This window comes from Accipiter gentilis, chromosome 3 (assembly GCF_929443795.1).
Source record: "Accipiter gentilis chromosome 3, bAccGen1.1, whole genome shotgun sequence".
In the NCBI taxonomy this organism is placed as follows: domain Eukaryota; kingdom Metazoa; phylum Chordata; class Aves; order Accipitriformes; family Accipitridae; genus Astur; species Astur gentilis.
In genome coordinates, this window is record NC_064882.1 from 12196451 (window position 1) to 12340629 (window position 144179).

The window sequence follows — 144179 nt, forward strand, 5'->3', positions numbered from 1 at the left end:
CTGCTTTTATTTGGCTGCAGTACTTCAGCCCATTGCTCTGCCAGCTCAGCTGCTGTACACAGTTCATTTTCATTAGCAGGAGAGAAGAGAAGGAATAAGGGATTTGCTTAACACCAGCATTGTGAGACATTTTTAGTTACTCACGTCTCTTGGCCCTTGCAGGAAATTTTAGGGAGGAAAGCAGTTCTTTAAAAACATGTACAGCATCTTGACATTTCAGGCATGGAGCGGAGCTTGGCAGAGAAAACCTGGACAGGAGCCAGGCTGCTTCAGCAGATCCTACCTGAAAGTGATCCTGCTTAGCCATGCTTTAATAGAGCGTTTCGCTGAAGTGGAAGCTTTTATGGCAATTTTCCCAGTGAAACTGAGGTAGAATAAAAAGATAAGTGATATATCTCCTATTGGCTTGACAAAGCAGAACAAATACTTTTTCTTCTGGATAATGATGAGATATTAAGAGCTTTGCTTCATATCGTAAGTAAACACAGGCTTTGATTTATTAATTCAAAACTTATTTATTATTAAAATCAGGTCAATTCTCTTTGCTGAGGGGGAAGGGACTTTCTTCTCTTTGTTCTCACGTTCTGTTTGTAGTGGATTTTCACGTATAAAGAAGGCTTTCCAGGGACACTCGTTGCAGAAATGCTCACCAGGCACATTCCCCCATCAATCACCATCTGGAGCAGACGACGCTCTTCTGCGAACCCTGCCAAGGTCCCATGGCTTTGGTGGGGAGAAAGGTCTCATCCTGTGCTAGTGGTGTTTTCTTCCCCTCTGGAGCTGGAGGACGGGAGGACAGAGGGAGCCGACCCAACCGTAGGACCTTCCCCAGGCTACCCTGGGCATCACCTGGCAGACGTGTCCATGTGGGCAAACCAGCATCCCACCTCCCATGGTCCAAGCCAGCGCAACCCTGTGCTGGGCAATGGGGGTCAGCATGGACCGTTGCCCAGCTCAGGATGAGAGGCAGGACATGCTGGGACGTGGCCACCTCACCAACCCCCTTGAGGGTGGTGGAGGCAGAGGGGTGCCAGTAAGGGGGGGGTCCTGCTCAGGAGGGCTCCTGCTGGCAAACCAGGCAGTGCTCTGTGTGGCCCCCAGCTCATCTGACCCGGCAGCAGCCTGACGCTACGCCGCGTGTCTGGAGGGCTGCTTAAATGTGGCTTGAGCCTTTCTTCTTTGGTGCACTCCCCAGCTCATGCTGCAACACAGCCTGGGCGACAGCCCAATATGACTCCAGAAAAAAAAAAGAGGAGCCAATTATAAACATTTAATTTAAGGCTCTTCTACCTTAAGTTAAAATGGTCGCTGCAAGTTACAATTCCATTTCCAAGACAGCACCCTCTTTAAAGCTTTGGGTCTTTTGCCTTTCCTAATCAGTGGTTAGTTATTAACAGAAGAGTAATTTTTGGATAACGAGTCCCATCTGCTGACTGCCTATGTGTATTTGGCCTGGCAACACCGATCTCCAGAAAGCTTCTCCACAGCCTCTGCACACCCAGCTGACCATCCTCCCAAAGCAAGAGCAGATGCAGCTGCTTCTGAACGCACTGAACTAGCTGAAGCTGAGCTCCTCTGTTTGCACCTTTGGTGCTAGCCCATCGAGTCCAGCAAGCTCATTTTCTGAAAGGCAGCAGCTGGCCCTGCTGAGCTGTTTCTGGAGCGCAGCTCACCCGTGACTCATCTCTCCTGGAGCCCATCTCACTGCACTTCTCTTTTGACAAGTCATTTCTGTCCCTCTGACCGTTGCCCCGCTCTCAGGTTTGCTAAGCCCACATAACTGAGGAGAGACTCTTTCAGAGGCAAGGGGATAATCAGTGTCAGAGGCTGAACAAGAAACCTTTTGTGGCATAGTAAAAGCTGACATCAATTTAAGTCATCTGTTCTCAGAATTTGCCATCATTACTGGGGTATTGATGGGGCTACCGGGGTATTGATGGGGCAACCACCTTGGGGAGTGCTGCTGTAATGCAGCTGAAAAGGTGTTGAGTTGGTATTTGAGCGCAAGGGACTCAAAACCCTGGGCAGGGTTGCTTTATCACTTTAAAAGAAAGAGGTCGTGGGAAGGGAGGGAGGAGGAAAGCTGTTGGCTATTAATAGAGAATATGAGTAGGAGCTTTATTTTGAATGGCTTCTTTAATTAGTGACGTGCAATGCAGAAGAAAGGCTCGCAATGCACTCTACCTGCTGACTTCCCAAGTGCAGATCAGAGAGAGGCAGACGGATTAAAAAAAACATTGCTGTGCAGGGGAGTTTTAAATAGGCCAAGCTAAAATGCCCAAATTAAAAAATAACCAGGAGATCAATCAACCTTGATCTTTAGAGAGACAGTCTCTGAATGTAGGCTAGTGGAGTTAGTGCCAGCTCAGACTCAGGAAGTTTAAGTTACCTTCCCAGCCTCACCTGCCCGTCGTGAGGTTTCCCCTTTACTCTTATTTCTCTCAGACTTTGTCTTTTATGTCCATGTAGACGATAAGCTCCGGGAGATAACAGCTGTCTCATTCAGTTTTACAGTCCTTGGTACAAACATGTCTCACTTTCTCAGGAACCCTGGTCTTGTACGGTGCTACAAGAAATAATATTTCTCTGTACAGCGGTTCTCCAGTAGCACAATTTATTTGTACTTGTGTCTTCAGTATCTCAAAGAAATCAACAACAGCAACAACCAGAAGCAGCTATTCAGGTGATTTAAAGCTAGGAGAAGGCTTAATTCCTTTGCTCTGTAAGTCATGACATGACACCTGGACCCATTAACCCAACTGGACTTCAGTAGTACATTAAATTAGTGGGACTATGTTGAAAAACACAGCTCAGATGTTTGTGGTTACTATTTTCCCATTTGCTTTAAATAATTACATGTGGGGTGGCAAATCCTCCTTCTAATGAAAGAAGAAAGGAGTACTCCACAGGTATGCATGTTATGGCGCTGATAAGCAGCAACCAGCCCTGCAGGAAAGTTTTAGTATGTAGGTATCAAAAGCAGAGGCTGAGGCAAGGCTTCTCCTTTCCCAGTAAAGTAGTTCTATAGGAATGCTGACTCACCTGCTCCCTGTATAATAGAGGTGGAAAAAAAGCAATTATGTATAATTTCACTGCATTTCTTTTCCTCCCGCACCACCATTTCACTTGTGGAGTGGATCTGGCTGAAGAGTCAAGAGTTCTCTGTGTGGGAAAGCCTTATAAAATTATACCTTGGGCTAGATATGTAAAAGCCTGATAAGCAGGTGTTAATAGTTCCCAGTCAGCTTCAAAGAAAGGGTAATGTTTCATTGCTTGGCAAGCCAACACTTAATGCACATAAACCCGTTGTAAATAGTTTGTGGAAGAGTTGCAGAGAACCTTTACACAAAAGCTGTTAGCAGATCTCCTGGTGGTGTTTGCCCAGGCTTCCCCTCTTTTTTTCCGACTGTGTATTTAAAGTTTTCATCACATTATCTCCACTCTCTTTCCAACCGGAGGAATCTTGTTCCTTAAGAAGAACATTTCAGCTCATCTGCAAGTACTTGCTCATCCGCAGGAGCTCGTCCATGGCCGGTTGTCCAAAGCAGTGCGATTTTTAGCACCTGGCCCTCTCAGCAGCAACACCTCTCACTTCTCCAAGCAAGAAGTGGCAGCCTGTCCAGTTGAATGGCTTCTCCTCCTTGGCCGAAGCCAAATGCCGCTGCATTAATCGGTTTCATGTGCAAAAGGGAACAGACATGGAAGGTAGCTTTGAGAAGAGCTTCATTACTTAGCCTATTGTCCCATCTGATCACCCATGTCAAGTACTTCAACTTCACCATTGCGCTTCTGTCCCTTGACCTCACAGCAGGGCTAAACTATAGTATCAACCCAAAAAGAAGATCAAGATGCACTGTTGTTTTTTCTCCTTAAGTCACAGGCTCTGTGTTGCGGTAGTCCTGATGAGCTGAGGACATGAGAAATGCAAAGGAAGACAGGTTGCTCAAAATGCCCCTTTCTCCTGCTTTATTACTGGTTCTGGTGAAAAACATGACCTCTCTCTACAAGCCCGGCGCTGCAAAGTTGCTCCTCTTCTCCTCATCTCCCACTTCCCACCAGAACACAGGTGCTGTTGCTTGCATGCAAAGCTGCTGGTTATTTTGCTAACTTGAAGGAAATGCCTAAAGGACAAAAGCCACGGGCCTTGGAGGGCTCACTGAGTGTCCATCATCACAGGGCTCCTGTCCACGGGCCATCTCTGTTACTCCGTGTTTATGGTAAACCAGGAATGGCGGAGGCACAGCCCTCCTGACCTGACGTGGCTCTCCTGACTTTGGCAGGCCAAAGCCAGCTAATGCCGGCTGGAAATTAAACCCCCAGAATACAGCAAGCCCCGATGCACTGCCAGGTACCCTGGCAGTAAGTGGGGGGGGGGCATGCATGTAAGACCTTTCCTCGCTGCCCAGCACAATGCCAGTGAGGCTGGCAGGTCTGCCTGTGCCTTAAAACAGTGTTGAAAATCCTGGGCTAAATTCTCCTCTACGGTTGTTTTTTCCTCCTCAGGATCTCACTGTAATCTCATTAGATCTGCGTTTCAGTTTTCCCATTTCTCAACCAAAATCCCTGCGGAACCTCAGCAAATTGAGTTGCATGAGTTTTGCTGTGGCTGTGCTACCGTCTGTCATATACGCCTCCCAGACATGGAGTAAAAGCAGCCTGGAAATGGGCGGTACCTGCAATGCTGTCGGCTTAGGCCTGCAATCAGTGTTTGGAGTGTTTTGCAACATTTTGCAAGATGGCAATACAAATGATCCTCTGTTTAAGAAAGGAGGTAAATGGTGAACTCCACTGCAGATATCTTATCGCTTGTAGTTATGGAGAGATCAGGATACAGTCAAAACAAGAAGCCTGAGGCAGAGGAAGCTTGCCTCTCTATTTTTACACTTTTTCAACTTGTATCTTTGGGTTCCAAAGGTTTGTGACATTTTGCTCCAATCTTTTTCAGGGCCTTTGCACAGAAATGCCTCATTGCTCAGTGCCAGCACCTACACGTACATCCATGCTGGAATCTCGTTTCCCAGCTTAAGCTTGATACCACCGTGGTTTTATTCCCCTACTACCATGATTCAGCTGCAGGTCTCATTATAAGCAATGCGGCTTTCAGGTTAAATCCCAACTAAAGCCAATGAGTGAACTGGCTCCCCATTAAGCTCCCCAATGCTTCGTACTTGTAACCTAAATGCTAGATAACAAAAGAAAGGTGGTTGGTTTAGTGGGGTTATTATCAATCCTGTGAAACGTAGGTTTGGTTTTCTTTTTAACACTGCCAGCATTAAAATGAACAAATCCTACAAGGTTCGTGCTCTCTTTGCACTGCTTTCACTCTGCTCCACTACTCACAGGTTTCAACATGGCGTTAATGTCTGGGGTGCTGGAGACCCACCCCCCCCCCCATGATAATCAGTGCAGGAACAAATCACCCATGGCAGCTGTCACCATCACCCTCGCCCCGGTGAAGAAACGCGAACAGGAGTCATTTGTTCCAACAAAGGTTTGTATTTTGCTTTTATTTTATTGTTCAGCCAGCTTTCCTAAAGAAAAGAGGCCACAACTGTGACCACGTTTTGTCAATGCCCCTTCTCCCTGGCCCTCAGCATCCCGCCTAGCTCCGCCACCCACTGCCTGACTTGAGCAGCGTGCGGAGAAGAGCTGCGGAGAGCTGCGGTGCTGGGGAGGCGGCTGCAGTGCAAGCCTCGCCGTGGCCACGGGCACCGGCCAAGGCAGGCAGGACTGTGCAGAGCACCCAAAAAGCCCTGAGGAGAGCTCACCCCTTCATACGCGTGGCATGAAAGGAACATAAACAGGAAGCGTAAAGCCACAGGAAATTTGGCGACTGAAGTTTCACCGTTCATAGAAGCATTATTTTTACTAGCTCTATCGCTTTGTCTTATGTCAGTAAAGAGCATTCGTTTTCTCGCTCTGCTCAGACCTTGGGTAGGAAAAATATAGTCCCTTTAGGTTATGGATGGCTTTACGTTCTGCCCCCTGCAACGTTACGACCTGGTAGCACTGAGCCCTAAAAATTCACAACAGGCGATGCTGAAGTCTAGCTTTAGGGACACAGCTCCAGCCAGAACTTGGGCAGACTGGCTTGATGGGAATATTGTATTGATTTAAATAGGTTTATAGAGCTTGGCATCTGTGAAAGTTGCTGCTGTCACATTGTGCATGCACTCAGGTGTCAGTAATAAGACATCCTTCAGTTGCTCATGCGTTTCGGTCACCAGGACGAGACTGATAACTACTGGGTTTTTTGAAGTAAGGGGAAGAAAATAATGTGCTTTGTAGCATGTCTCAGAGCACTCCTTTTAATCCTTCATAACATTTTTTTTTTGCTGCTTCTCTCAGCAAAGTTCTCCCATCTATGAATTACACAGATGAGCAGTTTTTCTCTCAAAACCTCCAGCTTTCAGCAGTGAACAAGGGGTGTGCCGTACCTATCTCCTCCTCTTGTCCTGACGCACCTCTCCTCAGGGATTTCTTCATCCACAGATACAAACCCCAGTCCACCCCCTGTGCTGCTGACTGACAGACCCACTCTCTGCTCCAGCACCGTCTTCCCATCAAACCAAAAACCAGGTGGTCCTCAGAGGCAGGACAGAGAGAAACCTGAAGCTTCCAGGTCCATCCGTCCTGAATAATATCTGTCTGTCGATCTGCCTGCACTGTGAGCTGGTGGGGAACCAGCATGGGGGGACCTCAGCACCTTTCCAAATGTGGGAGCAGCCCATGAGGGACGCTAGCAGAGCTTGCCTTACCTACACGCTCGCCTGCCAAGGATCCCGTGACCCAGCCTTTCCAGGGCATCCATACAGCTCTTTTTCAAGAGCTCCACGTCTTGGCCACCACCAATACTTTGCTGGGGCCTCGCACAGGTGGTTTTCCCTACGGACAGCTTCCTGGAGCTGGCTGTACTGGTGGCTTTCCCAGCCTACCACTGGTCATCACCCTGTCCCCCTTGCACCTCTCTGCTGCTTCACCGTTCTCCTCCAAATATGGTTTTCTGCCATGGCCTGCTTGTCTTTGCTTTCAAGGCGTTTCCTGGTCCCCATTGCCCACCAAAGTCATCCTTGCCCCGCTGCCCAACAAGCGTTCCTCTGCTTTCTTCCCAGCTGCCACCCCCATTTGGATGATGCTCTAGAGCAGCATCCTGCACAGGTCGTGGCATCTCTCAAATTTCTCCTTAAAACTCTTCATAGTAACCGCAGAAAACCCCACAGCAGGTTGATACCACTGCCTTTTACACTGCCCACCACCGTCTCCTTGCCTCCTTTTCGTGCCCCACTGGACCTCCCTGCTGTTTCCTTCCCTGTCCTTCGCTTGTGAAGTCTATGATGTTGTAAAGTTTGGGGCTTTCCAGGAGGCAGTAGCTTTCCTCTGCTCACTGAGGCAGCACAGGGCTGGCAGCAACTCCTGCCCAAACTTGTGGCTGATACAACTGGCTGTTCCCAGGGCCATTTTGTGCCCACCTTGCGGTGCTGCTGCAGCTCTCTCTCTCAGCTAGAGGAGATTCCCCGACCTGCTGGCTCGCCCACCTCTTGCACTTCTCCTTCCCTACCTCTTTTTCCCTCTCTTTCTCCCAAGCCCCATCGCACGCTGCCATCTGAACACAAATTAGCACCGACAGTTTACCTGGAGGTTTTTACTTCTGCTATTTAGGGCATTCCTCTGGATTTAGGGTTTTGCTGGTTTAGTCTTTGTCTCTGCAGGATGTTTTTGTGTTTTAGCTCTAAGGTAAGTCCACCCCGTGCCTGGACTATGATCCCTTGCAGCGACTGTCCTCCCTCCTTAATTTTCTCTTCCTTGTCCCTCACCCCCTGTTTTGTAAGCCAGGCTACTTCCTCCTTCCCCCCCCTCCCTGGGACCATTTTCTGAGCATTTTTTTTAGCCACTTCCCTTTTTCAGGCTTGCCGTGCAGGCCTAGACAACTGAGGGTACAGCATCTTGGGCACACACTGGAGTAACCCTCTGCTTCCAACCGCCTGCCACAGCACATTTTAATCTCATCAACAACTGCACAAACTATTTATAATCAGCTCTCTGATTACATTCCTAAGGTCAACGTCCAAGTTAAAAGGCTCGGAGTAGCTGATACACTGCTGCAAAGCCTCCTCTCCCCCAGAGGTTTCTAGAGCTGCTGGGCAGTGTTTAGAGGCTGCAGTCGGAGGTGCCACCCCTCTCTCAGGTCTCCCACCTCGCTGCTGCCCCTCTCGCTTCCCCTGCCCTCCCCGCTGCCTCTGACAGAGGTACCTTTGGGGAAGGCTGATCAAAAAGCGCCTGCGTCGATGTGCCCCAGCAGGTCAAGCCTGCATACCATATACCCCGGCAGGGTCACCCCAGCTCACCCGGCCTCTGTCTGGCCCCCGGGGATACAGCCCTTGCAGCAGCCAGCTGGGGACCAGAGGCAGAGGTGACGATGCCCGCTGGGCTCGTGTCCCTCCCTGCTGCTCGGGGTTTCAGCAGGAGGTGGCTGTTGTCCTGCCATCATCACAGACCCGGGTCACTTTGGGCAGCTAAGCCACGTGTTGTTTTTTAACTGATTTCAGCATGACCCAAACCCCCCTTTTTTTCCCATGACTTACTTAAAAAAATAAGCCAGTGCCACCTTTTGGGCTTGCCTACAGAAACCCGGAGTCTGGTGGGCCATGAAGCCCTGCACAGAACTGGGTCTTAGGGCTGGTCTACAGTGGGACCAGGAAGCCCCACTCCAGCAGGGTGCCAGCCAGGGGGTACTTATACATCACATACAGCCCCCAGGATGATTGCAGACATAAAATATGGGGACTAGTGAAAAGGGAGGAAGAGCCTGGTTTTCATTTCACCCCTAGATGCTTTCACTTAGTAGCATTTCAGCAAGCAGCAACTACTAAGCGTAAGGCAGAGGTGGTACCAGCTCCTGGCGTTGCCGCTGGAGACTTGGTAAAGCCAGTTCCTTCTTCTGATGCTTCTCCCATTTTCCATAGATCTCAGGAGACATTCTTATGATATTAGTGTCATGTAATCTTACATAGACCCTACCCTCGGCAAGAAAAGGTTAACCAAGAATTATGGACTCTTGGGTGAACCTATGTCTGCTTTAAAGATCAAGCCTGAAGGGCAGAGAGACCATAGCTTACTTGGGGTTAGTTATTGCCTTCCTGAGGTCTTAATATTAATAACAGGCAGGCCGAATGGAGAAGGCCACACACGTGGGGTCACCAGTCTTACCAGCAGTCTGGCCAATGGGACCAGATGTCAGGTGAGGAGGCCACAGTCCCCCGAGTGCACGTCTGGGCTCAGGACCTCCTGCAGCAGCAGCAGCAGCAGCATCTCCATCACCTGAAGGTCAGCCCTCACCCAGAAAACTCAGCCTCAGCGGAGGCGAGGTGGGAGAGCTGAGCACGGGGAACCAGCTGAGGATGAGGACGCAAAGAAGGGTGAAGGGGCTCTGCAGGAGAACCGCGCTATCCAGAGAAGGTTACATCTGCCTTTAACCAGCCTTTTTGCACTGCATCACGCAGGAGAGGTGAGGGCTGTGCATTTGAGGAAGCTGCTTTTTAGCTGAATGGGTTAAAAGGGAACTCAAAATGTTTGGGTTTGAGTACCAGAAGCAGACAGGGAGAGAAAGAGGAAATGCTTGTGTTCGTTAAGAAGGATCCCACAAATTTAAATCCCCCTGTAAGTAGTGTTTAGTATTAATCATTTTTTTTTGTACGGAAGACTGTAAATTGCACAGTGCTGGTTGTTTCCACTGCTCTCTTAACGGTCTTGCGGTTAAATAAATAGAACCAATATTTTCTTAATGGTCATGGTGGGCTATGTTAGTACTCTTCATCATTGTACATCTTCATCATAGTACATCTTTGCATCAGATACTCTCAAACCACTCAGATTATATTGCTATACCTTTATGCATATGCAGGAAAACCTGTTATCTGGTCTTCCTTTAGAGTGAGATGGCTTTGCATGTGTCCAGTTTGAAGCCAGGAGGACCTATTAGATCACCTAGGCTGGTCTTCTACACACCCATGCTGTTGAATTTCAGTAGATGCGTCCCTATAGAGCTCATCACGTTCAGATAGGCAGAAACATTTTGGTCTTGTGCGCAGCAAGCAGAGGCAGAGCACCATTGCTGGTCTTCTGACATTGGGGGCAGCAGTGGTGAGCTATTGAATCCGATGCCAAATCTTGTCTGCAAACACTAAATAAAAACACTTTTGGAAAATGACTGCTGTGCACCTTGTTTTCTTTTGAGGTGCTTTATGCGACTGTCTTTATGACAGAACATCTGGGTCTCTAGCAAGAAAAAAACATTACGTTTCATCTGGTTGGAGAAGTCAGGTCTAACCTTTTGTTTTGTGATTATCCAAGAAAATCCCAACTTCAGGATTTGATTCTTAAGACATAAAAATAAAATTTAAGAGCTTACAAGGCAAGTTTTTCTCTCTGTTTCCAGTAATCACCTTTCATGATGCAGGGAAAGCAAGCTATTGCACCATCTTTCTGCTTAAAGACCATCACCACAGGTATGGCAGAAGCTTTCTGGGGGATGGTGTGGGGTTTTTTTATTAAGCATTGCAGGACCATAAGTGATATGGCAGGGATCTGCAGGGGGAGATACTCCATAGTTGGAAGTGTTCTCTGGGTATGTCTAGGACAGCAGAGACAACCCTTTTTGCCTCAAAATGAGCTGATTCTTGTTTACTTTGATACGCAATGAGAAAGATGGGGAGGTTTTCCTGGGAAGCAGCAATGCAGTGTCTTCACATACTTCAGGCTGCAAGTCCAAGGATGTAATAAACACTCAAGCTGACAGGCAGCAACCAGAGAGGTGTGAAAGAGTTGCTTCATTCAGGAGGCTTTGGGTTTTAAATGTCTCATTAATGTGAGTTTTGAAGATTATTGTGCTATCTGCAGTGACACCCTGTGGTAAGAAAGCAATAGTTTATCTTTGACCCTGTTAATCTCAAAAAAACAGAGAAGCTCTGCTGTAACTGTCCTGCTGAGGGCAGTCATTAGCAGGACGAAATACACAGCTGAAAGGTAGTTTTTCCTGGTAATGTGTAGCATTCCTTATAGGATATGAGATTACAAGTCTTTTGCTGTTACTGTTATAATATAGCCATTATTATTCATACTGTTAATATTTCTAAAAATTATTTCATATGCGTACTGTCTGGCTTTGGCAGAAAATAAATAGATGTGAGATTATAATTAAAAATATAAATTGCATATCAATGTGTAGTAATTTAGTATAAAATGTGAGGAGAAACCATATATACTTCCAAGAGGAATGCATTATGTATAAAAGAGGACCTAGTAACTTGTTAACAACTGTATCATCATAGAATCATAGAGCAGTTTGGGTTGGAAGGGACCTTTAAGGGTCATCTAGTCCAACACCTCTGCAGTGAGGAGGGTCATCTTCAACTAGATCAGGTTTCTCAGAGCCCCATTCAACCTGACCTTGAATGTTTCCAGGGATGGGGCATCTACCACCTCTCTGGGCAACTTGTTCCAGTGTTTCACCAGCCTCATCGTAAAAAAATTTCTTCCTTATATCTAGTGTGAATCTACACTCTTTTAGTTTAAAACCATTACCCCTTGTCCTATGTATTGGTTTTGTTTGGCAAGGTTTTGGTAGCGGGGGGGGGGGGTTACAGGGGTGGCGTCTGTAAGAAGCTGCTGGAAGCTTCCCCTGTGTTCGAGAGAGAGCGAGCCCATACCAGCCGGCTCTAAGACAGACCCGCCGCCAGCCAAGGCCGAGCCAATCAGCGATAGTGGTAACGCCTCTGTGAGAACATTTTTAAGAAGGAAAAAAAAGTTGGGACGGGAAGAAACTGCCGCCGGAGTGAGGAGTGAGAACATGTAAGAGAAACAAGCCTGCGGACACCAAGGTCAGTGAAGAAGGAGGGGGAGGAGATGCTCCAGGTGCCGGAGCGAAGATTCCCCTGCATCCCGTGGGGAAGACCCTGGTGAGGCAGGCTGTCCCCCTGCAGTCCAGGGAGGTCCACGGTGGGGCAGATCTCCACCTGCAGCCCGTGGAGGACCCCACGCCGGAGCAGGTGGGTTCCCGAAGGAGGCTGTGACCCCGTGGGAACCCCGCGCTGGAGCAGGCTCCTGGCAGGACCTGCGGATCTGTGGAGAGAGGAGCCCACGGAGCAGGCTTTCTGGCAGGACTTGTGACCCCGTGGGGGACCCGCGCTGGAGCAGTGTGCTCCTGAAGGACTGCACACCGTGGAATGGACCCATGCTGGAGCAGTTCGTGAAGAACTGCAGCCCGTGGGAATGGCCCACGTTGGAGGAGTTCGTGGAGGACTGTCTCCCGTGGGTGGGACCCCACGCTGGAGCAGGGGAAGAGTGTGATCAGCCCTCGTCCTGAGGAGGTGAAGCGGCAGAAAATAACGTGTGATGACCATAAACCCCATCCCTGTCCCCCTGTGCCGCTGGGGGGGCTTGGTGGTGAAATCCGGGAGTGTAGTTGTGCCCGGGAAGAAGGGAGGGGTGGTGGGAAGGTGTTCTGAGATTTCGTTTTATTTCTCATTACCTTGCTCTGGTTAATTTGTAATAAATTGAGTTAATTTTCCTAAACTGAGTCTGTTTTGCCCGTGACAGTAATAGTGAATGATCTCTCCTGTCCTTATCTCGACCCGCAAGCCTTTTGTTATATTTTCTCTCCCCTATCCAGCTGAGGATGGGGGAGTGATAGAACGGCTTTGGTGGGCACCTGGTGTTCAGCCAGGGTCAACCTGTCACATCCTATCGCAACAGGTCCTAGTAAAAAGTCTATCCCCGTCTTTCTTACAAGCCCCCCTTTAAGTATTGAAAGGCTGCAATAAAGTCTCCCCAGAGCCTTCTCTTCTCCAGGCTGAAGAATCCCAAATTTGTATTTTGAGTAAGTTGCATGGGTTTTCTTCTGTTATGGAGCAGAGTACCAAAAACATGGATTCTGTTCTCAAGGACAGACTGTTTCATGGGACTTACCAGCATCGGTGTTTGGCTTGCCTATTTTCCTTTCAACAAAACCAGATTTGAAATATGCACTCTCAGAGGTTGTTGTGGAAGAGGGCAGAATGCATTCAAAGTAAGGATTTGTTTAACCAGGAGGGAGTACTCGACCTGGTACAAACCAGGCAGCATGAATTGCCTCCCCAGTTTCATCCTGGGTCTTCATTTTCTTCAACCTTCCGTTGCTTAACATCAAATGCATTTTTAAAAAATAATTGATTTTTTTCTTAGTTTTGCTAGAAAAGCAAACTAAAAATTGTTAGGTGTCTCATATGCTATCTTTGTTGATATCATCATTGATTTAGGAAAAGTTAGCGGTTCTGGTGGCTTTTCAGATCAGCAAAATACTAAGGTCAGGCTTTTTTAAAGCCTTTTGGGCATGATAACTGATGATCCAGTTAGCTGTGCAAATATATGTATCTTCAGGTGAAAACACAGGCATGTGCTTTCCAGCTTAGCTTGGAAACTGCCGCCACACTTGGCGTGAAGGCCTTCCCCAGGGAAGTGATGAACTGTTCCCATTGGTTAGTATAGTCAAAACTGTGTAACGCTTTAACGCAAGTGTTTTCACCCAGCCTTTCACCATTGGTCTCTGTGAAGGTCTCCGTATTTAACAAACTTATTTCCTTCCCCTTCTGGAAAAAAACAGTTGTCTCCCTCACGTTTCAGGAGTTTGTTGGACAGTATTTCTTCCCATGTTTTTCCAAATGTTTTTTCAAAAGATATGTGTTAGGAGAAAAACGTATCAGGCCATATCTAACAGCCTGAGAGAGGTAAGGTTGCTGCAGCTCCATGTTCCCAGGTCCAACCAGTAGCAAGGCTGATATGTTCCCGCTAGGCACACACACACACAGAGCACACGTATACCCCACATATATACACATACACATGACCGTGGGTGTAATCATACATACTGATGACACAGACAGACACTCACAGTGCTCACACGAACATCAACGGCCTCATCCTGCTCCCCTCTCTGACTGAGCAGGTTGGAGGTCCACGGGTGGGAACGTACACATACAGAGACACTCAGCCTGCCCCGTAGCTGACCCTGGATCCCAGTCTCCCCCCATTACTGGCAACCAGACATAAAAGCCCTCCAGGCTACAGCCCCACTCCTGTTGCTGGTACGAACTATCATCTCACTCAGGTAGACACACATGCACAGGGAGGTGGCCAGGACTCTCCTGGCCCCCCCCATAGCCAGCTCCTCCTGTGGGCTTACCAGTAGGCATCCCACCACCACTGACTCTGAGGCCGCTTCACCTCCTGCCTGGCTCAATCCTTGCCGGTGCTCACACGCTCCCTCGTACACCCGCACCTGCTCCAGGTCCTCCACCGTGGGGACAGGGCTCTGACCCGTGGTCCCACCCCTGGGTTGGCACTTGGTGTCACCTCCTTGGGTCTCCCCGGTCACTGGCACACAGGCCTTTCAGCCTGTGGCCCCAGCTCAGCCGCTGGCACCCAGATCTGCACTTGTTCCAGGTGCTGGCGCCATGGGCACGTGGGCCACTGTGACCCAAGGTGCTACTCCCCGTGCTGGCCCATAGATCAGGTCGCCCCAGTCACTGCGCCACAGAGACACAAGTGCTCTGACCTGTGGTCTGACTCCAGTTGGTGGCACTCGGTCCCCCACGTACACACACAGAACAGAGCCCCCCACTCAGGAACAGCTAAATGAGAATTATTGAGTCAGGACACACTGCACTGGTCAGGCTCAGGGCACGGCCTGATGAGCGTACTGACCAGCAAATTACTTACATGTGACTAGACATTTTTATTCCCTTATATCCCCCCCAGTTTTCCCTCCCTGAGTCACCCAAATCCATTAAATCCATCCCTTTCCCTGTTTTTGGTTCCTTCCCTAAATAACCCATAGTAAATCCTGTGCAATCCCCAAATGCTCTTCCCCTGTATCCCATGATGTGTCCCACCATTACATGAAAGGTGCTCCTGCATTGGCTCACCTTGACAGGTTTCACACCTGGATCCTGGGGCTGGGGCTCTCCCAGGACAGTCCTGTGAGCAGCCCACACAGGGTGTCCCTGCCTCCAAGTCCTTAATTTGTGTTCCTGCCTGCCTTGTGTGTCTGGGCTTGTGGAGGTGAGCCACTGAAGGGCTGATGGTTCCGGTGATGGGCCTGGGAGTAGCCCTGCAGGGCAGGGTAGATTTAGGCTTGCCCTCCCGCCCTTGTGTTTCTGTGCTCCTTTGTGGCTGCGCAGAGGAGCTTTTATCACATAACCCAACGATAAAAAGATAGTTCAACTGCTTCCTCTACCCCTGGAGCCTGTTGTAAAACTGACATGTGCTTTCTGCCAGGTTTTTAGCATCAATCACCTGTTCCTTTCTCCTTTGGCTTCACTCAAACTAAGGCAGCTTCCTCTTTCTCGTTATATTGCCTCAAGCCTTCAAAAAACCGATTAACAAAGAAGGCGGCAGTAATAGCTTAAATAAAAAAAAACCCAACACTAAAACATGACAAGTGTGGTATGCTTGCTATTCAAGGACTGTTTAGATTATGTGTACTCAAGGTAAAGCTTATCTAGTTTAAGATTCTGCTTACAATAGAGGATGCTTAAGGGGTGTTTGGATAATAGTCAAGGCACCAGATAATGGACATTTCAGAGTTACAGACTTGCTAATTAAGGACATACATCCTCCTTTGGCATTGAGAAACAAGGGGTTGGCAAGAGAAACAGTCCTTAGATGACACATGACCATAAAAGGACAAAAGGAGTAGGGGTATTCTTCCCCAAACAACAACCGAAGACCACCAGAGACCCCTGTGCATGCATAGAAGACTCTGGGATGACTGCTCAAGAGAACAACACATCATGCTTGCTCAGCATAATGAATATGCAATAGTTAGGCAGAACATATGTATAAGATAGGTGTGGTGTTTTAACTGTAGTGTATAAGTATGGACCAAAAACCTCAGTAGGTGTGCTTGATTTGTGGAAATCTTCCACCTCACACCCTGCACAAAATAAAGCAATGTCTTCTCTGTAAACATAATTTGTGATCAGGTATCACATTGTGCAATCCCTCCTTTCACTTTGCTTCCACTCCTCTTAATCTTCCAGTCTTCTGTGATTTATCTAGCCAAAACCTACAGCAATGATTAACTTGCCTCCCCCTCTCCCTTCTCCAACAGGCTCTGTCTCCACTCACAAGTCCCACCGACTGGAACACCAGTCCTCACCTAGAAATACCCAGAAGCCTTCCTGGCACTGTGAAGGAATTTACTGACTTGGAATAAAATGCAGCTCTTGTCCTGAGAGGAAAGGACTGATGGGAATACTACCTCTTTCCCTAAGCCCTACCTCTACGTCTTCCTAAATTACTGGTTACTCATTGTAGCTTAGCTTTGATTTTGTTTTGCTCTATTTTAAAGACTATTGGAAAAGTTGTAGAATCATTTTTTCCTTTAAAGAACCAAGAAGGATCAAGACCAGAACCTATTAAATCTAAGGGAAGAGCAAACTCTGTGACAGGACTTTTTCACAGCAAAATAACTAAGAATTCAAGGAACATTCCTATTGCCAATTACTTTGAAGTAGATTAACATAAGTCCTTTACAACACTTAACTGTGCAGCTGCTTGTTGTAATTCACAACCTACGTGAAGAAACCTACATATATATAGGTTTTTGTAAATGTTATTTTTAGGTATGTTTAACAGGGGCCTATTTAGTTTCTCAACAGAAGCATGGGTAATAGATCTCCTGGAACTGAAGCTTCAATCAGTTAAAACAGACTAACACTCTCTCACAAAACGTTTCTACAAGAGAGACAAGATTCCTCCTATTCAGCAGGCAGTCATCAGAGAACTCACCTACAATGTTTAAAACTGCCTCCTCCGCATAACTTTTGAACCTGCATTTCCCATGTCTCAATCACTACTCTTACTACCTGGCTATACAGCATATAATGCTTTAAAGCAGCTTCTTTTCAACTTTGGGTGGTAAGGCAGGGGGCGAAGAAAAGGGAAAGTATTTTCAGAAAAGGGGACATAATTAAAGTTAAAGTTAATTTGCAAAAGCTATCAGATTCTAAACAAATAATACACATAGAAAAGCATGATACAGTTTAGGAAACAGTATTTAAGTTTAAAAAAAATCCAACCACAAATGCCTCTGGAAGTGAACATCAATTTGATAACATTGTTTATGCTACACAATTTAAAGAGATTTAAGTCTTGTTTTGCAAGCACCCTATAGTCATTTACCATTCTGTCTTCCTCTGATCTTAAAAAGACTTTCACAAGCTGAAACATCAACAAAAGTGTTTTACAATTTTGCAAAAACCTTTTCCACAAAATTCACAGTCAAGAGATATAGATTTACTATTTTTTTACATATTTTAGCTAAAGTCTTGTAATTAACTCTAGTATTAGAGTTAAGAAGTGAAATTTCTCCAGTATCACAAATCCAGGTTTCCACACAGGTTAAATGTGGTACACACATAGCACAAAGCGAACCCACTCTTATTTACGGCCAGAAAGAGGAAAGCAGACTATTCAGAACGTAGACTTCCCTTTGCACCGATTCTTATAGCCCAAAATATGCGCCAACAGATCTCCCCTTAGGGAGCTGCAGAAAAAGTTTTGGAAGACTGGTCCCTTAGTCACTCAGCTTCAAGGTCAGAATACAAAATTTATTTTGAAACAGCTACCGTGTTGATATAATTGCTTTACCTAATATTCCATACAAAAAGTTATAAAATCATCAGGAAAAAATTGACTGTATTCTAAATATCGTTCCTAATTGTATGTAAAAAAATGAATTGGCTGTCTTCCACAGTTTATGCCCTAAATTATAAAAAGAGTTTAGGTTAGTTTATAACCTAAACTTTAAGAACTTGAGTTAAGAAGAAATGTAGAACAACACTACTATCATATTACCATCATTAGTAAACATATCACATTCTGAATCTTCTTTCTATTGGCAAAGATATGAAACCAAACTACTTATAAGAACTGCTTCTCTTCTCTGCCCCTTCAGCAAAGTGAAATGTAGCACCAAATAGATCTGGTAAATGATCTGAGATTTCTTCAGTCTCCTCTTCCCAATTTTTCCGAGATACTCAGAGCACTACTTTCAAATTTGCCTATGCTTCAGCTACTCAAGTCTGCATTTCTAACATAGCCATACTATGTTTTACACCTAATAATGGACATATCTAACTTTGAGACAGTTCATTATGCCATACACAGTAGTGAACAGTAGTTCAGATTTAGAAGTGGTATTCCATACTAACATTGCATATAAATTACAGATAAAAACATGAACTAAAAAATTACAAGGTGAAATTCTTTTAGCAAGGGAAGTAAAATTCTTTGGTGAGCATAGAGACAATGCACGGAATCTGTTTCTTTGCATTAAAATCTTCCCGTGTTGAGCAGGACTCGTACTCTGCCACTCTGCGATTTACACGAGTTAAAATCTGCATGAGTTCAAGTTTCCTTGCATGTTCCTTCAGCATTTTACACAGTGACTGAATAAACCAGGAGCCTTCAGCGGAATTCCTCCAGGAGTAATAGCCTGGGGAAAAGAGAGATGTCAAATTGATCAGATATAGCAGCATCTGATACAGGACAGGATAGTAATTGGGGAACAATACATTGTTTCTAATAGCAATCAATGTTTTAAAACAAAATCTCAAAACCACTAACCAACAAAACTTAGATTTTATAATCTCCCCAAATTCCAGCTCAAAAATTTTTTCTAATCCTCTCGTGTTTTCTAATCTAACAATACTTTAAGTAGGTAGAAAAATCAAAAGGCAGGAAAACGATCTTCTCCTGCAACAGTCTTAGCCTTAATCACTTACTACTTCTTTATACAGTATACATGTACAAAGGAGACGTGACTACAGATAGAGCCAAGACGCAAAATGGATGTCAGTGTCACTGCAGGACTACGTGCATGAATTAAAGACTGGAACCTGCTGATAACTGGTAACATAGAGGGCATACTAAGGGCTCTGCCACTACTGATTTTGCTTAAGGATGCAATGAAAACAGAATCGATAGGCAAATAATATGCTGGTGTTAATCACCCACTTCTGCATATGTATCTACAGATATCTGATTGGTTTGTTCTCTCAGAACTAACAATAACTTTTACTTCCTGCTGTAACTTATTTGCACAACTCAGATTAACTGAATTTATAGCAAATGAATATTTGAGGGTTTGCTAGTGAGAAAGATGTACATTCAGGGTTTGGATTTTGCAATTTTTTTGTAGGAACTGAGAATAGCAACTACCTCAAAAAGAAATCCAATCAGGGGAGAAAAAACAACTGGGGGAAGAAAGTTCATATTTCCATGAAAGAGAACAAATGAAATAGTCACCCACTGACTGGATACAATATCAATACAAGCTGATATATAGATACAATTTCAGGAACAAAAATTTCTTTGCAAGTCTCTTACCTGGAGCTGTAGAATATGCATACAGGAAGTCTGCTTCTACAGGTATTTTTTGACACATTGTTTCTTCTGTTCCACTGTCTGCCTCAATACCAGAATCTAATTCTGTCCCTCTACAAGCCTATTTGATGGAGAGAAGAATGGAAAATGAAATAAAAAAATAACAACATAAAGGCAGCAATCATGATCAGAATACTGATTTTTTTTCCTGTTTTAAACACAGTAATGTCCTGATTAAAAAAAATGAAAAAAATAACAAGAATTTCTATGTCACATTTCCATTAGACAGACTCAGAAGAAAAGTAACTAGCATTTATTTAAATCAACTACACAGTTTGATTAAGATAGAGATTAATTCAAAAGCGCATTCAGCAACTCACTAAAATATTGGCTAGTGTTCAGAAAGTTTTTACTTAATACATAGAATTAAGGTCATGCAATCTGAGTTATTACAAATACTGCCTACCTAATAAGGCAGACTGTGCCACTCTTAGACCTGAAGAGAATCTCATTCTAAAGTAATTCCATTTAAATCAATTTCAGAAATAATTAACTTTTTTGCACTAATAATTAATTCGGAAACAATTGTCTTTTAAGTATGCAGCTGATTTGATGATCATTGTCCAGCTGTACATCACCTGAATGAAAAAGAGCTTGGGTTTTCCTGCTAAACTTCTGCACCTGTCACCTCTGAAAAGGCTTGTTAGTACTTTCAGTTCAAGAGGGCCATCTGTACCGTAGATGAATCCTTCATCACCATGGCTTAGCAACACACAAACAAAACTGCTTCGCTTGCTGTGATCTTCTTCAGAAACTTGGAAGAAAAAGAGAGAATTATTGTAACTTCTTGCACTCCCTAAAAGCTTTGCACATTTGATGCTTCCTATGTGACAGCAGTCTTTAAAAACCAACTCCTGTGTTTAGAAACCTCCAGCCAGTTTTCACTTCTGAACAAAAGGAGCCAGCCTACTCCAATTCAGGAAGTTGGACACAGAAAACCCCAAATTAAAGGGCAACCCTACCCATTCTAAGACATGGCCACAGAACTAGGCCAGGAACACTGTGAGGAGAGAAAGAAGGTGTTCCCCCAGTGTCTCAAAGTCTGACTGGTATACCTCGCTCATGCAGTAATGGTCAACAGTCTCGTGACCTGGGATTGGACTGATGGGAAGTTCTGAGTTTTGGGAAAGGATGGGGAAATCTTACCTCTCTTTCCAATCAGAGATGCTTCAACTACTTGGATTACATGGGAACTGAATGTAGTATGAAAGTTGTTGCTGCTGCAGGGACCTAGGTACTCACATTACCCCTCTCTCTCTCTCCCTCTTGCCCTGTAGCAAGGTCTAGAAAGATTTTTCAAGCCTCTGACTTTTGTACTTAAAGACATTTAAGCTTGATATAAAGTGTTTGTACATTTTTTTTCCATCTTGTGGTATGCAAAGAGCATAAAACAGATATTCTCTGATGTCTTTTGTTGTCTGACATTGTGGGGATTGTACTTGAGGACCAAGATGATTCTTTTAAATATATGAAAAGATAAAAACATGGTTTAAAAGAAAGGCTCCAAAAGGAATTCTGACTGGGAAACTCAAGAAGATGCAAGAGTTTGTAGATTAAAAGTGTAACAGTCCCAAAAGCTGAAGCTTTCTGTTTAGAGCTTGCCAAAACACTGAATTTCTATTCTAGAAAAACTGAACTATTTAGATTTTTCTCAAGCAACGCACACTCAGGCATTTCTACAATCCATGGACAAGCGCTACACCTAGAAGAGTCAGGAAAGGCTGTTTTTTGGGAATCTTTAGTTAGGCTGCAGTCTGTAGTTTACACTTTCTATTTGGAGGCCTTATAACACAGGTAAGACAGAGGCCTTTCCACTTTCAGCTACTGTCAATAGACATGGTTAATAAATTAACCATGCCTGAGAGCATTCTCTGCCATTAACATTAACTGGCACTAAAGTACCTACATCTACGTTAGCAAACACATTTAGAAAACAAAACAAAACAAAAAACCAAACAGGATTGCTGGAGGCTAACTGGCTGTTGGGAATAACCCCTGGAACACGTTAACTGTTGAACTGTGACCTGCAACAGCCTGGGAGAGCGCTAGTAGGTATAAGCCACAGTCATGCCAGAGAACCTTCCAACAGTGAACTACAATAGACTGTGTGCCAGGGCTACAGATACCTCCAGGCACCATTTAATTTACTGGTCTACATGTAGTCAAGTCCAAAGAAAGCAGGACTAACACAGACAGTACTATAAAGCTCTCACTTGACAGAAGGGTGTTTTGTTTCACAAGTCAAACAAAATATGAGTTGTTTCTCTAAAAGAGTAATTCAGTCCACACACTTGCAGTTCTGGTCCCTCAGTCAGAAGCCCCCCTGGATCAGAACACCTCTAGGGCCACACCACTAAGGATAAAGCACAGAACCCCTCTACCCAATTAAGCAGGTTTCTTTCCAACTCAGAGAGCTTCAGTGATCCCAGAGTCAGAACATAAATCAGTTTGCATTTAAGTTTCAGCCTTTTTTCCAGCCTTCTTAGATGAGAAAGGATATGGAGACAACAGTCATGGCACAAAAGATAGAGAGACAACAAAGATGAATAAACATAGAAACTATGATGTACATGTCATCCTTAGCAAAAAAACACTGGTAGGTGTGAAATATCATCTAAAAGAATCATGGAAGAAGAGATGTGAGGGCTAGAAATGTATTCAGAAACAGTGGTTGATTTAATACACGCACTGAAGATATTATCACTTACCTTTTTTCAAGAGTTCAAGAATGTCCCTGCATGAAAGATCATTGTTGATCTTTATTTTATATCCCAACTTCATAAAAACTTCTCTGACACTTGCAGCATCCGCATCTGTACCTGAACGGGGTAACATCCCTATACATAAGACAAATGTATTATTTTTTATATGATACAGATGACATGGTCTGATTGAGCCAAATTCTTTTCTCACTTACACCTGTATCATTCTAGAATATTATTCTATTATTCCAGACCCACTCTAACAGAAAAAAACATTACACTGTTATACATGCACACAACCTCCCTCTCTCTGTACCTATACTGTAGATTTAGCTAGTCCTTATTTTTATATCTACCTATCTATATAAAGACATAAAAAAGGATTTTATTTGCAAAACAGAAATAATGACTAAAAGGTAAGACGGACTTGTACTGCCTATCAATTTTTCTCCACATTACTGCTATAACCTCATGTGTTCCCTCTATGCATATTTGGAAGAATGCACTGAAATTAATCATACCCATTCAAACCACTCAATTTTAGATTGCAAAATTGGTCTGCATATTTAGTTTTGAAGAATAATACATGCCACTAATTTATCTAAATCAAGGAAAAAATTTAAAAATTTGAAAGTGGTACCGGTCTGTCTGTGGAAGTTCTTATTGTTTATTATTACACATTCCCCCATCTCTGGATAATCCATTCTGTAACTGTAGTCTGGCAGAATTCCAGAGTCCATAGACTTGCTAGCAGGTAGGTTCTTTCTGTATAGAAATCAGACAAACTTTAGGTGTTAATTTCTGATCTCTCTTCTCTAGTTTCAAAATAATAATAAAATAAGGTTATTTTAGCAAAACCAATGAAGCTGGTAAGGTTTGCTACTTGTTCCCTAAAGGTTCCCTCAGCAAGTTTGCCAATGACATCAAGCTGAGTGGTGTGGTTGATACTCTAGAGAGGGAAGGGACGCCATCCAGAGGGACCTTGCCAGGCTTGGGAGGTGGGCCTGTGCAAACCTCATGAAGTTCAACAAGGCCAAGTGCAAGGTCCTGCACATGGGTCAGGGCAATCCCAAACACAGATACAGGCTGGGCAATGAGTGTATTGAGACAGCCCTGAGGAGAAGGACTTGGAGATATTGGTGGATGAAAAACTGAATATGAGCTGGCAACATGCACTAGCAGCCCAGAAAAACAACCATATCCTGGGCTGCATCAAAAGAGGCATGGCCAGCAGGTCAAGGGAGGTGATTCTGCTCCTCTGCTCCACTCTCATGAGACCCCACCTGGAGTACTGCATCCAGCTTGAGCAGGTCCAGAGGAGGGCCATGAAAATGATCAGGGGGCTGGACCACCTCCCCTACGAGGACAGGCTGAGAAAGTTGCGGTTGTTTTGCCTAAAGAAGAGAAGGCTCCGGGGAGACCTTATAGCAGTCTTTCAGTACTTAAAGGGGGCCTACAGGAAAGATAGGGAGGGACTCTATATGAGGGAGTGTAGTGATAGGATGAGAAGTAATGGTTTTAAACTGAAAGAGGGTAGATTTAGGTTAGATGTGAGGAAGAAGTTCTTTACTGTGAGGGTGGTGAGGCACTAGAACAGGTTGCCCAGAGAGGTTGTGGATGCCCCATCCCTGGAAGTGTTCAAGGCCAGGTTGGATGGGGCTTTGAGCAATCTGGTCTAGTGGAAGGTGTCCCTGCCCATGGCAGGGGGGTTGAAACTAGATGATCTTTCCATCCGACAATTCTGTGATCTTTCCAACCCAAACGATTCTATGATTCTAAGTTATGTCTGTGAAATCAGTTGGTAGATCTGATTCAAAACTAGTGAAGACTGTAATTGCCTAGAGGTTAAAATAAGCAAAACTGCTTTGTATAGTTATGCTCCCAAAATAAAACTTTTGTTTCAAGTTTGGTAAAATGTGCACATATACAAATAATTAAAAAAAAAAAAAAAGAAAAAGTGAAGAGTCATTTGCATTTGTAGTAATCTTCTGTGCAACTTGTAAAATCTTAAAATTTAAAGACTCAGGGAAGAACTGCATCTAAAATGATAATGCCTCTGCGCAGGAGAACATGTAAAATTAGTTTAAGGAAAGCAATTATTGTATCAACATGAAATCAGTTGGGTTTTTTTACTATCTTCTTTACTATCAGGAGGCAAGATCAGCTCTGAAATTGTAAATCTATTCTGAATTCTAACCAAAAGTCATATTACCATTGAATTTTCACAAGTAAACATTCAAAACCTAGAAAGACCAAGACTCTGTATGCACCTGTTAAGTCTGCCTTAATGAGCGCACCAACTACACCACCACTCATGACTCTGCAACAGCTGTCAATTTTACTCAGTCCATATATGCTGAAGTCGGTATGGATTTTCTCATTGAAGCACAAAGGTAAGTGATTACAAGATTGGGGCCCGCTGTCATATTGTGTTCTACAAATAAAAAGTCCGTAATGCTCTTAAATCTAATTTTCATTGAAATACTAAAAAGAATAACCTCAGAAACAAATTAGGTTCCCAGAGAGTGCGTAATCTGATGATAGTGCTACACCAGCGTAACAACTAGCTGTCACCAGGAAGAGCAGGCCTACATTTCCTCCCTTCCACCCCTCTAAGTTCCCCTTCCAGTTGTGCTTCCACACATACAACCCTACAGCAGGCAAGCTCAAGCAGCTGAACTGTCTGCCACAGGTTCAGGTGAGCTCTAGAAGCAGTTCAAGGAAAGGAGTGAACATTTGGCCCAGGGTGAGACAGAGAAGTCTCTTTTCAAGAACAGCTAACCACTTGACAATTCTGTTAAGTCAAGTCTAATTGCACCTCAAGTGTTTTGCTTTTTAGTTCCTTGTACATACATGTGGCCTGTTCTGTCAGACTATATATTTTCAGTCAGTACAGCAACGCTAATAGTTTTTTATGATTATTATAATTTACCATAATTTAAGCTTTTCCTTTTAGCATTATTTCTTCTATGGCTCTCACCTTCTGTTACAGCACAAGATTCCTCAAGACTTGAAGACTTAAACCAGAAGTACCTCACTTACCCTTTGGAACCAGGAATAGACTTTGCATCTGTCAGATCTTCGCCCGAACGTGGTCCATCTCCTATGTCTGCCATTACGGCTCTCAATTTTCAGCTTGAAAACATAAGAAAATAGAAATATATGACAGCTAATTTTCATATTAAATAATACCTTGAAATTGCTTAATTTTTGCTAGGTTTCCTTAAAGCCTTACACAATCGGAGTGCAATTTTTTAGAATTATAGAGAAAACAGGAATGTTAAAAGGGGATAGTCAAGCAGAATAACTTAAGCCTAGGAGTACTAGTATTGGTAGGCAACAAATAGCATTTCTGCTATTTCTTTCATATCTTACATTTGAAAGAAGAACATTAAATATTTGTCTGAATTATTGTATTCTAAAACAACTCTGGGAAAAACAGTCTGCAGATCCTTGTGACCAAATAATTGAAAATACCTACAAAAAGCAGGATAAGAGAAAAACAAATTTAAAACAATCTTTATAATATTGTAATGTCCCTACATGGATTAGTAGCATTTTAGTATTATGAATATTGTGTCATATATGGATCCTTCCATCTCAGTAAGACAGAAATTGAGATCTAAAACCAAGCAACACAGGTTATCAGATGTGTGCAAAGACTAACATGGAAGATTAAATGTTGGGTCATAGTATTTTGAGAAATAAATAATTTCTCTGCATTCAGTTTCAAATGAAACACCACCCAATCCTAACTGGTGTATGTGAAGGCAACTGCAATATAAATAACATAAAACCAAAATGTTACAACTTTAAATAGTTGATGAAATGGACTCTGTGCTATGGGCTGCTATTTCCTTTTGATCAGAATACAGGACAAGAAATGATGATTGAAACCAAGCCAGAAATGAATTTAAAAGCAAGAAACCTCCCTCCCAACTACTCCGTGTGTACTCATGGAACACATTACCACAGGTTACCTTTAACTCAGGATTCAGAAAAGGATTAAGCATCATAAAGTTAAATTGCCAGATAGGACAAAGTAATAAATGCTTAGAAGTGAATTAAGTGCTTAGACCTTGTCCTGGTTTCAGCTGGGATAGAGTTAACTGTCTTCCTAGTAGCTGGTACAGTGCTATGTTTTGAGTTCAGCATGTGAAGAATGTTGATAACACACTGATGTTTTCAGTTGTTGCTCAGTAGTGTTTAGACTAAAGTCAAGGATTTTTCAGCTTCTCATGCTCAGCCAGGGCACAAGAAGTTGGCACAGGACACAACCAGGGCGCCTGACCCAAACTGGCCAACGGGGTATTCCATACCATGGGATGTCCCATCTAGTTTTAGGAACTGGGAAGTGGGGGGGCAGGGAATCGCCGCTCGGGGACTAGCTGGGTGTCAGTCGGCGGGTGGTGAGCAATTGCCCTGCGCATCATTTGTACATTCCAATCCTTTTATTATTGCTGTTGGCATTTTATTAGTGTTATCATTATCATTATAGTTTCTTCTTTTCTGTTCTATTAAACCGTTCTTATCTCAACCCACGAGTTTTACTTCTTTTCCCAATTTTCTCCCCCATCCCACTTGGATGGGGGGGAGTGAGTGAGCGGCTGCGTGGTGCTTAGTTGCTGGCTGGGGTTAAACCACGACAGACCTCAAGAAGCAAACCAGCCACTATGAGGCAAGAATTTTAAAGAAACTAGCAGATATATTTACAGTAAATAGGGATGTATAAATAACCAGACCAAGTAATAAGCTTTGCCCGTCAGATATGATGAAGATTCTTATTTAAGGCTTAGGTTCTGTGGTGGCAAACTATATTTGTCATCTTACACCATCATATTCTTATTATATTAAGTCTCTTAAATTTATATCTATAGTCTAGCTAGTACACCATGAACATGCATTTTCTGTGGCAACAATTACTGATGCATCAGAAGCACTAATCTGGGGTATGTATAACCCTCTTTTTTTCCTTGTTTCTTAAAAGACATTTACTTACATTTTTAGCGACTTCAAAAGATCTTCAAGGTTACTCTGAATACTATTTCTTTGTATCTTGGAGCACTGATGTAATTATGAAATCTTGCTCACAAAATTATTCCAGACTTGAGAACTGTATCATGTAAGTTAGCAGCGCATAGGAAATCTCCTGAAAACCAAATTACAAAAGTATCGAATAAGCTTGATATTTTAGAAATAAAGTTTTTAAAATACATTATTGCTTTATATTTTAGAAAATCACTTTAAAGACAGTATCATGGGGCAGTAACTACATCTACGATGCTGAACCTGCCTGCCTAGCACCATGATCTGGATTCATTCATGCTAATTTCAAAGTGTAATTCCTTAAGAGTTCCCTATGTGAAAAAAGACATGCACTTCCGAAGGGTAATTCAAGTACCTAAGACCTGTGGCATGACAGTGATCCAACCCTATGCCTTGTCATTGGGCAGGGAGCATTAGCACTGACAACCAAGTCTCACCTAGAGTGGCAACTGGTGTGTCCACCCAGCTGTAACTGAAAAGCAGAGCTTCTGATCCTGGGAAGCAGAAATAATGGCTTTCAACAACAAGAACACGAGAAGTTCCCCTGATCCAGCAGAGCCCAGCTTCCATGACTTTCTATGCATCTTTCAACCCTGTCCCTACCACAATCATCCTTGGCTTTGGTTCCCAGCTTTCCTGAGCTCACACCCTGACACTTTTGAGCAAAACTTTATTTTGCAGGAAAACTTCCAACCAGACCGGCCCACAATTCTGATGCAACTCATGCTGTTCCTTCTTCTGGAGAAGCACTATGTGCAGAAGCACAACCCAAACCCTTCACTGTGGCTGGGACTAATAGGAGAGGCAGCAACAAGGTTAACTTTCTTCCTTGTTTGTTCTTTGTCTGCCAACAGTAATGAAGAACCACACCATATAAAAAAGCACATTATCACATACTAACTCCATTATCAATACTAGCCAGCAGATGAACTGAGAGCAGTGTAACCATGTCAGCATGGAATTCAACTTCTGCTAAAAGCCCATGTTGTTATGCCAGCTGTCTGGCACTGCAAAGATCTACAGTGCCAGTGCTGCAAGTACATGAACCAGCTAGCGTAAACTAGTATGCGCCTACATGAGCTGTGGTCACCTCCTGTCTACCATATGAGCCAGCCTGGCCTACCAATAACTACTTAAAGACTCAGCTAAAGTATAGGGAAAGCTAAAAACTCTCTGGCCAACAGATGAGACCTTGGAATCACTAGGGAGGGTAAGTGGATCATTAGACTGCCTTGGGTTCACATCAGGTGTGCTCCAACCAAGTTGCTGCATCCCATTAGAGACTGGTTTTAGTAAGCAGGTGGGAATAACACTGGTGAACAGCAGCAGACTTAAGTAGGCAAACTGGAGACCTAACAGACTGGGTCCACTGAATGCTTCTGTAACACAAATGTTAAAGCATGCTGCAAGCAATAAGAAAGATCTTCAACATTTAAGTGGCCTTAAATTAAAACTTATCTCCTTGACCCTTTTGCAACCTTAAAACTCCAAAGCTGCTGTCCTTGATCCAATGCCAAAGAAACAATGAAATTTGAAGAAGCAGCTAGCAAAACCTACAGTTACAATGAAGTGCAGTACTTTGTTTCTGAACAGTGTAAAACACATTTTGTAGTAACATAGCATAAAAATATTTCTTACTAAAGCCTTTGCAAGCCTCGCTCACAGCCTACAGTTTCAATTGTTTAATGAAGTGTCAGAGCTTACTGCATTTTTCTGCATCACCAACTGGAGCTTGTCTAAGAGTCTTCACAGAAGCTAGAGAGATAGTGAGGAAAAACTGGGTATCATATGTGATGTATTTAAAATATGCATGTGTATTAGGTTTGTGTGATAGGGGTTTGGTAGTGGGGGAAGGGCTGCAGGGGTGGTTCCTGTGAGTAGCCATTAGAAGCTTCCCTGGCTCCATGTCAGATCGGCCTCTGGCCAAGACTGAGCCCATCAGCGACAGTGGTAACGCCTCTGGGGGAACAGATTTAAGAATGGGGGAAAAAAATCCAACAAACTTCAGCTGGAGAGAGAACTGAGAATATATGAGAGAAACAACTCTGCAGACATCAAGATCAGTGAAGAAGGAGGGGGAGGAGGTGTGCCAGAGGAGGCGATTCCCTTGCAGCCTGCAGAGGCGAGCAGTGGAGCAGATGCCCACCTGCAGCCCGTGGAGGAGCCCACACTGGAGCAGACGGCCGTGCCCAGAGACAGCCGTGACTCTGTGCGAAAGCCTGTGCTGGAGCAGTCTGTGCCTGAAGGACTGCACCCCGTGGAAGGGACCCATGCTGGAGTAGTTCATGAAGAACTGCAGCCTGTGGGAAGGACTCCTGTTGGAGAAGTTTGTGGAGAACTGTCTCCCATGGGAGGGACCCCTTGCTGGAGCAGGGGAAGAGCGTGATGAGTCCTGCCCCTGAGGAGGAAGGAGCAGCAGAGACAACGTGTGATAAACTGACCACAACCCCCATTCCCCGTCCCCCTGTGCCGCTGGAGAGGAGGACGTAGAGAAAACCAGGAGTGAAGTTGAGCCTGGGAAGGAGGGAGGGGTGGGAGGAAGGTGTGTTAAGATTTGGTTTTACTTCTCATTACCCCACTCTGATTTGATTGGCAACAAATTAAATTGAATTTGTTTTTTTCCCCCAAGTTGAGCCTCTTTGGCCTGTGACCATAACTGGTGTGTGATCCTTCCCTGTCCTTGTCTTGACCCATGAGCCTTTCATTACGTTTTCTCCTCCCCATGCCACTGGCAAGGAGTAAGTGAGCAGCCGCGTGGTGCTTTGTTGCTGGCTGGGCCTAAACCACAACAGCATGCATTATCTTCAGAATAGAATCTGTAACTCACCTTTAATATCCATCAATTTCTGAGCACCTTAAAGCACCAAGTCATCTGCACTTCTTTAGAGAATGAAATACACCCACAAAGAGAGATCTGTTTTGTTGCTAGGCACTGAAATGCACATTTTAATCAGCAGTATGGTTTCTGCTCTAAAGCACTAGTCAGGGTAACAGCAACACTGTCTGGAGGACAGTGCTGATTCTAACGGACTACTAAGAATTGCATCATCTTTGTTTAGGTAATGCAATGATGCCATGTTCTGTCAAGCAGAACACACATTTCCCTGTAGAGGATGATCTCATGCTGTTAGGTATAGGGGGGGGGGGGGGGAAATCAGGACAATGCATTAGGAATTTAATTAAAAATTGTTTTTCTGCTCCTTGATATTCTTTTCACTGAAAGCTTAGGTAAGACAAGCTTTCAACTGTAAGGAACCTTAAAAACCAAAGAGCTGAGATGAACGACAGCATTTTTCTAATCTAGCAGAATATGTTCTGTAGGTTTTAGGCAGCTTATTTTACAAAATTTTATTTGAAAAAAAAAATATAGAGTTTTTAAAAAAACCCTATGAGACAGAGATACCAGATAGCTATAAGAATAATCAAGTTTCTTTTTAAAGCAATATTTACATGAGTTGTGAACCACACAAGACAAATTAACGATATAGTGATAAAAATAACACCAAAGCTTCTCAGACAGGGAAGAAAGTAAATAACTGAATTGTCTCTAGTTACCTACTGTATCATGAAATATGCAAACCACAGGAGACAAGACAACACATGTTCAGTATATATCAGCTGCTACAAAGCAATGATTGTAGCAGTATTAAAACACATGTCCAAACCAGGAACCAGTATCATAAAACATGTCCTTAAAGATTAGAAAAGGGCAGGTTTCCACCTCACATGACTGCAAGCGAAAATGCCAAGCATGCAAAAAAGGTATTTTATGTACATAAAGATATACACGGCACATTGTGATACTAAGGCAGACATGCAAATTAAGAATTTTCCATTCTACAATGTATAATGATAACTTATAATTATCTAATTACTAACAGAGGGAAAATAAAGAAGCTGGGTATATGAAAAAAACTAAAAACATTTGAAATACACCATTACGTTTTCTGTGTGGCATTATCCCACTATGAAATACTGCTACCACTGAAGGAAACGTGCCAATACCGTTACATCCCTTCGCATTACTTCTGGTCTGGATGCAGTTGTTGAAAAGCACTGACACTGACTGGGCCAGCACTCTGCTCTTCCAAAAGCAAACAGGCTTTCAGTTAGCCTGCATTAATCTGCAAAATCAGCAAGACCTGAATTTATTCCGAGAGTAGATGGGACCCTTCCTTACTCCTTCACCTACACCTATTAACCACATCGCCATTGCAACAAATATCAAGGAGCCCGAGAAGGTTATTACGGGCGAGGTGTGTTACTTTCAAACGTACCAACTGACGAGAAGCAGATAATTAAAGAAGAGAATTACCAGCTGGAGGGTAAGAGACTAGATTACTAGCACTACCCTTCAACCTAGCAGGGAACAGACCGGCAACACCTTGGACAGGGCCTCCCACACGCTACAAAAAGTTAGTCGCGGTGTCTGCCAGGGCCTCACGCGTGCTTTCCCAGCACGGGCAGGATCAGAACAAGAGAGGCAACCCTCCGTACCATCGCCGCTGTGACCCTCATCTCGGGATGATGCCTCTCGGCTATCGCACACCCACTCTTTGTTAGCAACCGGGTCGCTGCAGAGCCTTTTTCTAGACGAGGATTAACCCGCTGCCTCGCAAGCTTTATTTTGGTAGATCCAAATGCAGATTTTGAGCCTGTGTTTTCACTTAGTTAACTTAGTTAACTTAGTCTATCGGAGGGACACCAGAAAGCAGTCCAAAATTAAAGTTTTGGGGGTTCCCCCCGCCTTTTTTTTTTTTCTCTTTTGTTTTGTTTAGGCAGCTTCTCCACAAAAACAGTCTTAAATGAGCAAGCTGTCTGCCTTAAGCTTCTGGAACACTAATAACCGAGCCCCCGCGCTCTCCCTCCGGAGAGGTGGAAGCGGCGAGCGCTGGGCCGGCACCGCGGCCGGCCGCGCCCCTCGGGAGGCAAGGCGCTGCGGCGGGCGGGCGGACGGACGGGGGGACGTCCGCCCCCGACAACCGACCGCCTCGCCGGACCTGCTGTGGCAGGAGCCCGGCGGGCAGCCGTGGGAGCGAGAAGGCGGCACTCCGCGCCGGGGCCGCCCCGGGCGAACCGCGGCTCCCCTCCCGGCCCAGGTGTGGGGAGGCTCCCGCTCCCCTCAGCCGGCTCCCTGCGGAAGAGGCCCCGCCGAGCCGCAGAGCCACAGCCTGGCGCCAGCCGGCCCTACCCCACCCCCCACCGCTTTGTTCGGCCCGGCGGCCGCCGCCGCCCGCAGCCCCGCCGCCGCCGCCACTCACCGGCTCTGCCGTCTGCCCACTCCACCGGCGCTGCGCTCCGACCAGCCTCCCCCAGGGCTGGGCTGGGCTGGGCTCGGAGGGAGCACCGCCGCCGTACGCGCCCGCCCGGCGGCCCCGCTGGCTCCTCCCCGCACGGTGCCCGCCCCAACGGCACGTAGTCCGGACGGCACGTCGTTCAAACGCCAGCGGCGGCAGCGCGCGGGCCGTGGCGGTGAGTCGGTGCCGGCGGGGTCTGCCTTCTTCCCCGTAGCCCCCGAGGCCGTTCCCCGCCGTGCTGCAGGCGGCTCCCGCCCCTGAGGGGAGGGAGGCGGCGTGAGGCCGAGCCCGAGCGCCACGGCCGAGGAGGCACACGGGGTGGACGCCTCGCCTCGCCTCGCCTTCCCCGCCTCTCCCCGCGGCCTTCCGGGCGCCGCGGTGCCGTTACGCCCGCCGGTCCCCGTCTTCCTAGCGCGGGGCTTGCCGCAGCGGGCCGGGCCCCTCGGGCGTGCTCTGCCCGGCGGGGGAAGCAGAAGCCACCGCGCCCTTCGGCTGCCGGTAGGCCCCGGTTACCGCCGCACCGCGCGAGCCTCACGGGGCTTTGAGTGCTGTGGCCGGTCATCGGCTGCCCGAGGGCGGCGCGTTCCGTTGCCCTTAAGGCTGTTGCGTTTGACGTCGGGTAGCCCAAACCCTGTCGGTTTTTGTCTTCTCTTTTAGTTCCTCGGCGTGCTTTCTGTCCGAGCGGTGGGGTGTAAAGATAGTCGCCATCTTACGTAATTTGCGGGGATGATTACCAAATGAGAGGCGATCTTTCAGATCTCAGCGAGCTAGGTAAGTGCGGGTGTACTGGACTGTATCAGAGCAGGGCCTTCCTCTTAAGGCCGGGTTTATCTCCCACCGCTGCCTGATGAAAGCTCGGAAGTCGCGCAGACCGACGACGAACGTAGTCCAAATATACCTGCCTACTAGCGTCCCGCTGCCCTGCCGTTCAGCCTTACACAACAGCTCTCGGGAGCTGAGGGCTGGTTTCAGCTTCGTCGTCAGCTTTCAGGTCAGTTAGCCTCATGTTTCTACGCTGACCTTCGGTAGCAGGAGTCAGAGTAAGTTTAACATTAGAAACTAAGTTTTCCAGCTTCTCACAACAGGCACTAGCCTACTTTTCGAGGTCTCATAGCCCACATTTTGCACAAAATTTCTCACATCTTCTATTGGCAGCGCAAGATGAAAGTTTCATGCTCCTTGTTATTGTTGACGGAAGATGGGTAGTATTTGTCAGTATGCCACAGTTCAGCTCAACACAAAGATGACTAAGCTAATTTTCACTAACGTTAAGAAATTTAGCACTAGGGAGAAAGTTATTGAATATGTTGTTCCAAGGCTGAATCAGTAGCTGGGAGAAAATCTTGTGCGTTTATTAGTGTTGAGGAGCGTGAATTCTGCCATAGAACTTATGTTGCTTGATACACACTGACCAGGAAGCCAATGTAATCACGTTGTTTTGCGTAGCCCTTGATTTGCATGTCTAAGCTTCATTTCTCAGCAGGTGTGGGTAGTGTGTTTTCTCATAATTGTTACGGATTTTTGAGCAGGGGTGTGTGTGTGTGTGTGTGTTTACTTTTACTAAAATGGAAGGACATACACGATAAAATCAGGCATTTGTGTTTGTCTTTCCCCTGTAGCGTGAGGGAGAAAACTGCCATGACGAGTCCGTTTCTTCTTAAAAAACAAAAAAACCCAACCTACCGCCTGAACTCCCCAGCCATCGAAGGTATAAATATACAAGATGTCCACTGCCCTCATCACTGAAAAAAAGTAGTCTTCCATCAAAAGGGGAAAATGAAATAGAAGTTCTTTAAGCCATCTCTTGGGAGATACGTATTCCCAGGGGCTTCATGCTATCATCCCGCTGAGTCAAAAACACTGAAGTCCAAACGTGTTGGTGACAAAATTTCTTTCCAGCAAGTAAAATAAAAATAAGTACTCCCCTTACTTCTGGTGGGACAGAAGAGAGGAGGATGAAGTGGGAATTTCCTAGTAAACTCAGAAGGCTAGTCTGTAGTTACACCTAGTCTATAAATGTAAATTGTATGTGCTCTAAATAGATGTGTTGTATTAGGTATAGTTGATAAAGGAACTGAAGTAACCTTGAAAAGACCTGACATGTTGGACTGCTGAGAATCCAAATGTGTGGACGGCAAGAGCAGTGATAGATCTCAGTTTCAAGTAAGGGTCATCAACCTTCTCCCAGGTTCAGATATCCTCCTGACTGTGTTTCTGCAAAAATCTAACTAAGAAGTTTAAAATGAGTAGAAGATTATGGGAATTCTCCTTTGCTTCCCTTCTTTTAAATGGTCACCTTGTGGGAAAGTGCTGACGTAGGGTATGTCTCTTGCACCCAATTAATTTACATCAGAGCCAACAGCATCAAAATGAAACTGAGGGTTCTGATAACACTTCTGAGAAATGCTGATTGCTGTCTATAATTTCATTTTTCATTCCCAAAGTAGTTTATTAACTACTTACATGAAAAGAAAGGCGGTGGAGGAAATTCACAACTCTGGAGACTGACTAGGTCTATAGAGATAATACGTTTGACACTGTCCTGGTTTCGGCTGGGATAGAGTTAATTTTCTTTCTCATAGCTGGTATAGTGTTATGTCTTGGATTCAGTATGAGAAGAATGTTGATAACACACTGATGTTTTCAGTTTTTGCTAAGTATTGTTTAGACTAAGTCAGGGATTTTTCAGCTTCTCATGCCCAGCCAGCGAGAAGGCTGGAGGGGCACAAGAAGTTGGGAGGGGACACAGCCAGGGCAGCTGACCCAAACTGGCCAAAGGGATATTCCATACCGTGTGACGTCACGGCCAGTATATAAACTGGGGGCAGTGGGGGTGGGGGGGAATCGCTGCTCGGGAACTAACTGGGCATCAGTCAGCAAGTGGTGAGCAATTGCACTGCGCATCACTTGTTTTGTATATTCCAATCCTTGTATTGGTATTGTCATTTTAATATTGTTATTATTAGTTTCTTCCTTTATGTTCTATTAAACCGTTCTTATCTCAACCCACGAGTTTTACCTTTTTCTTTCCAGTTCTCTCCCCCATCCCACTGGGTGGGGGGGGGAAATGAGTGAGCAGCTGTGTGGTGCTTAGTTACTGGCTGGGGTTAAACCATGACAGACCCATGTAAGAGGAAAAAGCATTCTGTTATGAGGCTTGTCATAGGCACTAAACTATCAAAACCCAGGCAGGCCGAGGTGTACCATGGGCAGAAATGTAGGTGTCCAGGAACGTTTACTGTGGAAAACTTGGGAGGGGATTCAGAGAATCTAAAATTTGGGCTTTGGGGCCCACAGGAATTCTTAAATGCTTAAACTCACCTTGTGGATCCAGTTGTTAAAGGTTTGAATACTTTTAAGTATAGTCAGTTTAGTTTTTATCTTTTATTGCAATTGGGAGGTTGTTACAAGAACCAAATGGTTATGCCAGGCGGAACAAAAAGATGCACCTTCATCTTTGTTACTTATTGCCCCCCTTCCTCTGTTTCACAGTTTCTCAGCAATGCTCTTTACCAACTCACAGGTGTTCAGAGGGGCAATGAATTTTCCCAGAAAAAAAGTTGATTAAACTTGCAAATAATTATACCTATGTTAATGTGTTTATGCTTTACTACATTACTTTGTAGCATTTGGATTACTTTATGTAACTAGAAGTTTAAAGGTTGCAAGATAGCAAGCCTTACTGCATCATGTGCTATTTCTCAAAAAGAGATAAGATTGCTATCTTTGTTTTCAAGAAAGTATGTGAGGTTTTAAAGCAGGTGAAATTATTAGTGATCAATACCAAAGGTTGGCAGTAGACGATGGAGCCCTCATTTTGGATTTCAATTCTTTTACTTTGAGATACAGAGCTCAGAGCTAGAGTCACTGAAATCTTAATTTTTCTCAGGAACTCAAGTGCCGTACCACCCATACAAATTAATCATCTCATTTGTCTCTCCAACCATAAAGCATAAATAATAGTATTTTTTTCACTCCTTAGTAATGTTGTGTGGCTAGTTACAACAGTTTGAGGGGGAATGTAATACCATTCTGTAAACAAAAGTGAAACTTCCTAGGCCTTCCCTTATTGTGTCTATTCTGTTGTGTTTATCTTTGATAGTATTAATATGAAGATCTTTTACTTCCAAAAATGTGTGGAAAGATTTAATGTTAAAATGAGTATCATAGTAAGGTTAGGTGTTGATTTGGAATATTGGGTACTCTTAGTTAATAAAGTACGCCCAACAAAACTGGAATCAAAAGCAGTGATGAGTACAGCATATATTAAAATTGAGTCACAAACAGAAATTGATACTGATTTGACTACTTGTAATTGCTTTAGGACAAATGAAGAGAAAATGGGAAGAAAGACTGAAGAAAGTGGAAGAACTAGCATCTCACTATGAAAGAAACCCTCTTCCTCCAGTTTATAGACCAAAACTGTCCAAACCCTTTCTGCCATCCTCTGTTTGGAAAATATTTTGTCGGCAGGCTGAAGCTTTCGATTATGTAAAAACTTGCAAAGAGGTAAATTATTTGCTAGGTGGATGTCTCTACTCTTTAGGTACTTTCAAGGTTGACCTTCACATAAAAGCTTGGTTGACAGTAAAATCTTTATCAGATTGCAAGATCTTTTTTTTTTTCTTTCTTTTTTTCCCCCCCTTCTTCCCAATCCTGAAACAGCAAGTGTTTTTTAATTTTTTTGTCTTTGTAGATCACGCTACACTGGAGGTAGGTCTAAGAAGTACTAGTTCTAACATAGGAATTGATATGTGATGTTAACCTCTAACAGTAAAAGTGCTTTTTGGTAACATTGTAGTGAGAGATTTGTTCCTTCTGAAGATAAGCAAGCTGTCAGAGTTGGCAGGAGAATGGGAAAGTAGTGAGAGTTGAGTAGGAAGAGAGAGGAGGAAAAAATCGAGGAAGAAAAAGAGAGAAACCGGAGACAGAGACAAAATAAAAACAATACAACTCTCCAATGGCATCAGAGCAACAAGTTCTGATGATAAGAAGTGATGAGCCAAATAAACGTTATGCAAAATGTATCCTCTGTTTTCAGTTTAATAGTCTTCAAATCAATTGCTGCTTTTGAAGAAAGTACTGGGTTCTTCTCCATGCCATTTTAAGTGTTTAAGTAATCCTGACAATCTGTTTTCCAAAACTCACTCTCACTGGCTTGGCAGTAGGGGTTTTTGTGTTTTCTCTTCAGATTTCCATTTTTTGATTTAAATAGTGTAGAATCTAAAGAGTATTTGCTGTAAAGCCATATGCTGCTATCATGTCCATGAGGCTTTTCCTTTCAGGATATTGTTCCTTCTCCTGTTAGATGGACTTGCCACTGATCAGAAAAGAGAAGGCTTTACAGAGAGAACAGTTTACACAACAGTTTCTTTGCACAGCAAAGAAAAAAGCTTCAAATTTCTATTCATGTAACTGAAATCAGAATGATGTTCTTAATTAAAAACAGATGCTACTTTGCTTGAAAAAGGATGTGATCTACTTAAAGGTTTTCTAGTATTTACTAACCTTTGGCCAAAGAAATTGATGTCAAATAGGAACTTCTGAAGACTTTAGTTGGTTCTTTGAATAAAAAAAACTTCAATGTTTTTTATTTAAAAAGGGTGTTCATGTATTTGCCTTGGAAAAGAACACACAAAGTGGACAAAGGTTTTACCTTGTGACAACATATAAAGAGCTTTGGTTTTATTACACGTGAGTATTTGAAAAGGTACCCTATATGTTACCATAAGATTGTAGTATACTGGATATACTATTATCTAGTAATCACTATTGCTGGATAGATATCCCCAGTAGCTATCTGTTGCTCTGACTAGCACAGAGCTGTAATGGGTTGCCTGATGTTTGATCTTGGCCGTGGGGATAATCTTCATAAGAACAAACCAATCTATTCTATAGCACGTTTCAACTTTCTTCTGAGTTGCGGACTGCCATTATTTCCTGTGAATTAAGGACCCTGTTTACTGAACTTAAATCTAATAGCAGCAGATTTGCTTTTTGCTGTCAGCTTTCCTCAGGGGATCATATCAACATGTGACACAAACATATTTCTATGATGAGTCATATCAATTTAAATAGGCATTAATATAATCTCCGGTTACCAATTTATAGTTTTGTATTTGCATGATGTAGTTTCAAGTATTGACAATTTGATTATGCACTGAACTTTTTTTCCCAATTTTTTGTTTTACAATAAAACATTTGGTTATGAAGTGAAGGAAATCCAAGAGTCAATTTTTATATGAAAAGTGAGCTTGATTTTTTTTTTCTCAATTTGAAAATGAGATCAATTTTTAATTTAGTTGGATAAAAGTCTGTAATCTCATTTTTAGTGCTTAAGACATATGACCGGTAACTTATTAATTTTTTTTACTGTAGTTTCCATCATTCTTTAAAATCTCAACAGCATTTCTGTTGACAGTATGTACTGTAAGACTTGGGCAAGGGGAGGAGAATACTTTACAAACTTAAATTTGAGGTCAGACAAATATCTTTATTGATATTTGATGCTAAAGTTAGTTACAAATTTTTCAAAGCATTATAGGGCTGCTACTTTTTTTAATACGGGTGGTTGATTGAAAACTAAAAATATTTAGGACTTATGGGATCCTTGTTTGCAACTGATAAGTATGCATAATGTTTATCGTGAGAGGTTGTGATTTGTTTTTGTTTTTCCTTAGTAAAGGTTATAAAACAAGTCTTATGCATTGCTATGAAGTAATTCCTGAAAAAGATGCTTGCAAACTTTATTTTGATTTGGAGTTCTACAAACCAGCAAATCCTGGTGCAGATGGCAAGAGTATGGTTGCAAAGTTAATTGAGGTAAACTGGAGCAAAGTCATGTTGTAGATTAATAAAAATTTGTTGCTGTTTTAATATGAAACCAAAGTATTTACTACTTTTTCTTGATTATTCTGTAGTAAAATGAAAAAGAATTGTAGACCTAGTGGTTATTTTTAATGGAGTAAAAAGTACTGTTTTAATTAAAACAAAGGTTCTCTCCTTTAAATGAAAGGAAAAAATAGAGAGCAGTGGTTGTTGGAATGCTTGTATTCACTGTAGGTTTACTGATATGGTAAGTTTGGTTTTGCAGATTGTTTTATGTGCTCTGCCACTTCAAAGCTGTAAAACTGAAGAAATGTTTAGGTATTCTTCAGAGTAGCATCAATAACAGTTCCATTCAGATATTCCTCAGGTCATTTCCTTTGCTAGCTGGTGCAGTCGTGTATCAAGGCTTAGATAAATCCCTTCTGATTTTAGGTGTCTTCAGATGGCAGTTCATTATAGTTGAGTTAACTGATGATGTAGAGAACATCAGGTGACTGCCCTTGCCAATTTGGTACCTAAAGTCAAATATCTTTGCTAATGATCAATTTTATTAAATAGTGCAAATTTCCATTTTATTGCAAATTTAGTTGGGAAATGAGCTCCACTGCAAATTCAATGTGACAGAGGTGGAAAATAAAGCAGGTTTTTAGAAGAGTATTTTCTGTTCCAATAAAACCTCTCTGTGAGTGGCTATTTATTTGTGAGACTTCTGATGCTTATGTGTCCCAAGCTAGAAAGGAAAGAAAGAAAAAGATGATTGAGGTAATTCCTTCGTAAAGAACCCTTAATTGGTGCAGAATCCAGAGGGGTTTATTCCATTGTGGATCAATTCTGAAATCTAGAGATTCCTCAGGTTAAGAAGAGAACTTTGGATTTGCTTGGTGGGGGATCTGAGATGCTTAAAGCCTAAGCTTCTAGACCCTTAGGTTCTGAGTCCTAGTCCTAAACATGAGTAATCACAAGCTTAGCTCATAGAAGGTTTTTAGAGCTATTTTAGAGCCAGACATCTTATGTTTTCTGCTTAGTTGGTGTTTATTGGGTCACACCAAAGAATTACCTAAACCATAGCAGTGAATTACCGTACCAACCCTTAGCCTCTAACTTCCATTCTAGGTAAGCCTCCATTACAAACATTGTCACTGTGGGTGTGAACTGCTTTGTGGTGGAAAAAAACAGAATATAAACCCACTGAATTAGACTTTGACATGAAGAACTGAAAATCTGCTCAGGTTGTTACTGTTAGTATATTCAGTGACTTGCTTATTTCAGGAAATACAGTCTATGTCAAATTTGCTTACAATTTGCTATGTTATGAGTCAATTTGAATTAAATTAATTGTATGCTCAAAATAAGGAAAAAAAACTTGAAAAAAAGATGTAGAATCTGCATTTGTGTTAGGTTTTATGGATAACACTATTTAAAATGCTGAAGGAAATAGCCTAATTAATGTAATGTTTATAATTTCAGCTTGTCAGCCAAAAATTAAAAGAACTTTATGGTGTAAATTGTTCAGCCAAAGATGTCTTGAATTTAGATTCCAGTACTGATGAAAAATTTAGTCGACACTTAATATTTCTACCCCAGAAGACTGTATTTAAGGATAATATTCATGTTGGTAAGTGTGTTCTTTTCTCTTACACCTAGAGATAAAAGGTGAGGTTTTGAGTTTGTACAGTGCCATCTCACATTTGAATATTTATTTTAATGGAATTATATGTGGAAACAAATATGTATTCCCAGCAGAAATTACTACCTATTTCTGTTTCATTAAGCCTCATTATTTCTCAGCTCATCTTCTACTTCCTTTTTCTATAATTAGCATTTGTGTGTGCAAAAACGTAACTTTTTTTGTGCCTTTATGTTTATTTTTGGAACTACTGGCAAGCCTGGCTTTTGGCTTGAAAATTGTTTTGTAGTATGACTATGACTCCCTAATTTTCAGATTAATGTCAGTCTTAACAATAAAAGCTACAATTATTGGCTCTAAATACAGTTGGTTTGTGCTCAGCACCGGGTCAGAAAGGCAGGACAAAGATGGTTTCAAGCCACCTGTGCATAAACATAATTAAGAGAAAGCTGAAATTTTAGTTGTTGATGTAAGTTGGGATTTCATGGGTTATGGCAACTCCAACACAAAGAATTTCCAGTTCAGGCTTGTCTTGACTCCATTTTTAAAATAAGTATAATAATACTTCCTCACTTCACAGAAGTATTTTGAACATACTTTTAAAATACTGTTTGTGAAGCAGTGAGGTGCTAGCAGTGAGCATTAAGAAAGGTTAATGTTGAAAATCATAATTTCTTCTTCTTGTATATATATTCTGTATGGTGTGCAGTAAAGCAGGCTTATAGACATACATTGAACAAAGAGGGCACAATAGAGTATCAGTTGAGTTTTGTCTGACTGAAGCAGGAACTGATGGAAAACAGCTTGTCCAGTGGTGGAATTAAAATCTGTATCAACCTACAAATGCAGAACATTGGGTTATTTAACATTGCACCTGCAGCCTTGGTTTTGTCATTTCTTAATATTTGAGTGTTTGATTTTGTAACCTTTATTCCTTATTGTGTTTGTTTCAAACAAACAGGGTGAGAAAGAGGAAGCAGAAGTGCAGTTATATAGTAGCGTAGTAATAATCTCATGGGCTATTAGAAGGCAGGAAATTTAGATTTGTGACATTTAGCTCTGCTGTTTCTGTTCAGGAGGAACTGTGACAACAGCAGCAGGATTACAAGAAAATATGTGCTTTGTTACTGTGTTTCCACTGGCAGTAGAATAGGAAGAATTGAGGATGTTGCATTCATGATTTTGGTCCCACTCAAGTCCCACTTTAATTCTGCTGTCTGCTTGGTCACAGTCTGTCTTCGTGCCCAGTCTTCTTTTTCCTTTCTCACCCTTGCCTCTTTTACTGGCTCTGCACATTCCCTTCTTCCAGTCTTGAGTAAAGCTTATACTGTATTTCTTCTTTTTTTATACCTCCTGGGCTTTTTAAGTAGCTTCTTACTGTGCACTCTGTATGTCCTAGCAGGGGATTGTAGACAACACAGGAAAGATGGGCTCTTTGCTTTTAGTACTTAATGACAGCACAGTGATGCTATCATTAATGACACAGTGCTGGGCTTCTTTCTAGCCCAGTACAGCATTAGAAAAAATCTTGCTTTCCCTTTGAATTGTCTACTTATTTCATGGGGAGAGCACATGTGCTGTTGGATCAAAGTTGTGTAGGGTTGACACGTGTTTTGTGTTGCTCTGAGGAATCATCTATGAACAGTCTTGTCAGCATGAACAGCTGGAGTAGAGCAAACTGTAAGGAGAGGCTGGATCTTGTAGGTGTGCATGCATGTACAATTTTTTTTTCCCCAAATATTTTTAATATACGCATGTGGTCCATGGCCGAAGCATCACTTCAAGCCAAAATTCAGATCCTTACTCCAACACAAAGGCCATAGGATTTCTCAGAACTAATTTTTTCCCTGCTTTTTTTAACATAAAAAACCTATTTATCATTCTTAGGAGCAGTGGAATCCGTGTCCCTAAACCTTTTGAGGAGTAGCTCACATGGCAAGCTAAGCAGATTGTCAAAGTTATAAGCAAATGCTTATAATACTGGCTGCCAGCCCCAAGTGTGACATAGCCAGTTATTTCTTATGTGACGCTGGTAACAACTACAAACCCCAAAGACTTAAATGGGATTACTGCAATTTTTGGTTCAAAAGTATGCTCCTCTGCCACTATAAAACTCTTAAGTAATATATGGATGGTTAATGATTTGGTATGACAGCAATTTTAGCCTGTGATCTTGGTAACTAAATTACATTAGTCAGTTCTTTCAGTAGAAGCTTGAACTGTTTATTCTAGCCCATTAGTTAAGTGTTCTGTGTCTCCATTGTGATGTGAATTTGACATGTTTACTGTCAGACTTAAAATATATTTAGAGACTGTGTATTCATGTTCTGCCTTTGCCTTTTCAACAAGATGTTGAAGTCACAGTAAAAATAGATTTCTTCTTTTTAATTGAGATATGTAAATGTCAGTGTTAAATTCATGCATGTTACCAATAATATTACACTCTAGACTTTTCATTAATGCATTTTAGTATCCTGCGTGACAAACCTGGTTTAAAGTGTATTAGCTTTATACTTTCTGCAAAATACTCTGCTGTAGTAAATAACTAAAAATGCAGATAACTTCATAAAGTAATTTCACATAATCTGTATGAAAATACATATATTCTTTGAGATGATGGGAAGATTTTGTCCAATATTAAACTTAAAAGGGTTAATATATTTTTCTGATACCTTCAATTGTTGTCTTTTTTTTTGTGAATTCATCATTGTGGTGTTCTGTCTAATAAAAAATACCTTAATATGAGTTAGTGGTATTTATCTTGGATAAACTAGGATATGAACTATCACATCTTGGATGATGTTGTTTCATAAGCATTTTATGTCAGGGAGTCATGCACAAAGTGCATGGACTTAAAATTAAGTATGATTAAAAACATTTAGTATATAATATTAGTTACTATTTACAATTAAAATACAGGGTCTGAGTTCATAGCTCATGTAAGAAAGCACAGGATATCGTGTAGGTCCACAGGAAAGCTGTGGACGTTGATGAATTTATATTGATCTACACATCTGACAAATCCCAAATATAAAAATACAAAATACAGTCAAGGATCAAAAGTGTGAAATGCAGGGTTTGGTTCCCACATCTGACCAGTTAGAAGAAATGGGAAGAGAGAAAACAAAGGTGTGTGTGAATGATAAAGAACTAACTCCCCAAATAATCTTTTCACTGACAGAACCCTTGCTATTCTGACACCAGAGTGCTTGTAACTTAATTACACACACAAAAAAGGAAGTCGTCAAGCAGGACTTTTAAAGATACTTTAATTTTTATGGTAGTTGAAATAAACTTCAGTTCTGAAACAGGTATGTTTTCTGCCTGAACTGAAGACCTGAGTAAATATTGTTATAAACCTAAGAAATTCTGTATGCATATTTGAACATGCAGGGTTGAAACGCTGTCTATGACTGAATCATTTGTGTGCCTCAGTAGTCCTGTAATGAACTATGAGGATGGTGATATTGGTGCTTGATACACTGGGTCATTCTGCTGATATGTAGCATAGGAGGACCGTATTTCATTCTCTTTCAGGTTCCCCACTGAAGCTTCATCCAACAACTGCAGAATCCCCCTTGCCAGTATTCCTTCCACTTCATATTTTTTCTTCCACATCTGTATTTATTTTCTTCTCTTCTTTCTCCCTGCAAGTAATTTGGTTTTTATTTGTCTGTCTTTGGTTACCACCTAGCATAGCCTGGAGGTACAATGGGAGTTGAATTAGAATATTGGGAGTTTGAAAAGTAATTACAAAATACTTTTACAAAAGTAATTTGTTGTTTGAGTAAGCCCTGGTCAAACTCTTACACACTGTGAAGCTGTAAGTAAACCTTTTTAATCATTCTGAAAGTGAAATTAGGGAAAGCAATAGAGAGGGACAATCACAAGCTCTTCAGAATCCTAAATCTGAGCTTGTTTATTGCTGTCATTAACTACTGCAAAAATATTCAGCTAAATTATTAAAAACTACCTATGACTGGATAAAAAAATAAGTTGTGTAATAGCAAAGCTATAGGAATGCTTTATTCAGGTATTGAAGAGCGTTTCACTAAGTGGTACTTGAAATATTAAATCAAACTACATTTTTTAAAGGACCTTGACCACTTATTTTTTGATATCACTGTCATTAACAAAGTGGTCCTACATTAAGCATTTGAATAGATGTTACTATTAACAGCCTAGTTCATATGCAGAAATGTTCCTGCTAAGCTAGCATGAAGGCCCAAACTGAACTTGTTCAGTAAGTTTCTGATATTCTAGTGGAAAATTCAGCTTTACAGAAAGTTCCAAGCAAAAGTCTTCCTCATGTTAATTATTAAGTCAAGATCATTTGTGCTCCAAGCATGGGAGCAGCTTGAGATCTTGTCTGTCAGAGGCTTGAGTAACTGCCATGGTGCAGGTATTGTGATGGGCAGGAGAAATTCTTTTGAAAGATACCAAAGACATTTATTTCAATTTTGCACTTGTATCTGGGACTTTGAGTTTAGTTTGGGAAATTGTAGTGACAGCCTATGCATTTTGGTTTTGTTATGTTGTCTTTATTTCTAATGAGATGACTGCCAAGCCATCTCACTTGTCAGTTCTCTGTTCTCAATAGTAAAATTGCAAAGGGGAAATTGTGGCTGTATGATACAATTAATATAGGCACAACTGTTTATTTTCTGGTATTTAAACCATTTTGTACACTGGGCTGGTGTATTGGCTTTGTGTGGCAAGGTTTTGGTAGTGGGGGTGGTTACAGGGGTGGCTTCTGTAAGAAGTTGCTGGAAGCTTCCCCTGTGTTCGAGAGAGAGCGAGCCCATACCAGCCGGCTCTAAGACGGACCCGCTGCTGGCCAAGGCCGAGCCAATCAGCGATAGTGGTAACGCCTCTGTGATAACATTTTTAAGAAGGAATAAAGTTGGGACGGGGAGAAACAGCCGCCGGAGTGAGGAGTGAGAACATGTAAGAGAAATAAGCCTGCGGACACCAAGGTCAGTGAAGAAGGAGGGGGAGGAGATGCTCCAGGCGCCGGAGCAGAGATTCCCCTGCAGCCCGTGGGGAAGACCGTGGTGAGGCAGGCTGTCCCCCTGCAGCACATGGAGGTCCATGGTGGAGCAGATACCTACCTACAGCCCATGGAGGACCCCACGCCAGAGCAGGTGGGTACCCGAAGGAGGCTGTGACCCCATGGGAAGCCCGTGCTGGAGTAGGCTCCTGGCAGGACCTGCAGATCTGTGGAGAGAGGAGCCCACACTGGAGCAGGTTTTCTGGCACGACTTGGGACTCCGTGGGGGACCCACGCTGGAGCACTCTGTTCCTGAAGGACTGCACCCCGTGGAAGGGACCCACGCTGGAGCAGTTCATGAAGAATTGCAGCCTGTGGGAAGGACCCACGTTGGAGAAGTTTGTGGAGGACTGTCTCCTGTGGGAGGGACCCCACGCTGGAGCAGGGGAAGACTGTGATGAGTCCTGCCCCTGAGGAGGAAGGAGCAGCAGAAAATAACGTGTGATGAACTGACTGTAAACCCCATTCCCTGTCTCCCTGTGCCGCTGGGGGTGGTAGGTAGAGAATGTGGGAGTGAAGTTGTGCCTGTGAAGAAAGGAGGAGTGGAGGGAAGGTATTCTGAGATTTGGTTTTATTTCTCATGACCCTGTTCTGGTTGATTGGTAATAAATTGAGTTAATTTTCCCCAAGTTGAGTCTGTTTTGCCTGTGATGGTAATTGGTGAGTGATCTCTCCTGTCCTTATCTCAACCCACGAGCCCTTTGTTATATTTTCTCTCCCCTGTCCAGCTGAGGAGGGGGGAGTGATAGAATGGCTTTGGTGGGCACCTGGTGTTCATCCAGGGTCAACCCTCCACAGCTGGTCAAAAGTTAAAGATTTTTTTTTTAAGTGTAGAAGGGAATACACCCACCCACCGCCCCCAAAATCCAACCACTTCCGTCTTGGTTATTTTGAAAAATGTTTGCACAGGAACTGATAAGTTCTTTCTTGACTCATAAATGACGTTATCTGCTTTTGGGTTTTTTTTGTTTGCTTGTTTTTAAGGTAACTTTGTGAGAACCATTTTGCAGCCTGCCATAAGGTTAGTGGAGAGTAAAGCTGCTGCTGTGATTCCAGAAGAAGGAGTAGGACATGTTTTCCAGTGTTCTGCAGAAGGAGTTGGATTAGGTGGTTCTCTTACAAACCTCACAGCTGTCGAAGATGCTTCCAAAGGCTGGCCAGCCATTGCTTGCAAAACAAAGGATATGGAAACATCACACCAGGGAGAAAATTCAGAATTCTCCTTTCTGATAGTAAATGATAAAGAAGGCAACAAGCAACTTTTCGTGGATCTAGGTAAATATAAGTAGTGCTTTTAAACCTCTTTAGGATGCAACAAAGGTTAGGAAATGAGTTGTTCCTTAATCTTTGATTACAGACAATAAGAACAGCAGTGTTGTTCTTGTCCCTGCAGTCAGAATTCAAGCCAAATACAGTATGTGCTGAAACTGATCATAAATGCTGTACTTTAAGTAGCCTTAGATTCCTGGTCTATGGAACTTCTCGTATTACTGCATTTAATTATTCTGTTCTGAAGTTTGAAGAAAGTCTTGCCACACAAGACTCTCTAATTAATTTTGTTCCTAAGGTCTTAGTGCTCCTATTTGGATTAAAAGAGGATAGCGTATATTGCATTTTTGTCATTTCAGTGGAATCAGAAGCTGTTTAATTATGGAACAAGTCTTACAGGCGTGGCCTTCTGTATTGTTCTACATGTATGAACTGAGCCTTCTTTCTGTTTGGAATGGCGGTTGTTAGGTTTTAATGACAGAATAACAGAAATTTTGGGTTGGGCACTTCATGGCCCAGTTGTGCTTAGCCTATTCATGGTATTAAAATGTTAAAAATCTCCAGGAGCGCAATACCCATTGTCAAACTAAAGTTTGAAAGTTCCACCCTTCTCCATCCCCGTATCTGGTTTCTCTGCTTTTTGCCCTGTCTCAGTGAAATGAAAATAGCTTAGCACGCTTTTGTACAGCAGTGTGTTATGTACTTGAGGAGTTTATCTTGTTTTTTTCTTAGACTTCTCTGAAGAACCCCCATTGCTTCAAATTCTTCTCATGGAATTCAGGATCACTTTTATTGCTGGCCTCTTCAGTATGTCTGATTTGTTGAAACGTAATCCCAAATTTGGCCCTATAGTAGGCTTCTCCATTACTGATTCAGAAGGATTACTTTGCGTCTACTGTTCAAAATTCCTTCAAGCATATTCATGAACAGAAATTAAAGCAAAACAAATTGTTTACTGCATCACCTTTTAAGAATTTGATGTTAGTCCCCCAAAATTAACCATCCTCAGTATTTATGTTACACACATTACCTCAAAACTGGAAAGCTAAAATCAAAATAGCTGGAATACTGCATTACATGACAAGGCTGCAGTGATAGAAAGCTATGTGACATTCTTGTATGAATTCTTTAAGTTCTTTTATCTTCCTGAAAATTAAATGCAACCCACAAATAAAGCACCCACCTCCTCGATAAGTTCTTACAACAGATTAGGCAATGTTTAAGATACCTGTTCATTTTTTTGTTTGTTTTTGAGATTAGAAATAAATTTTCCTGATACATGCTTCAGACAAGTGGTGTCTGCTCCACAGAAAACAAAGTTTGATGAAGTCCTTTCTGGTTAAAATAATTGTGCAGCTTTTTATGCTCAGTTGTATTTCACAAAGTCAATGTGAAAGCACCAATTCCTTATACTGAAAGGAAAGTTTTAGCAATGATAATGTCAGAATGATTAAAATGCCTATGTAGAGGTGTTGAGTGTTTGTCTTAATTCTTCTATAACATAAAAATGTACATGTGTGCATAATCTTGCTTTGCTGCATATCTTCTATGGGATGTGAGCCAAAGTCAGTAATAGTTTTTGTCCATTCCTTAGACCCTTAGCTGGGTCTAAGGAAAATTGTTTACTTTACAAGTACTAAGTATCTTAAATCCTAGCCAGCATTGTTATGTTAAGAAATACTTATTTTCCCGTAGGAGTTTATACAAAGAATAGAAATTTCCGGATGTATAAATCATCAAAAGCAGGAAAAAATGTGATTCTGAAGATAGCAGAGGATAATAAGTTTGTCCCTAACTGTGAAGAGAATGTTTCCTTAGAAGAAGCGTATTTTCTTTCCTCTCTGATCTGCAACATTAGGTAATTGTTTCATTCTGGTGAAATTTAAAATGTTTAAATACTTATTTTAGTGATTTGTCTCCTGAGGCAGTTACAAATAACTACTATCAACAGGCAGTTATTCCATGAACACTGTTACAGTGTAATATAGGAGTTTCCAGTAGAATTCCTTGTTTTAGAAGAAAAAATGTCTTGGGACTTTTTTTTTTTTTTTTTTAAAGTACCTTCAAATGTTTAAAGAACACAGAAGATGTGGTGTGGCTTCTGAGTTGTGCTTCATTTCTCTATAGACAGTAAAAATGCTGAAATGTAACTGTTATTAAGTTTGGTTGGATTCTGTATAGCTCTGAAAGGAAAAACTACAGATTTCCAGTCAATTAAATATGAAGAGTCTAAATATTATTTTCCAACGTATGATAAAAAAATAAAAAGGATCTTTCTACATGTTTATTTGCATACCAGATTCCATTTGGTACAGATACCTCCTTAGGCTGGATACTGGTACATACAATAATCAAGTTTTCTGTATCTAGTCTAAACCTCTGATATATCTTACCCCGCACTGACTGTATCTTAAGATGATCCTAATCATTACTGCAGCAGAAAGAAGGTTAAAGTGGTACATCCATCTGTATGACACTATGTATAATATTTTTATTAAAAACTTGTATTTGTTGTGACTTAAATTTTTATATCCTGAAATGTTCATTATCCTGAACTGATGCCAGTGGCCCTGTAGCATAAATCGTGTAGTGTATTCAGATCACAGGTATCAGGCTGAGTCTGTCATAAATATGGATGAGAAATTCTGCTGTGTTGAATTTAGTCTTCTGTGATCATCTGGCTTCCAGCTAGTAATATGGCAAGGAAAAGTAGCTCATTGTAGAGAGAAGAAAAAAAAAAATTGAAACCTTTCAAAGGGTATGTATGCATATATATTACAATTAGAGCAAATACTGCTGTTAAGAGTGTGGACCAGCAGTCTTTAAATGGCTGGGTCCTGGGATTTTTGCCAGGAACTAAATTTTGCTACTTCTGGAGGAGGAAACCCTGCCCTCTGCCGGTGCAAGGCAGAGGAAGCTGTCAAAATGAAAAGAAAAAGTGCTGCAGGGATAGCGAAAGGTAGCACACAGAATCACAGACTGGTTGAGGCCGGCAGGGACCTCTGGAGGTCTTCTGGTCCAAGCCCCTTGCTCCAGCAGGGCTGCCTAGAGCCGGTGGCCCGGGACTATGTTGTGCTATGCCATACTATGAAACGTTACAGTATGTTATAACATACTATGTTATGCTGTAGGAATCACACGTTTTCCTTTGTATTGTCTTTTTTCTTCAGAGCGAGTCATGACACAAAAGTTCTGTCATCTGGCTTTTCAGAGGAGGAGAGAAAAATGTCTGGTTTTTTAAACCGTATAACTACCAGAAGCAGTAGAGGTACCTCAAGCCTCTTCTACAGAGGAAAAAAAAACCAAACAAAACCCCTCAGATTAGATGTACTGTGACTTAGACACCTGATAACCTCTAGGAGGGCTTTCTTCAGTGAGCTTTCTGCAGGAGGCAGACTACAGCTGTGCTGAAGGATATGCTGTGTGGCACTTGAATGCCATTTACCCTCCCCTCCTGATCCCACAGCTGTCATGCTTTGTCCAAGTTCCCTTAGTACCTTGGGGGTGGGGGTAGCAGTTTAAAGATCTACAGGAAATTAACAGTGGATTTATCCCTGGTTTTATTTAACGATTTGGCGTGATTCATGTACATTTTTCTGTCTATGGTCTATATAGTGTTACAATTACATATTAACAATGGCAAAACCAGTAACAGTATGTATATGTGGCCTTTGTTTTAACAGAATCCATGGAAGGTTATCAGGATTCACCATATCCAGAAATAGATTATTTCGTTCGTTCTTTGGTTAATAAAGATGGGGTCCAAGGAGGTAAAGACGACTTTACTTTTTAAAAATGAGTCTTCTGCAGCAGTAGTTTTAAAGAATTAATTCATTTCCTTTCCCCCCCCCCCCTCCCCCCAGGGATACGGCGATGGAATTATTTCTCTCTCGAAGAAATACTTGTATATGATATTTCTGGTTACCGCTGGTGTGAAAATATTGGAAGAGCTCACAAAAGTAACAACATAATGTATGCTCTTTAACTATTCACTATTCACTTTAAAACATCTTTATTTATTTTCCTGCTCAACTGTTATTCTATAAAAATGCTGAAAAATTTATGGATAGAATCAGCACCTGTTACAATTTCTGCTCTCTTGCTCTGTGGGGATGCACTTTTTGAAAAAAAAAACCCGCCAAACTATCCCCCCCCCCCCCCCAAATTTACTTTCTGATAACTGAAATTATATTTCTAGTATTTCTATGAAATAATCATCAAGCTATTCAAAATATGTGCCTAAAGATGCTAACATACAAGTCAGAGTATGTTAAAGCTATTAAGTGGTACTGTGCTTTGATGCTTCTTAGCTAGGAAGCTGAACAATCAGAAATAAGATAAAGAAAACAGAACACTTTTAAATTCATTCGCAGTGCATTCTTAAATTACATTCTTATGTTATTAAAATGACAAAGGTAACTCCTGCCACCACTTCAGTCAAGGTGAGCTTTTCTAGTGACTCTACAAGGACTTGGAATTCTTATAGTTTTAGCAAAGTAAGTATTGAAAAGTCAGGTTTTTCAGATGACATTAGCATTGCAGTATATCATTAGTAGAAATATTTCAACTTGAAAGTAATTCTATATAACATTTAAAATAAATGAAAGATAAGGAATGTGTTTGTTTTTGAGAAACAAGAGTATTAAAAAAAAAAAAAAAAAGCCCCACAGCCACTATGGTGGATAAACTTTGTGTTTCTCAAGCAAGTTGCTTGAAGCTTGGTGTTTCTAAAGCACAGCTGAAAGAGCTGGGCTATCTCATCACTTGACAGGAAATAGTGATTTTTATCTGGCTTTTATAATGAAATTATCTGTAACGGTGGCAGCAATAAAATCTTACCTTACAGTTAGGCCCCATGTACTAATCTTACTTTAATGACTTTTTGTTCCAAGCTTAATGTAATGAAGTTGACTAAATTTCACTTTCAAATGTTAGTCTCAGAAGAAATATATTTTTAACTTAAGCAGCCTGAAGTTTACTGAAACAAATAACAGACTGTACAAAACAAGCATAAAATAAGTATGTCAGAGTATGAAAGCAATATCCATAGATGGGGACAAACAAAACCTGTTCATTTAGTCTCAGAGTTTCCTACTCTATGCGTTCACTTCATTTATGTACTGTTACTAAAAACTAGATTATTTTGTTCTTAGGATTCTGGTAGATCTAAAGAAGGAAGTCTGGTATCAGAAGTGTCACGATCCAGTCTGCAGAGAAGAAAACTTCAAATCACAAAGTATGTATTCTGTGATTTCAAAGCAATGATACTTAATACTTTTTGGAATGTCAACTTTAATTAATGCCATATATTTGATTTAGGTTTTCCATTACCACCTAGGATACGTCTCTCGTTTCTTTTCAAAGAGGTATGGTTTTGTCCTATCGATATGCTGAAGTTCCTGTGAGTAAAGCTGTCTCTGGAAGTCATTGAAAAACCCCACTAACACAGTCTGTTGGGCTCTATAGAGTAGCTACACTGGTATAGAATAGCTCCACAGAGCAGCTGTGCTGGTGCTGTAGCTCCATAAATTCATTTTTAAGTTCTCCAGCAGCAGATTTAGCACAAAAAGTGTCAGCACAAATAAAGCTAAGTTACTGGAATAGCATAACTTCACCTGGGACTAAAGACTTTCTTCTATTTTGGTCTGAACAGCAGTTCCCAATGCATAAACCACAAGACCAAAAAACCGCCTAAGTTAAGCTCTGCTGTGCATGTTAAGCTCATGCTGAGCCAGGTAAAACAGAAGTGCTCTTGGAACACCTGAGCCGGAGTCAAATTTAAGTCAGTGACTCTCAAATTTGAAGTTCACTTAACTCCATTTTAGCATATTAAAGCAGTTATGTTTACCCATATGGGTAGAATATTTAAACTGACCTGATACTGCACCTGGATCCTGAGCCCTGAACATAAGTTTTTCCACCAAGTAGGCAAAAAGAGTTGGCATCTTTGTAACTTCTAAATTTACACTTTACACTTTTAAATTTCATACTGCAGAATTGCTCATTAGGCTCTACTTAAGCAGATCAATAGCTATTAGTGTTGTTTCACAGAAGTGTAATTTAAATGTGTTTTCAGAGCCTGACTATCTTTAAACAGACACTGAAATTAGTTTATCCTTGTATTATCTTAAGAAGCTGTATACAACAGACTAGTTGTAGTTTGCTAGAAAACCAGCAAATTTCTATTCCTATTCAAATAGGTTCCACAGGTTAATGTGGCTCTAAGTTAATGTGCTAGAAAATCTGTCTTGTTGGCCAGCTTTCTGTAGTATCCATTTTATGTTACTGTACGAGTTTCAAACTTTCAGATCAGAACAGTTAAAGGTATGAAGACCATTTTCATATGGAATAAGTAGTATTCTTGTTTCTAAAAGGAAGAAGAGCATACACTAATACATGAAAAGGGGAACACAGAAGAAAAAGTAAAATCACCTTCTAGTATATCAGACTTGTCAAAAAGCTCAATATCTCTAGAAAAAAGCTTGTCTCAAGACTTCCTGCTGTCAGACAGTGAGTGGAGCAATGCAAGCGATGATGCCCATTTCCTAGAAGCTACTGAAGATGTGGAACTAGCTGAAGCTGCAAATGATAGTCTGAATTATGCCATGGAAGAAATTCTGATGAAGTTCTTTCAGAAACTTTAAGGAAACAGGACACTTACAATAAAGAAGGCAGCTAACCACAGCCTTGGCTAGCAAACAGACTGCTAGCACTGAAGCTTGCATATCATGTGCATTCTATGAAAGATACTACAATGTAGTTCAAAAGCACTCTTCCAGAGCTGTAAGACAAAGAACTGAGTAACGGCTAACAAACAGGTATTCTCACAACTTCAACAAGCATGGGGAGATCATGGCAGATTACACAAGGGCTGACGAGTGCTGGACTGAAAACTCATTATGAACGCTGCTTCAAGTTTAGTGCTTTTAACGCCCTCTGCTGTGCGGTTTCTATTTTGTTAGTTGTGTGTCCCAAGTTTTACCAATAAGCCAAGTTAAATAGATGACTTCCAGCAATGGGAGGAAATTATTTATTTATTTCAAATACAAATTTAATAAAAAGCTTTGTCTATCAATAGTTCAACCAAAGTCTATGTATTCTCTTTTAAAAGTATATAGTGCTTATTAGTTTAACAGCCTAAGATTAAAACCCAACACCGTTAACAGAGCACAGAAGTTTTACTACTTTAACTGGAATTGCTATGTCATTAATTTCACTGACATTCTGAATAAGTTCTCACACAGACGATTTGACAATAGAAAGATACAATCTCTAAGTCACTGACAACTTTCAAACATTGAAACAAAATAGAGCAACAATGATAAAACAAGCTTTAAGCGCTGACCATTCTAATTGTTCCTAACAAATGTCAAAAAGCCTGTTAAAAACACTTAATATTTCTCTGATAACTTCTCTCTTTGTACAGCCAGAGCCTCTTCCAGTTTCTTATTAATATTCTGGAAGTGTCTTTCTGCTCCTAGAATTCTCCGTGACTCCACCAGAAGAGCAGGGAGGCTGGAAGTTCCATACTGTTGTTAAAGAAATAAAATTACAAGGCAACATTTTTAACTCTTGGAAAAATCACTTACTTACTTACATATCTGTATTTATTTTTGCTCTATCTGAAATGGTGCAACGTGATTTTTAAAAGCGAAGAACAGCCAACATTAGAGAGTCTTCTGAAATGGTAGGATTTCCCTTACACATGGCAGGCATGGAGCACTGTCAACAGAAAATACTACACTGGGTCATGAGCCATGGTGAAAGGGGAAGGAGTTCTATGACTACATGAGAAGTTACTCTGGTCGTGAAATACAAGCACTGTTCTTAGCATTAAATACCTTAAAGAACAGACATGTAAGTACCAGAGCTTCCCCTACCTTTGAACAATGACAACAAAAGAAATTGATTACTTGTTTCTCACTGTCAAACTTTCTTCAATTTCTATAAAAAAATGTTAGACCTGAGGACAACTGTTAGGCTTCTATGTCATTTGAATTCCTGGACATAGTCAGCAAGGTAGCAGAATCCTCTCTGAAATACTTTATTTTCCAACATGAAACCAAAAAAATGAGTGAGATACTACAGTACAGTTACAGCAATGATTCTCAAGTTGCTCCCACAAAGACAATTAACAAAATACTGCTATTTAGTATAAGTTAAACATTAACAGAAATGCCCATCAGTCCAGGAAAGAAAGAAGGGCAGGGGGCCGATCCAGAACAGTTCAGAAACACATGCAAAATATATACTTACTACCAATGTTTCTTTTGGGTTTTCTTCTCTATAATCCATACAGTCTTGCTGTAGCTGCTTTAAATCAGTAAGTAATTCAGTTGCTTGCCTCAAGGAAGATTTCCTTTCCTGTATCTCAGCATATTCTTTTTGTAGTTGTATCAGTTGTGGTTCAGCTCTGAAAAAGATCAAGGCTTTGATGACTGTAACTGCATATTTATTTCATAAGTAACTATGAACATATTTCCTCTGAAGAAGACTTAAGGGAAAGGTTGGTCAGAAATACAAAACATAGATTAGTATAACATACTGTTTAATTAGAACAACCAGCTTATTATTTAAACAGGAGCATGGGTCCAAATCCACAAAAAAAAACCCAAACTTTTTTCCACATCTCTCTTTTGAGTCTGACAATATGGCCACTCTCTCTTAAGTACCTAAGTTTTTCAAGGGAAGTTTAAGTACTTGGTATTCCGCTTCTGCACAGACCTGCTTGCAGGGTGAGGTGTTCAGTGCTTATGCTGAGCATACTCAGGATCTACAATGCTTCTGCCTAAGTAAACTGGAGGGCTCAATCCATTAAAATAGCACTCCAAAAACTGAACACCAACAGCCATTTTCATTTAACAGTGTTGCAGCAAAAAAGCTTTCTTAAGATGATCAAAGGACTAAAACACAACAAATAAAAAATGTGAAGACAGCTTTCAATCTGTGAGGGGGTTCAAACCTGTATTGAGGGATGCTTTTGATTAGTTCTTTGAGTGAAGTTCATCCATAGTACTGCAAAGAAAATAAGACTCATGGCCACAGAGAAAGGGCTTCTAATCTGCCTTTGTGGATCCGAGCCCATGGTTCCCTACAGTGTTAACTTACAGCATGTATGTTATATGCAGCTTCAGTATAAAGCCTGTCACTAGTAACCAAGTGGATTTGGGGAAGTCTAATGGTTCTTCCAAAGAACATAATTTCTGTGTTGTGTAGCTAAATGATACCTAAGATTAATGCCAAGTTAGGGAAGGGGAACTGTGGCCACATGAGATGGAAGCAAACCATGTACTCAGAGGCATCCCTGCCAAATTGCAGAGGTAGAGATACATTCTCCCACCTCAAAACCAAAAAAGGCCTCTCTATTACCTCTGTAAATTTACGATTCATTGCCTTTGCAATTCCAATTGTAACATTAGTGTTTTTCTTATGAACATATGGTCTGAAATACCACCCCAGTAACTAGTTAGCTAAGAGAACTTGCAAGAATGTCTACATAGGCAACTGAAATATGAAAAGGAGAGGTTATCCTGAGCTTTTGTAAAAACAGAAGGCAATACAGAACAGAAGTAGAGTTTCATCAAAATAAAATGAATGAACAAAAAAAGTTATTTTCACTTCTGAGTTTCAAAATACCAGGCTCCTTACATTCTTCAGGCTATTATTGTGCATCATTAGAAACATACCCAATCAGCTCTTCTCTGAGTTGCAACAGTTGCTGCCTTTTCTTTTTGATGTCTGTTATTACCTGAAACAAATAGTGAGGAAAGTCTTTGAAATGGTTTCTGTAACTTCAAAGGCTTTTTTAGTTTGAGCTTTTATGCTTCTGATTCTGGGCGTGGAAGATTCCAAGACACCAGACTTTATAAACTGCTATATTTTACATTTTTATTTTGAACACTTTAACGCTCTTTAAAATGTCAAACTCTCATCTCCATCCAAAATTTCTCTTAAGGAATACTGGATTTACAAGCATACAAAAGGAGTTTATGACATTTTGAACTCAAACATGACCAACTCTAGCAGGTTTTTGTTTGTTTTAAAAATGCAGACTAATACGAATGTATGTTCAGTATGATTGCCGGAACTAAGCATAATTAAGCTTTCTTTAATACAACATCCAATTAAAAAAAACCCAAACTCATAATAAATTTAAATTCAGCAACTACAAATCTGATTTTAAACAAAAGTGTAAGAGGCAAAATAAGGATAACTGAGTGGCTGTGAATGCTAGATGTGTATTAAAATTTTCATTTTACATGCAGAGTAACTTACCATATCACCTCAAATTAACAAGACTTTAGCACATTAATTGCTACCTCCCAGAATAAGCTTTCTGTTGACTTTACTTGTTAAAAGCTATTTTGTCATCAAAAAAGTTTGCGGAATATGTTCATCTGGGCAGAAAGCCTCTGGCAGACAGTGCCTAACCAGCTCTTAAATATCTGTACTGTAGGGCATTCACCTCTCTCCTGATGAAACCACTGCAGTGTTTTTCTGCTCTTACACTAGTTCCTCCTCCTGTTGACATTGCCCTGTTGCATTTTCAGTCAATTACTACTCACTCTGAATGAAGAGAGGAACTGCCTTCCTCTGAACAAAAGTTTTGCATATAGTTAGGGAATGCAGCTCCCTCAGACTTCTGTCCTTTAAACTAAGCAATCCAATTCTATCCTCACAGGTCACCATCTTTGCCGCTCTCCTAGATTCCATTTCATCTATGTTTCTTGAAGGTTAGCTCTCGATACTTAATTGGCTCTCCAGAGGCCTCACCAGTGCTCATTTAAAACAAACAAACAAACAAACAAACAAAAAGTAATTCACATGCATAGATACCTACACATCCTAATGTGCATTCCTGGTTGTTTTTTTTATACCAGTATAGCAGTATATGTATGGAGTTTGCGATCCATCATGTTTACTCAGATGTTTTCCAGAAAACATCTGGTAGTTCCCTACCCTCTATTTGTGCTGTTGATTCTGTAACACAGTACACTTTTTTGTGAATTGTTTTATTTCTTCTAGTCAACTTCTTGAAATTTCAATGCCCACCTCTGTATGCCGTACAATCTAGTGATATATATGTATTTACCTTAGCATTTTTTTTCTTCATATTCTTTAATTCCTGGACTTCCACTATCTACAGAGGAAAAGAAGAATTACAGATTGACTATGATTCTTGATTTCACGTCTATCCCCCTAAAAACATGGTTGCAAGAATTACTTTGGAATAACATAAAAAGCTATTTAAAAAAACCCAGCAACACTGGTTCAAAGGAAGATTACAAGTGTATCAGTTGCATATCAATTCTTTCCTCATACCAGAGGAAGACGGTTGCACAAAATTAGTTATCTTGCATCAGTTAGGGCAAGTAATACTCCTTGTACCAATTAGGGTAATACTACCTAGCTTAATTTTTCTGTAACTTTATATAAAATGTATAGATCTAGTCATTTTAAAACTTGCTCATTCTAATGAATCAATTAGAACTATAGTTTTAGTACTTATCCATTGTACTTATCACAACTCCTACAAAGTTCTGAGTTTATTTCACTTATTGTAATTAGTGAGAAGAAATATTAGTCTTCCAAGCTAATAAGCTTTTTACAGTTAGGTTCAAACTGTTAATTAAAAAAGGATGATTTTCCCTGAACTATGTTAGAGGCCTTAGTCAAGCCTCTACACAAGAGTCACTGTGACACAGTATAAAGATTAAACCATCCACCTTTTAAAACTCTAGTCCATGAGCTTTTAAAACAGTTTGACGTAACTGCTCATTCAAATTATGCAGCTCTCCAGTTTTACCACATAATGCTTTAGATATGACAAACACTTCAGGATTATTAGATGCTTCCCTATTCTCAAGAGCTGACAATTTTGCAACATACTTGTATGACAGCAGTGTTGTGTCTAAAGGCAATTCCCATGAAAGCCAGCACAGAGGCAGCTTTTATCCTGACAAGATATTTTTATCCTGACAAGAGATTAGAAAATTTGAAGTATCATAAAATAAATATGTAAAGGACAATATAAAACCACAGGCATTTGGACTGCAATGTAATATGCAGCTCTATAATCATTCCCACAAAATCGATTTTATTTATGGTGTACTTACAAGATCGGTGATTTGTTCCTTGAAAGCAGAACAGAAGACATTGATAGCTTCTCTACAAATGTTCGATTCTATGCTTTGCCTGAAGAAGTCAGAGGGACAAAACACAGCTCATTTGGTTTAGTGTCACGGTTTAACCCCAGCCAGCAACTAAGCACCACGCAGCCGCTCACTCACTCCCCCCCCATCCACTGGGATGGGGGAGAAAATTGGGAAAAGAAGTAAAACTCCTGGGTTGAGATAAGAACGGTTTAATAGAACAGAAAAGAAGAAACTAATAATGATAACACTAATAAAATGACAACAGTAGTAATAAAAGGATTGGAATGTACAAATGATGCGCAGGGCAATTGCTCACTACCTGCCAACCGACACCCAGCTAGTCCCCGAGCGGTGATTCCCCGCCCCCACTCCTCAGTTCCTAAACTAGACGTGACGTCCCATGGTATGGAATACACCGTTGGCCATTTTGGGTCAGCTGCCATGGCTGTGTCCTGTGCCAACTTCTTGTGCCCCTCCAGCTTTCTTGTTGGCTGGGCATGAGAAGCTGAAAAATCCTTGACATTAGTCTAAACACTACTGAGCAACAACTGAAAACATCAGTGTTATCAACATTCTTCACATGCTGAACTCAAAACATAGCACTGTACCAGCTACTAGGAAGACAGTTAACTCTATCCCAGCTGAAACTAGGACATTTAGTAAAGGAGAAATCTCATCCAAAAACATTCCTTTGAGTAATGAATAAAACCCAATGTTAAGCAGCTAAGTAGCACAGGCAACTGCAGATCTTTCACATACTAGCAATAGCTTAATTGTTACATTGAAAAACATCAGCAGAGATGTGTTGTTCTTATGTTTGGAAAAATACCAAATCCCTGGAGACCACCTCAAGATCACGCATTAAAAAACTATTTGTTATCACAGAAACCCAATAATTATTAAAATAACATCAGACCATGCAATACTGCATTCCCTAAAGGGCAGCCCATTAGCAAAAACGCAGGTAATTTGTTTTTAAAACTTCGATATTTCAGCCATAGGAAAGCAGAATATTTACCTGTAATTTGTTGCTATTTTATCAAATCCAGCCAGAACAACATCCAGTTCTGTAATATCTCTAGGAGATCTCTTCAGCTCTTTGGGACACCAAACCTGTACAGAACATGGGCTATCCACTGAAACAACAGAATAAAGATAAGCATTGCAGAATTCAGGTAAACGTTCTAAAATAATAGAGAAGTCATTGTGCCCGCTGTTAAAACAACCATCTAAAAGTTATGAATGCTTTAATATGAAACTTGAGAAGAGGGATATATGAATTCTTTCATCTGTCTTTGGCTGAGCAACTACGATACATTTATCTGGGAACACTTTAGAATTTGGATGATCAATCACATACAACTTCTTACTCTTCATCATTTCAAGCAAGTCCAGGAGCATGTTAGTGCACTAACTGGTAAACTACACAGTCTACTGTAGATGTAGCTGTTTGTGCTGTAAAAACTATTAGCCTGAGTTTGGGCAACCTGCATTAGTCAAAGAATCATGAGTTGTTATATTTGTATACATTTTGTATTAATACCAAATATTTGGTATTAAAATTTCTTCAAAAGAAAACTATACACAAATATGTTTCTTTAAACTTTGTAACAGTATTATTAACTAATTCCACAAAAAGTTAACCCATGTTTCTTCACACACTCCCAAATGTAAATCTAGTACTTTAATGTGACGGGGTACCATTCAAAGGAAGCAAGATGACACCCGAGAAACAGTTTCTCTCTACCAAAAAACGCTGCTGTCTTGAAGCTCCCTATCTCAAAGGTCTTTATACTAACAGCTGTGCCTATGCCATAAGTCAGGGGCACTCCAAGTTTGGCCCCACAGCTGATGCTCCAGGCTTCCAGACCAAGGGATGTACTGAAGTGTCTCACAGCTCTGTATCCATGGATCCAGGCTTCCCTCCAAAGTGAACCAGGCTGCGTGCAAGGGATAATGCACACTTATGCTTTACCCTTCCAGGGGAGTAATAGGCAAGCCCAGGGGTGGAAACCACGGGGATCAGAGCTCTGCGGCACACCAGCCCCTCAATCTAACCATTGCTAATGAGCATCTCTATACCAAAGCTGAAACTAAAACCTTCCATTTCTAGAAGTAGTATGTTGTTACATACCAGAAACGAAAACTACCAAGTTATGGAAAAGCACGCATCTTCAATGAGGAAAAGCTACATGGGATTTTCGAAAAGTCTACTTTACCAGAAGGATCTGATGTGTTCTCCTCTGAAGGCCGCTTATTCTTCACCTGGAATCGAGCAGTATTCAGAGCCTTCTGTGATATAAAAAGCAGATTAACTTCAAAAAAAATCCTTAGGTTTACTCATTTAAAATTCTGAGAGGTGGCAATTAGGCAGAATGCAGGAAAGCATTTCCTGACTGAAATGTCAGTATCATTTACTTAGGCCTACTTCACCAGAATCACAGCACAGCGATCACGCTGCTGAGGGACAGCAGCTGCCTGACCGCACTGACCAACAGACATGTCAGCCACTGGCCATGCAGCAGGAGTAGAACTATTTTAAGGGGCATACAGACCCTCAGTTCAGCATAGTCATTGCCCAGTATTAACACTTCTCTGATCAGCAGCGCCTGCTCACCTTCCTTTTCACCCACGTTCTGTGCCAATTCTTTCTCTACTTTGACTAGTTTGTGACACCAACAGCACTTTTACAAGAGTGCTGCATACATGCAGTTTGCTGATGAAAGACGTAACACTCTGTACTGCATTTTATGCCACTTTCAACAATTCCAATAAATTTCAATACGTAAAAAACTTTTATGCAAACTACTGCATAGCTTCTTTTGTCATAGGCCTACTTTCTCAAGTCTGCAGATAGTTAACTTCCTCTGTATGCCTGGAAGCTACGTAGGCTAAAAGCATTTTACACTAATTGTGGTCTCAGTGTGGAGAAACACTCATTCAAAACCAAGTGGGTTTTGCTCAATTCTAATATATATTCAAAATTAACTTCACCAATAAAAACTCAATTCTCTCATAAATATGTTCTACTTCAGTACTGAACAAGTACAGAAGATTTATATTCCATTTAGTATGCCATTCTTTAAGAACATATATTCCAAGGATATGAGGAAGATATTTGAAAAAAGAAAAGAACATATTCCCAAATGAGCAAGAGAATGGGCCACAGGATCCAGGAACACCTGGCTGTTGTATTCCCCGTTGACATGATGACTACAGCTTTAACCATTTCACAGGAATACTCTGAGGATTAATGACTTCAGATACAATTAAGTACTAAGGCCACACTAAAAAACAAATGAAAGGTCTTCCTCTCCCTCTCCTCTAATGCAGACATGGCATGAAGTAAGTTAAAATTAAATTGACTGATAATACTCAGGCAACATTTTCTGTACCACATTCTCCTTAAGGGGTTCATCTTCAGGATCAGCTGTGTTGGATTTCTGAACATCACCACCAAACATTTTTGAGCGACGCGGTTTTTTACTAGGAAAAGAAAAAATATCCACACGTAAACTCACTACACATTGAGAAAGAATGATCTTCAACCATATACACAACAAAATCTTGTGTTTTGGGGAATATTTTGTACTGCTGTGTCATTTAGTTTGTGTTTCCTAAATAGACTACATAAAAAGTTGCAAATGGTATATAAAGGGAACAGAATCTTTATCCCTCAACAGCAAGCCTCACAACAATTTAGAAGTCCATTACTAACTGACCACCAGGATAGCCATGCTGTATTGAGCAGAAACTTCGAAACAGACACAAAATTATTATTGAGGATATTTTAGCAGGAATGGAGAAGGCTTTCTTGGTGGGCGGCAGGGTTGGAAACAAAAATAAAAAACAACAAAAAACCCCCCCATACTCTCATACAAGCCCTATTATTGTCTTACTATTTTATTCAACTAAGAACTATTTCAGATTTAAACCAAATTTAACAAATGAGAAGCATACTAAAATTTGCATTAAAAGATTTAAAAAATAATTTTATTTTTTACATATAATCTAACTGGCTTCTACCTATTTTTCAAATTTTCCACCTTTTAACTTTAGACACCAGCATTTAGAGAACTAATTAAAACCTCACAGAGATATTTTAAAATCCTTTAATATAAAAAAAATACAGCAAGTCCTTAAATCCATGTACTACTCACAGAAGGGAGACTCTATTTATTCTCCCATTCCTTTTCTACATTCCTCAACCTTACTCTTTTGGTTTCTCATCTGGGAAATTTTAAGTTAAAGCATCTGTTTAATAAGTGACTAGGGAAACCTGACAAACAGAACATTTTTCCCATTTAATCTAAAAATCTAAAGATTAAATTAAATGCTGGCAATTACTTTTTTCCAGACCTTCCTTCTGTATTTTTCCGTTGCAGTGCTGAAACATGACGAAGTGACTTGTCTTGTGAACGTTCCTCTCCATAAGCATCCACAGCAGTACTGTGCAAAGGGTGATCTAAAAAGAACAGAAAATAAGCTGTATGAAAATTGTTCCCATCTGTTCAGGCAAAGAGCGTGGACATGCTAGCAGTGCCTGCCATTAAACCTTTAGTTAGAGCATTTGTGGTTTGCTCACTAATACAAAGGAAGTTTTGTTAAAAGTATTATTTGAGGATTAGGAAAAATATATATGTAGTGAAAAGCTTCATAGTTTCTATGCTCATCCACCTGCTATTTCTTTACAAACCAAAACCAAAGGTGCAGGAAAGCTCAGCATGTACGTATGGCATATAGCAAGCAAAACATTTTGTACAGTTTATGTAAAGTCTCTCTCTGCTATGGCATACATCAATCTTCTATACATTTAACAACTACTTTCTAAATTTTATCTTTTCTTTTTTTTTTATACAGATTTTTAGCTGCTTTATTGGATGCTATGAGGCAGTTACAACTGCTACAGAATGTTTGTAAATGTAGAATTCTTTAAGGTAGCTACCAAACCAAATAGAACTCTGAGAACTTTACGGTTTTAGTATGCCTTCCATAGTATAGATTTCTTTTTTCAAGCACACTGCCAGAAAAATTTAGTGTTAAGCTTACATTAGTGTTAGTGGGCATCCTTTTTACAGTTTTAATACATACCACAGAACTGAGGAAAAGAAGAGCTTTTAATTTTCCAGCCTTTCCCGTATGACAACCTTTTGCTATATTGTTCTTTATAGCTCATTTTCAATGCTTTTTCTAGTAGTTACATGTATATTTCCACAATTTTCTTAGATTAGTTACTATTATAGGTGAGAAAAAGCCCTTAGCATTTTCTCTACAACTTCTAATTACACAGTTTTTCAAATATTTTTCTTACTGGCATTGACATATAAGAGCTACATATATTTAATAACAGAGGACTTCACACAGGGGCACCTATTCAGTCTAAATTGATTCTCTTCCAGTACACTGAGAGACCTCATTACACAAGTCCCATACAGAGCATGAAAGTGGCTTTAATGCCTCACCAAAATTAGTATGTTTTTGTGATGTTACTTTTTTAAAGTAACATCTGAAAGTGGCAGAACAACATCCCTGTGAATGTCTAAGTTTGCTACCATGAATGCTCTTACAATAGCAAAAATTTCACTTCGTAATTTGTGACTTAATAGAGAATAACTTACGATATTGAACTTTCATTTTAAAATGTAAATTCTTACACAACTGCAATGTTATATTGTGTGAAATTCTACCATTCAGACTATAAAAGTTGAATAGCCAGTATTTTTCCATTAACTTCTACTTGCACATATTACAACATTATTCTCGTTACTTCCTAAATGACAGAAAATAACACCGCTCTCAAAAAAACCTGTCTCTCCTGCTCCTAACTTTCTCTGGCAAAGAAACAATACCTTTTCCTAGGTAAGCATTGGACTATTTTGCCCATATGGTTTGTTCATGAAAATCACTCATTAAATGACATTCCAGTTAATACTAACCAAATGAATCGTCAAGCTCCTCAAGCTGACTTGCTTCCGCTACCTTCAATATCCTTGAGACATCCGGTTCCTCAAGTGGAAGTAATTTGCAATGAGAACGGGACTTGGCTGTGTGTTCCTGGATGGGTATGAAATTAATAGCTAGTTCATCCAGCTCTTTGAGTGTAAAACAGATCAAATATGGCAATGACTTTCAAGAACGTTTGACTAGAAATACATTTAACCAGGATCATATTGACTACTGAGCTATGATACGAAGTATTTGAAGCATGCGTTTTTTTCTTCATGCTATGGGTATTTTCCCCTAAGAGAAGCGATAGCATAAACCCGATACATTCTGCTATTTGATACTGTACTGTAGTGTGAGCTTTGTCTTATTTCATAAAGTGTATAGGCTTAGAAATCTTAGAAAAGTCTAATATCTGGTTTCTATGATCTGTGGCCTTTTCAGGCATTAAAATATTTCTTCTTTCATCTCTATATTACATAAATTTCCATCCTTGTCCAATGTAATTATTTTCATTTTAAACAACTGAAAAGCTGTAGTGTAACTCCTTATAAAAAGAGGAATTTATAAACCAAATATTACACAAACACTTCTGTAAAGCAGAAGGGTAGAGGAGAATGGCACTAGTTTGTGAAATATCTGTAAACATGTCATTCACGCCATAAGTGTGGGAGTGAATTTGCTCACTAATTTATGTGTGTGCATGGAGAGGGAATTATAAGGAGAAGACACTGACTTCCTGAGCTTTTAATTTTACCAGCACTTAGCAGTGCCTCAAGTTTTGTTATGGTACAAAATATAGACACATCAACGATTTCCCCTTCAAGCTATTCTCTTTAATTTTACAAAACTATTTTCAAACTTTTGCCTGTTTGAAAGTCAATAGCCCATCTTGCCTGATGATGTACTTGTCCTGGTTTCAGCTGGGATGGAGTTAACTATCTTCCTAGTAGCTGGTACAGTGCTATGTTTTGAGTTCAGTATGAGATGAATGTTGATAACACACTGATGTTTTCAGCTGTTGCTAAGTGATGTTTAGTCTCAAATCAAGGAGTTTTTAGCTTCTCATGCCCAGCCAGCGAGAAGGCTGGAGGGGCACAAGAAGTTGGCACAGGACACAGCCAGGGCAGCTGACTCGAACTGGCCAAAGGGGTATGCCATACCATTTGATGTCACATCTAGTATATAGACTGGGGGGGGAGTGGGGGTGGGGGGATCACCACTCAGGGACTAACTGGGTGTTGGTCAGCGGGTGGTGAGCAATTGCTTTGTGCATCACTGGTATGTTCCAATCCTTTTATTAGTGCTATTGTCGTTTTATTAGTGTTATCATTATTAGTTTCTTCTTTTCTGTTCTATTAAACCGTTCTTATCCCAACCCACGAGTTTTACTTTTTTTTCCCCGATTCTCTGCCCCATCCCACTGGGTGGGGGGGGAGCGAGTGAGCGGCTGTGTAGTGCTTAGTTGCTGGCTGGGGTTAAACCACGACACTCGTAAAAGAAAGAAAGAAAAAAAGAAGAAAAAACGAAAAAAAGAAACACTTTCACACCCCAAACCTGCACCAGCAGGGACTGCACAGCACAGTTCCCAGCAAAGCCATCCCCCCCGCCCCCGCCGTTAACACCTGGGCATCGGCCTCCAGAGCCAATACCGCAAAAGCACGGTCAAGCGACACAACGTTGTAATCCTGTAACTCACCTTTAATTTATTTCCGGAATGGTTTCTCTTCATTTTCTTCTTTGAGGACATTCCACCGTTCAGTACGTGCTGCTAAACACACAGCTTGAGGATTAAGCTACTGACAGGCCGTCCCCGACGCAAATCCCCTCTCCCTGTGCCCACACCCGGGAGAGGGCAGGAAACCGTCGTTCCTTCAGCGCGCGACGCCTTAGCCCGCGGTAGGAGCAGTAACACTCGCTGCGTGACACCAGCCCGACGCCTGGCGCAGCACGCGAAAGTCAGCAACACGACATAAGTATCAAAAACATCAAGCTAGGCCGGGCACGACGCCATTTAGGCCGTTACTTTTACCAGGAGCCCAAGGGCGGCCCGGCCCGGCCCGCCGCCTCCGGGAGGGGAGGAGAGAAGGCGGCCGGCGGCCCCCGCCGCCCTCCCTGCCCTGCCCCGGCCCGGCCCGGCGCCGGGTCCCGGCGGACACCGGCTCCCCTCGGCCCGAGCCCCCCCGGGGACCCACCCGCCGGCAGCCGCACCGCCTTCCTGCCGCGATTCAAACCGGCCGCCCGGCAGGCGGGAAGGGGAGGCGCGACGAGCCGGCGCAGCCCCGGAAGAGGAACCGTCAGGGCGGCGGAGGGCCCGCGGCCGCCGCCACAAGCCCCCGCCAGGCGGGGTCGGCGGCAGCGCCGCTGAGGCGAGGGGCGGAGCTGCGGCCTGGGAGGGAAGGCGGGAGCGACGAGCGGCGGGGCGGCGGAACCACCCCAAAACCTAAACTAACAACCGGCCGTGGTTTCTTCTGTACACACACACACACACACACACACACACACACACCCCGATGCCACGAACTGATGCTGAGCATGACCTGCATGAACAGGCCAAGACAGTGACAAAAAAATGTAGGATGCAGATGGAAAACGTGTAGTTCAGTTCTCTCGGGCATGTGGTGACTTAGCAGTTAAATAGCTAACAGGAGGTTTAGCGATTTGTCAAGACCTACGCAGCTGTTCTTCCAGAGATCACCAGCTGCCCCCCGCCTTGTCCAACCAAATAAGTTAAAACACAGTGAAACACCCCTTTAGGATTAACAAGTGGCAAGTTCTCTGCCTGCTTCTAACATGCTAGCCCCACTGAGCAGCCCCTGAGCCCAAGGTTACAGGCAGTAGTACGGACGATGTACAGCACAGCTTTGTTTCTGTAGTGATAAATGGCTCTTCCAGAAAGCTTTGGGTGTTAGGATGTGCTAAGACCATAAACCTTAGACCCAGCTCTCACCCCTCTCCATTAGGAGAGGTGTGGTGACGCTCGGCCTTTCCAAGCAGTGTATGCACATATTTGAATGTGGTACTAGATAAGTGACAAAAATTTGGATTTCCTTCAGTAGGGAAGATGTGGACAACTGAGCATAGAAATTACTCAGAGGAGATAGCCTACCATGGCTATGGATGGAAGTGTGCTTATTGTTTCACAATAACATCTGTGTTAACATTGAGCTCTAAACATTGTCTGGGCGGTGATGCTTCGTCTACCCTGGTCTGATAAATCTCCCTGTGATTAAAGCAAGATGCACAGTGTAAGGTGGAAGGGGAGGAATGGTGATGGAGTAGAGGAGGGGCAACCACTACTACCCAAAAGCAGCATAAGAGTTTAAGAAAAGTCCAGGTTTCACTCAAAAGTTGTTCATGATAATGAACACTGCCTAACTGTCAGAAACCATACTGAAGACAAAAATAAAGATGGTGGTGGTGGTGAAGAATACTGATGGAGCAAGTTACATGCAACAGCATCCCTTTCTTACAGATACTGGTCAAAAAACTTACACACAAACTTACCTTCCATAAGTCAAATGTCAACAACCAGCATTTATCCTTTAGTATGTTTGTAGCAGTGAGGCTTCACAGCTTGTCAGAGTTATCGAATTACACCTGGGCTTGTTAGTCAGCAGCACCTTTCCTTGATAAACAAACACTTCACTGAGTTGAAATGCAGAAATATTTATTTTGGTTTCCTTCATTGGTTTTGAAAATTGTTTTGGTTTTATAAAACATAGAAATAGCCAACACTAAGCAAACATTTGAATTCCAATGTAACAAACTACTGCTCTAACAGTTGACTTGGATTTGTGTACCTTAATTGCACACATGTATGAAATTATGCTACAGGGTAGTGCATTACAATCACACACAAATCTTAGTGCAAACCTTGTTGTGCTTGTATTTTACATATATCCATGTTTTCAAAAAACAGCAATGAATGCTAATGCAAAACCAACTCTGTTAAGGATAGCAAAAGACTTATGCTGTAATAAGGCTTATTTCTGCTGATTTCTCAAACAAAAAAGGTAACTAGTTATTTTGTAATTTATCTGGGAATTAGGTTTTTATCCCTGAACAAATACCTATCCTGTGCCAACACACAGTTCTGTTGGCATGTATAAATACTTCCAATTGCTGCAAAGCATCAGGCAAAAACATTCTACCTGACCTATTTTGCTATTTAGTGAAGAATACTCAGTGGCTCATACATAAAGCACAGAAAACTGAGAGGTTATGTCAGAAGCTCTTCTGCTTATAGAGGACCTGGCACATTTAAAAAAAAATGCATTTTAAATACATGTTCATTACAGGGAAACAAGTGGCTAGTATAGGTGCAGTGTTTACCTGACTGTTAGCATAGCCCAGCCTCCTGAACGGTTTTGCTTTTCGGTCTCTAATATTCTTGCCAGAGTTAGGATCTGTTCATTTACAGGGCTGGCATTACTCTGGATTTGTGTTAATGTAGCAAAGGCTACGCTTGCTGAATTACCTGCATCCACACTTCTAGCGCAGAACCACCAAATGCAGACTTACTCTGAGGAACTCCTATGCATCAGTCTCTTTTGTGTAGAGTTCTGACTTCTACCTTATAAAAGTACATCTCAGAACTGGCTGCAGATATATAGAAGGGAGGAGGAAAAAAAACCCCAAAACAACCCACCAACCAAAAAACACCCACTCAGATGCCTTGCCCCAGTTAATATTAGGACTAATGCAAGATGTGTTACCAGCTATACAACTGTAAGGGTATTTTTTTTTTCTGGTGGTTTGTTTTGGGTTTTTTTTGAACAGATTAAGTAATCTTTCTGAGGATGCAAGATACTTAGAGGCATTTTCAAACCTGCCAAATCCTTTGTGGAATTGACAACTGCAAAATACACTGCAGACAGCAAACATGCTGGCAATAAGAAAATCTTAGCTCCTTGGTGAAGGAGAGTCCCATTTTTGGCCAAGGAAGTCTTAAATAACTTACATATAGTTACCATTTATAGTTAAGGCTCTTTTTGGAAATTGTAGGTCACCATAAAAACAGTATGCAACACAACTTGACAGTAAGGCAGTGTTCCATTTCTTCAATGTTCCTATGGCAAGTACCCATTTTTGTACAAGTTAATGATTGCACAGTTTCCTTCCCCATGTTTGCTGTAGTCAAATTACAGATATGAAGGCCAACAGTAGACATCAGACATGTGCCACTTTCCTCATTCCATTCTCAGTTACATTTTGGCATTAGCATAGAGTTCATCTATCTGTGACTGGAAATATTTTCGCAGTTCTGGTCTCTTCGCCTTCAGTGTTGGTGTCAGCAGGCCATTTTCAATAGAAAACATTTCAGTATGCATGACAATGTCTTTGACCTGGAAAATAAAATTACTAGTCAAACTGCATTCCTTGAAATAGACAAAGATATTAAAAAATTGCCCAGACATCATAAAAGCCCATCACTTCAAAAAATTTTCCAGATACAAATTTAAAGCAGTTTCTGGAGAGTCAGATTATATTGGTGTTGAGAAGTTTAAAGAACTAGGTGTTTGGTTCTCACAAGCATCTTACCTGTTCAAATGACTTCAAACCAGATTCTTTCCCAATCCTCACCATGTCTTCCAGAATGTGTTTTTTGAGGTCCTGTGGATACAGAAATGCATTGTATAGCTTGAAAAAGTTGATGCAGAAGAGCTAACTGTTCAGTTAGACATGACTCACCTTGTTTTTGCATAGCTCTTCATATGAGCCTTCAAATCCCTTTTTCTTGGCCCAGTTGCGGAAAGTCTCAGGATCAGGTACCACAATAGCTACTAAGAAGGCCTAAAAAGGAATTTTTGTCAAGCCTTTTTTTTTTTCTTTTAAAGTCAACACTTGAGTTACTACACATTTCTTACTAGTCAGTGTTAGGTTTTGGACAGCATTTTTGATCCTGCTGTAAAGCAGCTTTCTGCTACCTGAACACAGGAGTGCAGTTCAGAAGTTTGCACTTAAAGAGAATCACTCTTATTAAGACCTACATTTCAATTTATGCCTGCAAAAACATGGACCTCTTGGGTTTTGGGATTTGGGTGTTTGTTTCTTTCTCCCCTGCACACTGATAGCAATTGATATACAGTCATTAATACTCAAATTAATCCAACTGCACTACCTGGTCTGAAACTAAATTCAGAAACATGCTCTGTAACTGCTGGAGTCAAAAGTACATTCAGAACCAAAATGCTTAATGTTAAAATTTTTTTTAAGATTTCAGTCCCAAAGTTTGGGGTAGGGAAGAAAGGAAGACTCTTCTGCAGTCTCCTCTTGCATTAGTTTTTAAAGTTACCTGCAGAATGCTTACCTGCAAGCTCTCTCCATGGACAAACACCTGAGCAAGTGCTTCACATCTCAGATACACATTTTCTATTTTCTCTGGTGCTATGTACTCTCCCTGGGCTAGTTTAAAGATGTGTTTTTTCCGGTCAATGATCTTCAATGTACCATTCTGTTGACAGAAATAACTTCCACTCAGAAGAGGCAGTTAAAGTGAAAAAACAATCTATACAGCTTAAGCATGCCACATGAGTACAGTAAAATAGTGCTAAAGCCAGAGTACTGTCAAACTAATGTTAGAAGAAAACAGGCTCTGCACCCATCCAACCTAAACTAGGGAACGCCTCAGGATTGGCACTTAATACTTTTTTAGCCCCAGGCACACAGGTTTATCTACAATAGTAATTATCTTCCTCCTAGAATTACTTCTCTTTCTTCTAATTAATTGTGTTCAATACCAAATATTTTCTATTTTATTTGTTAAATTAGTGCTAATTACTACAGAAGTACATTTCTATAATTTAACTTACTGGTAGCCATTTCCCAATATCTCCTGTATGAAGCCAGCCATCTTTGTCCAGAGCTTCTGCTGTTTTTTCTGGATCTTTCAAATAGCCACAAAATACATTTGGCCCTTTTACACACACCTGAAAACAGCCATTTGTTAATGTATGCTACTATGAAAGGAAGTTAACAAACACTATTTGCAATGAATGCTTTCTCCAATGGTTCTCAATAACCCTCACTAAAAAGACAAGATTAAGTTTATGCATCAGTACAGAAATCTCTACTCATAGTTTTTGGAGACCTAACATTTTCCATTGGTATGAAGTATAATAAGAAGCAACTGGAAGCATCTGTTCTCTCCCAGTCTAGCAGCAGTGTTCCTACCTGCTATTTAAATAATCTGAATTTATCAGAGGAAATTTATCTGAAGAAATTCTGCTGGATCCAGAAATATTTCCCCTCAGCCTGGCAACATGTTCATTTCAGCTTTGGTAAGCAGCAGGGACATTGTGCTAAAACTAGCCATGAAAAAGCTGTACATCAAGTAAATTACATGTTTGCTGTCCAAAAGTAAAACAGTTAATACCTTAGGGCTTAGAGCACTCAAACTTCTCTATAAAGGAAACCTGTAATTTCTTTAAATTGAAGGTTGTCTGGATTTGTGTACCACATAGAAAACCAAGAACAACTTCTCTGGATATAACTGGATGCGTGGACATTATTAGGATCAAAAAATGTGCTTACAAGGTAGGAGAAAAGGGCCAATAAGATTAAAGGTTTATAGGTGAAGAGGTTGCCAGAGAATCTGGTCAGACCTTACAAGCTAAATTAAAATAATTGATAGGGTATCTGTCAGAGACCATAAAAGTAAAGCCACTGGTCAGGAACATGGAGTAGAGCCTAAAGTATCCAGACATGATCCCAGATTTAAGTATTTTCTTCTCAATATAATACCCGAGGTTGCAGAAGTTTTCTTTGGCAGGGAGAAGGGGGACACAATAGGACTCATGTTATTTAAGGATCAGCAGGACTGTAAAATACCTCCTTAGATATTGAGGATAGAAAGAGGGGCAAGATAAACAAGATGGAAGCAAAACTTAAAAGATGCCTACTGCACACAACTGTTGGGCAATCACAAGTCCAAAAACCCTGAAAGCTCTACTCAAGAGTCCTCAGAAGCAACAAAGGATTTGAACTATCACACCAGCTTGGGAGTGGCTTGGCATGTGTGGATGACGAGACAATAAGAAGGGTCTGGTCTGAGCAGTAGTATCAGGACTCTAGAACAGATCTAGAAGAATGGGATAGAAAATCCAGTTTTAAATTAAGGCCAAACAGATAATAAATGTCAATAGGCACTGATAAAATACTAGGCCAACTATTAGTCTAGGGGACTAGTACAATTATAAAATGGGCAAGGAACTGGCTAAAGAATCTTCAGGCACTAATATCAATTCTCAGACTAGAAGAAATTACTAGTACAGTTCAGAGACCAATTCTTGAAAAACTCATCCCATGTATTTTCAGTGCTTAGGTCAGCATAAAATATAGGCATGGTGGTGAACTACAATACAATGAACAGGAGATGTTGTCAATAGGAGGGAGATCAGAGTATTAGTGAGGGTTCTGATGACCTTGTAGAGACAGTACCAGACTCATGACCAAACCAAGGTCATGTTTTAAGATCTAAGTCATTTCTGCTATAAAACAGAGCTTGTCTGAAAGGATATCAGTAGAGGAGAACTCTGTATGTCCCAGTCAAAGGCAGACTGATCAAACGTTTCATTTTTCATGGCTCCTTACAATCACAGGATGGCAGGAGGTAACAGCTTCTCCCAGTAGAGACAGCAAACCATTTATCTGTATCCTGCTAACTGGCACTAAGACCTCATCTGGATATGAGCATATATAATTCTATTCACAAATCTATCCTTCCTGAACATGGATAACTGGCAAAAGTGAAAAGCAAGGCTGATGGAACAGAAAGCTTACTTTCGGAAAGGAGAACTAGAAGTGTTTAATCCAGCTGAAGAACAGACAGACAATGAGGAGGAAGATCTATTTTAGGCAAAGGATAATGAAAGCAAATTCTATAGCTATGGGCTTCAGTTCTGTGAAACATGTTACAACACTTACTTGTTAAACTCAGAATAGTTGACACTGAGGAAGTTAGGACTGAAAGACTAAGATGGCACCTGATATATTAAGGGGCTCCCATATTTATTCAAGTCCAAAGTAACTCCTAACACAGCAAGCTTTCACAGTAAGTGCAAGCAAAACATTTTTAGCAGGTTTTTTAAAAAACTACTTAACTGTTTCTCATGATGAGAATTTATACTCAGTTCCTCTAGCAGACCAAGATTTAAGAGCATACTTAAAGTGAAGCAAAAATTGCTGATGAAAATTAAACATGGGGTCATATGCAAGACAGGAAAGAATCTTGACATTGGTCTCCACTTGCAATTTCCCACCACCAAGTCCAACTAAATCCTCAAGTATTTCTGGGAATTAAAGCCCAATAATTCATCTCTAGTCTCATACAAATTACAACCAAAACAAATAAAGATTATATATTGTTTGGAGTCACAAATTAGTTATTTGCTTAAACTACTTATATATCCATTTCTCACCCCTCAACTGCCCCAAGGCCTCTCAAAAGCATATGAAAGACACCACAGTTAATTTGCTTTCAGGGCTTGGGGAAAATAAGTTACTACATGGACATCTGTTCGAAGTATATACACAAAGTTCAAGCTGTATATATTTTACTTAGGAAAAAAACCATTGAAAAAGACAGCATATAGCATTACATACAAAGCTGAGTCCTCAAAGTGCAATTTGTAAAACATACATGTTCAACTTGTGCAGGCTGCAGAAAAAGGTTCAGAAGAACACAGCAGTTGTCACAAATCATTAGCAGCCTTCATGGCATTTTTATCTCCATTTCTCTTAACAGTGTTCCAGCCACTTTAAATTACCTCATCTCACACACTACGAGCTGGGTAACAAGCTACATGCATCAACTGTTCTCCAGTAATTGGCAGAGGGAGGTGAAAGCCTCCTACTGAAGGATAAATGCAGTTATGAGATAGCTAGCTTCTCAGCTATCCCACAGCTGGAAGATGGCATTTTGTCATACAACCACAAATACATAGTAATCTGTTACCCCACAGCAAGCTGCTTTTTCTCCCATCCTGAAAACTGCTTTTGTGACTCGCTAGCTGACGTTGCATGCAGGCAAGGTAGGCATATTTGATTGTAGGTAGCAGGCCATGGTTAGCACTTTTACTAAACTCAGACAGTTAGTTGTTATTTCAGGAACAAAAAACATTTTCCAAGATTTCATAAGAGGCTCATATTGACCTTTTGAATTACTTACCTCACCCTCTCCTTTGGCAGCCAAGTAATTCATTTCTTGTACATCAACAAGCTTGATGATACTGCATGGCATAGGTGCTCCAACATGACCTATTAAATAGAGTAACACTTCAACAGCCTGAACTGCTTTTTAGTCAGCTTCTTAAAACAACAAGCTGGTTACATGCTAAAGTAAAAAAAAAAAAGGTGGAAAACTGATTTCTGGTCATGTACTACACCAATACCAGCACAGTAATAGCTTAAATTTGCTGGGACTTAAACACTAAATTTTTAGATATCCCTAGAACGTTACAAGCTGAACCACGCACTCCGGCTTGCTTTTTCTTATAATCAGGATCCTCACAGGGATTTAAGTAGCAAAAGTCCACTCTAGTTTCAATTATCAGTATTATTTCAGTTTGGGAGTTAGCGATGTAACAGCTGACAGACACACAGACTGTTCCAACACCAAAAAATGCCATTTAAATTTCCAGCACTGTTTATACACAACAGATTCCTATTCTGTAAAAAATTACAAGGGTTGATACAATGACCTCCCCTCTCCTAAACCCACTTCAACTTACAAGGACCAAGCCTCTTAAAAGTTTGGATTACTGAATGTTCTGTTAGCTATTTAGGGATAGAAACTTCAAGGGATCCCTTCAAAACTTTTTTACTTGAAGAAAAACAGAATCTTATGCTTCGTGATAGGTGTACTGAAGTCTAAATAATGTGATCAGGGACCTCTGTAGCATCCTGAAATTTAACAGACAGGCCGACCGTTAAACCACGTACCTGCTGTCCAGTCACCAGGCAGTGACAGTGAGCATCCAGCTGTGCACTCAGTCTGTCCATAACCTTCATAGAACTAGGAAGTGAAACAAAAGTTTATTTAAGATTCTCTCTTTTCAACATACAGTTACTTCATTAAAATGAAATTAATGTTTTGCTTCTTCTAGTTGTTTAAATTTGAGTTTAGCAAAATCCCCAGCATCTTTTAAAAAGAATATCACTACTATATTAGAGTTTTATCACAATACACAATTTTAAGTGCTAATATTCCACAGTTCCAATTCAGTTTCACTCAATTTCACATGCTATGTGACACCTGTATAGATCAAAACAGAAAGCAACAGAAGGAGCAAGAGGAAGAAACTAAGAAGAGTGGCACTAGCAATGACTTCATTCACATCATTTAAGGACAGGTTTGTCCAAGACAGCCAGGAACAGAAGCCCTATACCCCATCACTGCTCTGATTATTATATATGAGACAGGCTTCCCTTTTCTGCGCAGAATGCGTTGCTACACCAGCACATTACTTAAGAACTTCAAGTCACAGAAGCATCACATTTTAGAATGTTTGTTTTCTATCCTTGAAATTTATTTCAACACATTTGTTCCATCCTGTGCCATTGTTACTCAAATTTTACCTCAGAAAGCATATACTTTGAAGAGGCTCTGAAGATAAATGCAATGTGTGCAATCTGATTCTCCCCAGCCTCATCTTCAAAGCAACAACACTACAATATCATGACATTAATTAGACTCTCTACAGTAGTTATGGATACTTCTGTAAGCAAGGCAAGCCCCAGAAGCTTAATCCAAGAACATTAATTATTGCTTACAGCACACCACCCCACCCCCCAATCTTTCCCTTAAGACAGTTCAGCTGGTTACTTCAGTTCTAATAAAGACTTTGGGATGAATGAAGAAATCTCAGGGGACTGAAAGATAAACTCTGGAAAGGAGTACACACTTGTGTTGTCTCCAAGATGAATGCCAGAAAGAGTTACCCATATAGTGAGACCACTAGAAATGCTCCAACATCAAAGCTGGAACCAGGTATGAAAGTCTTTGTTTTAGTATTAAGGCCAGAAAACTCACCTGACAGCCAAGAGCTGTTCTCAGGAAGGTCAATACACTTGCAGATACAGGTGCTGCTCCTGTAACCATCAGCCTCACTTTTCCTCCCAAACTTGCCTACAACAGACACAAGATACTGTGGACACCAAAAGCATTTTAGAGATATTTCCAGAGTCTTCTTCCATCCCACCCTCAGCCACTATTCACCTACAGTGCCACCCACAAATGTTAGCGATTAAAGTTTAGTCTCCTGTTGCAAGCTTTCTTGCAGTGTTTTTAATCTCATTAATGGCTGGAAGAAACAGCATCTCAAACATACAGTCTCTGCAAAGACTACGCTGTGGTGTCTCTGCAATGCAGGCTCTGCCAAAAGTTTGAAGAGCTTAATTCATGGCCTTACAGCAATGGCTTTATTTTTAACTGCCTTGTATCAGCTTCTCACACATCCTGAATGCTATTAAAAGCACCCACAGGGGCATGTTGTACAACCAAGGTAAAGGCCATAGCAAGTGAGTGCCAGATATAATAGCAGGCATAACTTACTAGTGACTGAGGAGACAGTAGAGGCTACAGGTGGCACTGTGTCACATTTAGCATTCCTCCTTCAGAAGGACAGTGTTTGCTTCCAAAGCAGTAATAGAGAAGCACCAGACTGTTTTAGAGTAACTTCCCTAATACAGTTAGCTGATACTATTAGAACAAAGGGAACTGAAAAAATGAAGTTGGAAATAAAAAGACAGCTTTGATCTTTATTCTGAGTAGCCAGATAGTCTTTAATCAGTGACGAAAGCCATACCAGATTATAACCATTCATATGAAAATACAGCAGTTGCAAACTTAGACTCAGAGGCTTTCAAGCATACCTGTATTTTGCGGAAGATGACTTTATCCCAGAAACTGTTATTTCTAACTATACCACTTCTGAGTTCTGCTTCTTTCCTCTTGGAAGCAAAATCCAGCATCCACCTCTTCAATGAAGTATCTGCCTGTCCAAAAATCTATTAAGAAAGATAATCTGTGGTTAGAAGCCTCACAGACTACCATTCCCTTTTTCTTACAGAAGCATGCATAGAGACTCTTAACAGTTAAAAAACAAGTAAACCAAACAACCTTTATTGATAGGCATCTTAAATCTAGTAAGAAATACTTGTGGATTTAGATTTTGGCCTCTACCTCAATTCAAGAGATGTCCACCAAAACTAGCACTTAATTCTTCCTTCCCAAACTGTGTGATGCTGTTTCAACGTATAGTTTCTTCATTAAAATGAATGAATGAAAATGGATCTAAAATGGGTGTTTTACTTTTCTATTGCAGTATAATCAAAATTCAAATTGAGTATAATCCTCAGCATATTCTGAAAAGCACACCATCATAATATGTAAAGTTACACAGGGTTTTCTGAGGAGATGCAGGTCCCCTCAGAAATACCAAACGGAGATCTGTCTTGCATATATAAGCTTGCTTTTTAGATCACTTTTCAAAGGCTTCTTCTAGTTGTTCTCAGGAAGCCACAGAGCAGACCACAGATTAGTATATTCATTTGGAAAAAGAAAGACCCAGCAGCTCTTCAGCATTATGGCCGCCCCCCCAATTTCCCACTTAACTTCACATGCTAGGTTACTGCAAGGCTGGGTGAGGTTGAAACAGTGCCACAGAAGTGTGAAAGCCTCAGGGCACCACAGTTAACAAGCAAGAAGACATCAGGAAAGTGCAAGAGTCCCAAGCTTTGGCTCTGCTTATCAAATTCCAGTACAGAATGCGTGAGCAGAACGAGAAGCTACGTTTTAAGCACTACAGGCTGGTCTCAGGATTTCCTCCCCTCCAAATGGATCACAGTTGCACTATTTGTTCCTGGAGCCAAACACAACCTTGTATTACTTCCCCTGGTCTCATGGTTAGAGCATTGTCCTGGCTAAGACAGCATGGACAGCTCTGCCATTTCTTTAGCAGTCACAGGACTTGTTATATCCTTCAACTCCTCTGGCTGTATCCTAACAAAAGAGTCATTCACATGCAAAAGGATGATTTAAAATCTGAAGTCCCAGAAAAAGAATCTACTTCTGAATTCCCATCTCGATGGCCCTGAGCAGGCAAGCAGGAAGCACAGGAGAGACTGGGGCTGCCGACACACCCTCTCCCCAGCACTCCTGACTGGCTGGTTTATAGTTCTCCCTGCTAGAACACGCTGTCTGCTGTGTAGGAAACTTGTATGCATCCACGCAAACATAGGCAAACACCTGACCTTGGTTTGCAAATTCCACTCCATGAGTCAGATGCTAAAAGTGTAGCATGCAGATGCTAAGCCTCATGTTCATATTGTAGGCTGGCCTTAAATAACTTGCTCAGAGCAAAACAGTAAGTCATTAATCAAGCTAGAGAGAACCAAGTCCCCTAGTCAGACTTTTCAACACTAGTATTTGCTGTCTGAAAGTGTTTTAATACAACCAGTCCTAATCCCTGCACTTTCAGCTCTCTTTTAGAAAGAGATAAACAAATTTGTTAGCATGTCAATTTAACATCCCAGAGCACAACAGTTACTCCTACCCTGGCAGCACAAACTTCATGAAGTTTCTTAAAAGCCTGCACAGGTCTAGACTCATGCCTGTAGACTTACCTTGTCAAACATTCTGTTCAACAGCCTTGGTACTACAGGAAATACAGTTGGCTGCAGTGTTTTTAGGTCATCCATAAGTAGTCTGATATCCCCTTGAAAGAATCCTATCCGAGCTCCATGGCACAGAACCACACACTGTCAGAAAAAAGTAAACACTGAAAACACAGGATGTATAATGTGTTCTAGCTGTGTATGTATGACAATCCTATGCAGAGTGGATTGAGCAGGATCCACCTTAAATCCTCTCAGCTTCTAGACTAGTTCTGCAGCCTTCTCAGACTATAGGATGGGACTAGAAAGACCAAGTAGCAAGACATGCCTGGTGTACACAGGCCAAGGACTTTGATAGAGTAAGGTATAGCACAAAAGCCCCTATCCAAAAAGGGCAGTTGGCCAAATAAGGCAGTGCCAGTGACTCAGAGGTAGCAAAAGACTGCAAAGGAGAACTTCACTATTTTAAATATTTAACAAGGTTTTTTACAAGTACTAGACCTTTGTTCCCTGCTGTATACTAAGAAATTTTGCATTTAAAGTCAGCACATGCTATTTACTGGTCCAGCGGGGATTTCAGCCTTATGCTACTTGATTTCTGTTCCCTTGCACTCTGGTTTTCCCTCCTGTTTCACAGGACTGATGTGAGCAGAGGATTTGTTGTTAGGTGATCAAGATACTCTTTAGAAGATTCTAGCAGAGCCACTGCTTATTTATGCATCACTTCAGACCTATACCAAGGAAGGCAAACTTAATCCTGTTGTGTTCTATATTCTTTGTTAAGAGCCTAGAAGCTCCACCCCCTAACACCTATACACCCCCTTTTTCTCCTATTTTGTTTGGGTTTCATCTATTCTTTTTAACAGCATCTCTACTCTTTTTGTGTTTATCTACACCTACTTGTTTTTATTTCTTCTTCCATAACACCTCTTCCTTCATTCCCTGCCATCCATTCTTACCTGTTCTGTGCAAGACATGCTAAAGCATCACTTTTGCCCTTCACCTGTGCTTTGTCACCACCTGCTAAAAAGAAGCCAATGCATCAGTCCAGATGCACTGAGCAGCAACTACCTTTGCTAGGTAGAAACTCATTTGTCCTGTCAAGTTCACTGACCCTCTAACTTCCTTAGGAAGCCAAAAATCAGCAAACTTCAACCTTACAACAGGGGTAGGACTCAAAGATTGCTTCTCACAGAGCCTGTGTTCATACCTACCCCGAAGAGTGACAGATCTTTTCTCCCTTTTACCAAGTGTTCTTGCTTTATCTCCTTATATAAATATACAAGCAATCACCTACTTCGTAAAGGCCTCAAACAGCAGATGAATACTGAGATCCAAACACTTCTCATTTTATCCTTTAGAAGACAAGTTCCCATCCTGTTTCTACTGCATGACCAAGAACAGAGCTGTCGCCTACAGAGCTTGTACCTTCTGGTGCAAGACAGGCATCAGCAAAACAGATACTGAAGTATAACTGGTATCCAGGTTACCAGGGGAAAAATAGTGCTGAAAGCCTAAGGGCACCTGTACACCTCAGTTATGCTCTATTCCCAATCTTCATAACATACGTTTATACACACACATATGCATATTTACATTTTTATATGTGTGTGTATAAACACTTTTGGTAGAAAGCTCAGGATTCCCAGCTGAAATCACCAGACCATTTCTGGCTCCATGTGCCTTTTCACACTTGCACAGCGCCTTTTTATTTCCCTACATAAATTGGGACATGACTACCTTCAACATACATACTTGCAATCTCACCCAAGGGAGAGGTGTTAATTCAATTTCAATAAGTTTGGTAATTAAATACCTGTGCCTCTACTGTATATAAGAAGTTTGAGGAAATTGCATCCTTTCAACAATGCATACCACCTAACTGTGGGCTCAGAAGTCCTTAAGACTGCCAGTATTAAGACAATCTGAGCCCCCTCATACTCAAAAATGAAGCCCCAGGTTTTGCTATATGGTAAAACAAGCTATCCAAGAGAACTTCAAAGTTTGTAATTAAATGGCATTAAAAGAATTTTTGTTTCCTGGAAGAGAACTCCACTGAAACAAAATCCCTTCCTTTTTACTGAAGTTTCTTGGAAGCAACAGTAAGTTTAACCAACTTAAAATTAGTTTGTGTAAGCAAGCAGGATGCCACGTTATAAAATACATTTTTAAAGTTTGCAGACTAAATGGCATGAATTTTAATAGTGCACTGATTATACTAGAGGGAATTTCTAGTACGTGTGCTAAGGGATTGTCTCATGTTCTAGTAAACCAGTTTCTTATTAACCCTAGCTCTAAGGTTAATGTTTATATTTTGGCCTGAAAACCAATTGTTTAGTACTCACTGGATATTGTTTATGGGATACTGTTTTCCTGAACCTTACCTCAAGCTTTCGTACACATGTGCAAGAGTCAAAAAGGAATAGCGTGTATCACTGGGAAGAGACATGCATTCTGTAAGAAAAGCAAGCTTCTCAATAGATCAGTACAACAAACAGATGCTTACCTCAACAATTCTCTCAAACATATGAGCCAAGGGCAGGAATGATATCAGAACATCATCAGAAGAAGGCATAAATGTTTTCTGAAAGTGTTAGTAAAATTAAAATTAATTCTTATTGATTCTCTATTTTGCCTAAATTAAACACAGCAATAGGATCTAGCATCTAAACTCTAAAGCATGGCCCTCACTTCAGTTTTGTTTGTAATGAAGCTGCATTGTCTGTCTCTCATTAAAAAGATTACAGCAACGACTTCTAGCATGAGTAAACACACATTGCAGAAATGGTAATCTTTTAGAGTTGAGTACATTGACCAGATTATTACAACCCATCATTCATATGATTACGAATAGAAACAAATTCTGATAGAAACCACAGTAAGTTCCATTATACACATTGGGAGGAGGGGAAACAAAAAACGTTAAAGTAGTATGTCTTAGGGGTTTAAAAAAATACACACTTTCATCTTAGATCAGAAAGTTTGCTTATCCAATTTACCATAAGGTTGATATCAACAGTACCTTACATGATCTAATTGTGAGACCAGCTGCCTAATTTGAAAACAATTCCATATGCAGAGTACTTGGCAAAATAAGTACAGTTGTATACTTAAGTACATCTGTATGTGTTAGAACAGCCTTCTTAGCTAGCCTGCAGATGAACTTTACCAGCAATCTACTGTAAACTAAAAGTTCATACTGTATCAAGTAAAGATACAGAGTCATTTATGCAAGGGCTTTAAGTATTTTGGGGGGTTAAAATATATTATAGCTTCTCCCATCCTTAGTGGAAAAGGTTAGCCTCCACACAAACCCTCTGATACAGAGCTTGCACTAATGACAAACACTATAAGCCCATGGCAGAATGTAATGTAGATCCACATCAAGACCTTTATAACTTTTTGCTTGGATCAGACCAAGTTGTAAATGTGTCAGGTTCTTGACCCTGACAGAGGCAGGCTGTAGGTGGGAGCCTGCACATCTGCAGTCGCTTTGGCATAGCTCAGTTAAGCTGCAGGTCATGCCTCAGGGGTTCCCACTGGCAGGACAACCTTTTGCAGGACCCACTTGAGCCCTCTGTCCCACAACATATCCCTGGGGAGGGCTAAGAAACCAGTAGACATTGACTTCTGACCTAGCATGGGCAGAGTGCTGTCAAGTTACATTTTCACCTGGATCTTGCTAAAAGTTAAGCCTAAAGTTAATGAGATTTCAATGTTGGTTTTACTCCTGAGATTCTTCCCTTCATGCAAATCCACAATGTTAACCTTTGCAGTTTACCTCTGTAGTTTTCACAAAAGCTGAAGCATTGCTGACTATGTTTTGATGAGTGATCATAGCTCCCTTGGGGTTTCCTAAGGAAGAAGCACATCAGGACGCAACAGTGAAATTTTTAAATCCTTTAGGTTACCAAGCAGTGGTAAGACTAATCTAATAGCTTTTCAATCAATCAGTCCCTTTGATATTAATACCTTTCTCTGTATATTGGTTAAACAAAGGCAGAGAACTTACTAACACACTTTCAAGAACAGCTGGTAACAGTTAAGTAGTAAGTTTGTGCTTAAGTCCTCAAATTTCATAGGAGAGCAAACCTTTAAGAAATTGTCATGTTTCTTGGATAAACTTCTCATTCAAAATTCAACACTTCTGTGAAGATGCAGCTATCAAACCCAGACTAATTTCTGTTCTCCCATCTGCTTTTAAAAATGTAGCTTGTTGTTGTACTCTTCCTTTTCCCTCCCTGCCAGTGCTGGCTACTAACTCACAAATGTCAAGTGTGTGACATCTAGACAGTCCTGTTTTGGTCTTACAGCAGGTTTGCTTAGAGCTAAGGAATAGATTTTGCTAATACAGTACAAAAAAAGACTATGGAAGAATTGAAATCTCAAGTCTGATGCAGAGCCCTTATTATAATGGAAATACCAGTTCAGTACTTATTTCCAAGCCCAAAAGTGTTAACACCTCCACCCCCCAACACTGCAACTCTGTATTGATCAATGGGAAAAATCAAAGGGAGCCTTACCATAAAACTTCCCCAGCTACTACTTGCCAAAAAGATGCAGCAGCAGGGGAGAGTCTTGAAAAAAAACAGTAGGAAGGCTTCTGAATTAATTTTGCACATACAGGATAATAAATTCTGCATAATGTAATGAGGTGTACCTGTCGTTCCACTGGTGAAACAGATGACTGCTAGATCTTCTGGCTTTGGAGGCTATGAGAGTTAAGAAAGTATTAGTATGGTTAAGACAGCAAGGAAAAATATTTTCCTGGACAAAACACTGAAATACTAATGTTATTTTTGAGCTATGGGAGATAGGGAGATTTGCTAGTTTGATCTACAGAATGCTACCCAGCTTCAGATTGTCACTTGAACTAATTTCATACTTACCATAGGTTTTTGCCTGTGTGCTCTTCCCAGCTCCTACAGAAAGGAGAGAAAAGGGAGAGAGTTTAGACATGTGCATGTTACTTTTTTTGCTTTAAATTTACCAAACACAATAATATTCCATTATTTAGACTGCCTGTTGAGGCATTTTAACTTATAAAGAGTAACAAAGGCTTTAAAGGATGTATTGAAGATATATAGTATATATACTATGTTCCACAAATACAAAAGTGATAACTGATCTAGAACTCAGGGGGGGTTTCCAGCCAGTAAACCAGAAGTCACTCACTAGAGAAGCTCAAGGTTAAGCGGTGTTATGACAAGCCATAGCAGGCAATCAGTCCTATACCTCACGCAGAAGACATGTGCCACTGACAGCCATTGAACATATGAAGCAAGATTCATCTCAGTAAGCACCTCGCACCAACATCTCTGCTTGTGAGAAGGGTTGTAAGAAGGAAGACTGAGTTTCCCCATGAAGGGTCATTGGTGGTTTGTACTGCTTTTATACTGTAGAGTCAAGAGCACAAGATTCTCTCCTCCAGAACCTCTTCTTCCCTCTCCCTCCTTAGGATTATTCAGGCCTGACCATTAATGATGTCATAGTTCTTTAGGCAGAAGGAAATGGATCCCAAGAAGATCCTTTTATCAGGGATGTAAGGATTAAGAGGAAAGATTTGAAAGCTGATATTCAGTATCTACAAGCGTTAGAGTTTCAAATCAAAACTTATTACTGTCATGCCTATTTAAGAGTAAAAACAATACTCACTTAAGGACTTATGCAAATTAAAATGGACCTTTTGTTAAGTATAGCTTTGGAAACACCCTTTGAGGGCAGACACATCAACTTCACCATTGGCTTTACATTCCAAATACACAATAGCACTATGCATTCCTTCACTAGCCCTACACTTCCTTTAGTATGATGTACCCCTTAGATTACCCAAAGGGGTTTAAGAAAAAAAAAGGAACGTCTGAAAACAGTTAACATTCCCATACCTGTCAGCTTGCCCTTTTGAAACAGTGCCATTATGCAAAAATTTGCCACTATGACAATGCAACTGTGCTCAAAACAGCATCTGCACTTCAAATACCACCAGAAACTCAATACTTCCCTACAGCCTACTTTGAGTAAGATCTAGTATTTACTGAATATACAGCTAAGATCTCCACACACTTTTGATCTCCTAGAACAGAACTCCAACATCTCTTCCTATTGAAGGGTCGTTTATTTGCAGCTACTCAGCTCTAAGTAACCACAGCATACATACAGATATTAGGCATCAGAAACCAAGCTTATGGCCTCTGGGAGATACACAGAGGAACTGGTTACATAACCTATAAAGCATAGCTGAGCAATAAACTCAAGCCAGAAATCCAGAAAACAAGGACTTAAAGCTAGAAATAGTCATTCTGTTCTAATCTAAGCTCCTAAACAGTTCACAGTTGCCTTTTGGGAGACACTAAAAGCCTCTACCCCTTTAAAAAAAAAAGTGACAACACTTATTCCTGCTCACTGAAACACTATTAGAAATATTTAAGTTTTCCTAACTTCTGAGATTTAGACAAGAGGCTCTTGGAGCACCTATTACTGCATTAATCCAAACATCAAGTGTTATTTTTACCTAAGAGCTACGAAGTACTACTGGAAGTCACTACTTAAGCATCTAAACTTCTAACATAAAGATAACATTCACTGCCTGGTTTTGTTTTTCTGTAGCTAGAAGATCCAGTGGAAAGCATCTTCCTCTGCCAAAAGCTGGAATTCAACTCAGGAAAAGATGTTGATTTTTGTGTACCAACTTGCAGTTGGGCCAATCTTTTTCCAAGTTTAACCCAACCCTTTTGCCAGTAAGCTACATAAGGCACTTACTCTGCATAATGTTTTTAGCCCCACTTCAACCTTGCAGTCTTGCTGAGGCTAGTAAGCTATGATACAGTTAATCGTCTTTTAAAAGACATCCTGGCATTTTTGTATCTTTACCAGAAGGTGGCCCTGTTAACAAGAGTTAAGACTGCTGTGAAAATAAGTTCAGTGAAATGAAGTATTACACACCAGTTACTGACACCTGCACAAGACAAGTACACTTATCTGGAGATACTCATGTCCTAGTGAGCCAAGCTTTCACCAGAACTCCAGCTGGAACCAGGCTAAATCCAGTTTCATAAAGCACAACCAAGACTTGACAACATTAGGTGGCTAAGCAAAATGGCTTCTACTTCCAAAATTTGGAGGTCTTATTCCCCTACATTACCATAAGGTTACCCTGGAACAGTTTACTGCCATTTTCCCCCTCCCCCAGAAAACATTTTGTAGATCTAGTGTACAGGGGAAGATGCCGTTATTCACAAGACCAAAACCTACACAGGCTCTTTTTGAAATAAGTACTTCTGAAGTATTAGTCACAGAACATAATTACCATGTTACTGCTTCACATGGGCAAGCCTTAACACTCAGATGCGATGTTCAGTCTGGTCTGTTAACAAGCTTTCGTTCTGTCATCTTGGCATATACACTTTCACATTTTGAGCATTGTGAAATAGTATTAGCAAGTTGTTCTCCTTTTTTTATATATACTTTTTTTGTGTAAACTTCAATCCAAGAGATGGTTAACTATTTCAAAACTAATCCACCACTTTTTGTTCACAGTCCTAAAATCTGTTCAACAGACACTGTCTTCTTCCTCCACAAGTAAATGTGATGAAAGTAGTAAAGTAGGTTAAGCGTCCTTACCTCTATTTCTCTCATGCTGAAGACTTCCACTCCACACTTTTTGCCACGTTCCACAAGATCCATGCCAAAAGACTCCATGATAACAATGGTGTTGAGTATTGGAGTTTCCCCCTTTTCCACACTGGTTAGCAGAAGTTTGGCCTTGTCAGGTTTGTCACAGAAAACCAATGACAAGTCAGCTGATGAAAGAGAACAACATTAATCAGTATGACAAGTTGAGTTTAGAGTAGATCCATACATACTTCAGAATGTGGTAAGGCAAGACTCCTCTGAAGGCAGCTACAGTTCTGCCATCATACAATCAGTTCCTTAACTACTGAAAGTGTCCTACCTTTGTTCACAATGTAAGTAATTGCTTCAGTTCCCAGTGTATCATAGAGTGGCACCACCACCATGGAGAATGCATAGCATCCCTGTTCAATGATAACCCACTGCACAAAAAGAAGAAATGCAAGTTGCTATGTGTTTGCTTATCATAACAGACCTCCAAGAATTACTCATATCTGGATTCTAACAAGGAAGCTAATAGGAGAGAGGTCACTTGCACAAGTCTTTCTAAAAAAAATAAGTGGCAGTTTGTATCATTTTTTACTTTGAAGACCTACTAAATTTTTATCTGTAGAAGGAGGAAAGAAAAAACAAACAATAAGAAGCTATGGGAAAGAATCCAATCCAATAAAATTCAACACTGGCCCCAGGAGTAATTAAGTACTTTTGAAAAAGAGTTAACATTAACCATCTCCTTAGTTTACCTATTAACAGAAAGAGACTTTCAGTAAGAGTACAATTTTTTTTCTTGTTTTTAGGTCATTGAGGTAGCCAAAGCTTTCAATATTCTGTATTACCACAGCATATGAATCAGTGAAGGACTTGCTCATGTCTTAACATACATTAGATTTATATACGCACAGTACTCTTACCCTCTACATTATCTGCATCTCATTTGATAGCCAGACATGCAACACATGCAGTTAAACTAGAAGTCCTTTGGAAAGCCAGCCCCAGAAAGTTTCTCGGCATTTCTCAAAACTTTCTTCTTGAAAGGAGTCTAATCTGAAGACTTCTAAAAAAATGCAGTTACATCCCTGCAAGCTGCAATAAGAATTTGCCTGCTAACAAGTGCAGTACTCAAACATAATGGATATTGTAGCCTTCTTGTGTGTGATGCAAGCTGACAATGCTTTACAGCAAGCCTGATTTTATCCAAAGTACCATCAAGGCAAGACAGTCATGCAATTTTTTTTCTGGATAGTAGCTGCTGGGTACTGTTTTTTAAAAAACTAGCTACACCAAAATACAGGGTAGCATGCAACTCCTGAAGTGGGAGCCTCCAGACACATGAAGAGGCCAGTAGAATTGGAATATTTCAGTTTTTCCCCATCAGAGTGACAAAAATTCTCAGGTACAGTACCTTTAGTCAGTTGCAGTTACAGGAACAAAACAACATGCATCTTTAAAAGTGATCAGAACTTAGAATTCAACAAGATTGCATTAACAGGGGTGCTTGTTTCCCTTCCCCACCTCCAAACTGTCACACTTCCCAGTGTTTTTGCAGGACACTAGCCAGTTACCTCACCCCCATATGATGACAAGTTTAATCATCATTCAGCTGGCTATTCCATTTAATATCTAATATAGAGGCTATGTTAACAAAGTTGCCAAATCTCAGTTTTATGAACTGTTTATTAGGGGCAAGTTTCCTAAAGTTCTCTCCTGACTGAGACAGCCCTAAACACAGGGAATTTTTCTGAAAGCATTTAAGCAATAGGTAAGTTTTACACCTCTTAGTCCAAAAAGACTTCTTACAAAACTAGTACAAGGCCAGCTGTTAGCCAGCTAGACTTTCACACAGACATTAGACATACTGGTAAGTCTAAGCAGGCACACCTATACCAGCCATGAAAGGGTCCACTGAATAATTCTTCCTACATAGCATCTACTTATACATGTAAAAGGGGGCAGCTGTATTGCTGTCAGCAGCCTGAAGTTTAGTAGTTATTTTAATAGGGTGGGGGTCTACTACAGTAGTCTTCAGAAGCTGCATACAGTGATAGAATCTTCCTGTTGCAGCCTCCAACAATTCTTGCACACCATCATTCTCAATACAACAACCAGCATCTGTATTTTCTGGACTACCAAGCCATTTTAGCTTCTAAAGTTAGAGTATTTAAATACAAATATCAAAACTCGACACTTGAGTTCTCTCTCAAAGCCCAAGCAAGCAACTAGTACTCAATACAGACAATAGTCTACAAGTTTCAATTTGTTTTCTGACATGGCTCTGTACTTCTATTAAGGGACACTGTATTTCACAATCCAAAACACAACTTCCTTGCTTGCAGAAAAGATCATCTATTTTCCAGTTATTCAAAGAGAAAGTAATATTTGTATTCATAAATCCAAGTTTGTTTTCTTAGTGAATATTTAAGCATCTGACATGCTAGGATTTCCCCATTAGGGGATTTCCCCAGCAGTTGTTCCCTGAACTGAGAAATGTGAATCATTTCACACAAAAAAATTCACAGTCTCCTGTCTGGATTAGTGATTATGTTGGGGATGTCACAACACCCCTCCTGTAGTTTTCAGCAGGGAAAATCCCAGATCTAAAATTGCTGGTTTAAACAAGACTTGACAGCTCATTCCTGACCCAACTCAAAGCCTACTGGAGCAATGCACTCAAGCACATTTTGCCTCTGTGATCCAAGAGTAGACCGCACTTCTGTGCTCTCCTTCAGAAAACCCACTGACCCAGCAGTCAAAGACTTTGCACCCAAAGGTCTATACAGAAACAACTGGCACAACACTAACACCTGGATCCCTTTTCTACTGCCAGTTCACAGTGTTACAAGCACAGGAGACTGAACCGAAGAGTCTGTATTACGATGTCATTTAACAGCTTCCTAGTTGGTGATATCCCAGCCTTTTTTAATGTGGAAATAAAACTGTAGCTGTTAGAACCAGAATTCCAGCAGGAAAATCCAAGCAGAAAACTACTCCAGATTTAGGAGTCTGGAAAAAAAATGTTCTTCATCTGTACAAGGCTAGAATTAGGGGGTTTTTTGTGGTGTAGGTTGGGAGAGGAGGAAGGGGGTGAAGGTCACTTATCACACAGCTTGCATTTTAATGACAGCAGGGAAGGCTCAGTGACAAACTGAAATCAGAAGAGATCCAACAGCAAGCTGTTGTCCAGCACAACTGAGGCACTGATATAGCTTCTAACCCTGTCAACACTGTAGATGGCTCTAGATAATGGCATCCAGCTGGGAGTGTTTAATCAAAATGGACAGCATATTTTTGACAAAACTCAAGAACCAGCCTCCTGTCTTAATACAGATTTGGATTAAACTAGCTTAATGCAGCAAGTACCAGCTCAAGCTACTAAGCACAAACATAGGTTAGGGAAGTTCAGTCCTATTAAATAGATTTAATAAACAAGTCTAGAGAATAAATGTTTACTGAATATTTCATAATATCTTTAGAAACAGCAATCTAGAATCATTTCTGGATTAAAATGAATAGACACTAGCTGATCAATCTATATATCCCCATAGTTGTCTCAGGTTCATAACATCACTTTGCTTTGTCAGGTGATCTTTAATTATGTTGCTTTGTTTAGTCTTTCTGCCCCTTTACTGAACTGCAATTAATTTTCAATTTTTCCCTTCATCAGTAGTTCTCCCTCCCAGAATCTTTGTGCCCAAGACCTTTGGCAGAGATAGAACAATCACCTTTAGCCATATTCTATTTGTCCAGATATTTAATCACTAAGTGTTTCTTTGTGTTTTGAAGGGTTTAAACACCTCCTTGTGGCTTCCAACCACTTTCAATTACCTTATACTCCAGTGTCACTTTTCAAGAGAAAGTGAATGTAATCACCATTTGCTAAGTACCACATTAGCTTCTCATTAAACAGGCCTCCTCTATAAACTGGAAAGAGGAGAAGAGAATGAGTTAAATTCTTGATTCCCTGATTCTCTTCCTGCTCTCCAGCCTTCTACATTGAGCTCTGGGAGCAAAAAAACACAATATAAGACATTAACAATTGTGTCAGTTATCAGTTTTGGTTCTTAAAGATGCCATGTCTACAGCCTGTCAGCCTTTAGCCTTGTCCCAACACCAATTGGACTCTTAGTAGGGAAGCTCAGTACACTGCCAAAACCCAACAGATATAAGAGCATGCCACTTCAGTAACAGCTAGACCACCAATACACACGCCGTCAATTAAACTACCTCAGGTCTGTTTTGTGAAAAGATTCCTATATACTGAACATGAGATGGTTTGAAGCCTCGGTGGAGTAACGCAGAGCCCACACACTCAGCTCTGTCTGAAACCTGGAGGGGCAAAAAAAGAGAGAGAAGACAAAAAAAATTGAGAGCAAGCTCATCAAGGTAAAACAGCATTGAGGGGTGTATATTAAGTCTTACAAAAAGAAGGCTAATAACTGGTATGAGATAGACAGAAGTTTTCTAGGCTATTTTGGATGTCCTCTGTGACTTTGATAACCTAAACATTGCAGTGCCATTGCACTGCATTGACTGTAGATTAACTACGCTTGCACTCAATAGGCAGCAGAAGAGACAATACAGTTGGACTTGAAAGTGTTAAGTGTAAGTTTAAATGTTAAGCTCTCATACATACACACAAAAGGCTGTTTTGTTGTATCTGTATTAAACCCCAGAAGTGACCCTGGAATGATTCAGCATTATATTTCTGCTCAGTCACAAGCACTACATTCGCCATCCTTCTGCTTCATTCAGTGCCTATGGGAATTGCATTTCTCCCTTCAAAAAGGGGGAGAATAAGGAGGCAAAACCCAGCTAGTTCTATAAATAAAGTTCGGGAAGGCAATTTTCTAAATTCTTTCCATATAGCATATGACCTGAATCCATGTTAGTCACATGACTCAAACAGCAAAGCTTTATTAAAGAGAGGTTACACTTAACAAGTGCCCAGCAAAATCACCTTGGAAAAAGCAAGGTCTGCTCCATACAAAAGGTGTTTAGTGACCTTAACAGTGTGCAATAGGCAAGGTTTATGCAAATTTGAAGACAATAACTGATTAAATCAGGAATGACCTAAAAGTGCAGAGCTGTTAAAGATTTGCATAAAGAGATTTTTGGTGACCATGAAGGAACATGCTACTAGTTAGAAGCATACCTGTTAACACCCTATACAACTATCATTCAGCACTATGGAGACAAGTTGTCAAGAGGCACAAGTAACATCTGTAGATAGGACTTTTCCTAGTGTAAAATGAGCCTCTCAGAAGCAAGCGCCTAAAGTTGTAGCAGTCTGAGTCCCTGAATAATACCTCAAAGCTGCAGTTCTTCAGAGGCAGTGTCTAAGTTCTAAACAATTCAGCAATGAGATGCTAAAAGCTGCCAAGATAACCCCAAAAAAATCTGAAGTAAAACTGTTAATAAACCAAGCAAGTGCAGAAGATACTTTTCTCCCCCTTGCACGTATTTGAGGCTGTTCCTTTAAGACACTAACAGGTACTAGAACCTTTCTGCAATATTCTGCTACTACTTAAAACATCTATAAATAATTAAGATTTGTTATATCACATTACTGGATGTTGTATCAATGGTCTCGGCAAGCAAAAGCAGGTCTAGCACTAAGTTAGAGAGAATACTTACTTCTTTATAGGAGATCCACTCATATGGCTGGTTTGGTTTTCTAACACCTAGACATGGACCATTATCTAAAAAAAGATAAAAGTTACTCAAAATTTAACCCCCGACTCCTCTGTCCTGACATCACGCTAACTACACTCTCAGTGTTGAGCCTCTAGATTCTTTGCAGACACCTTCAGAAGGCAACCTTTTTTTTCCCCTAGTGGGGAGGGAGGGAGGGAGGGAAGCTGAGGAAGGACACAGAGGCAAAGTTGGTTTAGGCTAAGGAACACAGCACTGACTTTATTCACACAACTCTGCTTCACAAGAGGTCACAGTTAAATTTGCCCTGAAGAAAGCTCATATCCAATACACTTACATAGCGAGGCAGACATCCCCTAGCCTAAACTGCATTGCAAAAGAGCCCAGACCTTAAGTTCTTCACATTGTACAAAAAACTATCTTTAATTTTAGACTTACTTGATACTTGTACACCCCTTTGGAAGATATCATAAGCTGTTCTCACATCATCATAGTAGTAAATCAATGGTTCATCACTGTTAAGAAGAGACGACCTTCGAGCATGCTCACCACCCTAAGAAAACCAATTAGAAGGGTCAGACACACTTGTTGGTCATAAATGAACAGGAGTTTCCCAGAATAATCAAAACACCTCATCCATTAAGTTTTGTTACAAGCCTTGGCAAATTCTGCTTGAGAACTTCAGCTCTTTTCACTACCAGGTGAGAGATCTGCAAGGTTTCTCAGGACATTGTTTAAAGAGTCAGACTGGTCCCTGCATTACTAAAAACCTGTCAGGCACAATCTTACTCTCAGCTACCTACAATAGCACAGAACAAATGAGAATGACAAAACACCCTTTGACACTCCTTACTTGTCACAGGGTTTTTCTAAGAAATGTCTCACTCTATTATTACAGTGTACAGTATAATTAATTCCATCAAGCTTTCTAAAATCACTCCAGCCTCAGAGTTCTCTCTACATACAATATTAATGCCAAGATCCTAATCTACTTTTCTCATGAAGATTACAAAACACAATCACACTTCAAATTGTGGTTTCAAAACTGAAATGATTTTAAGGGTAGTCAACAACACCTTAATCATAAGTAAAATACCCTGTACCAGATTTAAATTGAGTCCTTTAATCCAATTTAAAGTTTCATCTTACAAAAAAAGGTTTCTTCCTGATCTAGTTAGAGGCAGTCAAGACAATACTACCTTGAGGATTAAAATCATTGTTTTTCAGCTGGTGAGCATTTACATAGGCTACAACTGGAAGTCAATAAAAGAATTTAATAGTTCATAGTTTTAACATAGCCTTTTTTAGAGTGACTGACTAAATCTCATTTTATATCAATCAAGTTCCACAATTTACAGTTATCCGAGTACTATTGGGCCACATTTATTAGTTCTGCTATGATGACAGACACCTACAAGCGAGTTCTTAGCAGGAAAAGCCTAGCTGGTTAAACAGAGGGTCTTGGGTAAACATTGCATAAGGTTCTCTATCAGTGGTTGTAGTCAACTCCTGGCTCTTTCACAAAGTCAAATCCTGGACTAACTAAATCTGTGCCTGAATTGTGCCATCATCCACAACATCAAAAACCTATTCAATATGCAATCATAGGCTCTTCCCAGCCATTGTTTTATTTTTCTGTTTTCAAAGTACCCTGGAAGACCAGAGAGCATCTGTTCATGTATAAGCTAGACAAACACAGGTTTATCTGCAGAAGATTTCATATTGCCCTTGTCCACAGAAAGCAGCTAGCACATTAAAGGCATATCAGAGAGGAAAAAAATATTTTAACACTAAAACAAGTCTAACTTGTTTTAGCAAAATGCTATGCGTAATGCAGTTCTTGCCACTCCTTTGACAGTAAGCACAAATATTCACTGTGAACATGACCCAGAACAAGTTAATGACGGCCTTACCTCTAAAAATTTGTAACATTAGAAATTCAAGAGCATACTTGCACTCCAACCAACATCTACTCTATAGAAAATAAACAAATCACTAGGACATGTCTCTGCCTGGAAAGAAAAGCAAGACTGCTTGCTTTATTGCACTGGTTTCACAGTTCTACAATAACGAAGGACAGCTGCTAGATTTTCCCAGTTTTACCATCCCTGAAGAAGATCACACAGTGTACGTAGTTTGTAACCACAGTCATAGGTAATGTCAACAAGTGCAATGTATCAGTACTGTGTTTGATGTGCTACAATTCCTGTGTCAGGTGAAATATAATATCCTAAGCTGTCCTTTGGCAACAGTCAAGAAATATTTGTTTTCTCCTTATCTGAGCTACTACTGTCTTATTTACACACCCTATTACTCAGCACCACAAAAGCAGTTTTTGCAGGGCCTGAGGCACTAAACAAATTTGAGGATGAGACTCGGACAGAGAGCACATTGCTCAGATACAAGACTGACTGCACTGTCCTTCTGAAAAAACAGAAACTGTATTACAGACTACTATTAAAAAGACCCCATCAGTTCTCATGAGTTTTCAGTAAAAGATAACATAACCAACTTATGGTTCTGCTTACTTTATTCTTCTTCCCAAAGTAAAGTGACATTAACTGAATTTTCAACAGCCCTAGAGTAAGAGTTTTGCTGAAAAACACCCAGCTCCTTGTGTGAAGACCATCAGGAGTTCAATGTTATTCTTCAGAAATGCAGTGAAATACACCTGGATATGCTGAAGATCATTTAGACCTTACCTATGCTCCCAGTTTGAACTCATCTACTAGGCAATATTATGGTATTGGCCTACATTTTGCTTGAGAGTAGAAAGAACTACTATTTTAAGGGCCTGTCCAAAGGGTTCTTATCCAGAATATTTGAGCAATATCAGGGAAAGTTCTGTTCACAGCACACTCTTCTAAAAATTACAGGTCATTACAACCACCAAACACCTGAATCTCAGGACTAGAATGTTTGGCTGATTTCACACAAGTTATTTGAATGGGATCTAACAGATCTGTCTAGTACAAAGATAAGCACTCAAAAGGGCTGTCAGTGTTACCAAAGTGTTCTTAAGGAGCCAGACAATAAAATCTTATTAATGCGAGAACAGCCTCTGGTTACTCATGTAAGGCAGCCCTTGCAGCAGCTCAGGGAGTTGCAGGAAACTGACCCATTACACAGCCAAGTGCTGGACATCAAGTAAAACCTTGGCATTGGTTCAGAATAGCAGCAGCTGAAAGAAACAGATTTAGTCTACAACAGAGGCGTATATTACTCTATCAATGCCTATTTGGGTCACATAAAATAGCTGCTTTTGTTCAAGCCATGGGTTTGCTTCTTGTTGACACAGGCTGCTTAGGATTAGCAGTAATGTCAAAACACAGTGTTGTCTCCACCATGCCTTAGAGGCAAGAGGCCCAGCTTCCATTTTTCTGAGAGGGAAAGTATACTAGCAGTGGTGCTTAGGTCACCTCAATGTGGATATTCTGAGCAGCAGGAAGTATAAACTAGAGTTCTCAAACCAGCCATGTAATTTTAAGCATGCTAATCCCTAGGTAAGCACACAACAGCTAAAATTGATTGTTTAATAGGGACATGAGCACATGTCTTTCAAGAATCACTTGATTAGACAAGGCAAGCTAGAGTTCTAGTAATGTATCGGGAGAATGTAAGTAGGTTTAAAAGTTTTCATGAGTTGAATACCTCTCTCCATATTTGAATGTCTTTTCTTAAGGGGAAAAAAAAGCCAGAGTCACAAATCCAAACTCTTATTACTAGAAAATACTGACATTCTAGTGTTTGTTTATATCCTATCCTTCTACATGCTTTAGTGGAACTTGAGTCAAATAGAAATATTTGGGTTTTTAAAGCAAGACTTAAATATATTTGACAGCCATACACCTGCACTCAAATCAATAGTCAGAGTTGTTCAGCTACCAGTCACCAATGGAAACAGCAATCTACAAGCAGACAGATTCACATGTGCCTACAACTACAGACCTTAAGAGTGCACAAGCTTTGCAAAACACAGGACTAATGCCCTATTTCTACCATTACTATAGCACTGAAATTCATAGTGTAGTGCATGTTCAAGTATAGCATGAGTCTCAGCAATGCAGTCTCACTAGTCAGACTTTATTTAGAATTATTCTTCATTAATCTTGTCTCCCATCCTACAGACAAGGGATTCAAGTGGATCCTGAAAGATCGTCACCTATACCTCTGAGAAGTTCCCCTGAAGAGAGATCAGGTTGGGAGCTTTGAAGACAAGAGGGTTTCTTTCAGTGAAATGTAACTGTAGTATGCATACTTTAAAGATTGTACTCCACATCTTTTAATTGTGGCATCTGCTCTAGAAGAGCTGATACTTTCAGTAACTCTTTGTACTGATATTCAACTAAGCATGCAATCTTTATGCTCACTCAGTGATGGTTAAAATGGGTCACTGGGTGCTGGCCTATCAAATCAAGGCTTTCTGAGATGGGAAGTGACCTGAACAGCAGTAAATAGGATCTTTTTCCTCCCATATAAAGTTATCAAGATTTATTATCAGAACATGTAGAAACCCTACTCCAGTCAGTGACTTCATGTAACTTTGTTAGAGGCCAAGGAAATAAGTCACAACTAAGAATTAAGCAGCTTATTTATAGTTCAAAATTGTTATCATTAAATGAACAGGTAGATTAGATATTAAAACAGAGAAGAGGAATTGCCTTCTGCCATGTCTTTTTTGGAGCACAGTGCTTATTTCTTTTAATATTGTATTGTTTAGCCAGAAAAAAATATGTTAAGACATAACTTCAGAGCAGTATTTGACATTTTTCTTCTGTGAAAGTGACAATCCATCTTAACACATGTATAAGAGAATGGAGTAAGTGAAGTGAAATTCTAAGCAAAATATAGTGAGAAACTGAATTCCAAGCACTGTATTATACTCTTGTTACTGTTATAAAAGTACCAGTTGTAACAGACACTTGAAACTTGCTTCAAAACATACAGTTTGATTACAGTTTGATACAGTTTACAACATTACATTAAGAGCTGTATCTGAACTGTCAATAAACAAAACTGGACAGATCTTGCTTATTTCAACACGTTCTCAAAGTTTGAGCTCTTATGACCAAGACATGCTAACACACTCAGCTGTTTTTCATTTAAGTTTTACTACTGTTCAGTCTTCCTACTAGAATTTATTTCCAGAAGAGGCCATGAAAAATAATGCTGTTATGCCTATCTTGCTCTGATCAGAGAGCTGATGTTAATTAGTACAATAGGGATGAATGATGCATTAAGTAGTTTAGTGAAGTCTCATACTACCAAAGAATGATTTAAATCACAGAATCCAGCAGTGACAAACAATTTAGCTTGAAGCAGTAAAGGCAGGGAACTGAGACCACTGTCAAGAGTATCAAGCAAATAAGCATTTGCCACTGGTTTTACGGCCAGCTAAGAGCCACTGTTTTACCATCTTCCAATGCAAAGCCCCCAGATCTGCTGAAGTCTGTACTGACTAGTGAGGCCCTCCACAGCTGGAAAGCTTTCACTGCTAGTTTATTCCAGCCACCAAAATGTGCTGCTCTACAAGACAACTCCACTCACTGTCTAAGTGGCTGCTGTCAGGATTGGGAAAGCTCACCAAGAGAAGATCTAACCTCTGGATCCTCACTCTACACATGTTCCTTGAAAAGAGGTATTTTTGGCAATTATCACATTGCCAGGACATATTTTTGTTTCCTCTTTGTGTACATCTAATAGCAGACCATTACTTGCTATAGCAACATGATGTGTCAGTAAGCTTACTGTATACCACCATACTGGGAAGAAGATTAGGAAATAAACGGTACCAGCTAAACTTTTGAATGGAAGGCTCAACTAACACTTCATTCCTCAATATCAGGAAACATTGCCAAGAAACCACCTGATTTGAGGCTATGACAGGAGTTTGTTTTGCTAAAGTTCATGAAAGTTTAGCTACTATAAATTTCAAACTGCTCTGCTACATTTGCTTACATCAGTTTGTAGTCACATTTACTCCTAAGCACAAGAAGTCATGTTAATTGTATTTGATACAGGACAACTAGATGCAGTCGATCCACACAGAACAATGTGCTGTAAAGGGAGACTTCAGTTGCAAGTATATATAACAAAAAAAAAATCTATAGTGGTAGTTTCTGACTATCAAGACTAATCCAGGAAACTATCAGCTTTACAATCCTATGTTTTTTAAGTATCTCCCTTGAAGATCACAACCTTTCAAAGCTCTCTCCTTCCTTCAAAAGGAAGAAACACCTTGTCTAACCTGAAGAAATACAGAGGCACTCTTGAAAGAATGAAATAAATGGTAAAATCTTGACTCTGTAGTGGTAAAATCTTGACTCTGTAGTGAACAGGGGAATTGATAACTGCTGTTCAGGAAAGCCCAGCCATGTAAGCAGTTGTCTATATTTGCTTCTAAGCAACAGTTCCTCCCAGTCAGACTGTTTCTGTATTTGACTTCACTATTAAAAAGCACCACCTAACAGCAACTCTGTCTGGCTCTACAAAGCATAAGACAAGAGCTAAGCTAGTATATCCAGAGTATAGCAGGTGGTTGCTTTAATTTCAACTTACTCTAAGGCTGGGGTCTCTTGGCAGGACTAGTATATCTTTCCACAGATCATTTGAGGACAATTAGTACCCTCTTCATGCTTGTAACCCAATATAAAGTCTCATCTGTCAGCTATTATAAACTAAATATTATAACAGAAAAGTATTAGCCTCATCAGTATACATCAGCATACATACTCTGACCCCAAGACCTAATTTAATAGGTCACCACCTAAACATGTGGCCAGGAATTGAAAACTACACCGTGCCAATTCTAACATGCACAAGTTTCCTGCCATCAGTCAGATCACAAGCTCCATTTTCTCAGCACAAAGTCTTTTTCTCCCATGCTAGTTACTACCACTATGACCTTAACCCTCAAACGAGTTTTCAAATTCAGAAAGCCAAAAAACTGAATTCAAGCCATGTTTCAGAGGGGGGAAAAAAAAAAAAAAAACAAAAAAACCAAACCATGCCCTGAAACATATTCCCCACACACTTCAAGTTTAGAAAAACTCCTGTGTAAATCACTGTTTGGTCTCTTTCAATGCCACCTTTAGGCTTCAAAATTCAGTGAGCAACAGCATCCATAAAGTGCCACTTACCTCTACTTCCACAGACTGCATTGCTAAATCACATGGTGGTTTTAGTGCTTTTGGTCTCGTTGCATACCAGTAGGTTGTGAGAGCTGCGAAAGCACCAAAGCCCATCAGCGTGTTTGTCGGAAGGGTGCGCACATACTGTCTGACATCCCCAAGTTCTGGCATTCGTAGGTGTCTAAACAACTCATGTGCTTGCATTGCAGTTCAATGCGGTTGTCCTGATGCAGGAATCTGTTGATATGAAAGAAAAAAATCACACACAAAGTTTTGAAATGCCCTTTTGATTCACTGTTGTTGTGGGAGAGTGATGTATGCTTTGTCCTACTGGCTTACCACTATCAAAATAATTTGATCTGCAACTAGGCAAGGCAATGCCTTTAGACTTCTGTGCTGCAATTAAGTAAGCAAGCAATTACTGGTTCACACTCTAGACAAGACAGGTGAGGCTGACAAGAGGCAATTTCTTCAGGGTTTTAATATTACTTCTAACAGACATGGCATTTTAACAAAACTTTTGCCCTTTTTTTTTTTTAGGACAGCATTTCACAAATGCAAAATAGTTATTTGCGGAGTAGCTGTCCTGTAAGACTGTTTAAACAGCAAGTGTCAAACAGGAAAGAGGGAGGGCGGGGCTACAAGATGTTAACTTGCCTGCATTAACGTAACAGAGAGCATCCTAATCCTACAGTAGCATAGCAAGAACAGGATGTTTCATCTCTTAAATTCAGTAAAATAAACTCTTTCTCTTTTCTACTCTCCCTTCAGTCATGCACAGAAAGCTCACTAAAGCACGCTGCCTTCAAAGCCAGTGCCCTCCCATAGCTCCTCTACGCTAGCAAGCTTCCCATTTCTCCCAGCAGCACGCCAGCAATTTATCTCTGGTCATGAGGCAGACTAAAGCGGCATCTAGGGAGGCCCAAGGCAGCAGCACACAGCAACATAATCAAGCACAGGAAGCACATTTGATTTGTCACGTTCACACAGAAGGAAGAGCTGAAAGAGGCTGCTCCCCGCCAGCGCTCCCTGACATGGATATTCCACAGCAAGACCTAGCCGCAGGCGGGGAGCGGGGCGGCGAAGCATTGCAGCCAGCTCAGCTGGTGCTCTCCTTCCTCTACGGCCAAGGTCTCCCGGGACATTTGTCACATGCCAAACCCACCAGCCCCTGCCCACTAGGTGAGAGGTAAGCAGCAGGCAGCCGGCCTGCCCAGGGCCAATGGCAGCTCGCACCCAGTCACCCCACCGCCCGCTGAAGGGTGCCCGCCTGCCCTGCCTTGCCTGCCCGCCCCTGCCTGCCCCGGCCCGCCTGGCAGCAGGGCTCACAGGCGCCTGTCACCGGCTCAGCCTCCCGCCACCCAGGGGCGGCTGACAACGGCCCCTGTCAGGGTGGGGTGGGGGCAAGCGACACTTCCCCGGCTTGCCCGAAGAGCTGAGGCGCTTTACTCAGGTAGTTCAGGTCCAGCCATTTCCGACGGACAATAAAAAGCAAACAAAGGACCTAAAGAATGTCAAAATGGGCGTTTAAACAGCTAGAACGTACTGCGCGACAATACGCCGCTGCAGGATGGCAGCGTAGGAGACGCTGAAATCCAAACAGGCAGAATTATATGCTTATTAGTTTTAAAACCAACCACACCAGGCTAAGAAGATTTCGGATTTCTACAGGGAAGTCTCCAGTTTACAGTCTGCCCGTGAAATCTTTACTGCTGCCATCAGTTATTCAGCCAGGCAGCCCGAGAGTTGTCTAGTTCACAAAAAAGTCTAACCAGTATTTGGACAAGGATTTGCTAGAGAGAGCAAAAAAAGCCATGAAGTTAGTTCAAAGGGCCCATGGTTTCTCAATATTAGCAGAAGGACAGGCTGAAGTAAGGTCACGGATGGGGGCAGTGTCAGGATGGAATCAAGTTCCATCTCTGGAAGGGTCCGGGACCCATGGAGCACTCCCAGCCTGCAGGCGCTGCCCTCTCCCTCAGCCCCCGCCCTTTTCTTTCATGGCATAGCCTCAGGGTACAGGGCTGCATCACCTAGATATGCAGTGCATAATACAGAAACGCCTTTTGGTTATTTGCATTGTGATACACAGCAGACTATACTCAAAATCCAGAACACATCAGGCTATGATGGAAGGTAGAGAAGAACTGAATATGTTAACAAGGAACTTCATCTTCCATTGGCGTAAAGAGATTTAAAAAAATTAATTACTGACTTAATAGTTAGTATTACCATGCTGTTGCTTTTTATGCATCAAATCATACTCATTAGCATTGCAGGCATGAAAGCTACCTCTTAAGTTTTAATATACACAGATGAACAGCAAGAATAAAAACTCATTCCAACAAGGAAGCCTTGGCTTACTAGTTAATTTTGTGTACATCATAGACACCAAATTATGAAACTAGAAAAAGGGGGCTATAGTGTACATAAGGGCTAAGAGCAAGCTTAGCTCTCTCCTCCTCAAGCCCCACAATAAGCACCTTTGACCTCTCCGCATTAGTCATGATGTGTCCTGCACACACACTATATGATTTAGGAATGCAATGTAATTAGAGAGTTACTCTTTCAAAAGGCTGTGGTGCCATTACAGCTAACAAGAACTGAAGTAAACATGATAATTTCATTCACATGAGTCCCATTGTAGTCTATGTAGCTGCTATGGTTTGAGCCTAGGCGAAGAGAAGAGATACACACCACTACTTTTCATTTCTTTGACCAGTTGTTTGTAGAACAGCCTGTAACATAAAACCTTTCTTGAGCAGTTATACTGCAAGTTATCAGTTATAATGAAACATTTTACTGCTTAGGTTTATATTGAGGGATGACATTTTTTTATTACACCTTCTGTCTCATCAGCACAAAAAACAAGGTTAGGACAGAGTTATCTGCAAGACTAAGCAATTCCCAGCTTTAACACTACCTGCTAAGTCATATCAACTCTTGTTTTCTGCATTTAAGACAAAGCCAGATGCAAGAAGGAGAATAAATTCATGTTCTTAACATATGCATCCAAATATGCCCCATCAAGAAAGGAGGCTTCAGTGCCTCCCAGCCTTCCTTGATCCATCTCAGTATTTACTTGGCTTATGCTCCATTCACATCAGACATCCAGGGTCTTTACCATGACCAAGCAGAGCGGTTTAGAGCCTTTAGATTGAGGTACAAAGATCTTCCCAGTGGAGCTAGGATCTGTCTTTCACTCCTTTTTCTCAAGGAAGGACCCAGCTAAGTCTGCTCACTCAAGACAAGCAGAAAAGCCAAACTCAGATCCTGCAGCTGTTTCTCATCCAGACAGGATCTGGATCACAAGGAAGAGACTCAGAAACTCAGCCCCTGTGCAAGACAGGACATAGCAAATGATTGGAAGTCACAGCTGGAGACCGAAAGGAAGAAGATCCTGGATGAGGTAAGTACCAGTCTGTGATACTCAGGTTGCTACATGTAGCAAAAAGCTTGGAGCAGCATGGGCAACGTTTGAGGTCAAAAGCACTTTTTCCTCAATGCAACCAGTAGACCTTTGTTTGCTTTTAAGTTTAGAAACAATACCAGATACAGGAAAGTGCTTTTAATAACAGGGCAAAACTGCTTCAGAGATAATTACCTGTCCTGGCCACCTCCACAGGAACAGCGGTTCCCAAAATCCAGCCCATGAAAGTATCCCTCCGAACTCATATCAATTCGGTTAAGGAGTTCTGGACAGCTCAGACAAAGCCAGCTCTCTCTGCTCACACACACACCCCGCAGCACCCAAGACTCATTCTTTACAGCAGAACCAGTATCTCAAGGCAACGACCCAAGTTGGCAGGACTCCGCCGTTCTTTGCTGCTCCTACTCTCGGCGTACAATGGGCTATTTACAGAGGGCAGCAGCCTGCCTATTGTCTATCCATAGCCAGACATCGTTCGAGTGCAATGGAAGAGAACACGAGAGCAGCCGTCAGCTTCTGTATTGCAAAGAAAACAACCCCAAGTAGCAATGGCCTCTCTTCCTCTCTATCCTCCTATTTAGATAGTGGCACACTAGCACTGCAGTGGCCTGCCTTAAAGGCAGGTCCAACACATTGTGTAAAAGAAGTAGCTGTGTTATTTCTACAGACCCTTGCAGGCAGGAGACAGCTACAAGACAAGTTGCCTATCTCTTATGAGCGATATGACACCAAGATGTTTTCACTATGATACGCTGGAACAGGGGATCAGCCACCTATATACCTTTGAGTTATCCTGATAGCCACTTGCCATTGCGGTTTGTTGTTTTCTTACTATTACGGGTTAAACTGCACAGCTCCCACGAATCTCTTGTTTTGGTTAAGCCTTTCTCCACTCATCCTTTGAAAGAGCAAGTGCAGAATCATGTTATAGTTCCTTTCTTAAGTATAAAAGAGGGTGCAACAAATAGCTTTGGCTATTAACAAGAGAAATCCTTTTGTCCGAATAAAATACATAATCCTAATCTCAGAGTGCATTTATAATCAGCTTAAATTTGAGTCAGTCCAACCTGTCCCAGATACATGCTCCCACAACCCTCTCCGTGCTGGCCAGGCACTCATTTGCTGTGCAGTCACACTAGGGAGGTGAGCTGGCAAACACCATTTTCCTGGGTTAGTTCTGATGCTAGTTCTCGGCTAGATCAACTCTTGTCTGGATGAACAGATTGGCTCCCAGAAGGAAACAAGACAGCACAGCTGGGGAAAGGGATGGACTGTTGTAATACTACACCTTAAGCATGCATCTCCAAACACTGCAAGCAAGTCATCCCAGGATTTCCTCTCCCTGCCCTGCAGTCACAGCAGTAACTGGACAGAGGTCTTGCAAGCACCTGTGACAGAGCCAAACTGTAACCAGCAAGGAAACCACAACCACCCTCAAGATACAGCACAGGAGCATAGGTAATTGAGACCTGAAGGAGAATCCTCAGTTTAAGCTTTGTATAACATGAATACGACAGCAAGATGTCTCCTGCGGTGCAGCCTGTCGTGTCATGCCATGCATGACATGACAGTCTCTTCTTAGCCACAAAGGACTTTCCTGAACAAACCAAGTACTGTTGAACTGTCTACACTACTCTGCCCTCCTCTTCCTCCACCTACACCCCCACACCCCCTACTAAAAAAAAACTTAATATCTCATCTTACCCAGAATCACCTGGATCACCCAGCCAGGCTTCAGAGCTATGAACCCTCCTTTTAAAGCAGGAACTGACAGATTGACTTTCCTGCAAAAGTAAAGAGGGAAGAAGTAAAAAGCTGTAAGTGAGGAACCCATCCCATGCACAGAGAGAAACTAGCAGGTCTGGGACTTTATATTCACCTCTAACCCCCACTTCAGCCTCCCCAGTCTGGCTCTGAACAACCACAGGGCATCATGCAGTGGGTTCACGTTGCCTCTGCTGGTTCAGTTTCTATTCCTGCATTTGGGACAAGGCAGGACCAGAGGGAAGCAGCCTACAAGCTGGATTCAGCCCCACTGGTTGGGCCATTGTGATTTACTTCATAAACTGCAACTGAAGTTAAGACTCTGGCTGCAACCTTTAAGGAGCAATACATCTGCTACTGATGTGTCAAGGCTCTGTCCTCATCTACAAGGAAAGTCACAGCCCTGTCCTCAGCCTTTTGGCTGCAGTCCTCTTGCAATCAAATGGAACAAAACCTGGATTCTTGCCTCTTAATGATGTCCAACAAGTAATCTGAGTGCACACCAATGAGGTCACTGGAGTTTATTCAAGTTCAGGAGCTGAGCCACATGACAAGAACCTGCTCAATGCCTTTTGTGCAATTACAGTCCTCCAGGAGCACTTGGTAACCCTGTATACAAAAGAAAACCAATACTTCCCACTAAAACCTTCATGAGTGATCGATTTAAATTTCCTTTGATCTGTGCCTATACACATGCAATGTGTTACTAAACAGTCTTATCAGTTTCTCATCTTCAAAGACCACAGAAGATGCTTACAAATATCTATTTTGCAGCCTGAATTACTATCCATTAGAATTGCATCCCTACAACTCTGATTTGCAAGTACATCATGGCACTACTCCGTTAATTTAAACTCAATCCAAATACAATTCAGAAGAAAATCACCCTGCAGAAGCAAATTGCTACAAACCAGCAGCTTTTCTGCAGCATTAACAGCTTGAGTAGGTCATACCAACTTATTCATTCTACTCCTCACAGGAAAAGGCTACTATTCAGAAAGCCCAGTATGCAACATCAAGTTAACACATGCTTCAAGTGCTCACCTGAGACTCTGCAAGAATGAGTTTCTTACTCATACTTCTGTCACCTGAAGTCTAGCAGAAGGCAACCTGGGTCTGGCACACTAAGCCACATTGCATCACACTAGATAGTGTTTACATTCAGAAAGTTGTCTTAAAAAAACATAACCCTTAACACTATGAGACTGTAAGTACTTACAAGAAGCAACTGGTTCACCGAGTGTCCTCCCAACACCAGCTTCACAAGAAAGTATGATGAGTCAAGCAAACTCTTGACCTCAGGTATTAAGGCACCCATGTATCTCTCCTCTGAGTCAGTGATAGTAACCATCTTCTAGCTTTCCTAGGAAACTAATCCATCCTCACCAGGCTGCAGCCCAACTGCAGAGACCAAGTTTTCAAAACAAGGCACATACAGCATGAAACTAAAAAGCTTAAGAGTTCTGGGCTTAAGAACAATAATTCGTACAAAAAGCCACAAATCCTCTTCTGCAAACAGGACATCACGCACTTCTGCTATAAGCCTTAAACCGTTCAACTACAAAAAACAAAACAAACATTTTCCCTCTATATCTCTATAAAACCATGCAAGCTGTTTTCAGTCAGTTTTGGACAAACTACCAGTATTACTAAGATTCAAATCCTAACCAAAAATAGTATTTTACTATCATATTTTACTGTCTGTACATGAGTAACTCCCAACATGAAAGGCAGCAAGAGAGCAGAAGCTTTGTGTTACCAAGTGTCCTTGTTTCAGGAGTCAGGCAGGATCTGCAGAAATGCAAGCCCCTCATCTGCAGCCAGGGTTCAGCCTACCGCCTGTAAAGGTCAGTGCTGTACAGCAGTGCTACCTTGAGCCACATGGCCTTGTAAACTCTCACGCAAAGCCATTTACCAATGAACAAACCATCTTCCCTCTTATTTGTGAGGATTTCTGGGGAGTTGCCACTGGTTATATTTACCATATCAAAATATTTAACATATCTGAACTTGTAATTTATCACAGCAGGGAAGTAGGATATGGCAGGCAGTCTATTCACAAGACTACCGGAAGCCCAACTTACCATGCAATGTATACCCTTGGGCCAGAAACTCTCTCCCCTCTCTGCTGCATATTTGAAAAATTTCGTGTCATTAGCCCTTTTGAGTCTACCCATTTCAATCAACTGTATTACAAAGATTTAGAAAAACAAAACTCAAAAACCTACTACTACCTCCTATTGCTCACATTAGTCAAAGTGTTGTCTTCTTGGAAGGGAAAGAGAGAGAGAAGAAATGGTTTACTCTTCCCCACTGGAGAACAACACACCCAGGACAGAGAAGGTGTAACCCACCTCTAACGCCTCAAAAAAATCCCATGCAGCATTCATTTCTAGCAGAGCAATGAGGTAGGAGAAGCAGCTACAGAGACTTTACTCAAGAAACAGGAGAGTCACTTACCCAGATAACTATTTCAAAGTTGTCTTTCCTTCCATTTTGAATTACTGGTTTTGTTTTTCCACCGATACCAACCTTGTACTGGCCCTTGAAGCAAAAGGCTACTTGTGGCTTTGCTTTTCAAGAACTGAAGACTTACTTTCAGCCTCATGTTGGCTGATTTGTAGCTGTAAAACAGCATCTACCAAATTTAGAAGCCACTTTTTAAATTCATTACACTCACGCAGTCCTCAGAATAGGCTAAGGCCATTTGCTCAAGACCTTGAATTGAGTACACTACGCACAACAGCTACTTGTAATTACAAGCTTTAGATGTCCCCCATCAGCCATATTCGTATTCCGATACGAGCAAGCTAGATATCCTTGGTCTTTAAAGAATCAGGCAGTAACAGCATGGTTCCACTAGGAACTTTGTATTTTGGTTTTTGCATTATTAACACTGCTATTTTTGCAAGAGGAAAAGAAAGGTATTTTTTCAGTAAACTCAATGCCTTCTTACACTCAGAATTTCTTGATCCAAGAAATCTGATCCAAATCTCTTCAGCTGAGAGATCTCAGCTTGTGAGTTTGAAAGCACATTCCAAAGCAGAGGCGAATACAAACACTCCTGAGCAGGCTCAGGAGACCACATGGTTCCCTGTAAAGCACCACGGATGAAACAAATCCGTTACCACCACATGAAGCTCCGTGGTCCAGGTACAGATACAGAACCATGGGATTTCAACAGCAGTTTCTTTAGATGTCACTCTTTCCCATCACAGGACCCGACCATCATATCTTGGACTCTAACCCAAGCCAGGCATTTGTTTAGATGGATTGCTAGGTCCAAGAGGGTGTCTATAATACCCCAGACAGCTCACAGACATGCCCTTTGGAAACTCAGAAGGCTTCAAGTGTTGCAATTCCTGTTCAACAGGAACGAGAAGTGCATGCAGCGAAGTGTATGCATCCTAGAACAAAAGCATCGCACAACCAGGCTAAATCCCTGCGCTGTAGCACTGCAAGTCCTACCTAACAGCAGAGGGGAGGCCTGCAAAGTCAAAGTCACTCAACCTTCCATTTTAGGCCAGTTTGCCTCACACTACATTTCCATACGCGCTCTCAACTGCTTTAAAAAAAAAAAAAAAAAGCTGCTTCAAGCACACGCTGCATTCAAAAAGCTGCTTCAAGTACACGCTGCATTGATGCCCGCAAGCACAACCTACTTGAAGACAAGGTCCAGCGACCGAGCGTGAAACCCCTCGGGTTAACGCGCAGCACTGCGCTCCCCAGCCTGCCGCTACCTGCTGCTCTGCCGAGCTGCCGGCCGGCGCAGCGGGTCGCTTCGCCGGCAGCGGGGGCCGGCCGGGGCGACCACCCTGCGGCCCCAGTTGTTTACCCCGGGCCGGGCCGGGCCGTGCCGGGGGAGAGGGCAGCGCCGGAGCCGGAACAATGCCCTGCCAGCCGGGGCTGCCGCAGCGCCGGGGGGGAGGCCGGAGACGGCCGGCTGCTGCGCCTTCCCGAGGGCTTTTGTGCCGAGGGGAAGCCAAGCCGGCTCCAGGGCACGCTGATCCCACCGCGGGGCGGAAGGGAAAAACCCCGCAGCCCCTGAGAGGCAGCCCGAGGGGAGCGGCGGCGGCACCGCGACCGGAACCGGGACCGCCCCCGCCGGCACCCGCCGCCCCTCGGCGCCCACCGCCCGGCCCCGCAGGTGACAGCGGCCGCGCAGGCCGCCCCAGCCCCGCGGCGAAAGGCCGGGCGGCGGCGGCGGCTCCGGCAGGCCCCGGCAGAACCAGCCCGCCTCAGCGGCGGCCGGGCAGGTTGCGGCCGGCGCGTCCCTGACAGCCCCCGGCCCTGCGGCGGCGCCGCCCGCCCCTCAGCGCGGCCGGGCCGGGCCCCGCGGCCTCGCCCCTCGCCCCCGGGCGGCGGCGGCAGCGGCAGCAGCGACACCCCTCCCGAACCCCGCTCACCTCCCGGCGGCGGCGGCAACAACGATCACGGCTGTGCGCGGCTCCCCCAGCGCCGCCCTATTTAAGCCCAGCACGGCGGGAGCGGCGTGTGCGTGTGCCGAGCCCGCCTCCTCCTCCTCCTCCTCCTCCTCCTCCTCCTCCTCCTCCTCCTCCTCCTCCCTCTCCGCCTCCGCCCGCCCGGCCTCCCGCCCGCGCCGCCCGGCGGGCGCTAGGGCCCCGGCCGCCCCGCCGCCGCCGCCGCCGCGCCTCCCTCCCCGCCCCTGCCCGCGGCGGCCCGGCCCCGCCGGCCTCCGGAGGGGGGGGGGGGGGAGGTTCCCCGGGCCGCTGCCCGGCCGCCCGGGGCATCGCTCGGGTGTCTCGGGCTGCCGGTCGGCGGGTGCCACAGGAATTCGTACAACCCCGCCGGTGGGAACACGGCGCGCGCGCGGGCACAAATTGGAGGGAAAGGACGGTGGGGCGGGACGAGCGGCGGCGGAGCAGCGCGCCGCGCTCCGCACCTGGCAGGTGCGGGGGGCCAGCCTGAGAGGGGGGGTCCTCTCTCACGGCTCTGCGACGGGCACCGGCCTCCGGAATAAACAGGCTGAGAGGACGCAGGCTTCGGCACGAAAGCGTTGGCAGCGGCCGATGACCTTGTTGCAATGCGGGGAGTCATCTGTTCACCGCCGCTGAGCTTTGGGGGGGGAGGGGGGGGGCTGCTGCGGGTTTGAGGTGCATCCCGGTAAAGCAGGGGCGGCTGGGGCCCTGCCAGCCACCTCCGGCAGTTCTCCTAACTGCTTTGGGTTTGGCCGGGTGCTTCATCAGCCCGTTCGACCTGTAAATCATCAACCTACGTCTCAAAGTCCCACTGGGTTGCGCACTCTGCGTTGCCATAGTTTGCCTGTGTTTCGTGGGCATTAGTGGGGCTATTTTAAGGGGGGAGGGTTTAAGGCTATGCACACTCATGTATATATACATATATATATATATAAAATATTTTGTAAGTTATTGGAGGTACTTTTATTTTACATAAAGGCAACCACTGTTTTCTGATGCTTCAGTTTATACTGGAGGACGCCAGGCGTAAGACTTCCTGCCAAACAGAGTTTTTAACAAAGGAACGAGCCTATATTCACTTCTTAGCAGAAGGGAGGAGGGCACTTGCGAAGCTGCTGATAGTCCCCACTTAACTGCACTTGGGTTCACACCGTGAGGGGCTCAGAAATGCAAAATAAATTCCTTTCTCAAGAAAGGAAGCGGAAGCGCATAATCCAGGAGTGCATCTGACTAACTGCAGCTGCAGCTGCTAATGGGCATGGAGTCCATAGCACCGCTAGAGCTAGTTCCCAGTAAAAGCCCCAGAGCACAGGCAAGCATGGACATCAGCTGCTGTGCCACGGTTGGGCTCTGCTGGTTTGTTCCTATTGCACCACACTTTGTGCTCGTGTAGGCACAGCCAGGCTCTGCCAAGTGATTTTTGCATTACAGCCAGGGTCTTGGATGAAGGAATCAAGTGATGTAGAAATACACCGTCTCCGGCACTGGTGACTTCATCTTTTGTCCTGAACTGCATCTAGGTTCCATTTGCCAACCACCAAAACTCATTATGATTTTATCTGCTGTGCTAATTAACCCTTCATTATCACATCTTTCTCCACATCTGGGCTTCTAAAGGCCAGAAACCACATGTTTTGGCCCTCTCGGAGAAACTTCAGTGAACTGATTTTCTCTTGTGTATCACTGGAAAGAGGGTTTCTAAAAAGTCTTTCTCTCTCTCATACAGACCTCTTCACGAATCCTGTCAACATGAAATCGCAGAAGTCCCAGCTATGCAATATTTAAATAGGCATCTCACTAATGCCACTAATGTATCACCTCTCTACTCCTACTTGACACTCACCAGATTATGCATCCAGGGACAACATGAAATGAAATTGGCTCTTTTCCAGCTGATCAGGGAAGAGAGGCACCCAGTCTCAACCAAACTATGTAGGAAAACATACACAGACAGCAGGGAAGTAGGAGCTGTACGTAAACAAAATCTACAAGGACAATAATGGACTGTCACACACAGGGGAGCTAAGGAACCTGGGGCTCCTGTGGATCAGCGGGGGCTAGGGTCCTTTAGCAACTATAGACACATTTTTAATTATCTTTGAGATGCCACCAACTCTTTTTATCGGCAAACAGGGCATACAGGCTCTCAACCCATTTCACTAGGGAAATCTGCTCTCCTTAAGTACATCGGATAAACCAAATAAGTAAATAAAGAGATCCAAAAGGAGATTCTGGCTTTCTTGTTTAAAGGCAATTCCCTATATGCCAGTCTGTGTCCGTTGCCTCATGTCCTTTCACTGGGCATCGTTGAGAAGCGTTTGCCTCCATCTTCATTCCCCCCCCCCCCCAAAATAGGTATTTGTACATACCAACAGGATCCCCCCTGCCCCCAAGCTTTCCCTTCTTGAGGCTGAACAATCCCAGCTTGCGCAGCCTTGCCTCAAGTGACAAAAGCTCCAGTCCTTTTACCATATCCATGGCCCTTCACCAGACTCCCTCCAGTATGTCCATGTCTCTTTTGTACTGGGGAGCCCAGACTGGACAGAGCTCTCCAGGTGTGGCCTCACCAGTGCTTGAGTAGAGGGGAAGGATCTCTGCTCGACTTCCTGCACATGGGGATGGACAACTGTTGATCTTGGAGAAGGTGGTCCTTGAAAAATCAACCAGTTCTCTTGGACCTCTCTTCTCTCCAGGACCATTACGCTAACAGGGCAATTATCCTGTAAATAGATTACCCAAAACAGAGGATTTCCGCTTCAGCAATGTATGCATATTATAGAATTTTCAGCACCAGCATTTGCTTTTCCCCATAATACTGATATTGAAGTACTGTTCTTATATTCATGTATTGGCTATCACTGACAATGTAAATTAAGCATCTGCCAGAAAAAAAAAAATAAAATACTTACCTGTGTTCATTTTGATTTACAGGGCATGCACATCACCCTACTGAATCGGGTTATCCCAAGTGTACCATCTGAGAGCCATCCTAAGCGTATCATTTTTATACAAAACAGACTGCCTAGCCTTCTACCATACTGTATCTGCATCTGCTAACACTTGTGTGGAATCTCAAGAGAAGAAAAACAAAGAAATATTATGTAAATAAGCACTTCAAAATGTCTAGTATATATTGCAATTAAAAAACATGAGCTACCAGGTCCATGGAGCAGGCATAGTTACTTACGTCTTGTCAACCCTCCTCCTAGTGGGAAACGGAATAATTTTTGTTTTGCATTCATCACCGTTTCACACACTTGAGAAAGGGAATATAAGGCCAGATAGGAAATGCCAGGGAGCGGGAGCAGACAGTGGGGTCACTCCATAACAGGGAGCGAGCAAGGAGCTGAGGGTGACTCCAGCAGAGGCAATGCTCTCCCCCGAGGAGCAATCCCAGGGCATCCGCATAGGTGACACCGATCGGTTCTGCCAACAGCCCTCGGCAAATTGAGATAACGAGTCAGGGCTGGGGTCCACACAGAGACCCAGTGGGGAGCAGCAGGAGCCAGCACCAGGACTGAAGACAAGGCTGGGACACATGTCTAGGGCTCATCCAGGAGACAGGGCTGGAGACAAGCTACCTGCAATGTCCCTCCAGGCTCCATCCAGGAGAACCAAGTCAGAAAGCTGGGAAAACAAGGGACAAGACTAAGAATGGCATAGCCCAGGCCTGAGCTTAAGTGGAGCCCCTGGACCGCTGGGCAGGGGTGTGGGTCCCAGGCAAGGCTGCTCACGGCCATTAAAGTCTACAGGTGGCCCCAGGGCCCTGGCAGCGACACCAGTGCTCCCCACTCTCACAGAAATACATGGCATGTGTTCGGTTGCATGTCACCTGGGGTATTCCTGCCACACATTGAAAGGCAGTGGTGACGTGGTGACCTAAGTTTCTTTGAGGTTATATGACGCCTAGAGCTGGCACAAAAAGGTACTGTGTGAAGAAGAGACTAGCATAAGATAATGTAGGCTTGCAACAGATGAACTGGTTTATTGAGGACAGCTGAATCTGGTTATCTCTACGCCATTTTTTTTCTAGGTCTATGTCATTATACAGGTGCACTTTCAGCTAAGAAACAACACATCATATTGGGCACAAGAGCAAATATCCCAAAAGTAAGAGCCCCCCAGAAGAAATTCTGCCCTAGGTCAGAGAGAAAAATCTATTTAGGGGGATTCCTGAAGACCACAGTCATCTGTCTTCCTTACGCACAAAAGGAACACAAACTGAAACATATTGATGTCATGAATGAGGGGCACTGGCAGGGCTCTGGATAAAGGTCTGTGCAGAGCCAGCCTAAACTATGCTTCGGTCACACTCATCATGTTACCTTAAATAGTTCTTCAGCTTAGAAAGATAGAAGTAAGGAAATCATTAATTAATATATTGGGTTCCATAAAATACAGGTCTTCTGAACATTGAGATACCTAACCAGGTAAATAAAAGGTTTACGAAATCCTCTGTATAAAAGCATAGGAACGCCACACACACACACACTTGCAAAACTTCTATTGCATACCAGAAACGAGACATGATTATATATACATACACAAATATAGAGAGAGAGATTTTTGGGAAAAAAAAAAAAAAAAAAAAAAAAAGAAACAAAACTAGAAAGCCAACTTAAATAGGAACTACATTTTTTTAAACATGTAATGACTTTGTTGGGTTCTGAGGATTTTGTGGTTTTTTTTAAATACAGGAAGGATTTTTTTAGTTATGCCTACTATTCCTTCCACTTTCTGTTACTGTCTCTGTTTATCAAATATTTCTCCTGCTCCCTACCCCCTTGAAGATAAATATGTAGCTTATGGTTTGGGATCTTCTGATGACCAGCAGCTGTATGAACGGACAAAATGCCCATTTACTTCACACTCAGCCCATAGAACTGCCCTTCCCACAGCACTGGGGTGTGAGTTTGAATACCAGAAGATACGAAGGAGATAGAGGAGTCCTATGGAAACAGTATTCTGTCCAGTAAAAAGAAGACAACCTTGCCATAACTGATTCAGCTTGCTTATGTCAGGCTAATTAAAACGTTATTTCCTCAAATGACAAGGTACCTATGTAATTACATGGGACTGGAAAAACCAGCATAAAGCAACAGCGGATTAAATTGTGTTGAAGCCAGTTCGTCTGCCACCAGTCCCTTTTCTTCCTCTGAACTTTGGTTCACAGGCTCCATTTCCCTCCCTTCTTCCTCCAAGCTGTACATGTGTGCAAGTTTACTACTTGCTTCATCCAAATGATCAACATAAAGCTTTTCAGATTTGAGAGTTATTTAAGTAAGTAAAACCACAAACATAAGAAGGATGTTCTGCTGGTTATTTTCTGCCAGCGCAATATGAACAAGCCAACTTGTTCACTTTTCCTCCTGTAAAATATTTTCCCCAATCACTGTTCCTCCGTATAGCTATCTTTTTGAGGGTCAAAGGCATCACACAAAAAAAGATAAAGTTTACATGCTTTACTTCTAAAATCTACTTGAGAACAGATGCTGCAATGTAAAAAGCTATATTACAGAAATATGTAAACTGACAATAGTGTTCCATCTGCTTAACTGAATATTAAGTAAAATATTACACAGAGATAATCAGAGCAAGAAATCTCAGAAGTTAAATATTTATTATGTTTGAACTCCAACTAAGAAACAAAGCGTCTGTGTCAAAAAATAAAATACCATCCCTGCTGCTGGAACATATCCCGAGCGCAATATTTTCTGGCGGACAGAAAACAGCAAGTTGTTTTATTTGGTAGAGTTTACAGTTCACCAGCACACATTTACCACAAAACTGAACAGCAGAGCCCCAAGTAGTGCCAGACTAGGGCATATTGAACATCCCTTGCCAGCAATGACCTTCGAATGCACAGCATGTTTTCACATTCTTCACATACCCACACCTCCTTGCAATTATTTCTAACGGGTATTGGTGCACAAGCACAAGTTCAGCCCCAGGAGCAGGCCTGATGTTATGACAAGGAACACCTGCTTTTAAAGGATATCTCCAGTTGAGCACGCTCACCTTCCCAAATCTGCCAGCTAAAAAGCATGCTTCAGCGCTGCAAGGATTCATTTGGGCTCCTCCAACTAAATGCTAGTGCCTACAGGGGTCAGAAAGGGAACACGGAAAGAATTAATGAGGACCAAGCCCTTTCCAAAAGCCAAAGAGCTTGTACACAGTGATTTTGATGCTCTGATTTTAAATTAGTGTCTAGTATTCAAAAAAGCCCCAGTGAACCTTATTTCTTACAAAACACATCTGCATACTGGAATACGTACATCAATTCTGTCATGTGCATTTTCATAGAACACCTATGTCGCAACGCTCAAACCACGTGTGTAAACAGAGCTCTGCTTTTGAAAGGATGGCCCCACACCTTATCTGCCTGAACCCATCAAGTGCCAGACAAGGCGAGCCTGCAGATGCCAGTCCAGGACGATGGGCCAGCAGGCCTTGGAGGTTATCAGCTGCCTAGCTTCAACAGAGGGAGAAGATCCCCAGGAGCCACTCACGTAAGCCACCGAGCACAAAAAGATGCTGAAGCACAGCGCTCCAGTGCCCTGCTCCAGTGCTTGGCTCCTGTGGGAAAGGGGGACTAGTGCGGGGAGCTCAGGTTGGCAGCCGGGGTAGCTCAGGCTTTAGTTAATGCTCCTTCTTGGCTGCAAAACTGAGGTTGCACACTCCTTCACGCTTCGGTGCAAGGCTGTGTTCAGACAGGGCGAGAGCTAAAGCCAACACACAGGTTAACGCTGTGGGGAAGACGAGCCCTGGGAATATTTTTAATAAAAGGCTTGTAGGATTGTAGGACGTGGATAAGATCAGCCCATTAAAGTATTCCACAACAAGATACGTCAGCAAAGGACATCTTCATTTGGGAGAAAAGCCAGTCCAGGGATTAAAAGAACAACCCGTCGTGGCCCTTCATCATAAATCACCTGTATTGTCTCTGGAAATGGGTGGAAACAATTGCACCCTCCGCACTGCGATGGGGTGATTCACAGGGTTGTTGCTGCACAGGAAAACAAATAGGTCTGGCCTGTGAATAACAAACCTTCCTATGTTAACTTGTGTTCATAGGAAACAGATGTGAAAAACAGGCTAAATGTGCCTCTCCTTAGTAAAATGGTGTTAACAAGTGGAAAATAAGCATGGTTTGGCCATGTCTATGTTATCAGGAATCACCATTAATGAAATTACATGTTGAGCGTATATCCAGCTGTCTACACAAAATAGCTACGAGGTATTACCACCGCTTCCCTGCTGGTGAGCACTGGCTAGCATGCACCCTGCCATCGTGCATGGACCCAAGCAAGCTTTAGAGTTGGGAGACGGTAGTTCTTGGAAATGAAGTTTCCCTATTCCACTCCTGAACAGCACGAGCTGGTCAAGCCATCACTTCTGACCTGGTGCTTCCCCAGCCCATCCCCACTGCCATGCTTCATGAACAAGTCAAGGGATATTTTAATGGTCTAAGTTTATTCTCTGTTTTGTTTTCTTATATTTTAAGATGCAAACCTCCTCGAGTCAGCTACATCCAACACTGTTTAAAGTGACAGGTAGGCATTTATCTTTGGAAAGATATCTTTTACTATGCATCCTGGTAATGAAATTCGTATTTCTTATATAGAGATGGGCCTGGAGGAATATTTCAGTACTACTTCATGTTAACAAACCGCTTAATGATATTAAACATTATTATTATTTGAAGTGCTTAGCTTTATTTTGATGTAACATTCATGGACACCTACATATTGCTACTTCAGAAAACTGATTTTCCAAAATCTCTCCCTGGAAATATCTAGCAGCAACAAACTTTTACTAGACACAAACCCCCCCTAATTTTCTGTATCCCCAAAATATCTACATTAGGTTCCTTCCTTATATTTTCTGCTATGAAGCAGTAGCAGATCCTAGTGCAAGGTTGCATAACCTGTGTATGATAGTACAAACTTTACATGACTATATCTCTTCTTTATTTCTGAGGCTTTAACCACTACCACATTAAGAGATCACTCAGATTAAGAGATCTGAGTCTCTTAATCACTACCATAAATTTGGAATCTATAAAGTGCGTGAAGACCCTAAAATGAAGTACGATGGCACTTACAGGATGTTACAGAACACACAGACAGGTTTCCGCTGGCTGCAAGCGCCATGCAGGCTGCCCACAGACCAACGCTGGCCAGCCTCTGCCTGGAGCAACGTGTGAGCACCTCAAAATCCTAACCAGGCTCTCGCCATACTATTTTTTTCATTGCCATTATGAGACCTGAGTCTTTTTGTTGTAAGCATCAATAAGGATGATGGTCCTTGCCTCTAACAAACTTCAAGTTATCAGTTAAGGAAATGGAACTGGAGCCTCTAGAATGGGCTAGTGAGTCCCAGATGCCACCAAACAACCCAGTACAATCCCTGCTTCTCAGTGGCTAGGACCTGTGCTCAACAAAACCATATAGCACCTTTGAAAACAAGTGACCAGCCTGAATTTTGATATATAGGCAAAACACCCCAGCAGTTGGGTCACTATATAGGTAATGCCTTTTTTTTTTCCCCACAACGCAAAGACAGCATGGCAGCATATATATATTCTCCTTAGCTGTAAAGAGAAACAGAGTCAGGAGCTAAGAAATTAATAGATCAATATGACCGGTGAAAAGAGCAACGATTTTAAGTTCAGACTTAAAGTTTAACGTTAAATAAAAATTATTTCAGTTGATTAAGCCAAACTTAAGTTTAGATTAGCTAAACTAAAAGCAATTATTTTACTTTAAGATATAAAAACAGTTTAGAGTTTCTTTTCCTATTTGATCCCCCATTCATTGTTTGTATTTTGAAGGTAATTAATATTACAAAGGCATTTAAAGAGAAACCATACAACCGATCAATTTGAAAGAGCAATTTTAATCCATGCTCCCTGCAATAGCAGCCAGCGCTGCCTGGAGTATCTGGCCATGGTAACAGCAGTGCTGGCCGCAGACACTTGCGAGGCCATCAGGCAGGGGCTCTCAGCAGCGCTGACAGTGCTTGAAGCCCAGGGTTCTCCTGCCAGTCGCAAGCATGTTGTGTACTCTAAACGAGACTGCTCTGCCAGGGGGATTCACTGCCCTCCTGGGCGCTGTTCGCTTCTCCCCGCGGAGCTCAGCGCCCACTCTTGCTGGCTGGCACAGGCTGCTTTTGTGTAAAAAGGGCAACAGGTGGCAATGCCCGCCCCAAGGTCATGGAGGAGACCATCCATGCCTCCCCGCTGGCCAGGGAACAAGAACTGCCCTCGCGTTCCCATCCCACCTGCGTGGCAGCAAGTACCGCTGTAGTTACACATGCGGTTTCCGTTACATGAGGATTTGCTGACAAAACTTCACAGAACCACACACTTAGGGGAAATTTTTTTTTTTTTTTTTTTTAACTTTTTTTGTCTGAAGTGACCGTGGAGATTGAGGACCCAGGGGTATTAGTGTGGAGTGCTGAGTATATTTAAAAAAAAAATAAAAAGCAAGATTAAAATAGACTTCCAGCTGAAATTACTAAGGGTTGAAACATATGATTTGGCAGAAATCATGGAGGAATGCAACAGACATCCGTTTGGCTTGACTGAGTTAATGATGGGCTGAAAATTACCTAATAAGCCGAGACAAGGAAGTTTTTGCTTACTTGTATTTATGCTTAAGTTATTAACTGCACACCTACAAGGTTAAATACAGGTGCTGCTCTTTCCAGTAAACCCACGGTGTCTTAGGGTGAAAACACAAACTTCACAACTGCTTAGCAAACCTCAAATGTGGTAAAAAAAGTTCAGCATCCTATACTTCCCCTTCAGGTTTTGACATTAAAAAAAGAATTGCAAATCTGCAGCTTGAGTAGGCTCTTTCACACTGCAAGAGTGCAAATGCAAACTTCCGTCTGCTCTCTTTGACTAACGCACCTTAACAGGCAATATAAAGCAGAGGTAATCTTTAGATAGTGATTTAGAGATTAGCTGGTAACAAATTAGAAAATTTAGAAAGTTAAAGTTAGCTGTTAACAAAAACTAAAGGGGAAAAAAAAAAAAATCCAAGACCTAGTAACCTTTCCAGAAAGTGGGATAATATTTTTCCCTTCATGGTAACTGCTTTATCCTCTGTAATGGCACAGCTCCGCTCTGCCTTCCGCTGGCCTATGGCCTCCTTGCCCGGGGCTGCAGGGCACCCTGCAGGTGACCACGCATGGTCCCCATGTTCTGTACCCCCTTTGGAAAGAAAGCAACATTACACCTGGTGCATCCTGTAGCAAGTCCCTCTTACTAAGCACAGACTCATCTTGAACCGTCGGTGGTAAGTGCTGAAGCTGTAAAAATATGAGTACATTCGTTTTCCTTCAGTACACTCAATATTCTCTTTTTGCCTTCAAAGGCTTGTCGAATGCAACTTCCTCTCAACTGTTATCTACCCCACTAAGCACAGAAAAAAAACCCTTTCAAAGCGCAGGCTATAAACCCTGGAGCAGCCACAGTCACAAACTCTGCTGAATTATCAGAGATCTTGCTTTCACAGGGATGAAAGGACCTTTATCACGTTCCCAGAAAGCAGTGGAAGGCATGGCTTTACCCCGCACAGGAGTTTTGCCTCCCATGAGAAGGCGGTCTGAGCTCGCCTAGAATGCCACAAAAATGTGTCACCATCCAGCAGCATCGTGCAGTCATTCAAAACACAAAGTAAAAGCTACATCATCCTAAACTTCAGGAAAATCTACCCAACTAAAGTATAGCAATGGATGTTTCCTGAAATTTGTTATCGCCTACTGTAGCATAGGGTGGCAAACCACGAGGACATTTCTGACAGGTTAATTTGATAAGAATTGTGAAATGGAAATAAAAAGAGCCAGGGGGGAATTCAGAGACCATTTTCAACATTTTTCAACCAGTCCAAACAGGCCATATACAGTAATGATCTCCTCCTTATCACTATAGTAACGACTAAGCCAGCACTCAATTTTTAGCAGTCGTTTAGCATGATTACATATGCACATGAATACTGGGGCCAGATAATAGCCTCATTCAACTTCTTCTGGAGTTGATGAAAATCTGTCCCCTAGCTTCAACAGACTAGATTAGGATATTAATAATTCACAGCAGGTGCTGTGTACTGCCTAGAAGATCTATTGCTGCTTAGTGAGTTTTTAGCTACAGTAAGATGGCACTGGTTTCCCACACTCATACCTACTGTTGGCACAATCAGATTTTAAATGCGCATATAACTTAAGAATGTGTATGTCTTAAAATGCAAGTTCTCCAGCAAGTAAAAAACTCCCTTCAGCCCCCATAAAGGATTCCCACAGTTTTACAGTCCCGAAGCAGATGGGTTTGACCAAAGTGTCTCTGACAATTTAAAAACTTCAAGTATCCAAACTCTTCATGGTATTAAAAAAAATTTCTCACAAAAGATCCATTACAGAGCTTTTCCACTGATAGAGCGTGTGGCGCATTGGCAGAGCAGCAGCACCGTCCCACCGAGCAGAGACTTCTCTGCAGGACATGGAAATATGAAAGGGCCTCCTCACGAAACTGCAATTGCATATCACCTCTGGTTAGAAAAAAGAGCAGTCTAAATCTTGGGTATCAGAACTCTAGATATGTTTTTTTAGAAGGAGGGTCTTATTTTTTACTCATTTGAGACCACAACTGTAAAAGTAATTAGTTAATTATCTTTAAGAAATAAAAACATGAAACAAATTCAAAGTGAAAGGTCAAAAATACTGTTTCAAATTTATAGGAAGGTAATCGTATCTTTCAGATAACACTCCAATTTTAAGATTTATGTTATTATTTTTGTGCATCAAAATTCTTTGTAAACTACTCCCAGTCCAACAGAAACAAGTTAACTTTCGGTGCCGAGGGACTCTCAGATTAGTTTGACTCTCAGCCCTACTTCCACTGAAATGCAGGACAAGATTCCCCTGGCTTTCCACGTGGTAAGCTCTGGTAAAAAGAAGGCTGTCTCCAATTTGCTTAATGTTTCCTCTTTGAACTAGCAACTCCAAATCCAGACCTAAATCCTTAATAAAAAAAAAAAAAAAAAAAAAAAAAAAGAGTTCATTCTTCTTCCTCAGACACCCTTGCTCAGCTCAATGTACCCTTGCTCCTTCTTTCAGTAGCTTTCTGGCACAAAAGTGTTCCAGCTTCTCGGTTAGGGAAAGTGTGGGGTTTTTTTTACAAACCCTTGTATTAGTATCCTTTTTTTTTCTTGCAAAGTGGGAAGAGGGCCAAGAGTGAGAAGATGTGGTCAGTGGGGAGAACCAGGGGGATTTGCAGCCCTGTTAAATTCCCCTTTCTTCCCCAGGAGCCACATTTCTGTCCTGCTTCCTTCCATGCAGAAAAACTGATTCTTTTCCAAAGCAAGCAAACAAATGGATTTTATTTCAGTCCTTCAGGTCATAGAAAAGCACTTGCTTGGGATAAATTAGTCAGGATTAGTAATTCTCTTTCCTGTTGGCAAGTATTAGAAATAAGTCTAGAACTCATATGCTGTGTTTCAGGATGATTACGAAATACTCATTTTCAACATGATGCTATCTTGTAGACTTGCATTTTCCTTTATCTGTTTTATTCATACACAGTCTGCGTGCATACATTTGAAGTAGACCTATTCAGAAAACTACATGTGTTTAATATTAGACTTGCTACAAATCTCACAAGCGACAAGAATACTTGGGTTTAGTGGGGAAAAAAAAATGTTCAACCAATATTCAGGTTTGTCAAGGGACCGACAAAGTGTGGAATAGTCTCGTTTATATGTACAGCACCTGAAAGTACATAGTGCTAATGAAATTCAGAAAGATTATGGAGAAATGTTTAATCAAAAGTTCTCTGCACAACTGAGAAGCATGCAATTGGCATCTTATCCTGACTGAACGGGCTTGCAAATAAATACAGGACATAGTGACTACACAAGTGTCACGAATGAGTGGTTTGGGTAGCCTAAAGAATGACTGTCAAGGGTATTAGCAAAAGTGATTTAATAGGAGTTTATAAAAGTGCAACTTCACAAAGTTTGATGGCAAGGTTCACTCTATTACCTATGAAGCATACAAAGGAAAATCAAGTTAGAAACAAACTAGAATGACTTATACAGAGACCAAAGATGCAAAAGGATAAGGGAGAAACTTATAAAGGAAAATTGAGCTAGACTTGATTTTTCATGATTTGCACAGAGATCAGAGATGCAAAAAGGTAGGGGAGACCCTCCTGTTGAGTCACGAGGTTCAGAGAAGACCCCCTTGCTTTCTAAACACCTGGTGGAGCTTAAACATCCAGGGGAGCTGGATCCCCTCCTAGTCCCAGACTTGGTCAACAGTTTATGTCTAAAGGGATTATATGTGTGTAGCAGCAGTCTAAGGTTCATTCATAGTTTAAGGTGAATCACAAGATTTAGCAACACTTAATCATTGACTAATTTAACACTTACAAAGCGATTCTATAGAATTTACTACGATCACAACAGTGACCTGATTATAGATTCAATTCACACATGCACACACACAGACACAAAGATAGATATGTAGATAGGTAGGTAGATAGATAGATCTAGAGATAGATAGATAAACAAAGGTATACCTGTTAAAAATTCCCCTCAAGTTCAGTGAAATATTCACTTCGAATGTCTCGGTCTTTCTCAACGAGCAAAGTGTTGAGCCTCAAGGAGTGGAGGGTATCAGCCCAGGTCCTGTTGTCAGCTGTCAGTGACAGTCCCCCAGTTTTCACAAATTGGAGAGTTCATGAGCTCTGAGAGGCGTCCCACTTAGAGGGAGATGCTAGTCGCAGCCTGCTGTGGTCCAGGAGAGCTCAAATAGCCTCACTTGGGACTGCTGCTTATGGTTTACAAGATGACTGACTGGTCAGTGTAATTCCATTCTGGCCATAATTCTTGTCAGGCAACCATGAAAGTGGGCCGTGATCCAAGCAGCAGGAGTTTCAGGTATGGTTCCAGGCAACAGGAGTTTCAGGTGTCATTAGGGGCTGCCTAATTGTCCTGACTCACTGTACCGTAACCAGGGCAAGAAAGTACCGGGTTGTACCAACTCACTGCACAAGAGCACAATGTTGGCTGGTCCTGACATTGCAATGTGGCCCGGGAGGGGCTGCACCACCACAACACCTTATCAGTATCTTAACATCATAACTAAAGCACCAGGCATCTAATGGTATATCCATCCTAAATTTCATCAGGCTACTTGACCTGATAATATCCAGAGTGCTTTCCGGGTAAAGTCAATAGCGACAGCAAAATCTTTGGATTGTGGATAGGAAGAAGATATTGTCAGGATGCCATTACTTGATGAAAACTGGTTTAAACATTTTAATCATTACTTCCTAACTTGTTTTTTGTTCCAGCCAGAGTCAGCGCATTGACAGTCTGCATGCTGTTGTCACACCACGACTGCATTTTCCAGGAGGAGCCCTTTCCTCCACTACACTGCTACCCCAGCACGGTTATTCCACATCTCCAACACCAGGACAATGGGCCAGTCTTGGCATCAACATTTATTCCGTAGCATTAGAAATTATCAGTCTTACACAGGTTGCGTGTCACGTTGGTAAATTGTGGACCGAGTTGAAAGATGCAGTGTTTAAAACAACATTTATCTGAGGCTCCTGTAGTGGACTATGGTATGTAACCAGTAACAGGGTTGAGCTGACACATGCACTGCAGGGTAATCGAAATTGCAGACTGAATAAAAAGAGCAAGCCAGCAAGGACTTCTGAGACCAACATCACTGGGTTACTTAAAACCAGTCATATACTCCCCTTCTTTCTCAGCAGCAGGGTCCCCCAGAGAGCTACTATCACATCTGGACTGGGAATCACTCCCAGTTTGGCTCTCAGGAGCATGGCTGCAAGCCAGGAGAGATAAATCAGAAATTAACACCTTCATGAGCAGCTGCTGGGTTAAGCAAGGTTATAAGGAAAGAAAAACAAGGACCTTTCTGCAAGCTAGGGGAAAATCATCATTCTCGTGACAAAGCCTCCACCCGGCGCCTTGGGTGCAAAACCCCAACCCAGCGAAGCCTTCCAGAGCCTCTCCATTCCGTTCGCCCACGCGCTGCAGGCAGCTCACCTGCATCCTCACATGGTGCAGCAAAGTAAAGGAAGCATAGGTATAAACTGAGAAAAAACCACCCAAATGAATAAGGGCTACAGAGATATCTCTGCACTAGTGCTTTCAGTGGTGGAAGACGATTAGATAATTGGCAAGATTAGCCAAGACCTGACACTCTACTTCAATAGGCAAATGAGTCCAGATGGCTTTGAGCACCTGATTATCCAGCGTCGTTGCATAGAACGAGCATGACCTGAGAAGCACAACAAACACAACTCCCTCTCTGCAGTCACTAGGAGCTGGAGAGGCTCAGCCTTCAGCAGCCATTTATCTCCTTGTCACAGCAGAACACGGCACAGTGCAGCTCTTCAGACAGTCTCTGTGCCCCAGACTGTGCTTTAGCTTTATTCCCATCCAATACAGCAGATCCAAGACTCCTCACAGCAGGCTGCGCAGGACTTGGCGTGGCTCACCCGCAAGGGAATGGCAGCGGATGAGCAATGAGCAAAGACTTGCCTTCGCTTTGAGGTCCAAGCCAGTGCCACTGCACAACCATAGAGGGCTGTTCATTATTGTTTGTGGTCATCAGAAGACGGGAAGTTGGTCAGTGCTATCCCTACCATCCTGCAGGAAGGGAAAAGCAGAGGTGTCTCCAGCTCTGGGGAATTCTTCCAACGTTGTCTACCCTCTGCATCATCCCACACCTTGCAGTGCCTTCAGGCATAGTCAAATGCCAAATACTGTATGTCAGTGCATTTGACTCCTCCCCAATTCCTTCAAGAAAGCAAGCAGTTTTCTTCCTAAAAAGCTTGCGAGCTTCATTTATGTGAAGACAGGCTAAACTTCTCCTTTAACCTTTAAGTTCTGGAAGAAATTAGGATCAATAATTGTTCTTCCCAGCAATCCTCTCTTCTACATAATGAGTTGAGCCCCAAGTGAAACGCAGTCACCCTTAGGCCTCCAAAGACATATGAAATCACACCGACCCCTTGCTGTAACAGGCTACTCTTCCCTAACACCCTACCCAGCTTCACTTACACAGCAATTTAATTTTTGAAACCTCATACATGCACAAGCATGCTGTGCTGCTCGCACACATCGCCTGTTGAAAGACCAAGTGTCTGAGCATTATTTTGATGGAAATGCTGTAATATTAGCTCATCTGAATATTTATATTTTGCTACCTTATGTTCCTCACATGTTTGTGGAAGGTCACATTCAGTTGCGCACCCAAAACCAGCATCAACTTCCATTATACAGTGCCAGGCTCAACAACCCCTGGACTCACGAGGTTTGCTGGCAAGCTTCCTTATTCCTTTCCTACTCTCCTAGCAGTTATGCTACCATTTTCCAGGAAATGCACTTCCATTTTCATTTGGAAATAACCAGTGCAAAGCACCTACAGAGGGGTGATTGATGAATTCTGAGTATAATATTATATCTCAAGCACCTACAGTCTTTTACCATCAAAGCACTTTACAAGCATCAGTAATAAACCCTCAGTGAGACAGGAGAGGGTAATATAACGCTAGGCTGGGCCTGACAACAGATGGCCCCAGATACTTTCTGACGGAGAGGAAGGGCTGTTCTGACAGTGTTACATTTAAGTAAGCCATCAATAATCTTAACAGTTATTTAGGACCTCCTTTCTATGGTAGGTCCTAACAGGTTAAAATGCAAGGCTGGATTTTATTATGAAGGCTTTATCACTTTAAACAAAACAAAAATCTCAAGCACAAAGGAAGAAGAGCACTTGGGGCTTGGGTGAGATGGACAAGATAAAAAGCAAGGCCGATTTTTAGCCGATTGTGGCATTTCAGCAGTGGCAGGGCACTTGATCACTATCCCTTGGGGGAGACAGCACTGCAAAACCATAAAAACCAAGAGGGAATACCCACAAGGAGACAGGGAGCAATGTTTTAAGAGCCGTGTCATAGTCCATCACACAGAATTGGCCAGAGCACAACAGGAGAGGAGAACACGACAGTGAAGACAGCTGTAACTACATCTCCAGGCGAGCCTTTAGTCTCCATAGGTAGCAACCGCAACTCTGACCTATCCTCTTACGTGGCTCCATACACAGTAGTCCATCTCTTACCTCCTGACTAGCTCAGCTAGGAGGAAAAACTCCGTGACTACCCAAACAAAATGTTAGCTACAGTAATATGTTGAAAGAAGGTATTCAAGTAGCTCCTACTCCCCTGGATTAGCTTTATCAGCTTATTCAGTGTGGATTGCTAATGCTTCATTTGTATGGTTACCCACTGACATCCACACCACACAGGCATGGTGTCTACAGACAGTGGAGTTGGGAACCTGCAAGGCTTACAAAGTAATTTAAAGATGATGGAAACTATTTTCCATTTTTAACTGTAACTGTCTGGTAATTACATACCTCTTGCTCCCCTTCTCCTTAACACAGGTGCACATAGTGATAGGAACTCCATCAGAGATTTAGCCCCCAACTCTAAACCCACCATATCCAAGGCAGCTCTCTCACGTTTCTGCACTACTGATTGCAGCCATCAAAACCAGACCACCTTCCACGTGAATTCAACAATAGTGGTAAAAGTCCACTGAAGCCTTGACACCTACCCTCTCTTCTGGGTAAAAAATCTACTCTGAGGTCAGTTAAAGGATTTTATACCTTAACAAGTTGGGAAGGGGAAAAGTGCTTAGGGTTAATTTGTTTCCAGGAGGGCTATTTCCTGCCTTTCCTGGCTGGAGAGAGGAACTTAGCTGAAAGGTTTGTTTATAGAGCTGACACCTCTTCAGAAAGGACGGAGCAGCCCACTGCCTCTCTCCGCAGTGGTGTTTCATAGCTTTGCCACTTTACAGCCGTCTGCTGGGAAGCACTTCAGGCTGGAGCAGTCTGATACAGCGAGGGCTTGAGCCACGCATTCATCTGTGCTCCCTGTGAAAGTCCAAGAAAAACAGTATTTGTTCAGGTTTATACATGCACTGGCATGTTTGTTCAAGGACGTGTCAGAGAAACAAGGAGTCCTGAGCTGTCCTCTGCGGTACAAAGATATCTTAATAGTGCAGCTGCCTTTAAGTAGGAGCTCCTTTTTCTTCAGGGAGCTCTTGTGGTGCAAGGCAGGGGCCTGAGGTCTGACTGGATGAAGTTGTGCTAAAGCAATCCTGAGACCAAACTGCCCTGGCTAGGCTTCAAGCACTCAGATAAACTCAGCTAATTTACATGAGTGTGAGAAAGCTTTCAATGCCATCAGTGATGGATGAACAGAGTTAAGACGCAAAGGACTCCTATGCAGTGCAGTAAGGTCAGAAAAGTTTGGACAAACCTGAAGAATAAGTGCGTAGACTCTGTATCTTAAAGTATTGATCACACTTCTGAAACAGGAGCAGAAATAACACTTGTTGCAGAAATCGGGAATCTGGGAGATGGGGCAGTACCTGACCCTTGCACGAGGCCAGGCTATAAAACTTGGTCAGTGACTTAACTGATTATTTGTTTTATATGGCCAATGGCCAGATAGCAGCAGAGAAATAGTCTGGCTTTTCCCCTCAGACCCACTGCGCCTGTGAGCACAAACAACCTTGCTGTTGAGCCTGCATGCATGCATCTTTCCAGGCAGGCTCTCCATCAGCAGAGAGTTTTTTGCTCCCTTAGCCCCAGGTGCTATGTCGGATCAGTGATCACAAATTTCATTTCTACACCAAGGGGCCCTTGTTCCAGTCTCCCTCTCTCGGCAAGTATTCCCTCTTCCTTGTCCTTTATTCCCAAGGCATACCCTTCCTCTCTCCTGGCTGTAGTTTTCCTGCTTGCTCTCCCTCTAAAACCCCAGTCAGCTAACCCTCACACATACCCTAACCTCCCTTCCCAAGCCCAACTCTTCTCCCAAGTACAGCATCAGCATGGTTGGCACACCCCAGCTTCACGAAGACAGCCCACAAACTTGCCATCACCCTTTTTTCCCCTGCTTTAAGCAGCAGTCCGAACATTACAGAGGGGAGAATAAACACCCAAGAAAAAGATCCCTAACTCCCTTCCTGCTTCAGATTAGAAATTGAACAACAAACTTCTGGGAGCAAAGGTGACATCAGTATGATGCACTTCTTCGGCACCAGCTCCAGCCTCCACTTTGCAGGGACCGAGCACACCCCAGTCAAAGCCCTGAGGACATCGTGGGGACAAGCCACAGTGGGAGCACTAGCATGACGCTCCTTGCAGCGTGCTCCCTGAGCCTGGTTCTCCTTTGTGCTATGGCTTATATTCCATGAGGTTACACCTTCCCCTCCTCCCTTTTCAGAGAGATACAAGGACAGGCTCTGGCCCATACTGCCCTGCATCAAGGCAAGCTCTGACTGGGACAGAGCTACAAGCCGGGGGTAAGTCTGGGACTAACTTCTGGGGACAGATCTGCAGCAGCAGCTGCCAGGAGAAGCCCCCTGCATGATGCAATGGATCATCAGCCTCTTACGCATGTGATGCAGTAAGAGAGAAGAGGAAGTCTGGACCCTTTCTGTGTCAGCACAAGTTTCTGGTACGTTAAGAAACTTCCTGGGGGCTGTGCAGCCAGCCAACTGAGGTCAATGGGAGCCTGCAAATCCTAATGGCTTAAAACTGAAAGGAGACAGTTTTCAGCTATAATTTCACTCCTTGTATGCATCAGTTCTCTAATGACCCCCTCCTACCCCAAGCACCATTCAGAGAGAAACTGAGAGTATACCAGCTACACCAGCCAGTAGCTACACAGCACAAGCTCTGGCACAGAGTCCTTGCAGGGCCTGCGTGGGGAACGGAGAGCTAGAAACAAGTACTTGTGAGGATGACAGTCTCCTATCACTCCAATAAATGCTCACTGAGATTTTACTTTTCAGGTAACATGTTGCGTTAGACCAAAGCCCTACAGTACATTAAATCTCTTCTGCAGAGATTTTTTCTGATCTCTATTTGCTGCCAGGGTAGTTTTGAAAAAAAGATACAATCTGCATATAACCTGAAAGGGAATCATTCAGATACACTCCGTTCCCTTCAAAGCAGAGAGGAATGAGAGTAATAGTACGGGAGCTTAAGAGCCTCCACTCTGGCAGAAAGACAATTTCCCACAGTGCAGGTATTGCCTGCGGGTATGGCTATGTTTCCAGCATCTCCTCTGAGTCTTAAATGGGAGGTGGTGGGGCTATAAACAAACCGCGGACAACTTCACAGGGCTGCCCAGAAGGCAAGCTGGAGTGTGACTGAGGAGAGGTTGGTATAACTGAGCCAGCCTTTTCAAGAACTCCCTCTGAAGTTGAACATATCTTATTTCCAATCATTAAAGAAAGCAGTCAGTTCCTGTTGTCCTGCAGGAAAGAGGGTAATTGTCTCCTAGTGCTCTCGTCAACATAATTTTTTTCTTTCACAACCGCATTTCCTAATTTCCTTCCAGATCTACAGCTACCACAGAATCAACCACAAGACACTTACATCTTTGATTACATTAAAAACACATCTCCTTTAACAATTCAGGTCTTTCCTCGTATTTCACGGCATTAATCATCACTAGTAGAAAAGTCACAGTTTCAGACTTACCCTCCTGAGGTCAATTTTTCTGCTGACACATACCCAGACCAAACCAGGACTGTTCCCAACTAAGTCACAGTGATGCTGACTCCTTTAGGTTTCTGAAATCGCCCTGGGATCTAGCCCGCAATGGCACTGCCCAGCCCAGCCATCTCAAATCTCAGAGCAGTGTTATCTCCATTTCACAGATTGAGAAAGAAGGGTAAAGGGAATTGCACTGATTTGCCCACACAGCAAAATGAATACCAAGAATAAGAGCAAAGCCCCAAAATGTTTCCACCTCTATGCCTACTACTAAGACTTCAAAGAAAAGTTGCAAGATAAAGGTATATATTTGTTCTCTGTTACTCCAGTGGCCACTCATTAGAGAAAAAGCCTGAAAAACCAAGGATCTTTACTTATATTTCAAATTAAACAGATCAGATCTATGTTGCAAAAGTTCCCTGATGTAATTCAGGGAAAGGTGGCAAAAGATACAATCCCATATCAATGCAGTTTGGCAAGTGTTCCTGGTGTCAACACGACACTCGAAAGAGCTGGCATGGTTTATTTCACCCAGAAAAATAAGGAATCTTGCCATGTCCACACTGGTTAGTAAGTGCCCTGGCAAAACATTGCTTCCCCAGACTTGGCTGTGCTGCTGCACTCAGGATAGACTGCTGCAGATGATATTTTCATAACTCCCTTCAGTGCTAAAGTCACTTCTTGAGTACTAGTTTAAAAAAAACCAAAACACCCACCCATTCTCTGTAAGTTCTTTTACACGTTTCCCAACACCAAGTATTTTTCTTAAAGAACACAAAAAGTGGTAAAACAATTTTCAAAGCAGAATAATGTCAGTACTCTAATTTGCTTTGTAATTGTCAGTTTTGACCTTTTCCATTGTATAAAATGTATTTGATATCTAAGATTATTGCAATAGGAGTCAATAAAAACTAGTCTTCCTGTTGCAACCATAGCACTGACACTTTTTACTCTCTTGTTGCTCACATCTTGACAAACTCCTGCCCGAATTTCTTTTCTTGCAGACATCCTTAGACATGTGGTAGGGACACCACAACTTGAATCACACTGTCAACTCAGCATCAAAGCTAGCAGGTCTCATGTTCAAGTGTGCAGCAAGGTCATGAACTTAACCCTTGGGCTTTCCCTATTTACTCATATGTCAGCCTTGAGGCCTCTTATTTCTAAAATGATACTCAGACCTTTGTCCCTTCCATGACCTGGAACAACAGAATCCTGGGAAAAACCTGTCAGATTTGAGATTTACCTGAAAAAATATGGGGGGAGGGTGCCCATTAAAGTGGGAAGGAAGCCAAATGCAGCCCCACAGGATGTGAAGTAAAAGCAAGTAAATGTAAACTCAGTTTATACACACAGTGCTGCTTCCTGAGCTGGTTCTCACAAGCAGAATAGGAGTCATGTTCAGTTTGAACAGAAATACTGTTTTTCTAAAAACACACAAACTGCCTAAAGAATAAAGAGAAGATCATGAACTGAAAATCCATATCCTTCGAGACGGTGAAAATCCCTCCAAGTTAGTACAATGCAACTGTTGGCAGTTCCTCATATATTTGACACTCACTGTTTATAAAATCTGCAAAGTAACAACACCGGTTAAAAGTAAGTGCAGAAATTTCACCCAGTTAAGTGTGCACGGTGGGAACCTTGCTATCATTGGAAAGCCAGGAATCCTCTTTTGAATGTGAAACAGTTATGGCCAGATAGGGAAAAAAAAGAAAATAAAGAGGAGGAAAAAAAAAAAAAAAGCTGTATCTTCTGAATGTCATTGATAAAGCCACTTTGGTACAATCCATCAGGAGAAATTGGCACGAGCATACAATAATCCTAGGATTCTAAAAAAAAATACCCTGAAGGCATTTCGGACATGGACACATTTCAACTTTACTACTTTGCAGAAAATAATACCACCCTGTTGAAGGCAAAGCAGTCTCCCCACAGCCAGTCGTTGAAAAGGACAGACACTATATAGGAATTTATACAATAAAGTAGTCGTCAACACAAGGTAATGTAGATGCGTGTAATCCAGGCCACTACAACTGTTCAATTATTATTGCTTTCTGGAAGCTACATGCATTGACAATCAAAGCCCAAGGCCTTGCAAAATAATCGGGGAGAAAAACAGACACAAAAGCTAACTGAGATTCTGAGTAGTGTAGTTAGAGGAGGGGGTAAAATCCACATCCAGAAAAAGCCATTCATAAAGTGATTCCAGATCCTTTTATATTACTTTGTCTTAGTGACATGAGCTCCCCTCTTGCCACCACCCACCCAAAAAAAAAGGAAGGAAAAAGATAGGGAATTTTCTGTTTTCACTGCAAGCGTGTATCATCTGCCCAGCACCATCAGGGTTTAGTAGCAGAAGCAACTCTTCTGGTCTAAGCTCTTACAGCATATAGGCACAGCCCCCCGTACTCAGCCCTGCAAAGCTGTGCTCACCACACTGTCTCCTCTCCGGTTTTTCATCATGAGGAGCAAGGGAGTTGAGCTCAATGAATCCAAAAACAAATTAAGAAGACCCAAATAAATTCAAAATGTACTTTCTAATACATTACCATCCAACTAATCTGCTCTAATTTCAGGGCATGTGCATCCTGCTCCTGCAGACAATATAGCTTACAGAGAGCAATCCTGTTGCCTGCAGTCAGGTTACTTTTATGAATAAGGGTTTCTGGATCCTGCCGTTAAACAGAAAACGATTCGAGACACATGCAGACTAGACCAAAAAGTGGAGTAGTGACAGTACAGTTTGCAACTTCATTTTGCATGGCTTGCCATCACATGACTTTTCTTCCCACAAGCCCACATTATTATTGCTTACAATGAAGGTTTAATAAACCTGTTTATTAAACATATAATAAAATAAAATAAAATTTTATAAAAATAAAATAAATATTTACAGTTTAATAAACAAGAATTTTTAATAATTACTTGGCCTTTTACGAGGAAGAGTCTCCCTACCTGCTGCCTACAGAAATTTATGTAAATATGTCACCTGCTATTTTTAGGCAGAACTTATTATCAGTTCGTTAAACTCCTATTAAAAGTCATATATATATACACACATATATCTAGCTCATATACATATATATATATATATAAAAAAATCAGACTTATATTTCTGTAATATCCATTAGCAGTCTACAGACATCCCAGATTCACTAAGGTCAAACACTATTTTTCCTACACCACTCCTTCCTAAGGAAAAGTAATTTCATATGGTAAAGCTGAACCGGGGATTATCTTTATACAGCAAGATCTTGGCTGCATGACAGAAAAATTAAAGGAGCCTGCTGATCAGCTAAAATACTACAGCTCCAAGTATGTTTGGATGACAGCCAAAGTCTTGGAATTGTTTTGCCATGAAATCTGCTTTTAGACAGGAAGAACAGGAAAGTTTTCAGTCTGGAAGAGGCTTCGTGATGAAAAGCTTGGAAATCAAGCCCATTATTCACATCCAATCAAGCCTGCCCCTCCCTGCTCCTTGCTGCCCTCTCCATCCCCAGCACAGGCATGCCCATGCATACAAGTGCACCCCACGCACCGTGCATGCTCCGTGCCTCTTGCATGCTTTTGGACTTTATTTTCAATAAAGTCACTCAATATTTAATTCAAAATTATACTGCTGATTTGCCATTTCAGTGAGCTGTGCTTCATTCATATAGGACGGGTTATAGAGATGATCGTCCTTTATAATAAGTTATTTGCCAGTATTAGATGTAATTCAAACCTCCTGGCTCCTAAAGACAAGGTAAATTCAGGTATTACGAAGAGGTTCTACCTGCTTTTTCCCCTGACTGCTTGCACTGCAGCCTTGATCTGCAGTTGCCTTTCAGACATCACACACTCTTACCTGACACCTAGGTTTCTGTCCAGTCAGTACAGCACAGGTATGTCCTTAAAATGCAGATGATGTATAGAACGGCACTGCTCTTGTGGCCGTAAGACAGGGAGCTCTCCAGGGCAGCTGTTGCTGGTGAATTATTGCAGTCACCCTCTCACTGAAGTCAGCAAGAACACAGTCCAGGGTCTAATCCTGGAAATCACAGGCAATTAAAAAGCGGAGCTGGCACAGCTGTTAAACACTCCCTGAAGCAGAGTATTTGGCCAGCTTTGCTTCACCTGGGACACCCAAGGAGTGCCCTCCATCCCTACCCAGGCCTGCATGCAGCTGGGCATCCGCCCTTTGCGCCCAGCAAGGACTGGATGTGGTGGAGTAGCAGCCCTAGTAGTTGCAAGAACACTTGCTCTGCACCGATCCCATCTTTGTTTCCTCCCATACAAAGTGTTAAAAAGCTTTTCATAACACCTGCTTGTCACCGCCCTGGATATTAGACTCTATAGATATTGTTGTGGTTTCACAACAGTAAATCTAGTTTCACAACTCCTGCTATTGAATGAAAAATTACCTTGCATCAGGTGGTGGCAGCCTAAGGTTTGCCAAGTCAAATTTCTGTAAGAAGTTGGACAAGTTAGCACTGCAGTGGCAGGCATTGGGCTAGCTGAGGTACTGTCCCCTCCTCTTTCACGCTGGTGTCAGAGGGGACAGATGCCACGAACTCCATGTCAGCTGCTCTGGTGCATTGGATGGAAATGCAGTTGCATGTCCTCAGCTGATCTGTGCTCTGCTATTACTGGCGCAGCGGCATTAGTCTGCTTGAGCCTCGCTGAACTGGTGTGCGTGCCTGCCCGATATCACCCTAGAAAGCCACGGTCACTGCCACAGGGCACTGCCACCGGGGCTCCAACACTGCTATCTGATTTGAATCCAAATCTGATCAAGCCTGTCTCACACCCAGTCTTTGCCTCCCTCCCTTTCTCCCTCCCACAGAACCACCAACAACTTAAACTGGATCTTAACTCTGAATTTCAAGTAAGCCACTCTTTCCCCACCTCCTCGCAAGTGTTGTAATAGCCACTTGTTCCAGAAAATTAACTTCATTTTAAGATATCTTGGTGTAATTTACATGATTGAAATACAGCTTTTAGATCAACAGGTGTAGAGAAAATAACTTCAAATTAACACATAGAGACCGTTTGCCTCCAGGTTATTTTTGTTCCAAGCTTGGGAGGGCATGAAAATTGTCATACACACACACGTATGGCAGGGAACGTGGCAGGGGTTTTAGTTACTGAAGGCTAAGCATGACTGGGAGACATTTAGGCATTGCTTTGAAGCCTTTTGTCTGTGCTACGGCTATACTTAGCAACCTATAGGCAATTTCATAATTACAGTTTTACCCAGCTGTCTCTAGGATCACTTGCAGCTACTACAGAAATACTGAAGCAGCCACGCAGCCCCTCATGGTTTTGAGAACTGAAGAGAGTTCATTATGACCCCAAACGCAGTTAATTCACAGCTACTGAGCATCTCCTTGGCAAGCTGTGGGAGGCAAAGTCTACCTACCTGGGCACACAGAAGCTGTGTCCGGACGTCGGCTGCTTGATCTCACCTTGTCCCTTCAGCCATCAGGAGGAAGAGTCTGCAGAAAGGACAAGACAGCTCCTGTAGCTCTGAAAGAGGCTTACAGAGTTGAACAAGGAACAATTTATGCCTCCATGACCTGAAGCCCCTCAGCGCTCCCTCACCTGCTGCCCAGGCAGGGTACTCTCACCTACAGCCAGCCCTGACCTCATGGAGAACATCTTACAGGCTTTGAGGAGACTTCTCGATGGAACCCCTCCAGCACACTTCTCATTTGGCTATATGTTTTATCTATAAGCCGCTCTCTCTCGTTACAGAATCATCAGAATCCATGGATTTTATGCGTAGACATCCTATACTGTATTTCAACCAGGTCATCAAATCCATCATGTATTTTTTTCAGATTTTTCTGCCATTAGCTCCAGGACAGTGAGTGAAAAGGGTGGGGTAGCCACACCACTCTGCAGTCTAGCAGAGCTCAGCTGGCATGGGATACCTGGCTCTCCTGATCCGCTCTGCATTAGGGTGGCACAGATTGATCAATGGATGGCATTGATCAACAATGTTAGATAAAACGAGGCATGGACCACTTCCAAAGACACGAACTGTCGCATCTTGGGCATGTTATTGTAACACTCTCAGAGTAGTAGGGGAAATTGCTTCTATTCCTCACCTACTGCTGTCATGAGACCTGTTTACATTGTCCTCAAATCTGTTTGTGTTGAGAAGGATTCTTTCTGCTGAAAGAAGAATGCTAAATTTCTGAAGATGACCGGTTATTGACAACTTTTATGTTACATGGGGTGATACGCTTTTATGTTATGTTGCATACCTTCTAGAGATATTTTGTTTATGAAGTTATTTTACTGCTTCATGACTTCTTTTCGATCCTGAATATCCTCAGAAAACAAATATTCCATTTAAATGCCTTGCCTGTCTTTTGAAACATGCAAAATAAGCCATTACAAATGTTCTCAAAGGCAATGCCCCAAAATGTGGTTTAATTTCCTCTGAGCCCCGCTAACTAAGGTTGCTTAAGTCATGGATTTTCTTCCTGTTTAAGTCTCTAGTCTAAGTATTACCCCTAAGTACAGTGCTGAAGTCCAATGTTGCAAGTCCAATGGTATCTGTTTCCTTCTTACGTATAGCCAGAGATTTGACTTTGCTCTGGCAGCCCCGTTGTACCCATCACACATCATTGGTCCTGAGTGCTCAGCATTTCTCAGCAGTCCAGGCAAAGCTGAACTGTGCTTGCTCTGAGGATGAAGCAGAATGGCAGGTTGTGCTCTCCGCTTCAGAGGGGTCAAAATTAAATGGAACCGCGGTGGCAGAAGGGCTCTGACAGACACTGCTGCCTCAGAGAGGCTCATGGTACTAAAGCTAAGTAAGTGAGCTCCCTGATCCCAGGAACAGGAGGCCACAGCCTAGTTCAGCTCTTTGTGTGCATAAATGCCCACAGTATTCAGCCTATTCTTGTTCCCCTCCTCATCACCTGCAAAATACATAGATATGGTGCTGCTGACCTGGGCAGAAGAGAGAAGGGAAAAACAATTTCATGTGTTGTGTCCTCCCCAACTCCTTCTTCAGGACAACATTTTTCCACCCATGTCTGTCTACCCTTGGGCAACTGTCAACTTTGCTTGCATCTAATGCCAGATTTAGACACTACCAAATAGTTTAACATACTATAAAGAGGCAGAAATTAGGGTATGACCTTGAGACCTAGAGTTATCTCAGGACTCCTGACCAAGACACTCAGTATCAGTTTTCCCCTTCTCTAAAATCAAGTAACAATCAAGTTCTTTGCAGACCTGTGCTGGTACTACCTAACAGTGATGTGGCACTCTGATAAACCGGTATCCAAGTCCACAGAAATACCATGTATTTACTCTGGTATTCAAGAGGGATGACCTTTCCCAATGTATTGATTGGCTTTGTAGTTGATTGGGTGTGACATTAATGTTATGCTTACATGTGGGTTTTGTACTTACCAGTCTCAAACCATTTTGACATAGCATGGTGCAAACAGACATGTCACTGCATGAAAACTGAAAGTTTGTCTGCACAAAGAAATCAAATTAATTAGACTAAAATAGCTTTCAAATCGGTTTCATCTGATGAATCTGTAGAACCCTGCTGTGTGGATATTACTAAAAGCGTTTAAGAATACTTAGGCTGGCATCACATCATATGCCAACAGCAGAGTACTCACACAAAGGAATTCAGTTATTGAGCTGTTATGTATTAGCAGATACTATTTTATTAAATCAGATTTCATCTCAAGAGAAGTTGAGAAAGAGAAGGGGAAGGGAGTGCTAGGTTATTATCATTCTCTGCATCTTGTTTGCATTGTTAAGTAGGTTTATGGAATGGTTATATGGGTATTCTTGCAAAACTAATTCTAATTCACTGCATAATCTTATTTGTTTACTTTAGTTTCAAAGAAAACTGAGTGTAACATGTCAGTGTTTGTGTTTTCAACAGTAGGGCTCTCTTACATGTCAACACAGGTATATTTTGTCTCACAGCTAGCATCTATGCATTTATTTTATTCCCCAAACAGTTGTAGGAGAATGGTTTCAGAGAGACAAAGGGAAAATACCTGTTCTGGTTAGGATTCACAAGTCAGCAGGAAAAACTTAAGTGAGTAAAACTGTACTATGGACCATGAGGTCGAAACGGAAACCAGACTTTGTTTTGTTTGCAGTTAAAGTCTAAAGTGATCCCAAACTATGCCAAAATCCAACCCACTTTGGCTGAAAGAGGATCACTGTATTTGAAAATGAGTCAAGCAAGGGTTGCTTAATCACACTCAAGCCTTCTGCCTTCAAGCACTGCAGCTAGACTTACAAAGACAAATGTACCCTGACCTGAAAATCCAGTACAATATCTAATTTCTGTGAGCAGGCGAGATCAGGTCCATGAAGCTTGGCATGGATGCAAGCCGTATTTTAAACACACCGACCAGCAAAAGACATCTAAGGTGCCTCCTGACCTTGCAGCTCACACTAAATCTGCACAGCTAGGCTAAGCTGGGCTCCTTTCTCGGGGTCACCAGCACCATGGGCAAGAGGGGCAAGGCACGGCTTCCCACCCTTGAGTAGACTTTATGACCTTTACGCCTTCTGAGGTCCCAGCAGACTGAGTTTCCTGGGGCCTGGACTCATCCTCTCCACGCTCCCAGCGCCGTGCCTGTGGCTTACCTCTGCCTGACTTGCAACACCGCTTTTTGCACAGCATTTCGTCAGACAGTTGTAGCAATTTGGGCCCATACTCTCTTTCAGGCTGTCTTTGCCAATCCTGTTGTGACACTGCATGTTGGAGCACCACGTACCCATCCATAAACTGCAAAGCTATTTTAAAGTGGTCATCTCTGCAGTTTCTTAAGCAGCAAAGACTGCAGAATAATGTGTCGGGGAAGATAGTATTCTGCAGGGAGCAAGTGTATGTCCTTTGCACGTGACAAGTGTTATATATTTGCTGGGAATACACCTCAACCTTTTGTTCGGCATGCAAGGTAGATAGAGCGGAGGGAACCAAAGTTGTTATAGGAAAAGTTATGTAGGTAAAAGGTTAAAGTAATTTCATTGGCTTGGGCTTCCCGCAAGAACGCAACCAGTTATCTGAGATCAGAGTTAACCATTCACAAATGCTGAGGTGCCCTGAGGGGACAAAATAGGATTGCTCTGCTCCCATTGGAACTGATAATTAGGGGTTATTTGGGAGAGGATCACTGAGGCAAAAGACAACCTAATGAAGAAGGGAAGAGGTTACAAAAGCTGACTCTCATTTTCACAATAACGGTACAACCTACACAGGATGCCCATTAAGTGATTCTACATTAAAAACAAACAAACAAACAAACATACAAACAAACAAAAACACCTCAGGTCTCCTGGGAATACAGCAAGCACAGTTTTTCATGAAAAAGACACAGAAACATTAATGTTCTTGCATATTAATATTAATATCCACACATTTCAACATGCTAACACACCCATGCTTCTCATTGTTGGCCCGGGGGCCACATAAATATAGTTATACATATCGGATTTTATAGGTGGGCCCATATATCTAAAGGCTAACCAGATCAGACTGGATTTACACAACCCGGTCAAAGACTGGAGGAGCCCCTGCGCAGCTGTCTGGTGGCTCAAGTGGCTCTTTGGTCCCACTGAAATCCTTCTAACAGCCTTTATCCCAAGCCACAAAATGTTCTCAACGTGTCACTGAGGAAAAGCATGCACATCACACCAATTTATACAATTTTAACTTAATTATCCTTTTGAAATACATCATACAGGTCTACAGCTTGTAAAGCTTGTTTGTATTATATTATTTGTAAAAAATCTGTAAACAATGCTACAATTCCATATAAAACAGAGATTCACACATTTGCAGGCGAGTATGCAGGCAGAGGTGCCCCAAAGCTGCTTTAGCACCATATCGTGATGGAATTTTTAAACATTTTTTTTTTCTTAAACACATCTAAGGTTTAAAAATACTAATTTGTTCTTAAAATCCCTTGTTACACTTAGAGACTTTTTAGTGAAAATTTCAGGTTAAAATACTTCTATTATATCTAAAATGCAAAGTGCAGACTGACTCAATCATGGTAATATGTATTTAGCTAGAACTCCTGATTTCAATGACAGAGTTTCTTGAGTAACAGCAGAGGGCTAAGTACCTAGCTTAAAAGCTACTTTTGAAGCAAGTAAACAACTCAAGTAAAGATCACCATACGTTTCTTACCAGGAGAGTCTCTAGTTGTAAGGCATAGATCAAAAGAAACACCTGGCATAAAATTCAGAAATGGCAATACTTTTAGCCATCCCACCTCAAGTAATTCCTAAGACATTACATTTACACTACATTTTGGGTTAGTATTCCTCTTTCTCTTCACACCTGAGAAAAGAACTATCTGAAGCACAAGAGAAACAGAATCAGGAGGTATGATTGTAGGTGGATCAATGTTATTTTTCAGTGCTGAAATGTCAAAATAACCCAGCTTTGCTCCTTGAGGTCCTCCTGAATAAAATACGCTGCCCCACTAAAAACATCTACCAGTTCCATCAACGTCTTCCAGCGGTTGCCAAGCTCACCGTGCTACCAAACAAAATACATCAGTCCAGCCACAACTTCTCCACAGCTCAGTTCCTCCTGAGCCATCACACCTCCTTTCTTTTCTCTCCTTTCTCCAGTCCTCATATCCACTTGCAGAGCGAGAAAGCAAGAGCAAGTCACCCTTGTAGGGAAAGAGATCTTTATTTAGGCTGCTGTAAAACTAGTCCTAGTGCTGCACTGGTACAGCTCAGACACCAAAAGACACAGATCTCTGTCAGCGTCCTGGCGTTTAGTGTTCACTGAACCCAGGAAAAGAAACTCGGAGAATCATCTTGGAGAAGTCTTAACCCATGTTTTACCTACAGGCCCTGAGTCCCAGCAAAAAGGCAGGCAACCAGAAATCAACCTCATCTCTGGTAACAGACAGCTCAAAAGCACTTTGTAGGAGCTTGCAGCGAACCAAGGCAGATGAAGGCAACTGTGAAACATTATACAAAAGGATGAAGAGTAGGGTGCCTTATAAAATTGAGACCTGCGAGCAGCATGTTTTTATGTACAAAAAGAAAGGGGAAACAGCAAGAGGCTCTATGACTGGTGGGAGGTAAAGAGCTACCAAGAAGCTCGTGAACCTCTAACAGGAGACATAATTCAGATGTGGAACAAGAAGACGTTTAGCAAGATGCTACAGGGAGATTCAGAATTAACTTGGGACAAAGCAAAGAAAATTTTCCAGCCAAAGAAAGGCACCGCCATCACACTGGCACAGAGCAACCTCACAGCGTACAGCAGTACCCTGATATTGTGAGCACAGAGGAGAATCTAAAGTAGCAGACAAAAGCAGATGTGAATCAGAGGGACATGAAGGAGAGCAGTGCCAAAGTCCACAAGAAATCAGAGAATACTCTGGAAAGATGGCCAATGCCAAGTTTATTTCTATACTGCACGTGTCAGCATTGTTGTGCTCTTGGCACACCAAGCTGTTGCCGAAAGAGCGTCCCCCTCCCCCCGCACCCTTGAAAAATGTTAACTTTTAAAATCCCCAAATAGATGATTTGCGATTTAGACTACAAACTTATATAACATGCAGAATGAAAGACCAGTGAAGGGCGAAGTCCAGATCTGAGCTGACATGTCAATCCAAGTCAAATAAACACTGTTTGGTCTCTCATGGACTGTGAACTGCAGCTCTCAGGTGAACTACTCTGGACCAAACCCTGAAGCAAGCCATCACATCTCCTAGCCTGGGATGGTCTGGCCAGCATTTTTGGGGGCCTTATCACAGATCTAAAGAAGAACTCTCAGAATTAAACCAGGTTTCATCTGAAGGCACCAGGAGGCTAACTCTTAGCATGTTCCATTAGAAAAGATGAATGTCAACTGCGCAGAACTTGAAACACCTCAGTGAAATGCCTCAGCTGGAATGCAACACTGATGGAACCGTAGACGCAAACGTACCCAACAAAGAAAACAGAAGAAACACACGGAAAAGCTACCCAAAGGAAAGCAGGCACTGGTGCATTGGTGTCAGAAGGAAGGTAGCCAAAGTTTCCTATGTGCCTGGCGAGAGTAACCTCTGCGGTACAGAAGTGTCTCAACTCTGGATCCTGCTTTGAGGGATGTAAGCTACCTCAAGCATTGTGCAGGGCACCCCTGTGATTAACTGAAGGGTCAGGACTCTGCTTCTCCAGCGGGACACCTGGGGTGAGGCTCAAAGCTCCTTTTCAAATGCAGCCCACAAATACCAAAAAGGTCAGATAGAGAAAACATGATTTTCTACCAAAAAGACAGTAAAAATTAGGTCAAATAGTGGAAAAACTCAAATCCACTGTTTATTCTAAACCTAGTATTGCTCAACAAGCCGATACCTGTTGGTAGAGCTTTCCTCATTCTGTGGGAGATACCCTGGTTTGTTTACCAATCTTCACAGCATGTGTAGAGGTCAGATTGTATCACCTTTCATGCATGTTCTTTTCCAAGAACCACATCAAAACAAAAAAACACTCACTAACAGCTTATTTAGTTGTTTGGCTATTTGCTTATTGAGTTAAGCACTTCACTGGGGAACATTTCACACTGATTTAAGAGTACAAATTCCACTGGAAAAGAAATGGTCTTAAATGCAGTCTTATCTGGCAAAATACTTAAACAAGTACTTGAGCTTATCTGGCTTTAAATTTCTAAAAATCTTAAACTTTCTGACAATATGTCTCATGGATACTGAACACTGGCAATTTGCCTTCAGCAAGCTTATTACAAAATACACTTTTGTGTGTCTGGAGACTAAAATTTACATTGCTAAATAAAGGCACCCAAACTCCCAAAATAGTACTGGAAAATGAAGTTCTCAGAAAAAGAAGGAGAACTGTCTGACCTGAAAAAATGTATGATTTCTGCTATCACAGCCACTGCTGTTAATGCTCGGTGATTAGGGTGAAATTTAATAAGGATTACAAATGCAGAATTGCTTATTAAGAAATTTACTTCTCCCTTTTACCAGGGTTGGACAATTCCCTACAGTGCTCCCTTGAGCTTTTTGCCCAGAGTGTTTAAAGGTGACTTTGTTAATGCAGCTTCTTTGAAAGATTGTGCCTTAGTATAATAGATGAAATTAAGAAAATCGGTCTGGTTTTCTTCCTAAATTTTCTTTTAATGTCTTCAGCCTTCTCCCTTTACCTGTTTTGCCTGAGGCTGCACTTTATCTCCCTCTCCAACCGCCTGATAACACAACAGTGGCACAGGCGCAGAAGGTGCTTTGAATGAAAGAGAAGGTACGTCCCACGGTTTGGTAAACAAGACAATGTCCAGTGAAGAATGTCTGTATCAAAAGTGATGAATGAAAGCTGCTTCTTTTTCTTTCCTGGATCCCCATAGCCTCACAAAAACCAAAAAAACCCCAGTTGAATATTTGCAACACTTCCGAAAGACCACGAGCTGGTCTTTTGCATTGCTGTCCCTGAGTGGTACCACGTTAAATGTTCCCAGGTATGTCCCGACTGTGCCATACAGCACGATACTGAGATG

At 41.9% G+C, this 144179-nt stretch overlaps 4 protein-coding genes across 15 annotated transcripts; 1 reads left to right on the forward strand and 3 right to left on the reverse strand.

The window, feature by feature from the left end:
* Positions 1–17072: 17072 nt before the first annotated feature.
* CASP3 (caspase 3) lies at positions 17073–32596 on the reverse strand. Of its 2 annotated transcripts, none has more exons than XM_049797156.1 (8): positions 32492–32596; positions 27184–27333; positions 25227–25319; positions 22825–22949; positions 22191–22319; positions 20061–20236; positions 19426–19543; positions 17073–18532 (listed from the first exon to the last, which is right to left on the reverse strand). In XM_049797156.1, the coding sequence occupies exons 3-8, from the start codon at positions 25298–25300 to the stop codon at positions 18306–18308; spliced, it is 849 nt and encodes a 282-aa protein (XP_049653113.1). In that variant the 5' UTR covers positions 25301–25319; positions 27184–27333; positions 32492–32596; the 3' UTR covers positions 17073–18305. The 2 variants fall into 2 exon arrangements, with proteins under 2 accessions (XP_049653113.1, XP_049653118.1); XM_049797161.1 differs by lacking the exon at positions 32492–32596 and adding an exon at positions 27668–29160.
* A 26-nt stretch (positions 32597–32622) lies between these two features.
* Positions 32623–54169, forward strand: PRIMPOL (primase and DNA directed polymerase). 8 transcript variants are annotated; one of them, XM_049796785.1, is made up of 15 exons: positions 32628–32702; positions 33185–33518; positions 34147–34235; positions 36852–37036; positions 38130–38221; positions 39208–39349; positions 40823–40970; positions 47017–47307; positions 48997–49159; positions 50472–50569; positions 50985–51071; positions 51165–51273; positions 52455–52537; positions 52621–52667; positions 53676–54169. In XM_049796785.1, exons 3-15 carry the CDS (start codon positions 34166–34168, stop codon positions 53943–53945), a joined length of 1785 nt encoding a protein of 594 aa, XP_049652742.1. In that variant the 5' UTR covers positions 32628–32702; positions 33185–33518; positions 34147–34165; the 3' UTR covers positions 53946–54169. The 8 variants fall into 8 exon arrangements, with proteins under 8 accessions (XP_049652807.1, XP_049652742.1, XP_049652758.1 ...); XM_049796801.1 differs by having other exon boundaries at positions 33185–33298; XM_049796818.1 differs by lacking the exon at positions 34147–34235 and adding an exon at positions 34584–34690 and having other exon boundaries at positions 33185–33298.
* Positions 54170–54418: 249 nt separating this feature from the next.
* CENPU (centromere protein U) lies at positions 54419–67728 on the reverse strand. 3 transcript variants are annotated; one of them, XM_049797030.1, is made up of 11 exons: positions 67099–67728; positions 65393–65510; positions 63816–63921; positions 62852–62942; positions 61676–61748; positions 60475–60592; positions 59418–59496; positions 58394–58441; positions 56988–57049; positions 55558–55714; positions 54419–54830 (listed from the first exon to the last, which is right to left on the reverse strand). In XM_049797030.1, exons 1-11 carry the CDS (start codon positions 67147–67149, stop codon positions 54693–54695), a joined length of 1041 nt encoding a protein of 346 aa, XP_049652987.1. In that variant the 5' UTR covers positions 67150–67728; the 3' UTR covers positions 54419–54692. The 3 variants fall into 3 exon arrangements, with proteins under 3 accessions (XP_049652987.1, XP_049652996.1, XP_049652982.1); XM_049797039.1 differs by having other exon boundaries at positions 61676–61721; positions 63804–63921; XM_049797025.1 differs by having other exon boundaries at positions 63804–63921.
* A 1324-nt stretch (positions 67729–69052) lies between these two features.
* Positions 69053–110129, reverse strand: ACSL1 (acyl-CoA synthetase long chain family member 1). Of its 2 annotated transcripts, XM_049796756.1 has the most exons (22): positions 110024–110057; positions 105558–105637; positions 100436–100663; positions 93735–93849; positions 93279–93343; positions 91869–91970; positions 87970–88069; positions 87639–87817; positions 84908–84940; positions 84679–84730; positions 83800–83873; positions 82525–82602; positions 80028–80162; positions 78276–78410; positions 77434–77529; positions 76344–76416; positions 75571–75659; positions 72215–72331; positions 71713–71856; positions 71094–71195; positions 70944–71015; positions 69053–70747 (listed from the first exon to the last, which is right to left on the reverse strand). In XM_049796756.1, exons 3-22 carry the CDS (start codon positions 100628–100630, stop codon positions 70607–70609), a joined length of 2097 nt encoding a protein of 698 aa, XP_049652713.1. In that variant the 5' UTR covers positions 100631–100663; positions 105558–105637; positions 110024–110057; the 3' UTR covers positions 69053–70606. The 2 variants fall into 2 exon arrangements, with proteins under 2 accessions (XP_049652713.1, XP_049652717.1); XM_049796760.1 differs by lacking the exon at positions 105558–105637 and having other exon boundaries at positions 110024–110129.
* Positions 110130–144179: the final 34050 nt, after the last annotated feature.

Bases quoted from the DNA above. Each gene is read 5' to 3' on its own strand.
- CASP3 (XM_049797156.1), bottom strand. From the start codon at position 25,300: ATGGCAGACATAGGAGATGGACCACGTTCGGGCGAAGATCTGACAGAT. The intron at 20,237-22,190 runs GTAAGTGATAAT...TTTTCTTCCAAG, and splicing joins TCTTGAACTCTTGAAAAAAG to TTTCTGAAGAAGATCACAGC. The intron at 18,533-19,425 runs GTAAGAGACTTG...TCTTTTCCCCAG, and splicing joins TGCATATTCTACAGCTCCAG to GCTATTACTCCTGGAGGAAT.
- PRIMPOL (XM_049796785.1), top strand. From the start codon at position 34,166: ATGACGAGTCCGTTTCTTCTTAAAAAACAAAAAAACCCAACCTACCGC. The intron at 37,037-38,129 runs GTAAATTATTTG...TTATTTAAAAAG, and splicing joins ATGTAAAAACTTGCAAAGAG to GGTGTTCATGTATTTGCCTT. The intron at 47,308-48,996 runs GTAAATATAAGT...ATTTTCCCGTAG, and splicing joins GCAACTTTTCGTGGATCTAG to GAGTTTATACAAAGAATAGA.
- CENPU (XM_049797025.1), bottom strand. From the start codon at position 67,149: ATGTCCTCAAAGAAGAAAATGAAGAGAAACCATTCCGGAAATAAATTA. The intron at 62,943-63,803 runs GTAATTGCCAGC...TTCTTTTCCTAG, and splicing joins GAAGGAAGGTCTGGAAAAAA to TAAAAAACCGCGTCGCTCAA. The intron at 54,831-55,557 runs GTAAGTATATAT...CTTTAACAACAG, and splicing joins ACCCAAAAGAAACATTGGTA to TATGGAACTTCCAGCCTCCC.
- ACSL1 (XM_049796760.1), bottom strand. From the start codon at position 100,630: ATGCAAGCACATGAGTTGTTTAGACACCTACGAATGCCAGAACTTGGG. The intron at 87,818-87,969 runs GTAGGACACTTT...CTCTTTCATCAG, and splicing joins TACTTACATTGTGAACAAAG to CTGACTTGTCATTGGTTTTC. The intron at 76,417-77,433 runs GTGAGTTTTCTG...TTCACTTCCTAG, and splicing joins GAACAGCTCTTGGCTGTCAG to TTCTATGAAGGTTATGGACA.